The 124,865-nt window shown below is 43.5% G+C and overlaps 1 protein-coding gene across 8 annotated transcripts; it reads right to left on the bottom strand.

Annotated features, from left to right (window-relative positions):
* Positions 1–3,866: 3,866 nt before the first annotated feature.
* LOC147638690 (putative receptor-like serine/threonine-protein kinase At4g34500) lies at positions 3,867–117,079 on the bottom strand. Of its 8 annotated transcripts, none has more exons than XM_086798657.1 (12): positions 116,652–117,079; positions 115,109–115,212; positions 68,274–68,395; positions 66,432–66,541; positions 18,053–18,244; positions 17,496–17,921; positions 16,614–16,859; positions 16,295–16,452; positions 15,864–15,943; positions 9,183–9,330; positions 4,809–4,955; positions 3,867–4,672 (listed from the first exon to the last, which is right to left on the bottom strand). In XM_086798657.1, the coding sequence occupies exons 1-12, from the start codon at positions 116,749–116,751 to the stop codon at positions 4,613–4,615; spliced, it is 1,893 nt and encodes a 630-aa protein (XP_086654783.1). In that variant the 5' UTR covers positions 116,752–117,079; the 3' UTR covers positions 3,867–4,612. The 8 variants fall into 8 exon arrangements, 7 of the variants coding, with proteins under 7 accessions (XP_086654783.1, XP_086654785.1, XP_086654784.1 ...); XM_086798659.1 differs by having other exon boundaries at positions 68,274–68,377; XM_086798658.1 differs by having other exon boundaries at positions 3,867–4,660; positions 116,652–117,071.
* Between the last annotated feature and the right edge of the window lie 7,786 nt (positions 117,080–124,865).

Here is a 124,865-nt window from a genome sequence, read left to right as displayed (position 1 = left end):
TATTTTGTCCACATTAATTTCCTTGGTTTTTCATGGTCGTGGAAAACTCCATGCATGAAAATCCAAAAATTGATTTTGATCTTAATTTTGAATGTCCAAACCTTGTTTTTATCTGCTCATAAGGTGCAGTTTAAGTCTATTGGCTATAGCTGAGGCAATGAAACTTTCAACAAAACTCAAACAACAATATTTTTTTATGTTTTTATGATTTTTTTAAAAAAAAAACAAAAAACCCAAAACACTTGTTTTTTACGTGAAAAAGCACAATGTTGCGAAACTCAAAAAATCAAACAAAAACTAATTGGAATGCTTTCCTCGAGGTTATCTAAGTACTCACACACCAATCTTTCCACCAAAATCAACAAAAAATTAGACATCTACCACACTTTTCTTCACTTTGTAGCAACGTTATCCATTGACAACTTCACAACAAAACTGAAAATAAAGCATGCAAGAAAGGAGCTAAGCACTCAAAGGAGATGAAAGAAGCAAGATTAGCTCCTCGACAGTGGCGCCATAAATGTTATGGATTATTTCTACTCTCTCAAGAACTCTCACATTCTAGGATCTCTTTGACCTCCAAGCACCACAAGTGGTTGCTAGCTCCAATCTCTTGAATCTTCTCCCTGTTGTCACCTCCAAGAAGTTAGCTTCACTTCCCTGCAAGGACTCATCTTTTACTCTTGCTCATTCTCACACGATAAGCAAGATGCACATGCACCAAGAATCATACACTCTACTCTCTACTCTTTCTCTCACACACAAGACTAGAGCACAAGAGAACAAGTAGATAAGCTAGCCTCAATTGGGACAAAGGCGGATTGTGTATTCGCATTATGAGAAATTCACTTATATACAACTGGTCCTTATTTACACTTGGATGCCCAAACTTAATCCTAATCTACTAAGCTTGGTCATTTTTCCAGCTTTTCTCATAACATATACAACGTTTGTAGTGCTTTACTTGTGCTCTTCCCGTTGATAGTAGGGAGTGCCTTTGTTACGCCCAAACTGGAGTTAACACCAAGCAACCTTACATGCTACCGTAGTAGCACCCCTGCACTCAATCTCTATACACATCAAAGAAACTGTTGGTTGCTCTTTGCTGCTCCAGCTAACAATAGCACCACTAGTAGATAAATCCGCTAGTAGATCTCATGTCTGAGACACTACCAGTCCAATCTGTATGTGTATATCCATGTACCTATACCCGTACTCTAATCTCATAGAAAAGTCCATAGTGTACTATGGACTTTATGTACCTCAGTATCCTCCTAGCCGCATCCAACTGTGGCTTCTTTGGAACTTGCATAAATTGGTTTACCAATCCAACAGCATAGCTTATTTGGTGTGGTGATAGTCATGTATTTCAAACACCCTACAATGTGTCTGTACATAGCAGGGTAAGATTACACAAAATTATTTAATTGGGATACCAGAAGCCATCAATAGTGCACACATTAAAGCCATGTAAATCGATGTGTTAGAATTCAATCAATTAGGGCTAATTGATGGTTGGAGTTTGGTGACCCTAACCAAATGGGAAATGTAAGTCAATAGTATTTACTATGATAGGAAACTCGTATAGGAGAGCAATTCTCTGTGGTAATAGAGAGCATCTTAAAGATATAGAACTCTATATTGGGGAAGGCCTTACCCTAGAACAACAAACCAAATGAAGGAAGCGGTGTGAGAAAAACTCATAATAAAAGAAAAAGCCCCCTCACTTTTCCCCTACCCCTACCTCTCCTCCTCCACCATCTTCCTAAGAGGGCATGAGAGGGTGCATTGAATGCTCCCCTGAGAAGAGAACCTAAATGGGGAGAAGAGTGGGCAACACAACCGAAACCGACAAATGCCCAAAACGTAACTGGGCTCCGTCTCTCCCTCCACACATTCCCACAACCATGCTAATAAAAAATGAGGTAGAGATGCCCAAGTCATTACAAAGCCGCATCCCATGGCCAGCATTGTCCGATAAGCCATTCACCGCTCGTAGTTTACCAATCTACATGCCACACTAGGTGTCCTAAATTGTTCCATTCTCATCATGGACAACCCAAGATCATTCACACTGAACTTACTCAAGTACCTATCTTAAACCATGTGCTAAGAGTTAAAGAAATCAGGCAATAAGTGTCATAGAAAGCGGCACACAAGTGGTGTGTTGGATTTTTCATCGAAAGGAGCTTCTACAAGGGTCCATCTTTTGCCCAATGCCCATGCATGACACCTCCAATATATGCACAGGCTTTGCGTGTAGTAGACACATCAATAGATATTGATATCTGAAGAACCCACATTAAGCCTCATCGTCGATAGCCATCCAAGTACATTTCTCAATGTGAGGACCATGGCCGGTGTAAGACTAGCCTATGGTATGACCTATCGCTTGGACCTCCCTCAACTCTACAAGAATTTCCGTAGCCTCTTCTTTGGCCTCACCCCATGATCCACATTGCATCTATCCCCAGTTCTTGCTGATGCCAAATCCATCGAGCCATGGAGCCCGCCCATCTCCGTTAACATTGTCTTTGCTAGCTCATGTGGGAGAATTCAATTTTTCTCATGTGTCTTGTTGCTGGATAGTGTCTTCTTTGGCTTACTCAACTTACTCCCTACCTTTCTTGTGCTCCCTCTGGTAGCACATTTATAAACACCCCCCCTTGGTGCAATATTCTTAGGCTACTACAAGGTGGTCATATGCGAGGTTTACAAACACTTCACCCTCTCTTATTGTAGGTGGTAGGTAGATTCACATTTGGACTTGGACATGAAACATCTCTCCCATGGGTGCTTGATTAGCTACTCTAAAGTGGTCAAGAGTGTTTACATTCGAATCACTTCCCCTAGGTGCTCTCTAGCTACTCTTATAGCTGGTAAAGCGTGCTTACAAAAGACATTGAGTTGCACTCCTCACCATGTTAGCAGTGGATTTGCGTGCTAAGCGAGACACTATGCTTGAGGGAGTCCAACCTCCTGTCAATGTGGTTAGGGTGAGAAAGAAGTTGAATTTTTTTCATGCATATTATAATTTTTCATGCATTATTGAAATTGGTAGCCTAGCACATGTAAAATAAACCAATATCAATTAAAACACAAACAATATTGATTAAGATTAAGAACCTTAATTACCACTGATCAAGTCTGAGAAACCATAAAAAAACTCCAAAAACTAGGACAAACCACCTCTCGAGTTTAGGAGGTGTGAGCCCACAATTGCATGAAAAAATGACGTGAGTGGTAAGCCATGAGCCTGTAGACATGAGTCACAAGTATATAGACATGGGATGTGAGCCTATAGATAAGCCATGAGTATATGTAGACATGAAATGCGAGCTATGAGTTTAGAGACATAAGCCATGAGGTAGGTGAACCTTATATTATACCAACCAACTAAAATTACCCTGAAGACTTGTAAGGACACAACTACTCATGTTCTATAAATATTTTCCGCTCATATAATCTGTACCAATAATTCTAATAAAAATCCTTCTTTATAATTATTAAAGCATTAAATGTATAATTATTGGCCAATGCTTAGCACCCCATGCACAACTTAGAATCCATACCCAAGTATGCCTATTTCATAAAAATCAAAATCTCTCAGCTTATTTATATAAAAAAATACATGAGCCTAGTTAATAGGCGTGAGCCGTAGATGTGATTCCAACCATCAAACTTGGAAAATAAATACAAAATTATTTAATTGGATGGCCAGTACAACAGCATACCATCAAACTTGGAAAATAAATAACAGTTTTAAATAGATATACATGGCTCACTCTTATGTGCGATTTGGACTGCTGTCGTTCCATCTTATACATGTTCCAACATGTCAAGCACACAAAATGCCATTGATATTGTCACATGCTTCAGAGCAAAGGAGCTTCAGATAAATCGTAAATGTGTACGAATAAAATCAAGAGAGATCTTAAGAGGGATAACATATTAAACCCCAAAAGCCCCATCCAGTGGCTCTTCTGTATAACTTCATCTTTTTTGTTCTCTTAAAAAAAAAAAAAGTGGTGGAAGGGCCAATAAAATTTCCATGAGAGGGATGACATCGAACCCCAAATGACTCCAAGAAGGCCTTTTACATACATCCCCTAATTTGATAGAAAAATTTAGTTCTGAGCATACCACTCTTGAACCTGATAATTATAAAACTTTTTAAGACGTTGCCACCCACAATTTTGAAGCTGTTCAAAGCTCTTGTATGGCAGGAAGTTCCAACTGTGAAAAGCTGTAGACCTGTGGTCTAAGGTACAGTAGCTGCACATCAAACATGCCATCCTTTTGCAAAAGCCCACGAGTGAGGCCATGAACTGTAGTCACTATCTACTAGCAAAGACCATCTCAGCTCAAGTTGTCAGAATTCATAGACCATGTGCATTTCTGTGATGTTACCCAGCATGCGTTTATGTGTCTGTTCAAGTTACAAAGCCTGTGTCTTCCCTTCAGCTGCTTAAAGCCCCTTTCTTTCACAGATCGATGTACAATCTTCGGCCTTTAGGAAAGCTTGAGAATGACAACGGAATTGTAACAATCAAACAAGTCAACATTAACTCCATGGAAGCATGACAGGAATATTAAAACCGCCACCATGACTTTACTCTTTGTCACTGCATACCCCTTGAAAATTGAGTAGTCTCACTACCTGCACGTGTATCTAAATTAAAAGTCCATAATGCCCATATAAAATTCTAGATGCACATGTGTGACCGACAAACATTTCCAATTAAAAGATGAAAATTTTGATGGATTAAGAACTTGGAAGTGAGCTCTGTGCAAGTTGAGAACCTTACCATTGCCATGTCTGGTCGTTCCTCCGGCATGAACTTTATGCAATCAAAAGCAGCCTGCATCATGCACTTCAACTCGCACATGTTCACACTTGTCAGTCGTCGATCGACCAGTTTTCCTGTTGCTTTGCTTTTCTCAAGATATTTAGCCTACACAAACATTCCAAGCAACTTCATCAAGATAACTTTTTCTTCTTAATTGACCTTTTTTGCAAAATGATTGCATAGCCTCTCTCGGAGCAGGTTAGCGGACAATAGCTGTAGATTTCAGACCGGAACTGGAGGTGTAAATTAAACAAATGGAAAACAATACATAGATCCATATCCCAGCTAGGTCTGGTGTCTCTGGACCATGTCTCCCATTCAGTACTCAGATTTTGGTCTCGTGTGCTTGTTTGGTCTTCTACGGATGTTAATAAATTTCTCTCACACTCACGTTATGAGTCTGGACACATGAGGTGGTTCCGCAGCCTATCCTTTCGGCAGCTACTCTTATTTTTTTCATTTTCATGTTGACTTGACATTTAGTTTACTCATGGATCACATGTAACAGCTTTTTTGTCTAATACACCCTTTGGGTCTTTCATAGACGTTAATACAATCTCTCTTTCTTTCTTTCTTTCTTTCTCTCTCTCTCTGCACTATGATCCCTTCCAACCCCCCCCCCCCCCCCCCCCCCCCCAGCACTGCCCCACAGAACAGTTGGTATGATGATGAGTGTCGTGAGACACGAGCACAGCTCATTGGGACTCACATGCATAGACAGGCCAGGATGATCTTTCGGCGCCTTGTGCGGGGGAAGAAAGGAGCCTACCTGGCTAAGCTAGAGGAGGAGATCTACCAACTCTTCCTGGGGAAGGACAGCAAGAGGGCATGGAAGAGGGTACTCCGATTACTGCGCCTGAGGCATGGCATACTTATGCTAGAGAGCTATATGATGCACCAGGACAGCCCCCACCCCTCCTCCACTGGGAGCTAGACCGGCTAGCAGCACCTTTTTTACTATGCGGATGGTGCTAGATGCGATAGACAGGTTACAGAACGGAAAGGCACAGGATCATGATGGGCTAGTTGGAGAGCACTTCTCATATGCGCGCGACACTTTGGCTCCGCTCATCGTACATGTGTTTAATCGTGCCAGTTGTGAGGGTTTCCCGGCAAGCTGGACAGAGCATATCATTGTACCACTCTTTAAGAGTGGGGACCCCATAGTACCAGGCAACTACAGGACGATCATGATTGGTCATTACTTGGCCAAATTATATGGCTCTATATTGGAGTCGCAGCTGAGCCGATGGGTAGTGAGGCATGGTCATCGAGCACATGGACAGGCTGGCTTCAGGAGAGGATTTACTACCTTGGATTACATACTGACACTTCGGGCACTTATTGAAGAGGGCAGGGCACAGAAGAGAAGGATATACTACTGCTTTGTGGACTTCCGCAAAGCCTTCGATACCGTAGGCTGCATTATCCCATATGCACAAAATATCCTGTAATGAATATATATATATACATATATATATGCTAAGGCCTCCCCTATCCCCCAACCTTTATGATTGAGTGTCAGGATTGGGAAAGGGGGGGCTGCTGTGGCTGCCTACGCGTGTTCGCCTGCTCGTGCATCACACTCCCACCTTTGCTCCGAGGGGGAATTTGTTGGGAAATTGGAGCTTCATGTGTGTGTGTGTGTACACTCTTATAGAGAGTTAAGTGTATGTGTGTGTGTTTGCATGTGAATCGCCACTTAGGGTGGATAAGCATGCATTAAATAAGGTCAAATGGTTTGGTATTGGGAAAGGCCTATAGCTTGTACTTCATTTTAGATCAATCTCATCATCATTTGAGTCGTGGAAATTCTCTCTGTAGCATTATCTTCCCCCACCCCCCCCCCCCCCCATGCAATCCATAGCCATGGAGCTTTATGATCCTCCATAGCTGTGTCCCAATCACCAACTGTTTCTACCAAAAATTGGTATCGGAGTAAGGCTTTTAGAGTTTAGCAGTTTAGGGTTTTGTTGCTGCCTGCTTACCACGAGCTGGCCGCCTGTGAACGCCCATCATCACCAGTTCACCTCCTCCTTCGCCAGTCCGCTTGGAGCTTGCCCCTTCTGCTGGTTGCTCGTCACCATCACCTACTGCACAACCACATCCAGCACAGCCTGCCGCCTTGCAAAACCTATCTCCACCTCGGACCTCCCATCGGTGAATTCTGTTTGCCATTTTCGCTCGTCATTTTTATTCAAGGTTTTAATAAGCCTTAATCAAAGGCTTTAATAAGCCTTACTATAAGGCTTAATTAAAAGGCCTATTTAAAGCCCCGACATCCCGACCTGCACGCGCTCGTCGCTGCTGCTCACTAGCCAGAGCTTCTCTGCCGCTCTTGCTCGACGACCTGCAGCTGTTGCTTGGTGGGATACTCTTCAAATATCGCCAGGACATACACTGCCTACACGACATCAACAGCAACAAAACCATACCTGCAAATGCGAATTTGGGGCTTTCGAAAAAGTAAGGTGAAAATCATGGTCCTGCAATCTTAAATTTTGGGGGTTTTAATTTCAAAGCAAAAATCATCAAATTAAAGCTACAACATCAGAAGAAAATTGGGGGTTTTACAAAAATCGTTGCTCTGCTTCAAAAATTGAAGCCTGTAAAAGCTCGAAATTTAGGGGTTTTGCTCAAATTGGTCTCTTGAGCCAAAATTGAAGAGTTCGCACTTGTTACATTTTGGGGCTTTTTCAAAAATTGGCCATCGGCATAAAAATTGAGCAAAATTGAAGAGCCTCAATTTTTGGGGCTTTCCCAAAAATCAACATAAAATTGATGCCTTCTGCATTAACCGATGTCACCCCCATGGATACCAAAGGCAGCAGCACTGCCTTGAGGCATTCCGGTAGCACCAAAACTCAGCTTCAAAGGCGCTTGGCTTCACTGACTATCTTCTGGCCATCACTCCAAGTTACACTATCTTGGAAGAGACACCGGAAAAGGCGACATCACTGGCATCGAGGGGGAGGGGTTAATCTCCTAAAATTATTTTCATGTTTTATGTGTTTGAGTTGGAAAAGGGGAGGCTGCCCAGCCTGTTGTGGCAGCCTATGCGTGTTGCGCCTGCTCGTGCTAGAAATCTCGCAAGGGGGACAATCTTCTCCAACAGTGGTGTAATCCTCAAAGCCACTATTATAGCTAGGATCTTGTACAACGCAATCAACATTGTGATGGGCCTCGAATGAGAAAAAACTGGTCTCTTCAAAGTTCAGATCAGCCCAGAATTCCATAAAAAATTCCATGTCAAGCCATCCCATCCTGGAAACAAACCATTCATCCTCATGTGTACTGATTGAATAATCTTTCTTTTTTTGGGGGATCCCATAATCCCATTCCCTAAGCAAGGCAGTGCGCCCCACTTGTGTAGATTTTGAAGAACCCTGGATACATACCCACTAAGAGTATGTATAATATCTACTCAAATGATGCATATCGACTGAGTACATAGGTCTGAGTGCCATCCCACAGTCTCTATGCATCTAGTCCTACAAATCTGCCAAGCTGTGATACTTGCAATGAAATCCGAATAAGCGTCCATCGTGCCGTGGGGACGTACGAAGTGTAAATTTGGGATTTTTCTGGAGAGGGCATCTATAAAATACCCCTCTATGAACCTTGAGGAACAGGTCTGAGTCCACACCCTATGTGGAAATTGTAAGGACCATATTTGGCTAGCCAAGCAATAGAGTCCCAAGTAATACAAACCATGTCTAACCTGAAATTGGCAATGAGCAGCCACAACACACCAAATCATGTGAGTCTCTCCAATTCCAAATGCAATGCTGAATCAACAAAATGGCAGCTAGGCATCTATATGCACCAAGCATTGCTCTCCACCACCTGATCTTTCCCAGGAGGCAGTTGGGTAACAGTGTTTGGAGTTTACCTGCCCCTGTGTTTCTATTAGCATATATTCCAATGGAAATTCGACTAGTGAAGAATCTTACTGCATCATACTAAAAATTCTGAAGGTGTCTCGGAAAAAAAAAAAATTCTGAAGGTGTATCAGGAACTTAAAATGCAATTTAACAGATTTTTGTCTTCACATGCAATATCTTGACCATCCATGTGCCCAACAGTCCAATAATTTGTGAACTTGTTTCTAAACTACAAAGAAGATATTCTAACAGAAGATTCATTCATAAAACATCATGCCAGTAACAAAGGGCTATGAAGGAAAGACAAGCCTCAGATTATGCTAAAAATGATATGTTTTAGAACAATTCAAGAGTTTTAAAAGTTCAAACATAAAAGACGACAGATTAGAGAGACTTGTATGTTAGTCTGCTAGTAATCTCTTGATGTTTGGGCTGGATGGTACGTTACCCACTGAACAAGGCTTTTTTCCTGCTGTGGTCGACTGCCATCGATTGCAGCTCTTCCAGAAATTATTTCCAAAAGCACAACTCCAAAAGAAAACACATCCGTCTTTTCATTCACTGTGCCATAATGAAGGTATTCTGGAGCCAGGTACCTGTGTTTCATAAATGTCAACTGTCAGGGTATCTAGAATAGGATCCTTTGATTGGTAAAATATAGATACATCAGAGAAAATTGATAGCAACCCTTCATAGAGGTAAGATTTTGTGAAGTGAGAGGGGGGCTCCTTGGGAGGATGATTGCATGTGTGTGTGTGTGTGTTGGGGGGTTGGTTTTTCTTTTCTGGAGGGGTCTGGGGGACGGGAAAAAGGTAACTCTTGCTTCTTCCTGAACTACATTTTCTACAACACAGTCATGTTTTAACAAAAAATATGAACTTGTCTTCTAAAAGCAATACTCCTTTGGTAGGAAGATCCTTGGTAATTGGATGTACTATCCTCTGGAGAAACTTCATCTCCCAAGATCTTCCCGGATCTCGAGTGCATGAAAAGGTGTTTTATAAGGCTAAATTTTAATTTATAGAACCTCTAGTTACCCAGAGGTTGAGTAATTCATGGCATGAATAACTCTTGTTTTTCACGTTCAACCTTTTTACTTATCCCTTAATTTCGAGGTGACACTCTTGAACAACAATGTTCCTTCGGTTGGTTGGACCATTCACAAATGAGCTACCTCAAAAGATAATCATGACGTGAATATCTAAGAGATAGTTACGCGTGAATAACTTGAGATAGTCACGGCCGTGAAAAACTCTGGTTTTTCATGCCGAAATTTTGTCAAGATTCAAGTGCAAAATCATTACCAATCAAATCTAGCAGATTGTGAAAAACATGTAGGCACCTTGAAGGTCCAAATTGATGAAATAATTTTTGCGTGAAACTCTCGGCCTTAAAAAACTCTGATTTTTCATGTCCAACTTTTTTTATCTTTTAATGTCAAATTCACTTGGAATGAACTGAAACGATCAGTTTAGATTGTGTGGACATCTCAAAATCCTCAAATGATGTATTTTGATGTGATTTTCTCAATAAATTCATGACGTGAGTATCTAAAGAGAGTCACGCAGAAAAAGTTGAGATAGTCACGCTCGTGAAAAACTCTGATTTTTCACACTGAATTTTTTTCAAGGATAAGATTCTGGGCATTCGACAGTGGCGCCATAAATGTTATGGATTATTTCTACTCTCTCAAGAACTCTCACATTCTAGGATCTCTTTGACCTCCAAGCACCACAAGTGGTTGCTAGCTCCAATCTCTTGAATCTTCTGCTTGTTGTCACCTCCAAGAAGTTAGCTTCACTTCCCTGCAAGGACTCATCTTTTACTCTTGCTCATTCTCACACGATAAGCAAGATGCACATGCACCAAGAATCATACACTCTACTCTCTACTCTTTCTCTCACACACAAGACTAGAGCACAAGAGAACAAGTAGATAAGCTAGCCTCAATTGGGACAAAGGGGGATTGTGTATTCGCATTATGAGAAATTCACTTATATACAACTGGTCCTTATTTACACTTGGATGCCCAAACTTAATCCTAATCCACTAAGCTTGGTCATTTTTCCAGCTTTTCTCATAACATATATAACGTTTGTAGTGCTTTACTTGTGCTCTTCCCGTTGATAGTAGGGAGTGCCTTTGTTACGCCCAAACTGGAGTTAACACCAAGCAACCTTACATGCTGCCATAGTAGCACCCCTGCACTCAACCTCTATACACATCAAAGAAATTGTTGGTTGCTCTTTGCTGCTCCAGCTAACAATAGCACCACTAGTAGATAAATCCGCTAGTAGATCTCATGTCTGAGACACAACTAGTCCAATCTGCATGTGTATATCCATGTACCTATACCCGTACTCTAATCTCATAGAAAAGTCCATAGTGTACTGTGGACTTTATGTACCTCAGTATCCTCCTAGCCGCATCCAAGTGTGGCTTCTTTGGAACTTGCATAAATTGGTTCACCAATCCAACAGCATAGCTTATCTGGTGTGGTGATTGTATTTCAAACACCCTACAATGTGTCTGTACATAGCAGGGTAAGATTACATGTATCTGCAAAACCAGTTTTGTGTTCTCCTCTAATCGCACTAAGATTCGCTTACAACCTGTCATTCCATACTTGGATAGCATGTCCAAAGCATATTGCCTTTGCAGAAGTCAAATCCTATCATGTGATCTAATCACCTCTATACACACGAAGTATCATAACTCACTCAAATCTTTCATTTCAAACTTCCTCTTAAGAAGCATCTTCACCTCATGAATGTCAACATCACTATCCCCTCTGATAATCAAGTCATCAATATAGATGACTACTACAACAATACCTCTCTTAGTCTTTTTCACATAAATTTGTTGCAAATATAAGAAATCCAATATTGACAAGATACTCTCCTATCTTATCTGGCCATACTCTAGGTACCTGCTTCAAGCCATACAGGGCTTTATGTAAATTGACTTCCTGAAATGAATGATAATTGAATGCCTTATATATATGTTTGCGGCCTGCTATGGACATGTGTGAAAATACTGAACAAATGCTGCGCTTTTGTTTGCTAGTCCTGCCACATTTGCTGCCCACTCCATAGTACTTGGCTGCCTACTGCCAGCTACCAGGGTATTGATGTCAGCCTCCGCGACAGGCCCTTATGCACTCCCATGATGATGTTGCTAGTGTTGATGATGATGATGTTGCTACTGATAGTACTGCTAATGATGTCTTATCGATGCTTACTTAGGGATTAAGATTGTTCATGCACAGGATTAGCCATGGCACGGACGTGCACGTGACAAGACATTTCTTTGTACATGGCATCCTCCCAATGCTTATGTCCAAGTGCCTCCTCGAAACATGTGGGCTCTATCTCTTGTATTGCTTTGACCATGTACGCATAATGATAGGTTGTATACCCATCATATCTCAACCTTTCCATTGGTATCTGACCCTCATAGACCTGTGTACACTTGGGATCACTGCCAAGTGTTCTCAACACTACTTTGGCTCTTTGTGCACCGGATGTAACAGCCAGCCAGAATCCCAAACTCCTCATCAAGGCTCTGTTCAGAGCCACTGTCCCCGTCAACAAATGACATGCCAAAACATCGAGCACTATGCAAGGTTGATCCACCTTCTCTTTTCCATTTCGTGATACATGTGAATTTGCTGAATTTTCAGCACCTGTAGTACCACCAAATGATGTCAAAATTCATCTCCATTCGTTGTAGTCACATTGTTGTTTACATTAGCTACTCTATGCAATCCTTCACTCAAGTATACTGGCTACTCATCTTATCAAAAATAACATCTACACTCATTCACATCTCATGCGTAGTGAGATTATAGCATCTATAACCTTTTTGCTCAAGGGAATATCTAATAAAGATACATTTTTTTACCTTGGGATCCAATTTGCTTCTCACCTCATCTGGTACATGTATATATGCAATGCACCCAAACACTTTGAAGTGTGTCAAATCTAGTTTTCTGCAGGTAAATATTTGTTCAGGCATCATGTCATGAACTGTTACAGTGGGGGTTCTGTTCATAATATAAACTATTGTTGCTATTGCTTTAGACCAAAAAAAGTGAGGCATTTCTCTCATTCATCAACGCATAGGTAACTTCTATTATGTGTGTTCTTCCTTTCTGCAACCCCATTTTATTATGGGATGTACTTACATGTAAACTACCTCTTTATCCATGCTCTCTTTGATAATCACTCAATTCATTGGAGAAATATTCTCTTCCACCATCTGATCTTAGGCATTGTATGTGCATGCCTTTGTTTTTCTCGACCATAGCCTTGAAGCTCTGAAAGTGCATAAACACTTCGCTTTTCTCTTTCACGAAGTATACCCACACCTTTCTCGTATAATCATCAAGAAAGGATAAATAATAGTGGTATTCTTTGATTGATGCCATCTTTTTTTGTCCCCAAACATCAGAATGCATCACATCCAATGGTCTTTGACTTCACCACATCCAATGGTCTTTGACTTACATTCTTATCATGTGGAAATACAAGCTTAGATTGTTTTCCCAATTAGCATGCTTCACATACTTTATGCATTTCATCCACTTTTAACTTCGGCAAACGGGCCTACATATTTTTCATTCGATAGCTATTGACATGACTAATGCATTTATGCCAAATGTCAATATCTACAATCACATCTATATATAGTGTAAACTTTGCAATCTTCACTTCGAGCATATTTATATTCAATGTAAACATTCCGCCAATTCTATTCCCCTATGCAACCATGTAGCACTGGTTATTGAATCTTCTACATAATATCCATGAGGGTTAAACCTCACTTGTAGACTCTACTCAAACCATTTGTCCAACAGAAACCAGGCCGTTTGAAATGTTTGGAACCATGTGCTTCATTTTGCCATCCTACATAGACAATGGCACCTTTACCAACATGCGCAATAGGATACACAGTAGCATTACCAGTTTCCACGTACTCTCGTTTTTCCATTTTCTATATATCTCTAAACCACTCTCCATGAATGGCTATGTGGTTAGAAGCAACTCAATCAATATACCATAATTCTCCACGATTTTGTGTAATTGTAATCGTGGAACTAAGCATATGATGCATCACAAAAAGCTGCTCACTTCTATCTTTGGCTTGCTTGCTTAAAGTTGCATAGTTCCCTTGCTACAACTTTCCACTTTTCATATCATTCTGCTTTTTATAGTAATCCTTTGCTATATGACCTGGGCTTTTTGATACCTTGATATGTCCCGAAGACTGTATAGGCCCACCTTTTGGGGACCAGAAATGGAAGATGAGGGGTGGAAGAAGATAAAGGGGCTGCAGATCATGATGTTGTCCCACCTGATTCGGAGCAAACAATCAGTCATATGGGACAACTCCCCTCCCTTTCAGTACCACCACGCCTCCTTACTCTCTCATCAGGAGATTAACAGTTAACCCCCTCATCCGACTGAATCTGACAGCTCTCCACACTAGCAGGACAGAGATGCCTGTCCCCCCTACGGGGCTCCCCACGAAATTACAGTTTTAAAAAGAGACCATTTCTTGCATCTTTCAGATGGTTTCATTGAGGGGGGCACATACTTGCAGGGACATGTGTCTCATTCCATACGGATTGCTATTGATCAGTTAAGAGTTTCATCACACCACCTATGGATTGAGGCTGGCAGCGCAGAGGGCATTCCACAAGAGGCACAGACCTGCAGGATTTGAATGAGCCCAGCCTATTATGAGATCCAGGGGAGATTTCATTGCTTGTTTTGAGATGGTTTTGAAGTACAAGGACCAGAGATGTTTGGGCATGTAATTACTAGAGCTCTAGAGACATCGTGAGGGCATACTGAGACAGCATTCCCCAGGACCAAGGTAACAAGGATGCCTCCCAGGCTTCCATCGCCAATTTCTTCTTCCATCTTTCAAGTGAGGACTACGGACCAGGCCCAACACACTTTGGCCTGAGGCCTCTCAACCTCTAGAACTCAAGGGATAACCAGAGAGCAAGCTCAACATATACTAAGAGCCAGATGGCCCCGACCCCCGAAGAGGTAACCTTCTACCCGCCAGCTGCAGATCCGCGACCTCCTCAGAGAAGATAGAGAGGTTCACCCCAAGCAGTTGACATTGTTACGCCTCTACAGGAGATTCTAGAGGAGGGTGGTATCACTGTGTGACCACACGTCGGCATCATTAGCACCACATAGCTATCCTAAGCTAATTTTACACCCAGGTTTTCCTTTTCCATGGTTCATTATCATCATGGATACTTTGTACTACATTTGGTCTCATAGACCCTTGAGGTCTTTTGTAGACGTTAATATAACTTTCTTTCTTGCTTTCTCTCTCTTATGTTCTATAAGGGACAAGGAAGAAGATGTAAGAGGAAGGCCTGCCGCTTCGTAGGTGAGTTGGTAAGTACACGAACTCTTGAACGGGAGGTCTCGAGTTTGACTTCACTCACCTCAGCTGATGCACACACGGTCCTTCATTCTTTGCCTACGGGCAAACTTTGGCCTCTCCCTGCTCCCAGTGGGTTGAGCTTGGAGAAGCACAGCATTGTCGACTCACTAGCAGGATCTCTACTGGGGGAAAAAAAGATGAGAGGAGGAGAAAGGAGAAAGGAGAAAGGAGAAAGGAGAAAGAAGAAGGGGAAAAACCCTGCCCTAGCCAAGCCTAGCTCTGATACCATGTTGGAAATCATGGTAGCTAGAAAGGATCAAAGCAACTACCCTAGAGACCATCAATGTCATATGAACATATCTTATTCACACGCTCAGGAACTGATGTGAGCACTTTCTGGGCAACCCTTGTATTGTACACAAGCACAGGGCAGCTTTTGTGCACATCTGGAGTGCAGGCTCTCTTTCCCAGCTGAGCCTAGATGGTTTTATTGGCCTCTAGTGTGGCTCCTCCCCCCCCCAAACACACCCCCACCCCTCCCCACTCGCTGCTATAATGTGGTCTCCCTCCCATAGGGTCCAGCCATAGATGAAGCTGCTCCAGCTAAATCTTTTCCTTAGCAGAGGGTTTGGAATAGGTCCATCCGATCTAACTTCTCTTTAACTACTGGAAGAACCTTTTTCTCCCAAAAAAAAGTGATCCAAGAAAGATGACTTACCCAAACGTCCCCACAACTCCACTGCAAGGGATTTCTGCAGCACCATCAAGGCTCAACTTAGCAAGACCAAAATCTGATACCTGCAATGTTGAGCCAAACTTTGCCAGTTATAAATGGATATACCAACCTTCAAAAAAAATTCCAGCGTGACACGGGTTTGAGACAGGAGGGAAAGGAAAAGCTTTACGCAGACTTTCTGGGAGTAGTTTTTCATTATGTCAATGTACACAAACCAGTTGGTCGCATAGTTTCTAACTTTTGAAAGCATCATTCAGATTATTCCAAAAAAAAAAACCTTTTTAAGGGTCTAAACGTCAAAGAGGTATACTAGTTTTTTTGAAAAAAAGCCTATAAAATGATTACATCACACATCAAGGCCAAGAAGAAAGCTCGTATCGACCAAAAGGCTCATGAAGTTGGTAAAAGATTGCCTGGGCATCAAAGTCTTCGGTAAGAAGCATATTAGAGCTTTTCACATCACGGTGAATGATTTGTTGTGGCAAATTAAAATGTAAAAAATGTAATCCTCTGGCTGCACCAAGGGCTGCCTTTTGCCTTTGTTTCCAAGTCATGGTTAATTTGCGATTACCTAAACCAAAAGGTTTAATTTTTTAGTTTATCCTTGAGTTGCACAAAAAAATAAAGAAATCGTGGGTTTTTGCTTCAAATTAGTTCTCAATATTAAAAACTACTTTGGACTCATGCATTCAACTAGAAATCACACTACGGTAAAAGGAAAAGTTTGATCACCATATAGATTCTGTTGAAGACTTCCATTTGATAAGAAGCTGTATACCAAGAGGCGATTTAGACCTTCTGCACAAAATCCAATGTATTGCACTAGATTTTTGTGCCTTATTCCAGCTATTGCTCCAATCTCCATAAAAAACTCCTTCTCGCCTCCAGTAATGGATGTCAAAATTTTAATTGCAACCACTCCTTCTGGTAGGATACCCTTGTAGACATTGCTGCAGCCTCCACTACCCACTCGCATACCTGTTAGGGAACAGTAGAAGTTAACAGTGATAAAAGTTGAGTACCTACTTAGGGATCCATAGAAGTTTTCAACCTTAAAGTAAGTCAGATGGAAAAGATTTCAGCCAACTTTCATCTTTTATGCATTTGGCAACTCATACTCACAGCGACTATTAGTATGTGCAGATCACACTGTCAATGACGTCTTTCCTTTGAAAGAGCTACTACCATTCCAGTGACTATTGGTATGTGCAGATCATACAATTAAAGAGATCATTCCAGTACACAGGAACATGACAGCTCAACTCACAAGACAGTTCCAAGATATTTTAAAAAAGACCAGTTCCTCACAAGCATTAGATCATCCATATGCCAACTTTCAAGACACAAGCTCTCAGATCGAGGATGTAAAGGGAGCAGTTATCTATCGTGTCAAGTGTATTGCATGTAGAGACTAATAAGGAGAGGTGGAGAAATGAGGACCAAAAGAGATATAGAAACATGAATATTAATTTCAACCAAAATAGTGCACTAAAAACAAATAGCGAATTAACATCCACCAAAATTAGGCATGAAGAATTACTGCTTGAGAATAGCTTGTTTATGACACCTGAATGCAAGAAAATTAATAGAAAAGTCCATTCAGGAAAGAATTACCCGCTGAAAAATTCTGAGTTGCTTTTTGCAGGTCCATGTACGAAAACCTTTTCCCAAAAAAAACTGTTTGTGAGAACGTTTTTTCCAAGCTGGGCATGAAAGAGAAACTTTGCTGACATAAATTCTCCCACAACGCAATAGATCCATCTGGACAAGTGGCGTCCAATGTAAACTCTGCATGTGTGTCCTCTTCCTTTCGCAGTCTCTGTTCAGAGATGGGCATCCCCTGTAGCAATCTCTTTTCTTCATCTTCAGTTAAATTCATGAGGATTACTTGGCTTTCTCTCAAAGAGTTCGCAAGCTCCAAGATTCCCAACATAGACCCGATGTCTTGTCTTGCAATGCCCTTTTTGCTTCCTGTGTTCAAGGACTCGGGGCTTAAGGTTGACTGGAAGCCTCCTTTTGCCATGCTTATCCTGTCTTCTCCTAGTAACAATTTAGAACTCCCCTTGTTAAAAGACTTTTTAAAAAAATGTCGTCTTTTGAAAGAAACAGAACCCATTTTCCAAAGCACACTTTTTGGTGAACCCTACAGAACAGCAAGACATATCACTCACTTCTGGAGCTCTTGTCTGTGATAAACGTGGGTATGGATGAATCCTCTATGTGGCCATGGGATACGGTGTGATCTTTGGAATCAGATATGGGTAAAGAATCTTTAGATGACCTTCCAACACCCTTAACTTCAATAAATCCACCTTTCAGTAAGTTACATGATTCCAGAAACATTTCAAGGGTCGGGCTTTTACCTGGAAACAGTTGGATGGTGGTGTGTCAGTTTCACTTGAGAAGTGAAGAGCTAAATGAACTAAGAAAACATGCAAGACAATTCAACACTAGGATACATTTGAATCAAACATGTGCACAGCCTTAATCATACAAATACAAAGTATGGTAGTATCCTCTCTACCTGGCGCTCTCTCTCTACCTGCTGTGCACCAACACCCATCCCTGCTCTTTCTCTTCTGTGAGCCATGGCATAAGCTAGTCCCCGCTTGCACATAGGTAACCCTTCATTGGTCACGCCCCTGCCTGCTGCGCACCAACACTCACCCCCGCCCCTCTTCACACAATCCCACACGCCCCCACCTGGGCATAAAAGAGCCCACCCAGCTGCTCCACCTCAGCCCTTCGCCATTTCTCTCTGTCAATTCTCGGATTTTCCCAATTTGGGGCAGAAATCAATTTTGCCTTATTTTTCCTGCAGCCACATCACAGTCAGGTTATTCTCTCTCTTCACTGGTCTTTCTCAATCTTCGCTGCCAACCAACAGTCTCTAGTTCTTCGATATCCCCCCTTTCTTTTGATTTTGAATGTAGCTGCAGCAATTTATTTTGCATTTTTCTTTGATTTGCCCCCAATCCTGTGAGCTTCGGCCCCAGCCACCCCGTCCCCTCCCTCACCAGCCAACCATCACCAGTTTCTTTCGGACCCAAGAGGTGAAGGACACTGATACAGTCGATCTTGTGGACCCACCTCAAGCTGCTCCAGACCCACCTCGCCCGAGAGGAGTTACCTCAGACCGGGCCTCCGCATTCCAATGTGCCCGACACCCCCGGCCCCCCGGACGTCGACCATGATCCCCTCATCAGCTCCAGATCCAGGACATGCTCCACCGCCATTGAGCTACCTTTCCACGTGACATAGCTGAGGGAGACCTCTCGACCATACTCATTAGCCCCATGCTTGATATTTTGGAGAGTGGTATACCATCCACTGGGAGCTGGTGCTGCTCTTATGTTTCTATGTTCCTAGCATTCCATGATGAGTTTCCATCGATAATTTTGATCACCTCAGTGAGTAGCTATGTTTATGTTTTGTTTCTATTTTATTTTCCATTCCATGATGAGATATGCCATGGACATTATTGTGTATCACTCCGGCCCCATAGGCCCATTGGGTCTTTAGTAGATGCTTAATATCTCTCTCACATATGACACAGGGATGTGTTGAGGCAGCATGCTGAGAGACAGCCCCAACTCCAACAGGACACCTGCGACCTCACAGAGAGCCATCACAGATTTCTTTGTGGTACACACATCCACATCAGGAATCCACTGCCCACGACAGTTCCTCTATAACATCAGAGCCCACCAACCGTACCCACACTCTAGCTCCATGCCCCAAAGGAGTTCTTAGCAAGAGAGCTCGATCCATTCTGTGAGGCAAACATCCCTAACCCAGAGCATCAAGTCCCTCCACCACACAAAGACAGATTCGTGAGGTTCTCCGCCGACATGACACGCTCCCATCATAGAGGCCTGACATTCACTCCACCATCAAATCGGTTCTGGCTGAGGCGGGTATTGTCATTAGGTGATCACTCTACACAGGATCATCTGTTGATCACAGCATCTCTCACTCTACACAGAATCATATGTTGATCACATGTTTCATTTTACTTTTTCTTTCAGTTTTCCATGGCTCAATATATCCATGGTACCATTGTATTACTTTTGGTCTCATAGGCCCTTGGGGTCTTCCGTAGACGTTAATATAACTCTCTCTCTCTCTCTCTCTCATGCTAGGGACACGCTAGCTCCTTTACTAGTTCACATGTTTAACAGGGCTCTATGTGAGGGCTTCCCTGCCAGCTATTCATCGAATACTATTGTACCTATCTTGAAAGTAGGTGACCCCATGGACCCCAGCAACTACAGGACTATCATGATTGGTCACACCTTGGCCAAGATTTATGGTTCAATTTTGGAGCATGAGCTTAGTAGATGGTCCGAGGAGCAGAGACTCAGAGCACCGGGGCAGGCAGGCTTCCGGAGAGGACAATCCACACTAGATCATATCTTTACACTATAGGGGATCATTGAGGAGGGGAGAGCTCACGGGCATTGTATATATTGCTGCTTTGTGGACTTCTGGAAGGCTTTTGATACCGTCCCACGGGCCAAATTGATGAGGAGACTGTAGGATATGGGAGTGCCAACAGAGATGCTTTGGGGGATCATTACACTCTATGAGTCAATCACAGGCAGAGTACGGGCTCCAGGAGGTGACTTAGAGATCATACATAGCACTATCGGGGTGAAGTAGGGCTGCCCCTTGTCTCCTACTCTATTTGGTCTTTGACCAGATCTCGGATTACATAGACAAACAGGGAGGACCAAGAGCACATTCAGCAAGAGTCTTGATACCGATCCTCTTGTATGCAGATGATATTGTTCTTATTTCTGATTCACCAGAGGGGCTGCAGACATAGACAAACAGGGAGGACCAAGAGCGCATTTAGCAGGAGTCTTGATACCGATCCTCTTGTATGCAGATGATATTGTTCTTATTTCTGATTCACCAGAGGGGCTGCAGAGCCATTTGGATGCATTACGGACCTTTTGCGAGGACCGGGACCTCACTGTGAACCTTGGAAAGACCAAGGTCATGATCTTTAACACCTCCCCACAATGTATAAGTAGATCTGCAGTACAGTTTACATACAGTGGAGAGCCTCTGGAGTATGTTACCTCATATGCTTTGGGATCACTTTTGTTGGACCTCAGTTCTCGATGCGGAAGGCGGCCGAAGCTAGATTGATGAGGGGATATGCAACCCTTGGCTCGCTAGAGAGGCAATGCTCACAGATACAGTTTCAGGAGCCGAGGACGAAGCTTTGGCTATTTGATACTCTAATTACACCTGCACTACTGTATGGTGCCCCCATCTCGGGTCCTAGCTTATACCATAGGAGGAGACAGAGGAGAGAGCTAGCCAAGACATATACATAGGAGGTATATGATGGGTGGAAGCCGATGGAGAGGCCCCTGGTGGCGATGATCTCGCGCATGATTAGGAGTAAGCCATCAGTGCCACATGAGATTGTGTGGGCATAGAGATAGTGACAGAGGCTCTATTCCAGACAGTGACATACTGGCATATGCTATGGGAGCTTCCACTAGATAGATACCCCCGGCTAGCCCTGGAGTCCTCGAGACAGCTAACACTCGAGGGAGATACAGAGTGCTGTCACAGGTAGGCACATGCCATCTTCATATGTGTATGCTTTGCCCTGTAAGGCCAATGTTAATCATGCTGAGCTTGGAGTCAAAAAGGGGGGCAAGATCAGCCCTTGATGGAGTCCAAACCACTTGCTTCTAATGTTCGTGCTGAAGGTGGTCCAGTGAATGTCTCACCTGTTGATGTAAGTGCACAAAATGTTTGTATGCTTGATGATGTTCTTGGATGTACTCCCTTGAATCCTCTTGCGCCTACCAATGTAAACAACCACATATGTACTAGGGATGAAGACCTTGTTCTCCTGAAGGATGTATGCTCGGAAGAGCCTGTCCAAGAAGATCATGAGAAAGACCTTGAGGAAATATCAGAATCTCTAGCCATCTGCAAGGATATTTCCTTCCAACAAGACGATGAAGAGAACTCCAATGTGTGTCACTCTAAGGAGGAGAAGCAAATAATCTCCTCAATCAAGGAAGAGGAGGGGGAGTCCTCTGAAGTTACAATCCAAGTTGAGGTCCCACGCAACTCATGGGATGAGTTTATGGAGATAGTACATGACGCTGAGGAGGAGTTGTTGGGTTATCCTGATGGGATTTCCATAAAGACCTTCGAAGGCCAAGAGGGGGATGGGATTCTTTGAGGACTAATGGAAGGAGGGGAGTTTGATAACGATGTTTTTCCATTATTGGCAAGTGATGTGGATAAAGAACCCAATGGTTACCCCACAAACCCTAACCAATGGTTTCCCTACAAACCCTAATGCTCGCATAGACATTGAAGATGCCTTGGGTCATGAGGAAACTCACTAGGTTCTCGATGTAGTGGATCCCTTCCCCAAGACGCAACATTATGTTCTAGATACCCTTCAAGAAGATGAGCCTATGGACCTTAAGCATCAAGATGACAAGTTGAATTTGATGGGGTTGGAAGTGGAGCTCTTTTGCAGAGGGAGGGATAGATGATGACAAGTTTGCTTGGCAATGGTGGTATGTGCAGATACCTATAGGTACAAAGGTGCATGGGATCTTTGGTGGAGCTCCAAGTGCAAGTAAAGGTGCTACGGTGTGGGAACCGGATGTTCGTGAATTGGAAAAGTTGCATATTTGACCTTTTGATCAAGGAAAGGGAAGGAAGCTTCAAGCTTTACAAGGATCCAAAGTGTTTAATCTAGGAGGATGGATTCACTCAGATGCTTATTTAGAGCATGTTTGTGAAAAAGCATCTCAAGCACTCTTGTATGTCAAGGAGGAAGAAGAAGCAGCTTTGGAATACCAAGCATAGGATGGGTGTGTTGGCAATAAGTGGGATGAGTCATGCAGCTTGTGTATGAAGAGAATTTACCAGACAAGGTTGGGGATGTTCCTTTTGAAGACCAAAGTGTTGTATTGCCGTGTGTCTCAACTGAAGATCATGCGGTTTGCATCAAAGGCAATGAAGGACATGTTTTGCATGAGCAAAGGAATGAGCGTTCTGACTCAAGTTTATCTCAAGACACTTTGAAAAAGAAGATGCAAGTACAAAAGTGATTTCTTTTCACCATCCAAACATCCCTACTTCTTTGGGCATAAGATGGCAAGATGATGGATGATTCCAGGGATTCCTATGATGCACTCTTATTGTCTACAGGATGAAGTATACTTGACTTTCATCAATGAAGGCTGCTGGACATGAATGTCTCGGTAGGCTAGGGGTTGGGCAAAACATGTTAGGAGAAATTGGCAAACCTCAAAATCACGTGAAGGAGTGGTCCAGGCACGTGCATCTGGCCTTGGTACACTCAGGTGTACTTCCTTTATGTTTGTGTTGGACTCGTAGTAGGATCCTTTGCCTGCTAGACAACAGGGGTGCGCTAATGATCAAATACTATGCTTGCATTGTGGATTTGAATGATGCATCAACTCTTCTTTTTATATATAGCATGTTGCTTGTTGCACAATGTGTGTTTGTGACAAGGCTCAAAAAATGATGATGGCTAGCTCAAAGGCACTCACATGATGACTTGCACTCTTGCTCTAGGAAATCTTGGACAAGCGCACAGGATGGCTTTTGTCTCATCTCAGACATGAGATAGCAAGGAAGGGAGGTGGCCATATATAGGTGGAGTTATGGCAAACCTAGTGGCTGCAACAAGAATGCCAACATGGGGTTGTGTGGGTAAGTCGGCGGCTTCAAACTACAAGAACATGGTGATGTGGTGTGGCCAGCACGGCCAAGTGAGGAAAGGTGAGGCATCATGATGGTGCAGGGATGGCAAGGGCAAGCTGATGGGCATAAGTCGACTGACTGTTGTATGGTTGGGTGTGGGCATGGTAGCCACTTGGCACACCTTGTCTTAGCCACCCTCTCCTCATGTTCATGGCAAGCTTACACATGGGGTGGTGAGCTAGAAAAAAGAAGTGGAGGCCAAAATACTATTGGAATTGGGGGTGAGAAGAAGGGAGAGGAGTACATGTTGTCATCGTGTGAAGAAGGAAGACAAGGGTGCGGTGCAGATGCTGCTGAACTTAGGAGTGAAGCTAATCCTGAAGGTGTTGGTATCAAAGACCAGTGCCCATGAAGACCTCAAGACCATTGAAAAGCAAAAGCTATTACTTGTACAAGACCATGGTGCTACTGCATGGCTATCAGTTGTATTAAAAAAAAAACTAAAGTGGATGGTATACTCCGTGTATATGTCCAGTTCCTTATGCTGCCTCTCATATATCATTATAATTTGGTGTATCTTGGGTGTTGAACGATTGAGTGTAATAGTGTTTTTTGTGGCTAGGTTTTGGATTGATGTAATGATTCACGGTGTCTTGGTTGAGTTGCTATAAAGGCCTTGCACTCAATCGTTCAACACCCAAGATACACATAACCAAGAACTTGGTTGAGTTGCTATAAAGACCTTGCCTTTGTTTTTCAAAACAAAACCCAGCCACAAAAAACACTATTACACTCAATCGTTCAACACCCAAGATACACATAATTATAATGATATATAAGAGGTAGCATAGGGAACTGAACATATACTAGGAGTATAACATCCACTTCGGTTTTTTTTAAACAAATGATAGCCATGCAGTAGCACCATGGTCTCGGACAAACAGTAGCTTTTGGTTTTCAATTGTCTTGAGGTCTTCAAAGGCAATGGTCTTCACTACCAACACCTTCACGATCAACTTCACTCCTTAGTTCAGCAGCATCTCCACCACACCCTTCTCTTCCTTCTTCACATGATGACATCATGTACTTCTCTCCCTTCTTCTCACCCCCAATTCCAGTAGTGTTTTGGCCTCAACTTCTTTTTTCTAGTTCACCACTCCATTCATTTTATAGTGTAAGCTTGCCATGAACGTGAGGAGGGGGGTGGCTAAGGTAAGGTGTGCCAAGTGGCTACCACGCCCACACCCAGCCATACATCAGTCAGTCTTCTCATGCCCATCAGCCTGCCCTTGCCATCCCAACGCCATCATGATGCCTCACCTTTCCTCACTTGACCATGCTGGCCACACCACACAACCATGTTCTTGCAGTTTGAAGCCGCCGACTTGCCCACACATGTGACATGCGAGGGATTGATCGTAGTAAAACAACCTTAGCCTTAACTAAACTGCACTTAGAAACACTTAAGAGATATAGAATGGTTTCAATGCAATGCAATGCAACTATATCAAATGCAATGGTTACAACTGAGATCTCAAAAGATCTATGATGATGATGATGCTGAATGCTGAACTCCACACCTTCCTAGGGTCTTGGGCAGAAGACCACCAAAACGATGAAGAGATGCTGGATGAATTATGTGCAATGCCTTTTATATGTGAATTTATTGCTGGTTGGGCTGTGCCTACTGCTGTCGGCCTGCAGATTATCTCCACGACTACTTTACTGAGCAGTCGGCTGCTAGATAAATCCCACGACTGCATAATATGCCAGTCAGCTGGTTGTGGTGCGCTGAATACTCCTATCGGCTGCTGAATATTCCTGGTCCAATGCTTGAATGCCATGCTTGCTTAACGCTAAGAATGCTATGCTAAATGCTCATGAATGCCATGCCACATGTACACCAACCGGGTGTGCATGTGACAACATACAACCCCATGTTGGCATCCTTGTTGTAGCTGCCAAGTTTTCCATAGCTCCACCTATACGTGGCCACCTCCCTTCCTTGCTATCTCATGTCCCAGATGAGACAAAAGCCATCATGTGCCTGTCCTAGATTTCCAAGAGCAAGAGTCCGAGTCATCATATGAACCTTTGAGCTAGCCAACATCATTTCTTGAGCCTTATCACAAACACGCATTTTGCAACAAGCTACATGCTATATATACAAAGTGGAGTCGATGCATCATTCAAATCCACAATGCAAGCATACTAGTTGATCATTAGTGCACCCCTAGCAGGCAGAGAATCCTCCCACTACAACACAAACACAAAGTAAGAACACCTTAGTGTACCAAGGCCAAATGCACATGCCTCGACCACTCCTGTACATGAGTTTGGGGCTTGCGAATTTCTCCTAACATGTTTTGCCTACCTCCTAGCTTGCTAAGACATTCATGTTCAGCAGCCTTCATTGATAACAGTCAAGTATACTTCATCTTGTAGATAATAAGAGTGCATCATAGGAATCCCTAGAATCAAGAAGAGAAGTCGATGATGCTCGAGCAACAGCAATCTCGAAATCTGGTCCTCCATCAAAGGATACATACTTCAGTTTGTCATCATAGGTATGGAGCATACCCAATTCAAGCTCATCATCATCATCAAGCACCAACCCCACTCCATTATCTAGCCATCTTATGCCCAAAGAAGTACGAACGTTTGGATGGTGAACAGGAATCACTTCTGCACTTGCATCTTCTTCTTTCAAAGTGGTTTGAGGCAAACTTGAGTCAGAACCCTCATTCCTTTGCTTGTGCAAAACATATCCTTCATTGGCTTTAATCATAGTCACCAAAAAACCCGTTTTGGTTTGGCAAAACTTGCGAAAAGTTTTGTGACAAACCGTTTCTACAAAACCTTTGACAAAACATTTTGTTTACTTTTTAAAAGTCATTTTTTTCCGTTTTTTCTCTCTCAAAAAACGCGTGCGACTGTCGATTGCCCCCAATTCGCTTGTTGTTGCGCACTTCTGTCACTGCCTCACCTTCCTGCAAGTCTGCTATAAGTCTCCACGCTGCTCCACCCAGGTCCCACATCTGCCCACGCTGGAGACCCCAACGCCCCACATCTGCGCCATGTGCCCCTTGCTGCCGACTGTTGTCCCTTGTGCCCTCTAAACAATGACCACTTTCCACTGCTGCCCCCTCCCCCTCATTGCCCTCCTTACCTTAATCTTCTCTTTCCTCTCTCTTCTCTCTACTATGTATATATAAATTACAATTTCATATATATATTTTTCTAAAACTTGCGGTTTTGTAGGTGATGGACGAAACCTTTCGAAAAAAAACCTTCAAAACTCCAAACGTTTCAAAACTCAGAAACGTTTCTGGTGACTATGGCTTTAATGCAACTCGCATGTAAGATTCCTTCCCCAACCCCCTTTTGATGTCTAGTATCTTTCCCTGTAATCAATCCCTCTTCAGAAATATAAAGACCTTGTTTCTAACTGTTTTAATCTAGAGAGAGAAAATATTCTAGAGAGAGAATATTCAGACTTTGAATATTTTTGGATAGAAAAATATCTCATCTTATTAAAACGAATTTCCCTGAAACAAAAATTCAGAAAGAATTTTTCAATGTGCAATTGGAATTAATTGGAAATAGGTATAAAGAACCTTAGTCTAAGGATCTAGATTTTTAGAAATTTTTGGATTATGGTCCAATTAAGGTTCCTATGGACCAATAGCATCAATCCATGTGTAGGGAGGAGATAAATCCTATTTGTAAAAGAAGATACCCAAAAATGAGTAAATGCTCACATAAGATGAAGAGTTGAAAATGTACAAAGTTTACTAGTAAAAAACTATGAGTAATATCAAAAAAATGAGATAAATTGAGTATCCAAAAATGAGTAAATGCTCACATAAGATGAAGAGTTGAAAATGTACAAGGTTTATTAGTAAAAAACTATGAGTAATATAAAAAAAATGAGATAAATTGAGTATCTAAAAATGAGTAAATGCTCACATAAGATGAAGAGTTGAAAATGTTCAAGGTTTATTAGTAAAAAACTATGAGCAATATTAAAAATATGAGATATTTTGAGTATAATCATTTCATTTTGACACATATGTAAGAAAAGGGAGTTTTTTAAAGGAGGTGCATATTTCACATGCTTCAATGAGTTTTAAACTCAAAAATAATGTGATATTTTTATCTCTCATCTCTCTTGAACCAAACCAAATCAAAATAGAACCAAACCGAATAAAAAAGTAATCAAATTAGGTCCAAATCTAGTCCAAATTCAACCAAACTGACTTGAAAAATTCTAGAATCAGTTTGTTTGGTTAGGAGCTCAATTTTTCCTATAAATAGAAGTTTCCCCTCGTTGAAAAAAATATAGTGTCTCATGCATTGTTACTCTACTCCACCTAAGCCAAGAACTATGAATTCTTTAATAGTTTACTAGTTTTTGACACTTCTCTCTTTCTTAAATCTCCATTGGTGGCTCCATCAACATACTAAACCAATTGATTGGTTGGGGACCTCTACCGTGAACAAAGAATCAAGCAAATTATAAGGTAAGTATAGTGAATTTTGATCTTTTCTATAATTTCTCAATGATTCTCTCTTCTCAACCCCTCTCAAGCTTGAGAAGCTTAATTGGTATGGTTTTTTAAATGCTTTTGAAGTTAATTAATTAATGATAGTAAAGAATTACATAAATCTCCATTTATGTTTAATTCTAATGGTTTTTTTTCTCTCTCTCACTTAAGAAATGGTCATACTCATGACCATTCTCAATCCAAATGAAGCTTTTCATTAAGCTTTTTCTTAATCCAAGATTAATCTATGCTTGAGAATAAATTAATAGTTTTTTTTATCTATGCTTTTAGTTTATGATTATTTTTGACTTAATCTATTAAGGATTAATGATCCAATTAGAGATCATTCTAATCATTCTCTTAAAGATAACCTATCTTTTAAAATAATTGAGATTTATTAGTTATAGTAGTGAAGCTATGGCAAAATTTTATAAAAATATACACATAAAATAATTTCATTCAAAGCATGAAAAGAGGATTTCCTACCATATTCTAGGAACTATCATCCTAGATTAATTAAAAGAATCTTATTATGCATGGAGATGTGGATGTATGCATGTAGATGTAGATGTATAGATATGAATGTGAATGGAGATGTGGATGTATGCATGTAGATGTAGATGTACAGATGTGGATGTGAATGGAGGTGTGGATGTATGCATGTAGATGTAGATGTATGGATGTGAGTATGAATGTGGATGTGGATGTGAATGGAGATATGGATGTATTCATGTAGATGTAGATGTATAGATATGGATGTGAATGGAGATGTGGATGTATGCATGTAGATGTAGATGTATAGATGTGGATGTGAATGAAGGTGTGGATGTATGCATGTAGATGTAGATGTATAGATGTGGATGTGAATGAAAATGTGGATGTATGCATTTAGATGTATAGATGTGGATGTGAATGGAGATGTGGATGTATGCATGTAGATGTAGATATATAGATGTGGATGTGGATGTATGCATGGAGATGTAGATGTATGCATGTAGATGTAGATGTATGGATGTGAGCGTGAATGTGGATGTGGATGTATGCATGGAGATGTGGATGTATGCATGTAGATGTAGATGTATAGATGTGGATGTGAATGGAGATGTGGATGTATGCATATAGATGTAGATATATAGATGTGGATGTGAATGGAGATGTGGAAGTATGCATGTAGATGTAGATGTATAGATGTGGATGAGAATGTGGAGGTGGGTGTATGCATGTAGACGTAGATGTATGGATGTGAATATATGATATGTGATGTGAAGGAATCTAAAGTGAGGAGATGGAAAATCATGTGATTGGATGAGTACACATATAAATGGAATGTGGAATAAGTAATGTGGGTTGATGAGGGATAATGTGGAAAAATGAGAGTTAATATAGAAACTGTATTTGTAAACTGTTTGTAAATGCTGTTTGTAAATGCTGTTTGTAAATGACTATTTTATGTCAAGAATGCTGGGGAAGCATTTTGACCGTCTTGTGATTAAGGTCGTGGACCTAACTGATAAAGTTGCAACTGCTGACGGAGAGTCAATGGAGGACGTCTCACGTAGCAAGGTCGGCCGAGGTCTTGACCAGCCTCGGTGCGATTAAAATGGTGAGCTTCCGGTACGGTGGATGAGGGGCCAAGGAAGCGGCCTATGAGTGAAGCGCTAGGTCACCTGCGAAGGATCCTAGAGGGTGCTGACCATACGGTGCTCGGGCTCTGGGTCGCCTAGGATACCCACGCGTGCGTCGAGGAAGATATTGGAACAAGAAGTAAGAGTTGTTTTCTGAAATCGGGCATGGATCTGGTTGATTGACCTTGCTGGTCTTCAATGGATGAGTCCATGGCTCTTTATATGGATCTGTTGGTTGATCTTGCTGATCTTCAACGAGAGTCCATCTTGATAAGTAATTATATTGCCGAGTATTATGGGCTAGGAACTATCGAAACCGCCCCTGAGCGTTCTAGTTGCCAATGATGCCATGGATACTCTGATGAAGGAATGATGGGAAATTAAGAATCAATTGGATAAATTGGAAGATTGTGATCAGTGATACTATGGTTTTATGAAAGGATTGTTTTAAACTGGTTGAATCTGTGAAAAGGCAATTTCATATTGGGTGTGTGAGTGGTGCGACTAGTTTTATTTTTGCATGAACATCCGGCTAGGGGGCCTTGGAACTCTTTTCCTTGGTACCCAGGACAAAACCTAACTAAATTCTTAATTGGATCCCATCACTACAGTGGTTGGGCGGTTGGCGGTTGGCTAACCCATGGGACTGGATGGGGTTAGGCTGGACTGATGGATCCATAAATCGAGACTCAAACTTTTGTTTTTACGATAGATAAAATAAATCCCGGACAATAACTGTTCTATGGATAGGAATCAACGGCTGTGCCTCTTGAATGGGGAAAAAAGCGTTGATCCCAATGATCCAAGTGCAAGTTTCTTCCTTGATCTGACCAAGTATCTTATAGATGTAATTGGATCAGCTCAATCAGAAATGATCTTGACTACGTTAGAGTAAAATGTTATCCTGGTGGAATCGCCCGTGCTTTCCGGTAAAGGAAGTTTTTCCGGATTCGGTTTTGGAACAACCGACGGATTAGTCTCTTATCCGGATATCCGTGGGTGAGGCCCCGAATGTGGGACCCCTGTCCCGCGCGAGAAGTGCTACTTCCGCTGCTAGTATCCCGAATCTGTTGCTCGGTGGGAACAGGGATCTTACAGTTGGTATCAGAGCCGTACAGTCCCGTACAGTCCACGTGTTGCAGGCCCTACAGCACTGGTGGAGATTGCCCGTACATAACTGTTGACAGCAGGTACAGTCGGCTGCTGCAGGTTCAGGCGGCGCACGCAGGTACAGATAGCTGGTACAGTCGTACTGTTGGCGGCTGTACATAACAAGTTGCAGGCGCTCCTGTACGACAACAGGTATAGACAGCTGGTCATCATCTGGTTCAGGCGGCGCAGCGACTGGAGTCCAGACATCAGGCGGACAGATTCAGGCGACTGCTGTAGGTGCAGTCCGTACAGTCCTGTACGGACAGGTACAGTCAAGTACTGCTGACCTGTACGGACAGGTACAGGCAAAAACAGTACTGTTCAGTCCTGAACATTATCAGGTGTTGAATCTCCAGCTACAGGCAGTGCTTTATCAGAGCATATTTGGTGCATCAGTCAGGTGGTTGCAGGGAGGAAAGTACAGACAGTCTTTCTCAAGTGCAAACTGGTAAGATCAGTCCCACGGGTGTAGAACCACGCACTGAATTGGTAAGCTCTGAACTTGTCCATCTTTCTTTCTTTCCATTGGCTTATGTCTGCTGCTGCAGAGTTGTGTTATCTGGCCCCTTGTGAGAGGAGGGGTATGGCAGATTGAAAGGGTGGAAACAAAGATTGGACAGTGGATGTATATGTGAACTGAGTTGTGGAACCATGTACATGAGATATGCCAGATGTGTGCTCAAGGTTGCCCTGCTGAATGGTCTTGGTTGATCAGAGGGAAGCACAGTGTGTTGCTTTTGTGGGACACAGATCTGTGTGTGAATCCTCTGTGCTAAGAGGTCTTGTGGGCTACCAGATTGGACATATAGGTGTATTCTCCTGGCTGGTTTTGTTGTACTCCGTTTTACATCTCTTTGAATTTGAATAAAGAAATACCGAAAGGGGCGCCAAGCTTTGGGGCCAGCAGGTGTCGATTTCATTTCACTTTTGGGGCATTCTAGCTCCAATTAATTTTGTTATTTATTTGGACTACAAGTGGAAGGGTGACTGCCAGTCTACCGCACTTTGGTTTCTACTAGAGGCCGGTTTCAAGGTTCCGTTGCCGGGACCCATCATCAACTTTCTAAAGGGGGCGAGCTCGTGGTTGCCTCCAGGAAAATCATTGCTGAAAAATTCAGCAACATGTCTGATACAGAAGATGAATATTTTTATCATGAAGAGGAAGAGCAAGAGACCTCTCTTGAGAGAAATGAATCTGAGGATATTCTTGTTGCAGGAGAACAGGCTGCAGATGATGAGCAATATGAGGATGTAACATAGCCAGAAGATATGCCTAGTAAAGAGGAAGATGATGCTCAGTTTAAAAATCGTTTGGCCGGTGTAATGGATGTGTTTATGCAGCTCACACAAAGTGAGAAGTTTGCTGAATTTATGAGATCCCGTTCTGAGCCTGAAAAGAAGAAGAAGAAGGTGCGTTCTAAGAACCTTCCTCAGGGTCATAGTGGTGCCTTCCCACAGGATCCACCTTTTGGACAGTTTCCGAACATGCAACATGCTTTTGGTGCTAACTCACAGAGTTTTTTATTCGGACAGCCATCTATTCCTCAGCAGTCTACATCCAGGTTATTTTGGTGGTGGCTCTGTGTTCCAATCTATGACTGGGGGTTATCCTCAGGGAGGCATGGGTATGCCAAGGACTTTTGGAGCAAATTTTCAGCCTGGTATGCAAGGGAATATGTATGGTGGTATGCAGTCCGGTATGCAAGGAAACATGTTTGGGGACATGCAACCTGGAATGCAAGCAAATATGTATGGAGGCATGCAGCCCGGTATGCATAATGGTATGTTTGGAAACATGGCTGGAATGTATGGCATGCCAGGTGTGGGAATTGGTAATGTTGACCCTATGATGGGCATGAATGCTGGGGGTAGCAATCTTGTGAAGCCACTTCCTTACGATAATCTAACGCCTAGGGGTAAGGCAAAGGATTATAAGGAAGGGGGAGCTACTGTGAAATTTGATACATTCACTGGGGCCAAAGATAAGTTAAAGACACTTACCTTCTTACAGCAGTTTGATGCTGCTTTTTCTGGTTGTAATTACACGGAGTCCTCTAAGGTGAGAAAAGCTGCGACTTTTCTCAAAGGCAATGCATTGCAATGGTGGTCTACTCTTCTTTTGCAAGGCATAGCACCATCTACTTGGGTACAATTTAAACAGGTTTTCTCTTCCGTATGGCTCGCATCTACTTTTGAGGTGGATGTAATGACAGCATGGCACAAGTTGGATGCATCAAAGTGTGAAAATCTTGAGGATTATAATAAGAAGTTTTGAGAAGCTTTACTCCCAGTGACTTCTTACTGTGCAGTGCCTTTGTCTGAGCAGGTAGAGAAGTATTGTCGTGGGCTGCCCAAGGAAGTGCGTGACTATTGCATAAAGACTCGAGTAACAAATATATCACAGATGATAGAGAATGCTATGACAGCAAATGCGTTCCTCACTGGAGTCTCATCTGGATTTAAAGGCAGTAAGAACTCGAGCAAGAAATTTGAAAAGTCAGGGCATGCTTCGCGAGATGCAAAAGGGTCTACAGAGAAGCGGTATAAAAAGTTGCCAATGCCCAAGAGAACTCCTGAGGAGAGACAGGCTTTGATGGATGCTCAGAAATGTTTTTACTGTATAGAGGAGGGACATATGTCTTTTAATTGTCCTAAGCGAAAGTCCCAAAAGGACTCTGACACCAAAGGAGAGCCCAAGTCAAAGAAACCAAAACCTTCTGCAGGGTTAGTTCCTGATCTTGTTGGGGAACAGCCAAGTGGTGAAGAGACTGAGTTGTGCAGGGCATGGGGCAAAGTGAGAGATCAAAATACCTTGATATTCTTTGACACAGGTGCTAGAGCCAACTTTATTTCACCGGATTTGACTGGCCGATTGGGGATCCGCGCAGAGGAGATGGGGCCTTTATATGAGGCTAACATGGCTTGTCCTGGGTATGCAGAACCCGTCACTCCTATTATTGGGAAGCTCAGGCTTCATTTGCAGGGTTATGTGGACAGCGAAGAGTTTTTCATCATGCCACTTGATGGATGTGATGTTTTGTTGGGAATGCCATGGTGCCACAGAGTACATGCGGTGGTGGATACATACAATAGGAAGATCACTTTGACTCATAGAGGGAAAGAACATGTTTTGGATGTAAAGCTAAAAGGGGAATCTGTTCCTATTGTATCAGCTTCGGCAATTTCATCAGCAATGAAAAAGCATCTTTCCGCGTACTTGATTTATGTAAAGGATGCAAAAGATGATGAGTCTGAGTCTAATTTGTCTATGTTAGATAAGGACAGGACTGATTTCTTATATGGGTTTCAAGATTGTTTTTCCGAGTCTTTGCCAGGGGAACTTCCTCCGGAAAGGCCAGAAGATCATGCTATTGATCTAATTCCTGGTAGTACTCCACCAAATAGACCGCCGTACCGTGTTAGTGCAGCCCAACAAGAAGAAATTATGAGTCAGGTACAGGAGCCGTTGAATAAAGGGTTGATACAGCCTAGCTCATCACCCTTTTGCTCACCTATACTCTTAGTGCAAAAGAACTCCGGAACCATAGGCTGGTTATTAATGGCAAGAAGAGTGAGTTTTTCTTGCAAGAGATACACTTCTTGGGGCAAATTGTATCTAAGCATGGAGTCCGTATGGATCCATCGAAGGTGGAAGCAATTCTTAATTGGTCAGATTTGAGGACTGTGCATGATGTACGCAGCTTTTTGGGATTGTGTTCCTATTACAGGCGGTACATACGGTATTTTGCTGAAATTGCTTCGCCCCTTTATGCCTTAACAAAGAAGGCAACTCCGTTTAGATGGGCTGATCAGGAAATTACAGCCTTTAAAAAGCTTAAAGAAAAGCTTACTTCGGATCCAATATTGGTCTTACCGGACCTCCGAAAGGCTTTTGTTGTCCAGTGTGATGCATGTGGAAATAGCATTGGGGCAGTTCTCATGCAAGAAGGACATGTGATAGCCTATGAGAGTCGAATATTGCAAGATGCCGAGAAGCATTTACAGGTTTATGAGAAAGAGATATTGGCTGTAATTCATGCTCTTTCTACGTGGAAACACTATTTGCTTGGGGCTGATTTCACTGTGCAGACAGATCATCAGACCTTGCGTTATTTCCTCACGCAAACTAAGCTTTCAAAGAAGCATATGCGATGGGCAGACTTTTTGTCTATGTTCCACTTCCAGATTGTGCATGTGGAAGGCAAAAAGAATGTTGTGGCAGATGCTTTGTCACGCAAGCCACAGGTCTGAGCCATTTCACTTGCTTATCATCATGAGCTTGATGAAATGAAAGAGCAGTATGCCCATGATGAGGACTTTGAAAGGTTGTATGATCAGAAATCTGAGGGTCAGCGGCATGAGCACTATACTCTCAAAGATGGGTTTTTGTTGATGCATGGTAGACTGTCTTACCAGGCAATTGCGCCTCAAGGTTATGATTGAAAGTCATGCTCCACCGTATGCAGGTCATCGAGGAATAGACGCCACGGTAAAAGCAGTGGAGACTTTTTTTTATTGGCCAACCTTGAGAAGAGATGTTGATGCCTTTGTTAGGCAATGCATCGTATGTCAGAAGGTAAAGTTTGACCGTCAGAAGACACCAGGGTTATTACAGCCTTTACCTATTCCAGATAGACCCTGGGAGAGCGTTGCCATGGATTTTATATTTGATCTTCCACGTACACAAACGGGAAATGATGGCATTTGGACTATCATATGCAGGTTCAGTAAGCAGGCTCATTTCATTCCCGTACGTAAGACGATCAAAGTTGATCATATGGTGAAGTTGTTCATGGCGAACATCAAGTATCATGGCTTGCCTATGTCTATCATTAGTGACCGTGATCCACGGATGATGAGTTTATTCTGGAGAGGGTTGTTTGACAACATGGGTACAACTCTCAAGTTTTCATCTTCATTTCATCCACAAACAGATGGTCAATCGGAGGAGGCTAACTCTACAGTGTTAGATCTTCTTAAGTGTTATGTGTCAGAGCACAAGCAACAATGGGAAAAGTATCTTCCTTTGGTGGAGTTTGCATATAACAACACTGTCCATATCTCAACGGGCAAGGCGCCTTTTGAGATTGTTGAAGGAGGGAAGAACACAAAGGATAAGATCTTTGAGGCTGATCAGTATGTGGAGAGTATGGATGAAGCTTATCGGAGAGTTAAGTTGGCACTCCAGAAAACTCAACAAAAGCAAAAGAAAGCAACAGACCGTCACAGACGTGCTTTAGAGTTTGCATTGGGTGATTGGGTTCTTTTGTGATTTGAAAAGGCTAGGCTCAAGAAGATGAAGGGTAAAGAGCGCTTATTCGCTAAGTTGAGCATGCGCTATTATGGGCCTTTTCAGGTATTGGAAAAGATTGGTAAGGTGGCCTATCGCTTGAAGCTACCAGATCACTGGAGGATTCACAATGCATTTCACGTGAGTCTCCTTAGACCTTTCCGTGGGGATGTGCCTGAGGATGTATCAGATGAGGCTCATCCGGAAGTTGAGGAACTTGATGAGGTTCTTTTCCCAGAGCAGATACTGGCACATATGGAAAGAAAGGTACGAGGTAAAGTTTCCCGTCGCTGTCTTGTGAAGTTCAAGAACTATTCACCGATGGATGCGAAGTGGATGGAGGAAGGTGACTTAACAGATTCACCTCAGGTTTTGCAGCTTTATCTCGATGCCTTTGAGTTGGAGCTGACTCTTGTTATGGCTCATTCAGGTTCAGCAGAGCATGGGTCTGGAGCATTGCCTAATGCTCAAGAGGGGGGTAGCACCTCCACTCCCTTGATACAGACAGGCTCGGATGACATCTAGAGGTCGCTTGGTGCAGTTTTTATCTCACCCGAAGGTACTGATGGCTGACAGTACATCTGTTTATGGGACTTCTATGATATATGTGTACTAGTCACATTGGATGTTGTGGTTGTGTATGGGTCACAGTGGTATACAACTTGGACTATTACTACGCCATTGGTTTGCAGTGAATGTTGTTACATATGCATGGCTTAGAGAGATTGGGACGCTGATCTTGCCATATTGTATATTTCACTTTGGATATTTTGTTATATCACCAGATTGCAATCGAGGACGCTTGCCATTTTTGAAGAGGGGGGTGTGTCATGACCCTGTGAAAATGGAACAGCACAAGTGTGGGCATGGTGGTTGCTGAGCAAAATAAATATTAAATGATTCATATTTGGGGTGCCCGAACAAATGAGATGAGGTGTGGACGTCTTCAAATGTGAAGGGGGGACCAGAACATTAATATTTTTAATGTTTTATCCATGGGTGGCCCCTAGAAAACTTTAATAAACATTAAAGTTTGGGCCTTTAGGATATTTTTGGAGAGAGGGGCAACTCCACTTTTGGAGTTACACGCCTCTCTCATCTCTCTCTCTCTCTTGCTTATGAGGAGGCGTGCAAACTACGTGCAAGCAAGCTGTGTGAAGGAGAGGAAAGAAACCCTGTCGACTGGCTGCTGGCTTCAGTACAAAACAGGCCGTACGGCCCACGTGTTGCAGGCCGTACAGCACTGGTGGAGATTGCCCGTACAGAATTGTTGACAGCAGGTACAGTCGGCTGCTGCAGGTTCAGGCGACGCAAGCAGGTACAGATAGCTGGTACAGTCGTACTGTAGGCGGCTGTACATAACAGGTTGCAGGCGCTGCTGTACGACAGCAGGTACATACAGCTGGTCATCATCTGGTTCAGGCGGCGCAGGCGACTAGAGTCCAGACATCAGGCGGGCAGATTCAGGCGACTGGTGCACTCCGTACAGTCCTATACGGACAGGTACAGTCAAGTACTGCTGGCCTGTACGGACAGGTACATGCAGAAACAGTACTGTTCAGTCCTGAACATTATCAGGTGTTGAATCTCCAGCGCATGCGACTGGAGTCCAGACATCAGGCGGGCAAATGCAGGCGACTGCTGCAGGTGCAGTCCGTACAGTCCTGTACGGACAGGTATAGTCAAGTACTGCTGGCCTGTACGGACAGGTACAGGCAGAAACAGTACTGTTCAGTCCTGAACATTATTAGGTGTTGAATCTCCAGCTGCAGGCAGTGCTTTATCAGAGCATATTTGGTGCATCAATCAGGTGGTTGCTGGGAGGAAAGTACAGACAGTCTTTCTCAAGTGCAAACTGGTACGATCAGTCCCACGGGTGCAGAACCACGCATTGAATTGGTAAGCTCTGAACTTGTCTATCTTTCTTTCTTTCCATTGGCTTATGTCTGCTCTGCAGAGTTGTGTTATCTGGCCCCTTGTGAGAGGAGGGGTATGGCAGATTGAAAGGGTGGAAACAAAGATTGGACAGTGGATGTATATGTGAACTGAGTTGTGGAACCATGTACATGAGATATGCCAAATGTGTGCTCAAGGTTGCCCTTCTGAATGGTCTTGGTTGATCAGAGGGAAGCACAGTGTGTTGCTTTTGTGGGACACAGATCTGTGTGTGAATCCTTTGTGCTAAGAGGTCTTGTGGGCTGCCAGATTGGACATACAGGTGTATTCTCCTGGCCGGTTTTGTTGTACTCTATTTTACATCTCTTTGAACTTGAATAAAGAAATACCGAAAGGGGCGCGAAGCTTTGGGGCCAACAGGTGTCGATTTCATTTAACTTTTGGGGCATTCTAGCTCCAATTAATTTTGTTATTTATTTGGACTACAAGTGGAAGGGTGACTGCTAGTCTACCGCACTTCGGTTTCTACCAGAGGCCGGTTTCAGCTACAATGACAAGTGGAGAGCCACACAATAGTTGAAGTGACAAGTGTGAGGCCACTTGTCTCACTTTGATCCACTTTCTAACAAGTGTCAGGCCACTTGTCTCACTTTGGTCCACTTTCTTGCCACATGTCCCAATCTAAGAGATGGGTCCTTCCATAAACTTTATCTCTAAAAATATCCCAACTAGTAGACATTCTATCATAGGTACTTTGCCAACTCTTGGTATCTCCTCAATTCCAGATGTAATGACGCGAACAGAATTTCCATCGGAGTCGGGCCAAAAATAGCAACTCTCCTAAATTTTAGGAGTGTGGTTCTTTGTATTCTAGGGTAATCCCCCATTCCCAAAGCTTGTACTTTCCAAATATTTAAACATCCTGGAGTCCACGAGACCCCTTTCAGACTGGGAAATGTCCAGGCTGGTGACATCCTCCCCAACTTCTTAAAAGTTATCCGCAACTTTAAGCTTCAAGCCATATATTCAAGATATAATCATGTCCCATCGATTGGACGAGACGAGACAGTCTCAAAAATCCAATATAACTGAAGAATCCATGTCCCAAAGAAATGGGCGAGACTAAATAAGTCTCCATAATACCAATATCAAAATCATGTCCCAAGATAAATGGGTGAGACAAAAATAGTCCCATAAGTCCAGATATCATAATCATGTCCCAAGATAAATGGGCGAGACAAATCAGTCCCATAAGTCCAGATATCATAATCCATGTCCCAAGTAAATGGGCGAGACAAAACAGTCCCATAAGTCCAGATATCATAATCCATGTCCCAAGTAAATGGGCGAGACAAAATAAGTCTCCTGCCAACAAGACATCGGTCCACATGACCCTTGGCATAGACATAAGTCCCGTCATGTCCACTTTACCACTTGCACTCCGTGTTGGTACTCTGACCACACACCTCGGATCAGAGGTGGACTCAAGTAACAAGATAAAACAATCACTCGCAGGCATAGATAACCAGGTGTTCCTTAAGCATTTCTGCTACACATAGTTTTTAGGCATTTCGGCCACCAACTCACACTACCCTCTCAAGTGCCCATGTTCCCTTTCATGTGCTCTCTATTGTTCCATCCACACATGGTAGAAACAATCTTCAAGAGAGCACGTAGGACAAGAGAACACTACACAGGGTATGTTGTGCTTGTCACTACCCTTTGAAGTGCCCATGTTCCCTTCCATCCGCTCTCTATTGTTCCACCCTCACATGGTAGAAACAATCTTCAAGAGAGCACTTAGGACAAGAGAACACTACACAGGGTATGTTGTGCTTGTCACTACCCTTTGAAGTGTCCATGTTCCCTTCCATCTGCTCTCTATTGTTCCACCCTCACATGGTAGAAACAATCTTCAAGAGAGCACGTAGGACAAGAGAACACTACACAAGGTATGTGAATCATGAGTTTCATAAGTCCAATGCATCCCAAATAAAGAGAGCCAAAAAGAATAATCCATCCCAGTAAAAGGGAGCCATAAACATAATCCATAAACCTGAGGATGGATCCAAATCCCTAGAAAAGAAGTCCAGGAATCCATAGACCTGTATACCATAATCCTTGTATACCATAACTCTTACCACATACTCTGTGCTAACCACACACCTTGGAGTAGAGGTGGACTTTATCCATAAAAGCATCATATCCATGAGATATCCAAAGATTTCTTCTCTATAAACTCGGATAGATTCATCCATAGAAATTGCTTGTGAAGCCCAATATCTATATAAATCTCGTCCAAGAAAGAAATCTCCATAGATATAATCCATCCCAATAAAGGGAGCCATAAACAATGTTTTCCTGAAACCATCTCAAGGCAAACAACAACACCTTTCTCCTTGCATAGCTATACAAGGGTTAGTGAACATCAAGAACACTTCATAGCAAAAGCACTAACTTTGCAAACTCAAAGTATACTTAGCTTTTCTTTGCCAGGTTGGTCATGAAAGCCAAAAGAAATATCTCGTCACCATATCCTTAAGATATCCTGAGATATATCTCCATATAGCTTGCCTGTAAGCTTGATAATATAATCCACAATATCCATATGGAAAGAGTGCTAAACGTGTGCACATAAAGCCAACTCCATACTTTCAAGATAAATTTTGTGAATTCATAAATCCTTAGACCAAGCTGTCTATTGCTCATGCTCTTGCTTCATAAGCTACGAAGCGGCTGGCCATGCTTAACAACAATGATGGTAAGTGTGGTCCCCATTCAAGATCTTTTCTCTTCCTTATTGATAGAAGGAAGCCTCCGCTTCCAAGAAAGCCTATGCTCTGATACCAATGTAGCTCGCGGCGCCGCCGGGGAGACTAGGGCCTTTGACACACTTGTTGATACCATCAATGCATATTAAAACATTTCAACATGGCCACAGCCTTAACACATATCCATCATCACTTTACATAAAACATAAAAGATGGACAAAACATCCACAAATGCTGAAAATGGAGCTTGCACGTGTGACACCGCATAGAGGTCGGAATAGGCCGATCCCCCCCCCCCCCCCCCCCCCCCCCCCCCTTGGAGTATTTTATTACCCAAGGAGAATAATATCATGTACAAGCTTTGAGGGCCTTACTCTCCCCACGAGAGATGCCGGATTATCCATATACAAATGCCATAACATAGCCCAACACGAGGCAACCAAGCCGGAACATAGGCTGTAGAAATGCCGAGCCAACAACATAATCCATATACCTCCGTGTGGGTACTGATTCTTCCCCAAAAACAACGGGTCTTCATGCAATAGAGCTGGTACAGCAAGTACAACTCTCCATTCAGCCGGTACAGCCGATACAGTGGCTGGTACAGTAGGTACGGTGGCTGGTATAGCAAGTACAAAGCCGGTACAGCCGGTACAAGGACTGGTACAACCAGAACAATGGCTGGTACAGCCGGTACGGTGGCTGGTACAATAGGTGCAGCAATTATAAATGCTGGTACAACAAGTACAATGGCTAGAAATCAAAATAAATGATTGAATACCCTTGCCTTCAGTATTTCTTCGCGATGGAAGCCTCAAAAACAGTCCCCAACAGCCGGTATTCTTCATGGGCAGCCTTCAAGAGAGAGAGAAAGAGAGTAGCCATCATTAGGGCAGCCTATAACGGTGGTAGAGGCTAGTGTGCAGCAAGAGAGCCTCTATTAATGAAGAGAGAGGGCTTCAATTTATAGATTTGGGCCTCCCATGAGCTAAAATGGCAAGAGAAGGCTACAATGACAAGTGGAGAGCCACACAATAGCTGAAGTGACATGTGTGAGGCCATTTGTCTCACTTTGATCCACTTTCTAACAAGTATCAGGCCATTTGTCTCACTTTGGTCCACTTTCTTGCCACATGTCCCAATCTAAGAGATGGGTCCTTCCATAAACTTTATCTCTAAAAATATCCCAACTGGTAGACATTCTTTCATAGGCACTTTGCCAACTCTTGGTATCTCCTCAATTCCAGATGTAATGACGCGAACAGAATTGTTGGGTTTTATGCTGTGTATGCACCCAGAGGAGTGCTAGTGATCATCAGTAGGTTACTGGGGCACTTTTTACTTCAGTTAGTGGAGGTTTTTTCCCCCAGTTTAGTTCAGTTTCACTTATATGCAGTTTATAAGTGTTTTGGTCCACCCGGCACATTTATGGCCGGACATGTGAACACTTATCCTTTAGGGGTCACTATCATGTGGCTTGTACTTGATTTTTATCATTCATTGAAGAGTACAGCAGTCGTGTTCACTCCTTCACCTTGGTTTCCACGCCTGTTTGCTTTCTGTAAACCCTAACCCTAACCCTGTTTAGTCTTCAATTGGTATCAGAGCCATTGAAGCTCTGCTCAACACTACCCGTACATTTGTTGCTGCTGCCCGTACAATATACGCACATTCAGTCAAGCGCCGGCTTCAGCATCTGCTGCCCGTACACCAAGCCTGCGCCGCCTTCAGCTATACGTGTGCGCCACCTGCCCATGCCTAGTCGCCTCCAGTTCGCCTTCAGCCCGTACACCTGTGCGCCGTCAGATAGACTCTACGCCTGCTGCCCGTAATCGGTTGCCTTCAGTCGGGTACTATAGTACGCCGCCTACAGCTACTAACGTGTCCTTCAGTCGGGTACAACGCGCCGCCTTCAGCGCACGTGTACCAGCCACCGTACAGTCCTGCGCAGTCATACGCCGACTGTCACCTGCGCTTCAATACAGTACCAGCTGAGTACAGCGCCGCCTTCGACTAGCTTCTGTACAGTCAGCGTTTTTTGTCACCTGCACAGAGAAACGTGCACTGTGTACTTTCAGTGCAGCATTCAGTGCTGTGTATTTGAAGACTAAACCTGCAGAAATAACAAAACCTACACAGTCATTCGGTGGTAAGCATTAAAATTCAATTTTTGGGCATTTTTATTTTCTCTGTGAAAATATACAGGCACAACAGGCAGTTTTTCTAGCAAGAAAATATACAGGTTTTTTGCACAGTTTGGGTGCAGCAAATTTGGGCATTTTTGGGGCATTTTGGCATTGTGTACGCCATTTGCTGCTCTACTCAGTCATTGGTGCATTAAGCTGCACATTCAGAGGATTGAGAGTGCAGGCAGATTTGGGTGAACTGTATTCAGTGGAGTACAGTTGTTATCAGGGTTTTTGCTATTGGTAAACAGGAACAACATTGTGCGTAAAGCATAATGGCAAATCAACAGCAAAGTGATGTATTCACATATTTGTCTAAGGAAGACAAATTGGATGGCACGAACTACTCCTTGTGGAGTTTTATGCTGAAAAATGTGCTTGTGGCAAAAGGTCTTTGGGATTTTGTTAGTGGTGATGAACCACGTCCAGGTCCATTGGCTCCAGAGACTCCTCCTCAAGGGGGTGCTCGTGGACGAGGACAACAGGTACAGGCTCCTGGACAGCCATTGCCTGTTCAGAGAACAAATGCTCAAAAGACATGGGATGCCAGGGATGCACAAGCTTTGTCACTCATTGCATTGTCAGTTCAGAGGTCCATTATACCTCATATTCGTTCAGCTGGCTCTTCACAGAATGCATGGGTGACTTTGGAGCTGATGTATGCTGCTCGTAATGAGGCTAGGATCTCATTTTTGAAAAGAGAGCTGGAAAATCAGAAAATGAATGAAGGAGATGATATGTCTAGCCACTTAAACAAGCTGCAGGATTTGAGAGAGCAACTCATCAATGTGGATGAGATTATTCCTGAGACACAGCTTGTGTCCACCATCTTGCACTCTTTGCCAAGATCTTACTTGGCTTTCCATACCTCTTTGAACCTCAGCATGAGGAATGCTGTTGAACCCCTCAAGTATCAGGAACTTGTTGCTCTCTTACTACAAGAGGAGCAAATGAGGAAGAATATGAATATGAATACAAATGCTGAACAAGCATTTACTACAGGTCAAAAGGGGAAAGGGAAATCTCAGCCAAAGAGTGCAAATCAAAACTCAGGTGATGGTGGTTCTTCACAGGATACCAAGAAAGGTGATGGACATCCCAAGAAGAAGGGCAAATGTCATTACTGTAAGAAGCCAGGTCACTACATCACGGAATGTAGAAAGAGGATTGCCAAAGAGAAGGCAAAGGATGCTGGGATGTCTGTTAATGATGCTCCTAAAGCTCCTCCAGAGACTGCTTCTTTTGTTGAGGACAGGGATTACTGTTTTTTTACATGCAGCTATGATGCCTCTTGGTCTTCACAGGCACTCAGTTTGACAGAGCATGCATGTACTTGGTATTTTGATAGTGGTGCCTCAAAGCATATCACATCTCGCAGGGATTTCTTTAGTCATGTTGGCCTTGCCCCTGTTGGCAAAACTGTTCAGTGTGCCAACAATGCTTCATATCCAGTGTGTGGCATTGGGGAGATTCAGCTTACAGCCATTGATGGCTCCATTCTCCGCCTTACAGATGCCTTATATGTACCAGGGATAAAGAAGAATTTGTTGTCCATTTCTTCTTTAGCACATTGTGGAATGCAAGTCCATTTTGATGATGATAAATGCATGGTCAGAGACAAAGCAAATGCCTTGACCTTGATGCTTACTGGTACATTATGTCATGGACTTTATGAGTTGGATGCATTTCAGCCAGTGGATCAGTCTGCTTATCATGCATTCACTCTTACTCCAGCTATGGTTGATGCGGAGTTATGGCATGCTCGCATGGGGCATGTAAATTTTGGTAGTCTTATGCTTATGCAGCGACATAATATGTTTACAGATCTACCTCTCATGGAGAAGCCTCCAGATCACATTTGTGAAGGATGTATTTTGGGAAAAATGCACAGGTTTTCCTTCCCACGTGATCAGGCTCTAAGAGCAACTGCAAAGTTGCAACTTATACACAGTGATCTTTGTGGTCCCATGCAGACAAAGTCATTAGGTGGTTGCTTTTATTTTGCAACATTTATTGATGACTTCTCTCGTATATGCTGGGTCTATCCTTTGACACAGAAATCACAGGTATATGATGCATTTTTGGCCTTTGTAGCACTTGCTGAGACAGAGTCAGGATGCAAAGTGAAGACTCTCCGTTCTGACCGAGGGGGGGAATATATGTCACATGTGCTGAATTCCTTTCTTGGGAGTAGAGGTATAAAACATCAGTATACTACTCCTTACACTCCACAGCAGAATGGGGTTGCAGAAAGGAAAAATCGGTCACTCATGGAGATGGCCAGATGTATGCTAAAGGCAAAAAGACTACCACATATCTTTTGGGTGGAAGCAGTAATGTGTGCTTGTCATATTTTGAATCGATGTCCCACAAAGGCATTGGTTTCTATTACTCCTTTTGAGGCTTGGCATGGCCGCAAGCCTTCTGTATCACATTTTCGTATCTTTGGGTGTCTCGCATATGCACACATACCCAAAGAGTTGAGGAGGAAGCTGCATTTTTGTTGGGTATAGCCGTGAGAGCAAGGGCTACAGGTTATATCACCCACTATCCAGGAAGATATTCATCAGTCGGGATGTGATTTTTGATGAAAAATCAGAATTATCCATGGCTGGTTATGAGGCAAATCAGGCTGAAAATGATGTGTTTGAAGGTCTACTACCCATGGAGTTTCATTCCACAGTTGGTGATCCAACTTATGAGGGTACTGGACAGCCAGCAAATGATGTAGGTGGTGCAGAAATTCAGCAGCCAAATGAGCCAGAAGCTGAACCAAATATGGGACAGCAGGCACCACAGGTCAGACATATACCTAGATGGTATTTGAGGACATTACAGGACAGCCATTTAGAGGGTCCTCTTGCTGGTCGTACTCGTAGGGAGACAAGGACCAATGAGCATGCACACATCATGGATTTGAATCTGGTTATGGCAGCCAGTTTACAGGATGATGATGAGCCTGATTCATTTGTGGATGCACGAGATAATGTGCATTGGAACAAAGCCATGCAGGATGAAATTGATTCTATTAAAAAGAATCAAACATGGGGTTTGGTTGATCTGCCCAAAGGCAAGAAAGCCATTGGTACTAAATGGGTCTATAAGTTGAAAAGACATGCAGATGGATCCATTGACAGGTACAAAGCCCGTCTAGTTGCAAAGGGCTATGCACAGAAAAAGGGCATTGATTATGAGGAGACATTTGCTCCTACATCCCGTATGTCGACACTTAGGTGTGTCATTGCATTGGCTGCACATCGTGGTTGGGTTGTTCACCAGTTGGACATAAAGACTGCATTCCTACATGGGGACCTCGAGGAGGAAGTTTATGTATTTCAGCCCATGGGATTTGCAGAACATGGTCATGAGGGGAAAGTATGCAGGCTGAAAAAGGCCTTGTATGGTTTGAAACAAGCTCCACGAGCTTGGTATGCAAAAATAGATGCTTTTCTACTCACTCAGGGATTTGTGAACAGTCCATCAGAGACCACTTTGTAAGTGAAGAAAGAAGAGACAGATCTGCTGGTCATCAGTCTTTATGTGGGTGATCTCTTGCTCATGGGATCAAATGATGACAAAATTGCAGCATTTAAAGAGATACTGCAACAAACATTTGACATGTCTGACTTGGGCCTTGTACATTACTATTTGGGCATACAGTTTGTGCAGGATAACAGAGGCATTGGGTTGTTGCAATCACGTTATGTTGCTAAACTTCTGGAGAAGTTTAAATTTCAGGATTGCAAGCCTATTAGTACTCCTATGGAGCCTGGGATGAAACTGTCACTACAAGATGACAGTGTTTCCTTTGATGCCACTACATATGCTCAGGCTGTTGGGTGCCTCATTTACTTGTGTAATACAAGGCCAGATATTCAGTATGCAGTCTCTTAGTTGAGCAGATTCATGCACAGCCCACGGTTGTCACATTGACAAGCTGTGAAGCGTGTATTCCGTTATTTGCAGGGTACCTTGTCTCTTGGGTTGCTTTATCCTGAGGGGGGTGACATGCAGTTACATGCTTACAGTGATTCAGATTGGGCTGGTGATTTTGATACCAGACATTCCACTAGTGGGAATTGTTTCTTCCTTGGCGCTTCATGCATTTCTTGGCTAAGCAAGAAACAGACCACAGTGGCCACTTCATCTTGTGAGGCAGAGTACAGAGCAGCCTACACTACTACTGTTGAGTGTGTTTGGCTGCGTCGTCTTATGACTGATATGGATATTTCAGTGGAGGAGCCTACACCTATCTATACTGATAGTCAGAGTGCCATTGCTGTGGCCAGGAATCCTGTGTTTCATGCTCGCACGAAACACATTGAGATTCACTATCATTTTGTTCGGGAGAGACTCCAGGCAGGAGATATCAGTCTGATCTACTGTCCTACAGATCAGAATGTGGCAGACATCTTCACCAAGGCATTACCACGTTCGAAATTTGAAGCATTCCGCAATGCTTTGAATTTGTTTCCTTTTGGTGGATGATGTACAGTGATCACATATCACTCCAGGGGGGTTTGTTGGGTTTTATGCTGTGTATGCACCCAGAGGAGTGCTAGTGATCATCAGTAGGTTACTGGGGCACTTTTTACTTCAGTTAGTGGAGGTTTTTTCCCCCAGTTTAGTTCAGTTTCACTTATATGCAGTTTATAAGTGTTTTGCTCCACCCGGCACATTTATGGCCGGACATGTGAACACTTATCCTTTAGGGGTCACTATCATGCGGCTTGTACTTGATTTTTATCATTCATTGAAGAGTACAACAGTCGTGTTCACTCCTTCACCTTGGTTTCCACGCCTGTTTGCTTTCTGTAAACCCTAACCCTAACCCTGTTTAGTCTTCAAGAATTTCCATCGGAGTCGGGCCAAAAATAGCAACTCTCCTAAATTTTAGGAGTGTGGTTCTTTGTATTCTAGGATAATCTCCCATTCCCAAAGCTTGTACTTTCCAAATATTTAAACATCCTGGAGTCCACGAGACCCCTTTCAGACATAAATTCTCTTCATACACAAGCTGCATGAACTCATCCCACTTATTGCCAACACACCCATCCTGTGCCTGGTATTCCAAAGCTTCTTCTTCCTCCTCCTCCTTGACATACAAGAGTGCTTGAGATGTTTTTTCACAAACATGCTCGGTATAGGTATCTGAGTGAATCCATCCTCGATTAAACACTTTGGGTCCTTGTAAAGCTTGAAGTTTCCTTCTCTTTCCTGGATCAAAAGGCGAAATATGCAATTTTTCCATTTCACAAACATCCGGTTCCCACACTCTAGCACTTGTACTTGCACTTGGAGTTCCACCAAAGATCCCATGCACCTCTGTACCTGTAGGTACCTGCACATACCACCATTGCCAGGCAAACTTGTCGTCATCTATCCCTCTCTCTCCTCTGAAATGCATTCATGGGCTGAAATTGCCAGTGCCACAAAGAAACAAATTGAGGAAGTCAGCCCATGGATTGAAGTAGTAAAAAAGTAGTAGGATACACCAGTCAATAAAGTTGAGGTGATGAATGCTACATTGGAAGAGCAAGCCAAGAGATGAGCACGTGCCTTACATGCACGCATAGTTGGGTGGGAAGATAAGGGAGATCCCCAAGAGGATGCAAAAGCTCTTGCAACAAAAATTGGAGCCACTGATGTACCCATTACTGGAGCATGGCGAGTAGGCAAAGATGAAACCAAGGCGAAGATATTGATCATCAGGTTTAGTGACTTGGAGTAGAAGAAGGCCTTCCTCTCCAAAAGGATGACCCTTAAGGGAGAAAAGATTTATTTGGATGAGGACCTTACACCGGCACAGACCGAAGGAACACATGCCACGTGTGCTTGAGGCAAGGAAAGAGGGGAAATGGGCGGTATACAGAGATGACCGAGTCATCATTACAGAGAGGAGGCCCGCCTGACGGTGCACGGCCTATGAGACCTTGCAATTCACGATGTGGAATTGCAATGGAGCCCTTAGAACAGATGCAGGATACTTTGAGGATACTTTTAGATACAGTGATATTGCTATGTTTACGAAGACCCATCAATGCACAAACAAGAGGCTTCTTGATGTGCGGGGTTATAGATGGGAATCGGTGTTCCGCCCTCAGCCACGCACAATGGAAGGTACCAGAGGATCTGAAGGAGTGGCAATACTTTTCAAGGAGGAGCTTCGTGACAAAATACATGTGGTACATAGAGATGCAAATGCACGGTACATGTGGGTCTGAATATGCAAAGAGGGGCTCCGCGAGCTATATGTGGCGGTATGTTACTTTCCCCCAGCCCACTCCAGGTTTGCACCATTAGGAGAGTCGCCCTATATGCCACTATATGATGATATCATGAGGTTTGCCAGCATGGGAGACATATTACTATTGGGAGACTTTAATACGTACAAGCACAGAGCAGATAGAGCTGTATGATACTCAAGAGGCTATGTAGTACCGGGAGATCACAACACGGGATGTAGGGTTGCAGAGATCAGCACAGGATGAGGGGGAGATTACAAATTATGGCAAGCATTTTCTCACACTTGGGAGTGCACATAGGTTGGTCATATACAATGGTCTATCGAGATGGCAAGGATCAAATGCTCTCACACACTAGAACTCTAAAGGGGGAGCGAGCATAGTGGACTACTTGATGGGATCTCCTTCATTGATACCTGATGTGCGAGGTTTCACGATTTCCAATCGGCCCATTGGCATAGCAGCCGATCATGCATACCTAAGTTTCACACTAGTAGGTAGATCCCCGAGAGATGGGCCACTGAGAGATGGGCCAACCACTCATCTACCTAGGTACCCGAGATTCAGTTTACACGTGAGACAATTGGGGTTTACCGAGATGCAGTATCTGATGGCTTGTTTGCTTTAGACCTGCATAGCCCTCTGGACGAGATTACGAGAGGATTGGTAGGTGTACTGCCTCATATGCGTTTCCCTGCACTATGATCCCTTCCACCCTCCCCCCCCCGGTAACACTACCTCACAGAGCAATTGGTATGATGATGAGTGTCGTGAGACACAAGCACAGCTACACCGTGAGATTGCCATTGGGGCTCACACGCATAGACATGCCAGGATGATCTTTCGGCGCCTTGTGCGGAAGAAGAAACGAGCCTACCTGGCTAAGCTAGAGGAGGAGATCTACCAACTCTTCTTTGGGGAAGGACAGCAAGAGGGCATGGAAGATGTTTTAGGAGAGACAGCTTGGCACTCCGATTACTGCACCTCAGGCATGGCATGCTTATGCTAGAGAGCTATATGATGCACCAGGACAGCCCCCCACCCCCCCTCCACTGGGAGCTAGACCGGCTAGCAGCACCTTTTTTACTATGCGGATGGTGCTAGATGCGATAGACAAGTTACAGAATGGAAAGGCACATGATCATGATGGGCTACTTGGAGAGCACTTCTCATATACGCGCGACACTTTGGCTCCGCTCATCGTACATGTGTTTAATCGTGCCAGTTGTGAGGGTTTCCCGGCAAGCTGGACAGAGCATATCATTGCGACACTTTGGCTCCGCTCATCGTACATGTGTTTAATCGTGCCAGTTGTGAGGGTTTCCCGGCAAGCTGGACAGAGCATATCATTGTACCACTCTTTAAGAGTGGGGACCCCATGGTACTAGCAACTACAGGACGATCATGATTGGTCATTACTTTGCCAAACTATATCACTCTATATTGGAGTCGGAGCTGAGCCGCTGGGCAGAGAGGCATGGTCATCGAGCACATGGACAGGCTGGCTTCAGGAGAGGATTTACTACCTTGGATCACATACTGACACTTCGGCCACTTATTGAAGAGGGCAGGGCACAGAAGAGAAGGATATACTGCTGCTTTGTGGACTTCCGCAAAGCCTTCGATACCATACCACGTGCCAGGCTTATGCACAGATTGCATGACATTGAGGTACATCACGATATGCAGTGGGGGATATATGCTTTGTATGAGTCTGTGAAAGGCAGAGTCCGAGCTCTAGGCGGACTATCCGATATGGTGACCAGCACGATAAGGGTGAAGCAGGGATGCCCGCTATCGCCCACCCTCTTTGGACTGTACATTGATGTGGTCTTTGATTATGTAGACAGATTGGGAGGCCCAGGGGCATGCCTACCCATCTTGTTATATGCTGATGATATTGTTCTCATCTCCAACTCTCCGGAGGGATTACAAAGACATCTCGATGCACTACAGGAATTCTATGCAGATAGAGATCTGACAGTGAACCTTGGGAAAACCAAGGTTATGGTGTTTAACACCTCACAGAGATCTCAGAGAGGGACGGATGAGGGATGGAGGCAAATGGAGAGACCACTGATTATGATGATTGCCCGCATGATTCGGAGCAAATCATTGGTACCACATAAGATTGTTCAGGCTGAGCTAGGTGCCGCACCAGTAGTGACCGAGGCCCTATTCCAAGCAGTTACCTTTTTACAGCGGCTATGGGAGCTCCCTCAGCAGAGGTACTCCCGATTGGCATTGACCTCATCCATACAGTTGGCAGAGGATGGAGATACTCATTGCTGGTATGCTCAGATGAGATCATGGTTTGACCTACATGGTTTGCGGATAGAGGCACTACCACCCTTTCAATATAGTCTGGATTATCCATTTTTGGATCTCACCCACTCAGAGCAAAACCGCGTGATCAGGATGGGTATCATCAAAGTGGACACAGAGAGGACATGGACTAGTCCCCTTGAGCCCTTAGGCACGAAAATGGCTCATTACAAGAGCTATTTTCTACACCTCTCACCATATGATTTTATCACCCGCCCGGCATACATGGATGTACACCTATCACATGGGATACGTTGTGCCATTGGACAGATCCGGACCTCATCACACCAACTGTGGATTGAGACAGGGCGATATGTGCATCAGATCTCGAATGACCGCATTTGTTAGCTATGCTACCAAGAGGCAGAGACAAAGGAGCACTACATAAGCCAATGTAGAGTCTATTATGAGATCCAAGGGAGATATCACTGCCTCTTCTGAGAGGGTTTTAGGCCGTTACGCAAGGTCATGGAGTTTGAGGATCAAAGATGCCTGGGATTGTTTCTACTTGAGCTCAGGAGACAGAGAGACCCTCTTGGCACATAGGAGACTGAGCCATGGTGTACCTAGATAGAGGATCCTGACAGATTTCTTTGTCACCAGCACTAGCAACCCAGCCCACACACCTCCCGATACCTCCTCCATTGGGCCATCACGGCACCAACCACGCTCCCAGGGAGTCACCACTGATAGAGCAGTCATCTTATGTCGTGCTCGTTGGCCACGCCCACCAGGATACTGACCACAGCATCCTCGCCATCGCCATCGCCAGATCAGAGCCATTATTGCTCCGCATCGGAGGCGCCTACCTCGCTTCTACGACTTCTCCATTCTAGTAAGCCCCATGGCAGAGATACTTGATCTAAGGAGAGGGTAACACTTCAACTGATCAACATACATGGATCTACTTGATATACATTTTCCAGTATTTTCTACTCAGTATCATCTAGGAGTCTTACTTACAGTTCTTATAACTGTAAGACAATCAATTTATTGTACTGTTTAGTTTCATTTAGTTGTTCTCTTTGATGAGACACCAACTTCACATGTACTCTCAGTTTTGGTCTCATAGGCCATTACTCTTCGAGACATTAATATATCATTTCATTTCTCCAACAGAGGTCCACTCATGAACATCCTCCAACCCCATCAAATTCAATTTGTCATCTTGATTCCTAAGGTCCATAGGCTCATCTTCTTGAAGGGTATCTAGCACATGCTGTTGCATCTTGGGGAAGGGATCCACTAGATCGAGAAGCTCGCGAGTTTCCTTATGACGCAAGGCATATTCAATGTCTATGCGAGTATGAGGGTTTGTAGGGAAACTATTGGATCCTTCATCCACATCACCTGCCGATAATGGAAAAGCATCATTATCAAACTCCCCTCCTTCCATTAGTCCTCAAAGAATCCCATCTCCCTCTTGGCCTTCAAAGGTCTTTATGGAAATCCCATCAGGATAACCCAACAACTCCTCCTCAGCCTCATGTACTATCTCCATAAACTCATCCCATGAGTTGCCTGGGACCTCACCTTGGATTGCAACTTCACACGACTCCCCTCCTCTTCCTTGCTTGAGAAGATTATTTGCTTCTCCTCCTCAGAGCAACACACACTAGAGTTCTCTTCATTGTCCTGTTGGAAGAAGGAAATATCCTCGTAGATCGCTAGAGATTCTGATATTTCCTCAAGGTCTTTCTCATGATTCTTGGACAGGCTCTTTGGAGCATACATCCTTCAGTAGAACAGGGTCTTCATCCCTAGTACACATGTGGTTGTTTACATTGGCAAGCGCAACAGGATTCAAGGGAGTACATCCAAGAACATCATCAAGCACAAAAACATTTGGTGCAATTACATCAATGGGTGAGACATTCACTGGACCACCTTCAGCATGAGCATTAGAAGAAAGTGGTCTGGACTCCATCAAGCGCTGATCTTGCCCCCCCTTTTTGACTCCAAGCTCAGTATGATTAACATTGGCTTTACAGGGCAAAGAATACACATATGAAGATGGCATAGCATACACAGGCATATGAGATAATAGATTTTTCCTTCAAGGAAGGCACATCGATTAAGCCCATCTGGAACATCTTCCATTCCTTTTCTTGAGCAATCTTCACCGCATCTTCAAAAGTGCAAGGCTTTTTTAGCTCCACCTTTACTCGCAGTAGTTTTCTCAAAGCCGAAACGAATATTTTCTTCTTCAGCATTGAGGGGGGAGCCTCGTTGGCAAGAGAATCTCTCCACTGGTTCCAAAGCTTTGAGAAATCTGCTGCATAACCTTCAACTGCTTTGTCCTCTCCTTGCTGTAGAGACAAGATTTCATGCCATACCAATTCGGGTGCTCTCACTCTATGGAACTGAGTCATGAGTGCAATTTTAGCGCCATGATAATCCAGTTGAGCTGGAGAAACACCCAGCTTCTAGGACGCAACATAGTCCTCAAACCAGCTCTGTGCCTTTCCTTGCAAGCAAAAAGGAAGGATTTTCACGAGCATGCCAGGATCATCTTTACCTTTTGAGAATGCTGCAAACTCTATCTTTTCTAGGAACCTATTCACATCTTCATTAGGTAACCCATTAAACTCAGAGAAATCCTATATATATATACCAAGATGAATCCAGGAACATGCCCAAATTCACCTTTTAGGAACGTGCATGTTATATACTCATGGTAGTCAACCCACAAGACTATATAACTATCAACTTCATTATGCATAGTATGGACTAGATACTACAACATCCCCACTAACGTCATCAGTGCCCAATAGTGGGTGTAGAACTCTGTATCAAGATATGTTCTCACACACGCACTCCACACACACACACATAAGAGCATATATTCACACAAAAGCCTTCTGTCAAACCTCTGGAGATGCAGGGCAGACTCAGCCACAACTCCTCTGCAACCAAACTCTTGGAATTACCACCAAGGGATTACCACTAGTGCCACACACCTAGAATTACGACCTTGGGAAACTTATGACCAAGCCAAGTTTCACACCACATCATCCTTACAAACACATAGCAAAGATTTTGTTTTCTTCACTTCTCTTTTGCTTCACAACAAGCCAAAGGATTGTCTTTAATGGGTAACAACTTCACCACAACATGCATCCAGATCCGTCATAAACTGAAAGTCTTGAGGAAGTGCCTCAGTGGCTTGAAACAACTTCTTCTCCGCTATCTCAGCTCCTCAACGATACTTTAGAAGGCATTCATCCCCTGTGGTTTTTCTTTTCACTTCTTCACTTCTCACAAAAATTGAAGGATTTCCGTTCCTCGCGAACGGCTCCAAAACAATGTTAGGTTAGCAAAACAAAACCAAGGCCTTTATGGAACTCAACCAAGACAAGGTGAATCATTACTATTACACTCAATCCTTCAGCACCCAAGATACACCGAATTAGGAGCTGAACATATACACGGAGTAAACCATCCACTTTAGTTTTTTTCTTTTACAACTGATAGCCATGCAGTAGCACCATGGTCTTGGACAAGCAATAGCTTCTGGTTTTCAATGGTCTTGAGGTCTTCATAGGCAATGGTCGTCACTACCAACACCTTCATGAACAGCTTCACTCCTAAGTTCAGCAACATTTGCACCACATCCTTCTCTTCATTCTTCACACGATGACAGCATGTACTCCTTCTCTTCCTTCTTCTCACCCCCAATTCCAATAGTGTTTTGGCCTCCAGTTCTTCTCTCTAGCTCACCACCCCATTCATTTTATAGTGTAAGTGTTGGGTTTTATGCTGTGTATGCACCCAGAGGAGTGCTAGTGATCATCAGTAGATTACTGGGGCACTTTTTACTTCAGTTAGTGGAGGGTTTTTCCCCCAGTTTTAGCTTAGTTTCACTTATTATGGTTTATAAGTGATTTGGTCCACATGGCACACTTAATGGCCAGACCATGTGAACACAACTTTTAGGTCACATCTTTATGTGGCTATTGTACTTCATTTTATCACTATGTGATGGTGGTTCATCTCAGGATACCAAGAAAGGTGATGGACAGCCCAAGAAGAAGGGCAAATGCCATTACTGTAAGAAGCCAGGTCACTACATCACAGAGTGTAGGAAGAGGATTGCCAAAGAGAAGGCAAAGGAATCTAGAATGTCTGTAAATGATGTCTCTAAAGCTCCTCCGAAGACTGCTTCTTTTGTTGAGGACAGGGATTACTGTTTCTACACATGCAGCTATGATGCCTCTTGGTCTTCACAGGCACTCAGTGTGACAGAGCATGCATGTACTTGGTATTTTGATAGTGGTGCTTCAAAGCATATCACATCTCGCAGGGATTTGTTTTGTCATGTAGGCCCTGCCCCTGTTGGCAAAACTGTTCAGTGTGCCCATAATGCTTCATATCCAGTTCGTGGCATTGGGGAGATTCAGCTCACAGCCATTGATGGTCTATTCTTCGCCTTACAGATGCCTTATATGTACCAGGGATAAAGAAGAATTTGTTGTCCATTTCTTCTTTAGCACAGTGTGGTATGCAAGTCCACTTTGATGATGACAAATGCATGGTCAGAGACAAAACTAATGCTTTGACCTTGATGCTTACTGGTACATTATGTCATGGACTTTATCAGTTGGATGCATTTCAGCCAGTGGATTAGTCTGCTTATAATGCATTCACTCTTACTCCAGCTATGGTTGATGCGGAGTTATGGCATGCTCGCATGGGGCATGTAAATTTTGGTAGTCTTATGCTTATGCAGCGACATAACATATTGACAGACCTACCTCTTATGGAGAAGCCTCCAGATCACATATGTGAAGGATGTATTTTGGGAAAAATGCATCGGTTTTCCTTCCCACGTGATCAGGCTCTACGAGCAACTGCAAAGTTGCAGCTTATACACAGTGATCTTTGTGGTCCCATGCAGACGAAGTCATTAGGAGGTTGCTTCTATTTTGCTACATTTATTGATGACTTCTCTCGTATATGCTGGGTCTATCCGTTGACACAGAAATCACAGGTATATGATGCATTTTTGGCCTTTGTAGCACTTGCTGAAACAGAGTCAGGATGCAAGGTTAAGACTCTCCGTTCTGACCGAGGGGGGGAATATGTGTCACACATGTTGAATTCCTTTCTTGAGAGTAGAGGTATCAAACATCAGTATACTACTCCTTATACTCCACAGCAGAATGGGGTTGCAGAAAGGAAGAATCGGTCACTCATGGAGATGGCCAGATGTATGTTAAAGGCAAAGAAGCTACCACATATCTTTTGGGTGGAAGCTGTTATGTGTGCTTGTCATATTTTAAATCGATGTCCCACAAAGGCATTGGTTTCCATTACTCCTTTTGAGGCTTGGCATGGCCGCAAGCCTTCGGTGTCACATTTTCGTACTTTTGGGTGTCTTGCATATGCACACATACCCAAAGAGTTGAGGAGGAAGTTGGATGATAAAGCCACAAAATGTATTTTTGTTGGGTATAGCCGTGAGAGCAAGGGCTACCGGTTATATGACCCACTATCCAAGAAGATATTCACTAGTCGGGATGTGATTTTTGATGAAAAATCAGAAATATCCATGGCTGGTTAAGATGTAAATCAGGCTGAAAATGATGTGTTTGAAGGTCTACTACCTATGGAGTTTCATTCCACAGTTGGTGATCCAACCCATGAGGGTACAGGACAGCCAGCTAATCATGAAGATGGTGCAGAAATTCAGCAGGCCATTGAGCCAGTAGTTGAGCCAAATATGGGGCAGCAGGCTCCACAGGTCAAACACATACCTAGATGGTATTTGAGGACATTACAGGACAGCCATCTAGAGGGTCCTCTTGCTGGCCGTACTCGTAGGGAGACACGGACCAATGAGCATGCACACATCATGGATTTGAATATGGTTATGGCAGCCAGTTTACAGGATGATGATGAGCCTGATTCAGTTGTGGATGCACGAGACAATGTGCATTGGAACAAAGCCATGCAGGATGAACTTGATTCTATTAAAAAGAATCAAACATGGGATTTGGTTGATCTGCCCAAAGGCAAGAAAGATATTGGTACTAAGTGGGTCTATAAGTTGAAAAGACATGCAGATGGATCCACTGACAGGTACAAAGCCCATCTAGTTGCAAAGGGCTATGCACAGAAGAAGGGTATTGATTATGAGGAGACATTTGCTCCTACATCCCGTATGTCGACACTTAGGTGTGTCATTGCATTGGCTGCACATCGTGGTTGGGTTGTTCACCAGTTGGACATCAAGACTGCTTTCCTACATGGAAACCTCGAGGAGGAAGTTTATGTACATTAGCCCATAGGTTTTGCAGAACATGGTCATGAAGGGAAAGTATGCAAGCTGAAAAAGGCCTTGTATGCTTTGAAACAAGCTCCAAGAGCTTGGTATGCAAAGATAGATGCTTTCCTGCTCACTCAAGGCTTTGTGAACAGTCCATCGGAAGCCACTTTGTATGTAAAGAAAGAATAGAAAGATCTGCTGGTCATCAGTCTTTATGTAGATGATCTTTTGCTCATGGGATCAAATGATGACAAAATTGCAGCTTTTAAAGAGATACTGCAACAGACATTTGACATGTCTGATTTGGGGCTCGTACACTACTATTTGGGCATACAGTTTGTGCAAGATAACAGAGGCATTGGGTTGTTGCAATCTCGGTATGTTGCTAAACTTCTGGAGAAGTTTAAATTTCAGGATTGCAAGCCTATTAGCACTCCTATGGAGCCTGGGATGAAACTGTCACTACAAGATGACAGTATTTTATTTGATGCCACTACATATGCTCAGGCTGTTGGGTGCCTTATTTACTTGTGTACTACACGGCCAGATATTCAATATGCCGTATCTCAGTTGAGTAGATTCATGCACAGCCCACGATTGTCACATTGGCAAGCTATGAAGCATTTATTTCGGTATTTGCAGGGTACCTTGTCTCTTGGATTGCTTTATCCTGAGGGGGGTGACATGCAGTTATATGCTTACAACGATTCAGATTGGGCTGGTGATTTTGATACCAGACATTCCACTAGCAGAAATTGTTTCTTTCTTGGCTCTTCATGTATTTCTTGGCTAAGCAAGAAACAGACCACAGTGGCCACTTCGTCTTGTGAGGCAGAGTACAGAGCAGCCTACACTACTATCGTTGAGTGTGTCTGGCTGCGTCGTCTCATGACTGATATGGATATTTCAGTGGAGGAGCCTACACCTATCTATACTGATAGTCAGAGTGCCATTGCTGTGGCCAGGAATCCTGTGTTTCATGCTCGCACGAAACACATTGAGATTCACTATCATTTTGTTCGGGAGAGACTCCACGCAGGTGATATCAGTCTGATCTACTATCCTACAGATCAGAATGTGGCAGACATCTTCACCAAGGCATTACCACGTCCGAAATTCGAAGCATTCCGCACTGCTTTGAATTTGTTTCCTTTTGGTGGATGATGTACAGTGATCACATATCACTCCAGGGGGGTTTGTTGGGTTTTATGCTGTGTATGCACCCAGAGGAGTGCTAGTGATCATCAGTAGATTACTGGGGCACTTTTTACTTCCGTTAGTGGAGGTTTTTTCCCCCAGTTTTAGCTTAGTTTCACTTATTATGGTTTATAAGTGATTTGGTCCACATGGCACACTTAATGGCCTGACCATGTGAACACAACTTTTAGGTCACATCTTTATGTGGCTATTGTACTTCATTTTATCACTACTCAATACAAGAGAAGTCGTGTTCCTCTCTCTGTCACTCACGTTTCTTGCTGAAGTACCTTCCAAACCCTAACCCTAACAGCTGAGCTCCTTCAGTAAGCTTGCCATGACCGTGAGGAGGGGGGTGGCTAAGGCAAGGTGTTCCAAGTGGCTACCATGCCCACACCCGGCCATACAACAGTCAGTCGGCTTGTGCCCATCGGCCTGCCCTTGCCATCTTGATGCCTCACCTTTCCTCACTCGGCCATGCTGGCCACACCACACCACCATGTTCTTGCAATTTGAAGCTGCCGACTTGCCCACACACAACCCCATGTTGGCATTCTTGTTGCAACTGCCAGGTTTGCCATAACTCCATCTATACGTGACCACCTCCCTTCCTTGCTATCTCATGTCCCAGATGAGACAAAAGCCATCGTGTGCCTATCCAAGATTTCAAAGAGCAAGAGTGCAAGTCATCATGTGAGAGCCTTTGAGGTAGCCATCATCATTTCTTGAGGCTTGTCACAAACACACATTGTGCAACAAGCAACATGCTATATATACAAAGATGAGTTGATGCATCATTCAAATCCACAATGCAAGCATACTAGTTGATCATTAGTGCACCCCTGTCGTTGTACCAAGGCCAGATGCACATGCCTCGGCCACTCCTGCACATGAGTTTGGGGTTTGCCAATTTCTCCTAACAACGTTCCCAATGACCCCACAGCCCATGGGACAAGAACCACGATCCTCCTGTCAGCTATAGATCCAAGACATGCTCCACCGCCATCACACCACTTTCCCACGTATTGTGAGAGAAGGGGACCTATCGGCCATACTTCCCAGCAAGAAACCTTTCTACCACTGAAGTCCTCGGATACATCCTTTTGTCCTCTCAAACAGGACTTTGCCAATTCACGAGGATCTTTATATCCCATCTCTACGGCCATGGCCTCAAAGGCTGCATCATCTCGAGAAACTTTCCTTTTTGTTCTCAAGACTTTTTGCACATTAGGATCCTTTCTCAAAGATCTCCATTGCATTGTCTCATCCTGTCCACAACCCATAAGCTCTCTACGCAAGAAGTCGACAAGCTCTTTTGGCTGCCCTAACTTGCTCAACACCCGGAAACCCCAAAAAAGCAACTGATGGATGGTAAAAATAACCCCCATAGTCACTTTTAGCAATTCATGGGTTTTTAGTCAAGTGCACGGGTGCCCAAGTCTAATAATTGGTCCCGGTTCATTAAAAAAGTCCAGCCCGATGTGAACCCTCTCATAAATTATAAGTTTCTCCGCCCAAGCTTTAATGAATATGAACCTGCAACCATAGACTTTAGTAAACAAAGAAATAATAATTAAATAAGGTTGAGTGTGCACACTTACCACCTGCAAAACACAAAATTCACTGCCTTAGTCCCAAACACGTGTGCACACACGCGTCCACGGGGTGTCTAGGCATCCCCGATGCCCATGGACATTCACAGGCAAAATATCATGCAATGTCCAAGCAAACAAAACAAGTCACACATGCAAGTGCATTTCACAGGCAAATGCTTGTGTGCGATGATTTGGATTAAATCTCCCAACTTGCCATCTTGTACACCAAAACTATTGCGACCATGGGCACCACCCACGTTGGATCCAAATGATGTACTCACTAGAGCCATTGCCCTTGCATGAGCCCAGATAACTCACCAGAATCACCAACCCTTTCATGAGTTCACACACTCACTGAACAGAGTCACCAACTCTTTCATGAGTTTACGCATTCACTAGGGTCACCAACCCTTGCATGAATGCATAAATAAAATAGTCAAAGTTACCAACTTTTCTTACTGACTTAGAGTCACCAACTCTAATCACTCATTAAAATCAACAACTCTTACATGAGTGAATCCATCATGCTCCAAGAAATCCTTCCGCATGGCACAGATCTCTGGAGGATTGTGACATCCCCCTTGGCTTCTAATTAGTTGTCCTCAACTGAAAAGTGAGATCCGGGCATAGTAACATAAAAACCCATTTTGCCCTCTCAAAACGGCACGAAACATTTCTGGCACGAAACGTTTCGAAACAAAATGAAACCTGCCCATTGAAACGGTGTTTCGCCCAAATGTAAAGTGAGGTCAAAAAAACGAGCGGAAGGTTTTTTTTTTTGCAAATGTGATTTTTGCCATCGTTTCCGTCCTTGTTTGCTGCCCATTTCCCACTTTACGCATCCGACGCTTCTTCTCGGCCGTAACTTGTTGCTCCACCTCTTCTCCTCGTCCACTCCTCCTTTTCGCTCCTTCACTTCTTCTCCTCAACGCCTCCTCTTCCTCTTTCCTTTTCCTCTTTCTCTCTTCTCCTCCACAGTCCACCCCTCCTCTTCCCTCCTCCTCTTTCTCTCCTTTTCTTGTCTTCCAACTTTCTCTCCTTTTCTTCTCACCTCCTTCCCTTTTCTTCTCACCTCTCTCTTCCCTTCCAACTTGTTTCTTTCCTCCTCTCTCTCTCTCCTTTTCTCGCCCAAATTTTGAAAATACCAAAAAACCTACTCCCAAAATCATAAATTTCATACCCACTAGTCCCAAAAAATGCATCTTCATCTTTCTGTTGGCTATGTTATAAATTTGGTATGTGTGTATAAGAAGTGTCATTTCGAAACCTTTGCGTTTCGTCCAAAACAGACGAAACGAAACGAAACGGAACAACGAAACGACGAAATGGACGAAACATTTCATGTTACTATGGATCCAAATACTCCTTGAAGTATTCTTCATCAACCCACTTTGCATCAAGTGCTGGGTAGTTTTTGAATTTAACCAAATATCTATGAATAAGCTTGCTTTTGGTTCCTTGTGAAAGACAATCTGCTCAAGTTGCAAGATTTCTTCAATTTCATCAATCTCCAATTGGTCCCCCACTACCGGTAACAAAGGATCTGGAGCAACACATGGATTCAAGAGACTGACATGAAAGGCATTATGTATTCGCCAATGATCTGGTAACACCAATCGAAAAGCTACATCATTGATCTTCTCCAAGATCTGAAATGGTCCATAATACCTGCAAGATAGCTTGGGATACATTTTCTCTTTGCCTGTCTTCTTACGAAGGTGAGATTTTTGGAATTTCGATAAAACCCAATCTCCCTCCTTGAACTGCAACTGTTTGCGGTGTTTATCTGCAGCTTTCTTATGCTTTTCTTGGGATCTCTGTATGGCTATCTTGACCCGTGAGAAGGCAGTATCCAGATCCCTAACAAACTTATTTGCTGCAAATATTTCATCCTTGGTGCGTAGAACAGGAGGCAAAACCACTTTGCCATAAACAATTTCAAAGGGTGTGCCTTACCCATAGAAGTATGCAATGTATTGTTGTAGGCAAACTCAACAAGTGGTAGATACTTCTTCCAGTCTGATTTGCGGTAAGAAATATAAGATTTCAACAAATCAAGCACTACTAAATTTGCAATTTCACTCTGCCCATCCATCTGTGGATGATATGCTGAAGAAAAATTCAGCTTGGTTCCCATATTATCAAATAGTGTGCGCCAAAAGAGACTAGTGGTGCGAGGATCACTGTCCCCACAATTGTCTTTGGCATGCCACGATGCTTGAAGAATTGGGCCAAAAATATCTTCACCATATGCTCTGGCTTTATGGTCTTCACACTGGAATGAAATGTGCTTGCTTACTAAACCTGTCCACAATAGTCCAAATAGCATCATTCCCCTGCTGCGTTTTCGAAAGATCCATGATAAAATTCATGGCGATACTTTTCCAAGGCTGATTCGGAATGGACAATGATTGAAGCAACCCTCAAGTCTTATGCCTGTCATATTTGACCTTCTGGCAAACCAAACATTGGGGTATATAATCATCAATGTCTTTACGCATCTGAGGCCAAAAGAAATACTTCTCCAAGGCTTGCGTAGTGGCAAGAATGCCTCTATGTCCTGCATAAGGCGGTATATGACATTCCTCCAACACTTTGTGCTTGAAGTTTTTATGCACACAAAGGCGGTTGTGCATCATCAAATACCCATCACGTATGAAATAATTTGGGACTAAATTACCCTACTGTAAAATCAGCCCATATATGCTGAAAATCATCATCTGTGGGATAGACATCACGCATATCTGAGAGATCTTGATGATAGGCCACAATAATGGCATGAACTTAGGCCTTTGGGAAAGCACATCAACCACTACATTCTTCTTTCCGGGAGTGTGTAGAATCTAAAAATGAAACATAGAGAGGAAATTTGCCCATTTCATATGCTTTTTGGACAGCTTCGTTTAAGTAAGAAAGTACCGAAGACTTTGGTGATCCGTCTTAACAGTAAATTCAACTCCCAACAAATAATGCTTCCACATCGTGAGAGCATGAATGATTGTTAGAAGCTCTTTCTCATAAACTTGTAAGTGAAGTTCCGTGTGTTGCAACCAACGGCTTCCGTATGCGACAACATGTCCTTCTTAGTTTAATACTGCACCAATACAATCTCCAGAAGCATCACATTCAACAAAGAATGGTTTGTGCAAATCTAGCACACAAAACCGGTCCAGACATGATGGCTTGTTTTAAACCATGAAAAGCCTTCTTTTGTACGTCACCCCACTGAAATACTGCCTTTTTCTTGGTGAGATCATGTAATGGCGAAGAAAATTCAGCAAACTGCTTAATGAAGCGTCGGTAATACGAGCATAATCCCAGAAAACTTTGAATTTCATGTACCATTCGCAACTCTGGCCAATCCTTGATTGCTTGCAATTTGACCGGGTCCATGTGTACGCCTTCCTTTGATACAATGTGACCAAGATAGTGAATTTCTGATAAGAAGAATTCACTCTTATTACCATTAATGTAGAGCTTGTGACTACAAAGCTCTTCGAACACAATAGCCAACTGCTCGCGGTGTTGTTCCTCATCTTTGGAAAACACAATGGATCAAAGAAGGTCCCAGTAAATTGTTTGTGCTTTCTGGAAATCATGTCCATCATCCGAATGAACATGGCCAGTGCGTTGGTAAGTCTAAATGGCACTACTAGGAACTTATAGAGCTTAAACTACATTCGGAAAGCAATTTTATGTACATCCTACGGTGCCACTCGCAGCCGCTCTTGAGATCAATTCAGCTAAAGCAAGTTGCACCTTCCAACTTGTCAAGGATGTCATCAATGCGCAGAATAGGCAATCTGTTCTTTATCATAACCTTATTAAGGGCACAATAATCAACACACATTCTGTATGTTCCATCCTTCTTCTGCACCAATAACACAAGTGAATAATAAGGAGATGACCTGGGTTGTATCAACCCTTTCTCAAGCAAGTCATTTACCTGCGCCATGATCTCTTCTTGCTGGCAAGCACTTACCTTGTATGGAGGCCAGTTGGACGGTGTGCTACAAAGTATGACATCAATACGGTGGTCTTCGGGACGCTCAGGTGGTAATTCACCAGGCAGCGCATCTCGAAAACAATCACTATAGCGATACAAGAACTCTACTCGCTCTCGAGTTAGTTGATCAACATTCACTCTTTCATGCTCAGCACTCTCCCTTACAAAAACCAAGTAAGAACAAGCTGATTTCTTCACTACCATATTGACCTGTACATGGCTAACAATAGGTATGGTACTTCTTGGAGTACCAGCATCTATAACAATCTCTCTACCTCTATGCATGAATGAGATCTTCTTTTCTTTGTATGATTTCTTTGGCTCCATACGAGCATGCCAAGGCATTCCCAGCAAAACATCACAGCCAGTGAGAGGAGCAACCATAAAGCTCTCATGATCAAGATAGCCCTCACCAACTCTTTCATGAGTTTACGCAAACATTAGAGTCACCAACCCTTGCATGAATGCATGAATACAGTAATCAAAGTCACCAACTCTTCTTACTGACTTAGAGTCACCAACTCTAATCACTCATTAAAGTCACCAACTCTTACATGAGTGAATCCATCATGATCCAGGAAATCCTTCCACATGGCACAGATCTCTGGAGGATTGTGACAAAAGCTGTTATATGGCAACTCCCTCATTGAATATACATGACACCCTTGGACCACAACAAAGAAGATTTGTGGTTAACATGTGCCAATGTGAATTATTATAAACTGCCCCAACAATAGTGACTTTTCCACTGTAAAGGAATAAAAGTCCTTATCCAACTAAGTGTATACACCAACTAAAAGTTCTTATCCAACTAAGCGTATCCTACACACGCAATCCACTAGAGTAAGAATGGAATATCTCACGTAGGGTCTGCTCGATGCATTTAGCAGAGATAAATTGCATGAATAAGATGACGCACCATACATTGCATTTTTCTACTCCGGTGTAGATGCAGTGGCACTACCTACTATGGGACTTCCCTACAGCTCAGCAGGTGTGAAGGTACATAGCCCACCTTATTACAATTAAGTAACTAAGTGAACTTCATCACATGAAGTCTCTACTGCTTAGGTGATGGAGACCAGACCAGCCGTCCATTAAAAAAAGACAGCTGAAGACTAGCACTCAAGTTTGAGCACCATTAGCTATGCCCCACAAAGAACCTTTTTAAGTACCCAAGACGAACACTGGAAGATGATCAACAGCCTCACAGCAAAATCACAATTGGTGTGGTAGGTGACGATTAAGCATGAATTGCACTTATTCCATACGCACTTTTCAAGTTTGCCAGGACAAGATCTAAGGTGACTCAAGTGCCACAAGGCATTGATCACGACCTGAGTGGCAATTAATTATTTACCAAGGCCAAGATGGCATGCTTGTGCACTACCAACCACCATTATGTTCCCACCCCCCCCCCCCCTCCTCTCTCTCTCTCTCTCTCCACTTTTTGATATGGGCATTACACAACATTGCAGCACAATGCCTGCTGCAAGCCATATTTTCCTCTTTATTGAAAGATAGAATCATTTTCTTGGAAAAAATATGTTTACTAAAACTACCGTAGTACCAGTGCATATTTTCTCCATGTTCGCATCATACATTGAAAGATGTAATAATTTTTGTCCAGACAAATCCAGATCCACCAACCTCATACATATATGAATAGCAATAAGTTAATCATAGTTTGAGTATAACTGCAGAATAACATGTGAATACAATTACCTTGTCCAGTACCATTTCTTTTGAGGATTACTTCATGCTTATGAACGATAATCACTGAGCAATATGGAGGCAAGTTTCGGATACAATATCGTCCGAGCGAGTGTAGGTACCTGCTTGCACATTATCTTCTTTCTTGCACCATTAACAAGTGAATAGATTGTATATACCAATTGATTAAAATGATACATCCTCTATGCAATACTATGTATTCTACATTCTCCAAAATTATATGATAAATGTAATCAATTGAAAGTTACTACCATCGTATGAAGGCCGTGAAGAAGAAAGTAAACATTTGTTTATTGCACCATTAGAAATTTATACAGCTATATCATCCCTATGCCGAAGTATGTTTGAAGCTTCTCAAACCCCCACTATATAGGCTAAAGCCTTGTTTACATGATTAGCATTAACCTACTGACTGACAAAACAGAGGAATTAATCATGACAAAGTTTATACAGCTATGCCATCCCTATGCCAAGTATGTGTCAAGCATCTTAAAGTCCTGTTAAACTGCTTGCACGTTATCTTCTTCCTTACACTATTAAGAAGTGGAAACTTTATAATTTTTTGAACGTTGTATACTAACCGATTGATTGAAATGATACATCCTCTTTGCAATAGTATGTACCTGCTTCCTCTTATTATATGATAAATGTAATCAATTGAAAGTTACTACCATCATATAAAGGCCGTGAAGAAGAAAGTAAACATTTGTGTGTCGAATCATTAGAATTGACCCACTGACTTACAAAACAAAGGAATTAATCATGTCAAAATTTATACAACTATGCCATCCCTGTGCCGAAGTATGTGTCAAGCTTCTTAGACCCCCACTATATAGGCACATCCTTCTCTAAGCAAATTTCTCCAAAGCTCATGGCTACTCAGCAAACATCAATTTCGTTGTTGGTGTTTTAAGCACGTTCCAACAAGCCCCAGGAGAATCATGGAAAGAAGGTATGCGGGTGTTGGGAACATCCAAGCCACTGAGGGCGGCAGGCCTTGCTCACAACAACATAGGGGCCCGCTGGCAACATAGGTGATGTTGTCCTCCTGGACGTATGTATTATTGCTTGGGGATTAAGTTCACACAAGCAAGACGGAATTTTCATCTCTCATTAGAAATATGTAGGTGGATCTTGGACTTATGCATCATTGTTTGGGGATTGAGGTCTCACAAAAGCCAGATAACATTTTCATCTTCATTAGAAATATGTAGGTGAGATACGTTCTCTAACTCTGTTATTGTGCAATTTGAGTTTTAAAGTTTTGTGCTATGAATGATCCTATTTCTTGTGAGGGTTCTCTTGTATACACCGCACGTTGTTGTATCCTCTTGCAAGTACACAAGTTGCGAAAATTATGGGTGCCCAAAGTGATTGAGCATGCTTTTTGTGAATGCAAGCATCTACTCGGACAACTTTAAGGTAGGCGCCCTATTGTGAATGCTCCCTACTAATGAGCACTTAAAATACAATCAAAATTCTGTAATCCAAATCTAGGCATGAATTGACGTCACCCTTCTAAACATGCATATGTTTTAATAACCTTAGTGAATGTTATGCATGTCACCTGTCCCATGCATGTGTTGTATTATGCATGTGGGTGTTGTACTATGCATGTGTGCATGTCCACCTGAACATGTGTTGAGAGTCATGCATGTCACCTGTCCCATGCATGTGTTGTATTATGCATGTGGGTGTTGTACTATGCATGTGTGCATGTCCACCTGAACATGTGTTGAGAGTCACACTTAGTGTCCAATGCATAACAAGATAAATAGTGTGACCTTGAACTTAAAAGTGAATCGGCAATAAACATTCTAAGTTAAGACTAACCATGAAACAGGAAAAAAGTTGGACTTGCCCAGCACGATAGATGATACTTTTAACTCGCAAGCTACCTTTGCAATTGCATCACAAACATGGCATTCCTTGAGAACCTTCATCGACAAATTTAACTGCAGCAAAAAAGTCGCAACTCCCAAAATTACACAAGAAAATTTCAAAGCCTAGAAAGCTATGCTATCACTGATGTGCACAAACCCATGGCGAAGTCCCAATTTCCAAATATGCATTCTCAAAGAGCATGATAATCAAAGCTTAGGATGATAAACATGACAAGGAACACTAATGAGAACTAGGCTTCAAGACAAAGAAATAAGCAAAAATAAAGCAACCAAATCATTCCAATAATCTAGCTCTTCATGCTGCTCTAGAGCTGTACCCCTTTCTATGGGGCTGATCAACCTGTTTTCAGCACCTATGCCTACCTTCGAACCCGTCCCGGTGATTTGATTGCATGTTCCCTTGCCCAAAGGTGCCTACTGCCCAAAATTATGTCCATTTGCTGATTTTCGGGAATAGTCACAAGCAACATTTCGCCTATTTCGTCGTTTCGACACGTTTCGTTTCGTTTCGTCTCATTTAGTTGTTCTCTTTTGACACTTAGTACAATCAGTTTATTGTACTTTTTAGTCTCATTTAGTTGTTCTCTTTGATGAGACACCAACTTTAGATGTACTCTCAGTTTTGGTCTCATAGGCCACTATGGCCTGTTAGAGACGTTAATATATCATTTCATCTCTGGGCAAAGAGGTGCCTTGTGACTATGTGTAACAGTCCCCAAATTTGACTTCTTGGTTAATTTCACCTAATTTCACACCCAATTGTTGAAATTTCTTACAAGTATTCCATTAGTTTTTCAATTTCTCACTTTCTCCCAATTTATGAACCCCAATTTCATACTTTCAATCTCAATATTTGATACACCGTTACACCCAAATTCAACTTCTTTGTCAATTTCATCTAATTTCACACCCAATTGTTGAATTGTTCCACTAGCTCTTCAATTTCTCACTTTCTTCCAATTCATGAATATCAATTTCATACTTCAGCCTCAACTGCATCTAATTTCTCACTTTCTTCCAATTCATAAATATCAATTATATACTTGAGCCTCAACTGCACTTAATTTCACACCCAATTGTTGGAAATTTCCTACTTTTCCCTAATTTATAAATCCCAATTTCATACTTTCAATCTCAATTGCATCCGATTTCACACCCAATTGTTGAAAATTTCTATGTTGTCCTTGATTTCTCACTTTTCCCCAATTTGTTTGAAACCTCTCCGAGATGATACTAAGTAGCAAATACTCGAAAATACTGAAAAATGTATATTAGGTAGATCCATGTATGCTGATCAGTTGAAGTGTTGCCCTCTCCTTAGATCAAGTATCTCCGCCATGGGGCTGTCTAGAATGGAGAGGTCGTAGAAGTGAGGTAGGCGCCTCCAATGCCGAGCAATAATGGCTCTGATCTCGCGATGGTGAGGATGTCGTGGTCGGGATCCTAGTGGGCGTGGCTGACGAGCATGACATAAGATAACTGCTCTATCAGTGCTGTGCTGACTCCCTAGGAGCGTGGTCGGTGCCCTGATGGCCCAATGGAGGAGGTATCAGGAGGTGTGTGGGCTGGTTGCTGGTGCTGGTGCCAGTGCCGAAGAAATCTGTCAGGGTCCTCTGTCTAGGTAAATCATGGCTCGGCCTCCTGTCTGCCAAGAGGGTCTCTCTGTGTCTCCTGAGCTCAAGTAGAAACAATCCCAGGCATATCTGATCCTCAAACTCCATGACCCTACGTAACGGCCCAAAACCCTCTCCGAAGAGGCAATGTTATCTCCCTCGGATCTCATAATAGACTGTACATCGGCAAACGTAGTGTTCCTCTGTCTCTACCTCCTGGTAGCATAGCTGACTAATGCGGTCATCCAAGATCTGATGCACATATCGCCCTGTCTCAATCCGCAGCTAGTGTGATGAGGTCCGGATCTGTCCAATGGCACAACGTATCCCATGTGATAGGTGTACATCCATGTATGTCGGACGGGTGATAAAATCATCCGGTGAGAGGTGTAGAAAATGGCTCTTGTAATGAGCCATTCTTGTGCCCAAGGGCTCAAGGGGGCTAGTCCATGTCCTCTCTATGTCCACTCTGATGATATCCATCCTGATCACGCGGTTTTGCTCTGAGCGGGTGAGATCCAAAAATGGACAATCCAGACTATACTGAAAGGGTGGTAGTGCCTCTATCCGCAAACCATGTAGGTCAAACCATGATCTCATCTGAGCGTACCAACAATGAGTATCTCCATCCTCTGCCAATTGTATGGATGAGGTCAATGCCAATTGGGAGTACCTCTGCTGAGGGAGCTCCCATAGCCGCTGTAAAAAGGTAACTGCCTGGAATAGGGCCTCGGTTACTACTGGTGGGGCACCCAGCTCAACCCGAACAATCTCATGTGGTACTGATGATTTGCTCTGAATCATGCAGGCAATCATCATAATCAGTGGTCTCTCCATTTGCCTCCATCCCTCATCTGCCCCTCTCTGAGATCTGTGATGTATACTGGGCCCCCAAATTGGAGCTCCGTACAGGAGGGTCGGTGTGACAAGCGTATCAAATAGCCACAATTTGGTGCGTGGCTCTTGAAACTATATGTGTGCACACTGCCTCTCAAGTGCCCCCAAGGCTGCATGCCCTCGAGCTAATCTAGCTACTGCTGCCTCCTTCAGGGAGAAATGCGGTCTTGTGAAAGTAACTCCCAAGTAGACATATGACCTGACGTACTCTACCGGCTCCCCTCGGAAAGTGAACTGAGGCTCTGATCTCGTCACCCATGCCTGTGTGGTGTTAAACACCATAACCTTGGTTTTCCCAAGGTTCACTGTCAGATCTCTATCCGCACAGAAAGCCTGTAATGCATCGAGGTGTCTTTGTAATCCCTCTGGAGAGTCTGAGATTAGAACAATATCATCAGCATATAACAAGATGGGTATCAACACCCTGCCAAGCATGCCCCTGGGCCTCCCAATCTGTCTACATAATCAGAGACCGCATCAATGTACAGTCCAAAGAGGGTGGGCGATACCGGGCATCCCTGCTTCACCCCTATCATGCTGGTCACCCTATCAAATAGTCTGCCTGGAGCTCGGCCTCTCCCTGTCTCATAGACTCATACAAAGCATATATCCCCCACTGCATATCCTCGGGTACCTCAATGTCATGCAATCTATGCATAAGCCTGGCACGTGGTACGGTATCGAAGGCTTTGCGGAAGTCCACAAGGCAGTAGTATATCCTTCTCTTCTGTGCCCTGCCCTCTTCAATAAGTGCCTAAAGTGTCAGTATGTAATCCAAGGTAGTAAATCCTCTCCTAAAGCCAGCCTGTCCATGTGCTCGATGACCATGCCTCTCTGCCCATCGGCTCAACACCGACTCCAATATAGAGCCATATAATTTGGCCAAATGATGACCAATCATGATCGTCCTATAGTTGCCTGGTACCATGGGGTCCCCACTCTTAAAGAGTGGTACAATGATATGCTCTGTCCAGCTTGTCGGGAACCCTCACAAATGGCACGATTAAACACATGTACGATGAGTGGAGCCAAAGTGTCTCGTGCATATGAGAAGTGCTCTCCAACTAGCCCATCATGATCCTGTCCCTTTCCATTTTGTAACCTGTCTATCGCATCTAGCACCATCCGCATAGTAAAAAAGGTGCTGCTAGCCGGTCTAGTTCCCAGTGGAGGGGGGGTGGGGGGCTGTCTTGGTGCATCATATAGCTCTCTAGCATAAGTATGCCATGCCTCAGGTGCAATAATCGGAGTACCAGGCTGTCTCTCCTAAAACATCTTCCATGCCCTCTTGCTGTCCTTCCCCAGGAAGAGTTGGTAGATCTCCTCCTCTAGCTTAGCCAGATAGGCTCGTTTCTTCCTCCGCACAAGGCGCCGAAAGATCATCCTGGCCTGTCTATGTGTGTGAGACCCAATGGCAATCTCACGCTGTAGCTGTGCTCGTGTCTCACGACACTCATCATCATACCAACTGTTCTGTGGGGCAGTGTTGCGGGGGTGGGTGGAAGGGATCATAGTGCAGGGAAACGCATATGAGGCGGATGCATGTAGTACACCTGCCAATCCTCTCGTGATCTTGTCCAGAGGGCTATGCGGGTCTAAAGCGAACAAGCCATCAGATACTGCATCTCCATAAACCCCAACTGTCTCACGTGTAAACTCATATCTCGGGTACCTAGGTAGATGAGTGGCTGGCCCATCTCTCGGGGATCTACCTACTAGAATGAAACTCAGGTATGCATGATCAGCTACTATGCCAATGGACCTACTGGAAATCGTGAAACCCTGCACATCAGGTATCAATGAAGGAGATCCCACCAAGTAGTCCACTGTGCTCGCTCCCCCTTTAGAGTTCCAGTGTGTGAGAGCATCTGATCCTTGCCATCTCGATAAGCCATTGTATATGACCAACCCATGTGCACTCCTGAGTGTGAGAAAATGCCTGCCATAATCTGTAATCTCCCCCTCATCCTGTGCTGATCTCTGCAACCCTACATCCTCTGTCGTGATCTCCCGGTACATAGCCTCTTGAGTATCATACAACTCTGTCTGCTCTGTGCCTGTACGTGCATTAAAGTCTCCCAATAGTAATGTCTCCCATGCCGGCAAACCTCATGATATCATCATATAGTGGTATATAGGGCGACTCTCCTGATGATGCAAACCTGGAGTGGGTTGGGGGAAAGTAGCATACCGCCACATATAGCTCGCGGAGCCCCTCTCTGCATATTCCGACCCACATGTACCTCGCATCTGCATCTCTATGTACCACATGTATTTTGTCACGAAGCTCCTCCGTGTAAAGTATTGCCACTCCTCCAGATCCTCTAGTACCTCCCATTGTGCGTGGCTGAGGGCGGAAAACTGATTCTCATCTATAACCCCGGACGTCAGGAAGCCTCTTGTTTGTGCACTGATGGGTCTCCGTATACATAGCAATATCACTGTGTTTGAAAGTATCCTCAAAGTATCCTGCATCTGTTCTAAGGGCTCCGTTGCAATTCCACACCGTGAATCGCAAGGTCTCATAGGCGGCGCACTGTCAAGCGGGCCTCCTCTCCGTAATGATGACTCGGCCATCTTTGTACACCGCCCATTTCCCCTCTTTCCTTGCCTCAAGCACACGCAGCATGTATTCCTTCCAGTGTGCTATCTGTGCCAGTGTAAGGTCCTCATCCAAATAAATCTTTTCCCCCTTAAGGGCCATCCTTTTGGAGAGGAAGGCCTTCTTCTTCTCCAAGTCACCAAACCTGATGATCAATATCTTCGCCTTGGTTTCATCTCTGCCTACTCGCCATGCTCCGGTAATGGGTACATCAGTGGCTCCGATTTTTGTTGCAAGAGCTTTTGCATCCTCTTGGGGATTTCCCTTATCTTCCCACCCAACTACACGTACATGTAAGGCACGTGCCCATCTCTTGGCTTCCTCTTCCAATGTAGCATTCATCACCTCTACTTTATTGACTGGTGTATCCTTCTGTTTTTTTACTACTTCAATCCATGGGTTGACTTCCTCAATTTGTTTCTTTGTGGCACTGGCAATTTCAGCCCATGAATGCATTTCCTTCTCACCTGCAGCCACTTTTGCCTTACATGATTCCAAAGTGTTTTGCATTTCTGTGATGTCTTTTTCGCGGTCAGCCATACATGTCTTCAAAGTGCCTTCGTACGATGCAACTGTTGTGCCAATCTCTAGGAGCATGTCATCCTTCAATTTCTGCATCTCTTTTTTCATTTCCATGTGCATCAAGGCTTGGGCTAATTCCATCTCAACCCGTACTTGGGCTTGCATTTCTCCCTTCAATTGGACATATATCTCTTCCTTCAGTGTTTCGTATATCACTTTCCTTTGGGCATGCATCTGCTCGGTCCATTCCTTTTCAAGCTCCTGTCGCATGGTGTTCATCTCTGTCCTTATGTGAAGCTGTAGCTCCTCATAAAGGGCCTCATCTCATCGGGCCATCTTCGTAATCCTTCGTGAGCCAGGGGACATGATTCCTTCCCTCAATCTTCTGCGGTAGGCATTTGGTGCCTTCGTGGGAGAAGGTGGCCATTGAGCCACCTCAACAGAGGCCACACCTCTCCCATAAGTGGAGAGGGTGTCCATTTAGCTGCCCACACTCTTTTAAAGAGTGCCTGATTTATGAGAGCCTAGCCAACCACCACCAATAAGTGCCTAAACTCACTGATAACCTGTCCACCCATGCTTTAATGAAGTAAGGATGCCCAAACTCACGTATGAGTTGTCCAGCCTTACTTTAATGAAGTGTAGAGCTGCAAAACAACAAAGTGAGCTATAACTCTAGCAAGCTTAGACAAAGGGTTTAGAGTCACACCTACCACCTCCCTATAATCCACAAGCGAGATCAAAATATAGATTCTCGCACACGGCCCCGACCCATAAACTTGTCACCTTCATCCCACACTTGGACAACACATAGACATATCTAAACAAGAAGGTGTAGGACCTAGAGTGGAATCTGGTCCCGTGTGACCCCAGTCCAAGACGAGTCAGCCAAGGTTCCACTCTACACGTCCAAGGTCAAGTGTGCATCGTCCTGCACATGAAGCAGTGCTAGTCCGTATTGTGAGTCTCCCTCTGGAATGATGTCTGTATCTGGTTTGCAACTGGATACCAGACGTCTGTAGATGCATGTAGGTTTGCATGTAGAGAAGGGGCCAGCTCATAGGGCTACCCCAGAACAGAGCCTAAGGCTCCTATTGTGGGCATGGGGCAGCTTATAGCCACCCCAAGGGGCAAGGAGGGCCCCATGCTGTGCCCACCAGCTCTAACATGGGCTAGGCAGGCTGTCGGCCAGCCCTAGGGGCCCTCGCCAGACAGCCAACAGGGCCCAGGGCCCTGCCCAGCCAGTCGGCTGTGTGGGGCAGCCCCACACTAATTGTGCGATTGGCTGCCCAGCAGCCTGGACACCCGGCTAGGCCATGCGCAAGGCTGGCCAGTCTTTATGGTGTGAAACAATGACTTATAAACAGCATTCAATGCTATCAAATCAAGTTGTGGAGATTTTCAGCAGGCCGACTCCTGTTGGGGCAGCCGACCAGCCATCTGAGAGGGTATAAAAAGCCCAGCAATAATTCAGTTCTAGCATCTCAGTATTCACGGAGGGTTGCCACATTCCAAGGGCCAGGACAGCCAAGGGAGTGCTCCAACCAAGGTGAACATTCCAGGTCATGATTCAGTCTTTATTTTCTGATTTACATCATTCTAATAAAGCAAATACACCATTTGTGGTGGGGGGCCTACAGAGGATATTTGGGACCCAATACTATGTCCTCTTGTCCCTCTCTCTCTCAATACTCTATTCCTCTCACTATGAGAGAGAGAGAGAGAGCATCCACACCCTCTCGTTTGTACACCACCATTGAGTCCCCTATGGTCGTGTTGTCATACTTGTACATTTTATTCTCACTCCACATTTTCCTCTTGATGACTGGAGGAACATCATTGTACTACTTGTTTGTCTCATAGGCCCATTTTGGCCTTTGCAGACGTTAATATATCTTTCTTTCTTTCTCTCTCTACCACCATTCCAGTATGACAGGGATGCACCACATATCCGTCTCTCTCATAGTGAGAGGAACAGAGTATTGAGACAGGACCTATGGCAGCTCTATACACGAGAGACATGGATATCGCCTACATAGCCTCTTCCACCGAAGATGCTGTACTACAGAGATCACTTCATGAGTATCATTGATGATGGATTTATAGAGAGGCCTAGATACATGGAGGGCTTTTTACCACACGCCTCCCGAGTAGCTATTGGTCAGCTTAGAGTCTCATCAAATCGATTGGAGATCGAGTTTGGCAGAGCAGCACGGATCCCCCGAGAGGAGAGGGTATGCAGATTGTGCAAAGAGGAGGTGGAGCCCCTAGGGCTGGTCGACAGGCTGCCCAGCCCATGCTAGGGCTGGTGGGCACAGCATGGGGCCCTCCTGGCCCCTTGGGGTGGCTATAAGCTGCCCCATGCTCATAGCAAGAGCCTTAGGATCTGCCCTGGGAAGCCCTATGGGCTGGCCCCTTCTCTACATGCAAACCTACATGTATCTACAGACGTCTGGCATCCAGTTGCAAACCAGATACAGAGATCATTTGACATTACTCTTGAGGGAGACTCACAGTACGGACTGGCACTGCTTTATGTGAAAGACAATGCACACCTAATCTCGGATGTGTAGACTGGAACCCTGGTGACTCGTCCCGGACTGGACTCACATGGGACCAGTTTTCGCACCTTCTTGTTCAGATATGTCTAAGTGGCATCCAAGTGCGGGTTGGGATGCACGTGACATCCCCTTCTGCTTAACTTGACGGAAGTTGCATAGCCTCCAAATAGTCCGTCAATAAAGTCGGATAGTCTTCAAAGAACTCTTTGTCAAGCCATACCGCTTCGTGGGTCCCTCGGTCCTGAAACTTCATGAGGAATTGTCTGTCTGCGGCCTGAGCCATGCTTGAAGAGGTGCAAAAGGATTTGTTCTGGTAGCCTTATTAACTATATCTGGTTTCGCTTCGTCTTTTACTTTTGAAGGGATTGGACCTACATATGGTTTTAGCCAATTGACATGGAACACATCGTGCATAGTCCAACTCGGCCAGTCTTTATGGTGTGAAACGATGGCTTATAAACAGCATTTAATGCTATTAAATCAAGTCGTGGAGATTTTCAGCAGGCCGACCCCTGTTGGGGCAGCCAACCAGCCATCTGAGGGGGTATAAAAATCTCAGCCATAGTTCAGGTCTAGCATCTCAGTGTTCACGAAGGGTTGCCGGGTTCCAAGGGCCAAGACAGCCAAGGGGAGTGCCCCAACCAAGGTGAACATTGCAGGTCAAGATTCAGTCTTTATTTTCTGATTTACATCATTCTAATAAAGCAAATACACCATTTGTGGTGGGGGCCCTACATACGGTATTTGGAACCCATTACAGCGTCCTCTTCTCCCTCTGTCTCTCTCCCTCTCTCTCTTTTCTGCACATCTTCTTCAACATTGTGCGTTATTTTTGTCGTGAATGATTGCTGAATTCTGAGCATTGAAGTTACCGATTCGACCATGAAGCTTCCGCATGTTACAAAACTAGACATACAAATCTTGCAGGTAGTAAAACATTTCCCGCGAAAGCAGTTCCAGGGATGCAAGTATGCCATGCATAAGAATGTGTTGGACAATCTCCCTTTCATTTGTAGTAGGCAGTCAGTAGACATTATGTTCCTAGGCCAACCGGAATACCGTAATCTAGATATGGGCACAAACCAAAATCCCCAGCCTCTCATATCCAGCCTACTGGCCCTTGGTGGTGTGGACATCATTCCCCTACCATAAGGTGCTAGTCCACATGAACCTTGGCGTAGATGGAAGTCCCCTGCCATGAGGTGTCATGTCCACTACTATGGAACCCGTTCATAGGTCCGGAAGCATAGACAATTCCCAACTAGTGACATCCCCATCCCCCCCCCCCCCCCCCCCCCCCCCCGGCTTCTTGACAGTTGACCGCAAACGAAAAGCTTCCAAGTATGCTTCTAGGAGTTGCGGAGGGAATACTCTTGGAAGTATACTTCATCCATCCACTTAGCATCCATGGGCAAATGATTCTTGAACTTCACAAGGTAGCGTCTTTGAATTTTGCCACCTGCAAACTTACGCTCCTTGTGAAACACAATCTACTCTAGCTGTAACACCTCTTCCAAACTGTGAGGCGAGGGCTGCGGTAATCAATGAGGGAGGTAGTGGAGGAACCAATCCCTAGACAGCCAGTTACTTGTCCTGTTGGATTCTCCACGAGTCACCCACCACTAGAAGACTTTGTATTGGGGCATAGTTGGACTCGAGTGGATTAGGTCATACAAGGAGACTTCTACTTTGGATTGGTGGAGGAGGGTAACCATGGAAAGGGTGAGTGCCTATCATTGGAGGGTTCTACTGGCAAGCATGGGTGGAGTAATCTGGAAATCATGCATAGCTTGTAGGAACGCACGATCTATGACATTATCGGTAGTGGGGAAGAGTCCTTCGTATCCCAGCTGTTCGTGAAGGCACAATCTGGTGGCCCTAGAACCTTGCTTTGAGCCCGAGTGATTGCTACAGTAGTGGAGTGAACCTCCTCTGGATTCCATGGGGGCAACCAGGAGATATAGCATGGGAGAATGTCGGCTGGGGGTTGGAGTGAGCCATGGAAGTTGAAGGGGTAGCCTCAGGCTCACCTACTAAAATCAAGTGAGAGACTAGAAATGTGAGAGCTAATAGGGGTGGTGCAGCAGAGGTGCTAGCTTTTTGTCTTGGACAGTCTCCGTATAGTTATCTTTCACCTTTGGGCAGAACTTACATGGAGGTGAGCCTTCTGGCAAGGGACACCGGCTTTGGAAGTCATTTACCGGCTCTGAGCCTTAAGATAATAGCAATCCTTATCCTCATGCCCATTTTTCTCACAGAAGGAGTAGTATTTCTGCTCGGAACATTCTGAGCTGGCATGCCCAAGAGACTGACACAGTGCACAGCAGAGACCTTTCCTAGACTCTTGCTAAGACTTGAGATTCTCAATCTCCTTCTTGAGTTGTGCCGCAGTGCTTTCTTCCTTCTGAGACTCATATAACGTTCAAACATGGTACGTGCATTTTCCAATTGGGAGGCCAGCACCTGGAATTCCAGCAAGGTGGTGATTGGTCGACTTTCTCGAATCTTCTGTTGGGTTGTGTCCTGGGCAAAGCCAACATCACCCACTAATGTACCATGAAGTCTCCTGGGTATGTTGCAGCCACCAACACGGTGGTTCATGTCGTGAGCTCTGCTACACTTTCCCCAGGCAAGAGCTTCAGCTTCCCCAGTTCTTGTAGAATGAGGTCTTCATAGTTGCCCGGCCGGAACGTCCTAAGAAAGGCATCCCTCAGGGTGGGCCAATCTGCAAAGTGATCCACAGGGAACTAGCTAAACCATTTATCAGCAGAGCCTTCCAATGTAGAAGTGAAGAGACCTCATAAGCATCCTCCCGGACTAATCCCCTACTCCTACACATGGCCAGGAAGTGTCGAGTATCGTCATCCACATCTTCCATGCCAGAACCTCTGAAAGTAGGAAGATGACATTGACCTGGCCCAGCACCGTGATCAATGGTACCAGAGAGTGAATTTCCACCCTGATTGTTGGTAGGATTTCCTAGATTTGCATGTGCCATGGGAAGGGGTGGAGGAGGATTCAGGGGTGGTACAAAGTTGATTAGCCTCCTACGACTGTAATAACGGGGAGAGAGAAGACTTTGGATTCAACTAACCTGATTGACACAATGATGTGTCCGGGAGACCTGCCTCTATAGCCCATCCGAAACACACCACCGTGAGGAGGGGATAACCACCAAGCACCACAACCCAACACAAACACCAACAGAAGGTACCAGTACACCCAACAAATGTCCCCTGATCCTCAACTGACACAGGCGGACACTTGACACCCCAAATACTCCAAACTGTACAGCTGATTACTCTAGACGTCCTCCCGGGTAAGCTCTGACCTCCCTCAGCTTGGATCTTCACTTACAAACTTTCATCTGCCCACAGCTGACGCCCAGCTGACCACAAACACTCTCAGCTGACGCAGACAGATCACATGTTAACTGTCTACCTGCTTCCGAATGCTGACGCTCACTTCCTTCCAAAATGTGTGCTCCAGAATCCTCTATTATCCTCTAGCATCAGCTAACCTGAAATCCTCAACCCCAGAACCTTCCTGAACACCTTGCCGACCCTCCGCCGACCTTCTGCTGACACGAGTCTGACTATTCTCACTGAACCAGACCCGTCTGACAGAAACAGACTAAAACTGACTCACAAATCCTCCTCAGTCAAATTAAGGCCCTTCAGCGTCCGTTGATACCTCCTAACTCCTGAACTCTTCAAATCTCTCCAAGATTCAACTCCTTACTCTTAAGGCTGACAGTAGCTAACGGTCCTATGACCCTGGAATACCTTTCCTCTCAACTCTACCTGACTGCTGACATCCGGCTGTCAGACCTAACTCAGAAGTTTCCCTTTCAGCATAAAGAGAACAATACTAGTCCTGAACACCCACGATTGACCCCTATTGGACCTCAGCTGACCCAAGCTGACTCCCTTCTGACCTAGACCACTAACAGTACCCAACCTGTCAGACTGACTTCTGACTAGCTCCCAACTGTCAACCTTGGCTTCAAAAGTGTCCAACAAACAAATAGCTATACCCCAGCAATGTCAGCTGACTTATCCCGACTCACAGCTGTCCCTAGCTGCCTGCTGACTCAATCACAAGCTAACCAACACCGTTCAGACTCAACCAAAGTCAGCTCTTCACTCACTGTTTTTTTTCCTCAACAAAGACTCTATCCAAACAATATTAATAAAACCAAAACATAAGAATTCATCAACCCAACATAATCAGGCCTTCTGTGACTGAACAAACTGAGCCAAACTCAATACCCTTGAGATTTGGGGATTGAACAAACAAAACAGAACACTATAAAACCAAGAGATTTCCACACAAATATCCCCAACAAGAATCCTGTATTCTCAACCTCACAAAGATCAACAGCAACAATAAAAGCTGCAGATACATCTGTAGACTACCACCAACAGATACTGCAAAGGATTGTTGAGAAAAGATTGAGCCCGTCCAAGTTCCAACAGTGTTGCTATTTAGAGGTCCTAGGGAACCCACTACCTACAAGACCCTCTACCTGCAACCACTGCTCTGGGCAAACCCAACCTCTTCAAAACAAAACCCATGTCACTGCCTTCTCAAAAAACAAACAGATTTCAAAATAGCAAGCTATCACCACACAAGCACGCCTCTCTCCACGATTCTCCTTCCACAACTCTCTCCTCTCTGCAACACACACATAACCCGGTTCTCTTCAAACATGCAAAATCTCGACTCTTTCACAGCTTCCAGCCGCCATGCACTGTTCGCCTACCTCCTTCTGCACATGCAAGTACTCTCCCCTCAGTTTACTGGAGCCACAACGGCCAGTTTTCATTTTTTAGAAAATGACTACGCGGTAGTCCCTAGTTTCTAAGGTTTCCAACCATATTCCATGTTTTATATCTTATACCTTGGGTCTTGGGTAGGCATCTTCTTTGTGCATATTTTCTGAGCACAAAAAATCCCATCATAGTTTGCCCAACCCCCCATGGTTAGAGCATTTATGCTCAACCACATGTTGTTGGCTCACCAAAACAACCCTCAAAGAAATGTACATTAAAATCCCAATAAGAATCTGTTGCATCAACTGAACATCTGCCTCAGCAGGCAAGCTTGCATCCAACATCTCTCAATCTTTCTGAATTGTCATAATTCTACTCCAATATGGTGTTAACCTGTAACCATTGACTCTTCTGGAATGCAGTTGATCATCCAAGTCAGGTAGCTGATAGGTACCATTCTCATAAATGTGTACAACCTTGAAAGGACCCTCCCACTTAATCTGGAACTTAGTCAGAAAGAGGTTGTCCAATCCGTTGTTGTACCTGAGCACCAAATCCCCTTCTTTGATACCAAATCCCCTTCTTTGATACCTTTGGCTTTGACAGTCTCATTGAACTGCTGAGCTCTCTTATTGCTTAACTGGATATAATGGTCCAAAGCTTCCTCTCTAGCTAACTGCAACTCCTAAAGATCTAGCAACCTCTCTGCATATTCATCTAAACCCCTTGCTTGATGCTTCAGAAGAAACTATAAACTTGGAATCTCAACTTCAATGGGCAACATGGCCTCCTTCCCAAAAACAAGATGGTAAGGTGAAAATTCAGTAGCTGATTTGACAGCTATCCTGTAAGCCCATAGTGCTGAGAAAACATGCAAATCCCATTGCTTGAGATGCTCTTACAGGCACTTAGTTAACGTTGTGCACAACTCTCCATCGAATCTCTCTTCTAACCCATTACATAGTGGATAGTAAGGAGTAGAATACATGTGTGATGCGTAACTTCTGCATGAGCTCTTGTACAATCTGTCCCCTGAATCTAGGCCCCTGGTCTATCAACAGCTCCAATGGCATACCAAATCTAGCACATATATCTTCAAAAACAAATTTGGCAACCTCTTTAGCAGTTATTTGCTTCACATCTAGCTTCAGCCCATCTGGTCAGATAGTCCACTCCAGTCAAAATATAGGTCTTACCTCTAGCAGTAGTGGGCAGAGGACCAATTGCATCCAATCCCCACTTCTCAAAAGCCCCATATGATACAATAGTCTTCCTCAACTCATAATCCAACACCTTTCTGCCTTGTTTCTGACAGGGCTCACAGCTCCTGCACCAATGATAAACATCTCTTCTCCAACTGGCCCAGACATATCCAGTAGTTAAGATCTTCCTTAATGTTGGCTTCAAGGCAAAATGTCCTCCACAAACCCCTTCATGGCAAGAGGCCATAATAGTAAAGATCTCTTCCCTGTTTGGAACTCTCCTCAAAATCAGGTCCGTGCCTTTCATATTCAATTGATCATTCAGAATAGTGTATTGTAAAGCTCTTCTTATAAAACCATATTTCTGCCTTTTAGACAAATCTGCAGGTACAAGACCTGTGTGCAAGAAATCTTCAATGTCCTATAAATTCTCTCTTCTGATATATCTAGGATGGGCTACAGTGATGGCATGTACTTCCAGATCCTTGCCCAACCCCTCCTTTGCTAATGCATCTACACCTTGATTTTGCTCCCTCTTCACATGTTGTATCTGGACTTCCTGGAATCTATGTAGCATCCTCTTAGTCTGAAAATTCCATTCTTTCAATCTAGGGTTCTTGGCTTTCCAAACATCCTCAAGCTGTCTAATGACCAACAAGCTATCTCCTTTAATGATAAGTCTTTTGATCCCTTCTTGATACGTTGTTGAAGACCATACTCCAAAGTGGCATATTCAGCTTCATTATTGATCTGCTTTTGCAATTTAATTCCTTCTTGAAACACTTCCTTACCCTCTGGATCTAATAAAACTATTCCTCCACCGGATACTCCTGAGCTTCTCTTGAAAGCCCCATCAAAAAACAGGGTGAAAGCATCTCACAACCCTATCTCAGGGTTCTTCCATCTGGGCACCTTCTTCTTTTCCACTGCGTCCTAATTCAGCACCACTGGATTCTATCTATATGTTAGAATATCAGCTAGTGTAGCTCTTGTGATGTCCTCCACCATGCATGTAAATTGAAACTCTTGCAGCTCAATCAACCACTTAGACAATCTCTTAGCAGGAATGTCAAACTGAATCAGATGAGGAAGCAAAGAATAATGGGTAAGAATTGTAAAAGGCTTTGGGAGTGAATAGGATCTAAATTTCCTCAGAGCAAACACCACAGCCACCATCACCTGTTCTGCTTCAGAATAAGTCCTCTCCCCTTATGTCTTTGTCTTGCTAACAAAATATACACGCCTCATATAAGAGTGTTCCTTCCCTTGCTGCAACAGCACTGCTACCATAGCATGCTCGCCCACACTGGGTTCACAAAAAATTCCTTGGTCCAATCAGGAGACATGACGACTTGCAAAGTACTCAGAATCTCCTTCCCTTGCATAAAGGCCTCTTCCTCCTTGTCTTGCCAACTAAAGGGATCCCTTTGGGATGCCTACTGTAATGGGTATAAAGCCTGAGACAAAAGAAAGATGAACCTGGCAAGATATCTTACCTTGTGGGTAAAAGTCAACAATTGCTTCACATTTTGAGGAGCTTCCAATAAAAGCACAGCCTTCACCTTTTCAAGATCAGCTTCAATTCCATTCTCTGAAACCACATGACCAAGCAGAGTTACTTTGGCCTAAGCCAAATGACATTTGTCAGGGTTCAACTGACCACCCAGACCATCCAGTCTCTTCAGAGCCAACCTCAGCTTCTCACAATGAATCCATCTGCCATTGTATATACAAAAATCATCAATAAACACTCTAATAAAAGACCCCAAATAGGGCTCAAATACAAAATTCATAAACCTCTAAAAGATTGCAGGGGCATTTGTTAGCCCAAAGGGCATAACCCTGTAACCCAGGGGGTAATAAAGGTGGTCTTCCTCTGATCCTCTAGAGTGATTGAGATCTGAAAGTAGCCTAAATATCCATCACATACACTATATCTTTCATGCCCAGCCACACTATCTAGAATCTCATTTTGGAAAGGCAATGGGTAATGATCTCTTTTGGAATTTGCATTCAAAGGTTTAAAATCAACACAAACTCTCCATTTACCATTCTTCTTTGGGGTAATCACTACCGGAGAAGCCCATTCTGAATTATCAACTGGATATATAAATCCTGCCTTTAATAGTTTATCCACTTCCTCTCTCAACACCTGTTGTTGTACAACTCCCAATCTTCTCAACCTCTGTACAACTGGTTTAGACTCTGGCTTCAACTGGATCTAATGCTGCACTGCAGACACTCCCCTAACCTGTGTATAAGAAGAAATGAACGTGTCTAGAAATTTCTTCAACATTCTTATATACTCCTTCCTCTCAGCTTCAGTTAGATCCTTAGCCAGCATCTTTTGTAACACTTCCTCTCTACCTAGAATCAAGCTCCAACAGCTGAACCTCCTCCCCATCATCATCTGAATTGACCTTAATCCTCTGTAGAGCTAATTTCCTCCTATTCTTCTTCAGATGTACTACTTTCTGGAATCAATTCCCTTCCTCTAGCCATGTCATATCTGACTTGCCTTCTCACAAGCTGGTCCAATCCCAAGATTAGATGTCCTCTCCACCAGTCCTACCTTGCTCTCATGGCAATCAACCATGGCCTCATGGATATGCTTCATTCTTTGCAGGCATTACATGCACATCTAATTCTTCTTCCAATCCTAGAACATTTACCTACAGCTTCTTTACAATCCCCAAACATCTGACTTTAGCACTATTCGGGCTCCAACCATCAGATGTAGAGCCTCCATTGTCTGCTGGGTCATTACATAGACTTGGGCACCACCATCAATATAGACCTTGGGGACTCTGTGCTTGTTCACCCAGGCATCCATAACTAGCAAATAATCCTTGTCTCCCCTCACCTGTGCTATATTTATCTGACCACCCTTCTTCTCTTTCCTATGCTAACCAATTTACTCCATGTTCTCCTGAGTCTAGGGCACAATTGCAAGAGCTGGGGCCATGTCAGACTAGGACCTTTCTGTTGAAGGTCTCTCATCAGATCATACTTTCTCATGGACACCCAAAGGAAAATCCTGCATGCCTATGTGTCTCCTAGACCTAGTTTTCTTCCTATCTTCTTTGGGCTGATCCTCCACTTGCTTTCCTTTTTTCCTCATGGATGGCCCTGGTTCGTCTTGTGCTAACCAATTTACTCCATGTTCTCCTGAGTCTGGGGCACAATTGTAAGAGCTAGGGCCATATCAAACTAGGCCCTTTCTGCTGAAGGTCTCTCATCAGATCGTACTTCCTCATGGACACCCAAAGGAAAATCCTGCATGCCTATGTGTCTCCTGGACATGGTTTTCTTCCTATCTTCTTTGGGCTGATCCTCCACTTGCTTTCCTTTTTTCCTCATGGATGGCCCTGGCTCATCCTCTACTTCTGCCCCTCTAGTCCTTTTATTGACCAAAATTTATGCTTCTTCATCCACTCCAATCACATTAACTTCCCCTTGTCTTGGTCAATTTGCTGGCTGCTGCACAACCTATGGCACTGGCTGATTAGAAATCTCCTCTGCTCTCCTGACATCTTGTCTTTCCTCCCTCTTGGGTGCCAGGGGATAAACATCCCCTCCCATCCTCCTGGGATAAGGACATTGAGGAGATATGTGACCCCTCTCCATACAATTAAAACACTAAATATTCATGTTTGGACCTCCTCTTCCCCCGTCTCTCATACCATCTCTATCTCCTACCCTAGGGGCATTTCTACCTCCTTGCACAACAGATTCAGATTCAAATTTTCCATTTGCTGAGTCAGATGATTAATACCTTGCATCAGTTGATCAAGAGTCATCGGGACTACTGGAGCAGTTGCTTCTGCCCTCCTTTCCCAAGCACCGTTAGCCTTCTTTCGGTCGAAAATTCCCTTTGTTTTTGAGCCATTCATTGGAGTTTCCATTCCTTCTCTCTAGCAATTCTCAAGGCCTTTTCAAAGCTTCCAGGTCTCTTCAACTCCACTTTCTCTTTCAAATCTGCATGAAGGGACTGGATAAACATATCTTTCTTCAGTAAAATAGGCGGACGCTCAGTTCCCAAGGACGTGTCTCATCTTTCCCAAGGGTCTTCAAAGTGGTCCACAAATCTGTCAAATACATCAAACAGGTTATGCTTCAACCTCTGAATTTCTTGCCAAAGAGCATAAGGGGATTCTCCCTGCTTATAATACTGCACCAAAGCCATTTTAATGTCTTCACATGCCTGACCCTGATTCTGCTGAGCTCTCCAAGTCTGCAACCACCTTTTGGCATCTCCCTTCAACAACATGGATAACAATGTCAACTTATCCTCATCTCTATCCTTCCCAAAGGTGAATCCTGCCAACTCCATCCCTACCAAAAACTCCTCCAACATGTCCACGGAACACCGGGTATGTCAGCATGGTGTTAAAAGACATGGTGTGACCTTAGTTATTGAATGAATCAAGCAATGCACAAGATTATCACATAATCAATCTCACACCACTAAAGCAACACATGCCACTACTTAGATAATAATGAGATGTAACCAATGAGAAATAGAGTATACTCAAGGTCACCACAAATGCAACATAGACATATACCAATGGAAAATGCAAAGAGGAGAGTATTTCCACAAAGGACCACTTAGTATATTGATCACTAAGCAAGTTCACAAAGCATGGGCACTATACTCTCCACTTAGCTCTCTTGTAGCTCTTAAGTGTGAGTAGTAGACATTGATTATATTGGCTCAAGAGAGGGAGGTACCTAGTGTTGGTATTGGGAGTGGATTAACAAAACTAAGGAGGATCAAACATGGTTATAGTCATGGTTAGGTCATGATTAGAACCATGATTAAGAGTGGATTAGGAGATACTAATGAGACATAGCTTGGGCATTATCATGGAAATACACGAGTTACTTCTTCATTAGCAAAAGCCTCTTATATAGGCAAGTAGTACATGACCACATGACATCACCTATGATGTCTTACAAGCATAAGAGGCCATCTCCCCCATGTGGGTATGCCATAAATGAGCAATATTCCCTCTAGGCTATATTTGAAGTAGGCGCCCTTTTGAGGATGTGGCTTGAGTAAAGAAATCAAGGTTATATAGCCCCTTTCAACCTTTGAATGGATTTGGGTGATATATCCAACAAACCCTCCTTCAACCAAATCCATGACAATGCTACCTTTATGATGGCAATTCTAGGTTCTAGTTACAACATACAAAAACTAGTTATGATGACCATGCTGGTGCCCGTAGGTCTTATTCCAGTTAGGTTTACAATGCTAGCAATGATGGATGATGCTAGAATACCATAGTAAAGCTTACAATGAGATAGTTATGTTTAGGATGGAGAGGTTTTTAAACATGGTATGGGCTATCCCTTGATTTTACTCAAAAGGCCCATTCTTCTTCGATAAAATTGGCCTCTTCGGAGGCCTCTTCTTGCAGCTCTTCTTTGTCTTGACTTGCGAGAAATGCCTTTTGTGCCTTTTGTTTGAAGAAACAATTTTCTTCAATATGATTGTCCTTGCCGCAGAATCCACAAGTCTTCTTCTTTCCTTTTGTGTCGATGAAGTTCTTCTTCTTGAAGTGTGACTTGTTGTTGGAGAAGTATGCCCCTTCCATTATCCCTATATTCTCTTGCTTCTTCTTGTACTCCTCAAGGAGTGCAGCTTCAATGGCTTCTAAAGTAGGATCCGGAAGATTCATGAGAGTTGACACTAAGTGCCCATATTCATCATAAGGCATGCTTTTCAATAAAACTGCAATGGCATCTTCCTCATCTATTGGTGCTCCTATTGTTGCAAGTTGTGACATTAGGCTTTTCATATAATTAAGATGAGAAGGTAAAGACTCAGAAGCTTTCTTTTCAAGTTTAAAGAATTGGATTTTCAGCCCTATCTTGGAATGCTTCCCTTTTGCCCCAAATAATTTCTCTAAGATTTCCCATGCTTCAGCTGAGTTGTTTGCATTAGAGATATGATGTATGTAGTTGTCACTTAGACCTAATGCAATTATGGCAAAAGCTTTCTCATCCCTAGGTAACCATCCTTGTTCACCATCTCTAGTGGTAGGTTTTTTCTCCTTTCCACTAGCAACTCCCCACAGACCTTTCTTCATGAGAATAAATCTTACTCTAACTTGCCAGGTATGAAAGCCTACCCCATTAAACTTATCAACATGAAATGAGGATGTAGACATGATGATAAAGCAAGGTCTTACCACTTGAGTATCCCTCAAGGGCAGTGTCTAATGCTTTTACAAGATTAGATACCTTCACCAAATAGATGAAGGTTATTTATGAAAAATTCAGACCAATCATGCCCTCCTAAAACATTGTTTGCTCTTGAGTTGTAGACATTGTTTCTTACCCGTCTCCTCGGCTTTTTGCTTTTCTTCTTAGGCCTCAAATGTTGAATATTTGATGATTCAGCATCAGATGGTTCAGTCATTGATTAAACAATGATGTAAATTACAACATCATCAACATATAGAAATATCACCACATACATGAAGCTCAACAATTTCTGAAAAATTGTATCACTAGATGTCCTTGAATGAGATAGAAGCCCAAGTCTAAACACCAAATGCCTTTAGCACCTTCAATAGCAATGACTTGAGGCCAGATTAAGCACTAATTACTAGTGATTAAGTGAGTTAATCATTCATGCTTTAACTGTTATCAAATGAGCTTTCTGAGATTATGTCAGACCTGAAGCCACCAAACCACTAAATCATTCAAGAAACTGACTGCACAGGCGTGTTTGCAGCTATTGAAAACCCCCAAAGCCAAGGCGAATTAGTGAATCTTGCACTGGTTCAATCGGTGGACTGATTTCCCCCAAAAAAATTTGCGCCGGTTTCGTCTGCAATGCTGGCGTCTTTGCGCAAAATCCGCCTAATTCCACCAAGCTGCAGCTTCTTTATGATGTTGAGAATGCATAGCTTGAATCCCGTACGAATTCGTGGAGACGAGTGTGAGCTGTGGATGCTCCAAGGCAACCCTATATTTCAGGCTATGAAATAGGAAGGGATAAGCTTATGATTAAGCTAATTAAACACTAATGATGAGGCAAATGAGAGGGATGAGGTTGTATTAACGTGGCTCTGATACCAAATGTTGGTATTGGGAGTGGATTAACAAAACTAAGGAGGATCAAACATGGTTATAGTCATGGTTAGGTCATGATTAGAACCATGATTAAGAGTGGATTAGGAGATACTAATGAGACATAGCTTGGGCATTATCATGGAAATACACGAGTTACTTCTTCATTAGCAAAAGCCTCTTATATAGGCAAGTAGTACATGACCACATGACATCACCTATGATGTCTTACAAGCATAAGAGGCCATCTCCCCCATGTGGGTATGCCATCTCCCCCATGTGGGTATGCCATAAATGAGCAATATTCCCTCTAGGCTATATTTGAAGTAGGCGCCCTTTTGAGGATGTGGCTTGAGTAAAGAAATCAAGGTTATATAGCCCCTTTCAACCTTTGAATGGATTTGGGTGATATATCCAACACCTAGGACCCTTGAATCTCTCCACCTCCCTTAGATTTCTCACCAGACTCACCTAAAAGGTGATGCCCCAATCAAAGGAAGATATCTACTAGACCTACACCCAGTTACTCTTGTAATTGAGCCTTCTAACCTTAGAACAATACACTATAAGATATCACCAAGGAAATCTCACTAAGAATGGATGCTAAATCACATATTTTCTAACACCCTCCCTTGATCAAGCATCCATACCATGTAGGGTGTGCTTGGATCAGCTCTATCACTAAGATAACAAATTTCCCCACAGGCTATAAAATGTCATAAAAACTACTAAAATAATGAGTTGGAGAAGTTTGCCTCCTCTAGTTGCTTTGCCTTGCCCTTCTCTTTCTCCTCTTTATCCTTGTTCCTCTTGAAGCAATCCTTGATGATGTGGCCCTTCTTTTTGCAATAGTAGCAAGTTCGAGGAGCCTTGGTCTTCTTGCCCCCATGATGACTGTAGCGGAATAGGTATGCTCCATTGGAACTAGTGTTAAAAGAGCTGAAGCTTTGCAACCCTCCATGCGAGTTTCCTCCAAAATGAGGGCAGAAGTCACTAAGGTTAGAGTATGATTGTTTTGATTGGCTATCACTGAGACACACTGCTCATAACAAGGAGGCATGTTGGAAAGCAACACATAGATGGCCTCCTCCTCATCAATAGTCACACCTGCACCATTGAGTTGATCAATCATACAATAGATGTCATTTACATGAGAAGCAATACTGGTTTTGTCATGACTCATCTTTTTCCATCCTATAAAGTTTCTTCCTTAAGAAGAATCTAGCAGCTACATTGGTTTGAGCCTAAGCCATGCTTCATTCGAAGTCTTTGTTGAGCTTGCTTGATGAATTTGGCTATCACCTAGCCCACAAATGATGAGAGATAATGTCTTGGAGTCTAAATTGGTCCACTTAGAGATAAGATCTGGATCTCGACTTGGTCTTTTCTCAGTTCCAATAACCACTTCCCACATGTCTTTTTCAATGAGACACATCTGCATTTTGATGCACCATGTATGGTACTTGGAGCCATCAAATTTATCGGTTTTGTCAAACATTTTTCCCACCATAGTTGCCATGGTACTCAACCCAAAACACACACACACACACACACACACACACACACACACAGTGTTACACAAATAAGGAAGTCCTTAATAGCTCTAGGACTTTACAAAGGAGGTTGGCTTTTCACCTAGAAATGCTTTTACTCAAGGATCCCTTCACCAAACAGATGGTGGTGTGTGCACATGAATTTTGACCACTCCAGATAGTGTGAATTGGCCTGGATTTTGAACTTGGGCTTGGATTCTTTGGCTAGTGCAATTTGTGCTTAGGTTTTAGTTTTTAAAAACCTTGGCATTTGACTAGCACCTCTCACACTTGAACCCTTCAACCTTCTTGCAATATGAAATGCAATGTGCTCTTTATAGTGCTAGAGCATGTTACAAAATGTTGATCACAAAGGAGTGTAATGTCCACTTAGATGTGTGTAGCTAGGCCAATTAGATAGCGCTCACAAAGAGACTATGTAAACATGCCTTTTACACCTTGGAAATTAGCAAATAATAATCACAAAGGTAATTTTTTTTAACTTTTGAACTTTCCCTCCTATAAACAAGGGGGAAGGTGAGCAGATTGAGGAGGACCAGTTCTCCTACAGTCCTGGTAGATTTGCGCTGAATTTCTGCTGGAGGGAATCGCCCGTCTGTGCCAAAGGAGCCCCACAAATTTCTCACCGATTGCACCTAATTCAGTGCTAATTAAGCATCAAATTACCACTTAGTTGCTTTGGAAGGTTCTGCAAAACTTGTTTGAAGAAGACGATGGAGTACACACTCTGTATGTGCTGGTTTTACTGCTGCTTGGGCTCAGTCGGTTCACCACGAAGTGGGCTACAAGTACCCGTGAGAGAGCCGCCCGATATGCTAGTGATGCAAGCAATTGAAGGCCTCCAAAAACTCTGTTTGTTCTCTGCACAGCACCCACTTAGAACCCTTTGCTTATGAATGACCTGAAAGGCGCAGGTTTCAGGAGGTTTCTTGCAGGCTTGAGCTCCACCTCAGGTGCCGTAAGTTGGGCTACAAAAACCGGAAGAAAATCCTTGAAGGAGATGCACACACAAGTGCAATAGAGGACTCCAAAAAGACTGATTTTTTCTCTATTTTCACTTAGGAGGAAAAACAGTACATTATACCTTGCAATATGATGCTTTCAACCATCAATGGGGGGTTACCACTTGATGATGGCTTTGATGAGGATCTCTAGATGCAGCCTCAATGTTGATGTAATCAACTCCCTTCACAATGCACTCACCACAATACTTTGCTCTTCACACAAAGTTTCTGTCACATTGAGGTTCCCTTCTTCTAATGCTCATTCACACCCACAATGGTGTGTCCCACTAAGTGATGATCCCTTCCTTTTTCTCCCAATGTGCCACTCACTAAGAGAATGAGAGAGATAGATAAGATAATGATCTCAAGGTAACACTCACAAAGAATGTTGTGCTCACATAAAGACTTGCACACACGTGTGGACTGATTTTACACCTTCTTCCAATGTACCACCCAATGGAGTGATGAATCAATCCCAAATGCAACAAATGCAACAATGAGATTCTCACAAGGAATACCTCTCAATGATAATAGAGAATGTTCCTATCAACTCAATGAGAATCACTCATACACCCACAATCACTAAGATGTTTCTATCAGACACCAAATAGGAAGCCAGCAAGTAGGGGATTAAGGCATGTGAGGAGGGATGGATGCATGCATCCCTCAAAATTAAACACTATGTCATAACCTTGCATAGAAGATAACCATGTCCCAAACACCCTAATCATAACCACCATTAGCTAATGGTACCACATACGTGTGGTTACTTTATGTTTGGGGTAGGTTTAAGCTCTTAACCAAGGAGAAGTTCGAGAAGTTATGTGTCGTGAGCTCATCTATCATGGCAATGACCCTATTTTTGTTGTGAATGGTACCATATAAACAAACTAAATCATGTGGCCCAAAAGATGGCACAAACACAGATTAAGTGACACATCAAATGACTAATTATGACCTCATTAAACCTATATTTTTCAAGCAAAAACATTTGCACTATGCGAATTTGTTTCTCCTTGTCTTTCTTTTTATCAATTAAATTCTCTCGTGCTTGAGCTTTGTACAATCCACCTTGTTGTGCCAAGGTTCCATACAATAAAAACATGGTTTAAGCATAAATTAAATTAAACTAATCAACACTAATTAGGTTATAAATAGTAATTAAAAACAAATAAGTAATGGCAGATAATGGAATATTTAGATGATTTTAAATATGTGAAATCATAATCAATATGGTCTACTGACTTGACTCTAAAACAATCCTACGGTATATGAGTTTCAAGTAGACACATGAGGAGCCAAAAGGTCTGTGACTTGCTCATAATTGTCGAAGTGAAGGTAATTATTCATTTGATAATCTCTAGAGGGGTTATTTACATCATGCATATGCTTATCCACATGCAAATCATGATGTGGATTAAATGTAACTATGGGATTTTCCTCCTATAGAGTCTCACAAAGGCCCTCTCTAGCCTCGTTCCTAGTGTTTGAGGGGTCTATCCTCATATGTCATACGTGGAATAATTCTAATTAAAATGTTAAACATAATGGAACTTACCCTGAATAGCTCCTAGTTTAAACTAATCAATGCAGGTTAAACTTACCCTTAATAGCTCCTAGGTTATACCTACCCTTAATAGCTCCTAGGTGTGGTGGGATACCATAAATTTCTGAGGAAGCATTACACTTTGCTCCTACCTATGATGATATGGTGGTAGCCGCTTAGAACAATACTGCGAGTCCTTTTGAATAGCAAAGTGGATGTAAGAAAAAGAATACAAAAGTAAAAAGAAACTATTGGAGAACAGCTACGTAATCTAGAGACCTAGTGACCAAGTCTCTATTCCTGAATGAGGAATTTAAATTAAGGCCTCTCGAAAAGAAACCTAGATTGGATCCTTCTTCTATGACCCATGAGGCTAAAAAAGGGACCTATTTCAAGTGCCATAAACTTGGCCACTTTGCTTATAATTTTCCATTCAATAAGAAACCTCTAAGTGGTTGTGGTGGTGGCAAAGTAATGCAACTAACCTTAGTTAATGTATTCAACTAACCTTTCAATGTAACTAACCTTAGTTAAACTAATCAATGTAGCTAAACTAAGGTTAGCTAGTCCTAAGATTTTTTGGCCGTCACAATTAGCATAGCTGCAGCCAAGAAAATCAGTGAGAGAAGGTTGGGCACACTCGGTGAGAAGCCAGGAGTGCCAGCGCACGGTTGGTCGTGAGGGCGTCAGAGAAACATTTTGTTCTCTATTTCTCTCCCTCTCTCTCTCACACACACACACACACTATTCTCTCCACACCCCTGTCTCTCTCAAACACCTATACCCCCCAACCCCCCCGCCCCCCCCCTCCTCTCTCTCACACACACACACACAAACCTCTCTCCCTCTCTCTCTCTCTCACACACACACACACACAAACCCTCTCTCCCTCTTATCTCTAATTACAATAACTAGTTTAAAATCCTAATTTTATGCACTAAGCGAAGCGATGGACCCGTACATACATACATAAAAAACAAACTACAAGAAAGTGCACCTTTGATTGTAGCTTCACTATTGTTGATTACGCATGCACACTAATCTTTACATGCCCAAAATGATGAAAATATTGGGTGAGAATTGTTTGGGATATCAGATAGGCAATGCTTGAATTTCAGAGGGAAGTTTTAAAACTAGGGTTATGGAATCCAAGGGGGGAAATTCATAATTCAATGGATAGAAACTGGTGCCACTCATATTCAAAACAAGGAGGGAGAGTAAGGATAATGGGGGTTAAAATTTAAAGTAATCAAAATTACATTCAAAATTGATAATCGAAAATGGGGGAGAATGACACTATTGCCATTCTCCATAATGCCATGGGGGAGAATGGCACTATTGCCATTCTCCCCATGAAGGTGATGGGAGGCCTTGAGAATCACACCACTCCTATTCTTCCTTGAATGTAAGGGAGAATGACAATGGTTCCATTCTCCCCTTCAAGGTGATGGGAGGCCTTGATAATGGCACCACTGCCATTCTTCCTTGAGAATGGTAGTATTGCCATTCTCCCCTTCAAGGTGATGGGAGTTCTTAAGAGTGGCACCACTACCATTCTTCATGTAAGGGAGAATGGTAGTAGTGCCATTCTCCACTTCAAGGTGGCTATACACACCCCTCTCTCTCTCTCCCTCTCTCTCTCTCTCTCTCTCTCTCTCTCACACACACACACACAAATAATTCTCTCTCTTTCAGTCTCTAATTACTTTAATTAGTTTAAAATCTAATTAGTGTTTAGATTCTAGTTTGTATTTAATTAGTATTTACAATCTAATTAGTATTTGATTAGTTTAGTTTAATTAGTGCATAATTCATATTTAATTAGTATTTATAATCTAATTAGTATTTCATTAGTTTATTTTAATTGGTGTTTAGAATAGAGTTATCTAGTTCAAAATTAGTATATGGATATGAAATAATCCTAATCTTATGGAACTTTATTTATGTTTGTATGTGTATGTACATACGTACATACATACATACATACATAATTTTAAAAAATAATCCACAAGAAAGTGCACCTGTGAGTGGGGATTGCATAGAGTTCTTAACAAAATTGCAGTCCAGAAAAGAAACCCAAGCCTCCACCGTGTCGGGAGAGACATCGCATCAGGAAGAAAGCCAGCAAGAAGGGATGGAGGCACAAAGCTTCCAAACAGAAAAAACGCTTCCACCAAGCACAGAAGAGCTCGTGAGAATAATGATGGAGCAAATAAATTCTCTAAAGATGCAGCCTGTCGCCAAAAAAGACAAGCCCAAAGAAAGTATCTCAGATCTGGCACAAGTCCTTCTACATATGGAGGAACAAAGAAGAAAAGACAAAGACCGACGTGAAGAACAAAGAAGAAAAGATGAAGCAGCAAAAAGAAACGCAGATGAAGAAAAAGAACTGAGACGTGCGGAGGAACAGAGGGATAGGGCAGCCACATCCAAATATGAGGAAGACCAATGCCGCAAAGAGAAAGCCAACCAAGAGTTCCAGCAAAGACTCGACTGGGAGGCTGTGCAAATCCAGAATCAGCAACAAACAATGGCACAGATTCTGGCGGCTCTCCCTCTGCAGACTCCAAGTTCCTCATCCTCCACCGCCCCTACCACCACCATCATACGAACCTCTACAATTTTTAGTAAGTATGATGGTAAGTGTGATCATGCTGCAGTTACTCGATTTATTCATTAATTTGAAGCACATTTTCCTAGCTAAAATTACAAATCCACAAGACAAAAGTCCATGTGGCAGCACCCCAACTCACTGGGGAACCTGTTACTTGGTAGCAGCATTGATCACAATTTCACACAGACCCCATCACAGGCCGATTCCGTTTTCATTGGAACACCTTCGTGGCTGACCTCAAAGCCCGTTTTCTTCCACCACAGTACATGACCAATCTAGAGGATTGTTAGAATTTATGCATCTCAATGTATTTGGGTTGTACCATTTATTGGGCATTTTATGTATTTCTCTCCTATTTTATGAGTCGTGGACAGTTGGCCTATCCCTAGAGGCAGTTGGCCAGTTCACACATGCACTATATAAGGAGGCCTCCCATTTCTCACTTCCTCATCCAATCCCTTGCACAAGTTCAACATTCTCTTGCTCGCTATTTGCCATCGTAAAGCTTCAAGCTAATATAAAAGGTGATCTTGTCCACAAGCTCTCTCTACTCTCTCTCTAGTTTTGTTTATGCTTCCTGTGCATTCTCCAACATGGTATCACTCGCTTAGGTTCAGGCTGCTCCATCTACTGCAAATCTGCCCGCCTTCTCTTCTGTGCTTGTGTTTACTGCCATAGCTCCTCCTGGCTGAACAGTCCCATTCACTGGCTGCGTTTTCTTCCCTTGCTGCGTTCTCTAGTCCAGCCGGCCCTCTTGCTGCTGTCGGCCAGCCCTACTGGCTGCGTTTTGCACTTCAGAAGCAGGATGTGGAGTCTTTGGCTGCATTTTCTGTTTTCTGCACCAGTTGAGGTGAGCATCTTGCATGTGGAGTTACCAGACAAGTGGTTGTACATCTCCTTCCTCCACAAGTCCCTACCCTTCCGGTAGGAGGTTCCCGGTGGTTTCTTGGACTGTTTTGCTGCTGTCCAGCCTCCTTCTCTCTGAGGTTTGAGAGGGGTCTGATTGGTTCTAGAGCCTTGCTTCATTGGAAAGCACATGAGAGAAGTCTTTGAGAGCTGAGATCTTGTGTTTGTGGATATGGCTCCCCCCTGTGGATGACAAGTTGAAAGGACCGAACTATGCCTACAAGCTCTCTCTACACTCTCTCTCTAGTTTTGTTTATGCTTCCACCTATGCATTCTCCAACAAGGATGAGTTTTACAAACTCACTCAGGGTGGTTCCCCTGTTTTGACCTATTCCAACAAGGTCATTACAATGGCACAGCAGTTGGGCATATCAAAAGAAGATAAGCTCAAACAGTTTATCTGAGGTTTACACACTACCATTAGGTACCCAGTGAGCCTCAGACTTATGCATGGGCACTGACCCTAGCTCAGAATCAAGAGCTGATGCTGAACGGAGGTAAGCCCAAGCAGGTACAATCTACCCCAAAGCCCCAACAGCAATCATCCACCCAGCAGTCATCTACCCAGGGTAAGGGGGCACAAAACAACAAAGACCAAAAGGACCAAAATAAAAATTCTTCAGGTCAATCAGGCAATAAGAAAGATTCTACACCCAAGAAGACTTCTGAGAAAAAAGCTAAGGAGGGCATCACTGGAGGTTATCTCTAGTCAAATGAACAGACACGGTCCAGGACAGAGAACCGTTGTTTTTTCTGTCACACTGTGGGACAGAGGAAGAAAGATTGCACTAAGTTCCAGGCTAAAAAGTCTGCTAAGGCATCCACTTCCACAGTAGCAACCATGGCATCATCATCCACACCTCCGCCATCAGCCTCAAATGACGTTCAGCTTTTACCCTCTTTGAATTCAATGCGACCAATGGTATTTGATGATAAGCAAGAGGGTGAGGCTGAGGGAAAGACAAAGGCTCTCATCCATGCCTATGCCACTGCAAAGGGACAGCAGTTCATTTTCCTCTCTGACATGGGAAGTTATGAGGATGCCATCTCTCCGTAGTTGGCTACCAAGATGAGTTGTGCCTTGGCTCCTTATCACTTAGATGTGGACGGGTTTACCCCTGGTCTACGTACACACATCACTCATAAAGATCAGCACTTTGAGTTTCAAGTTCAGCGGGCCACATTCCAATGGGATTTCATTGTCTCCCCTCTTTTAGGATGTGACATGATCCTCGGGATCCAATGGTTTCGACAGTATGCACCCATTCTTGATTGGAGGTAGGACACTTTCAACATCATTGAAGGCTTTCCTGAGCCTCTCATGGATCAGAGCATTCCTAGCATTCCACTTATTTCCCACATTCAGGCTATCATCAGGTTTGAATCTTCAAGGCCGACATTCCAAAAACGGCCTTTAGGACCGAGCATGGCCACTACGAATTTGTGGTGATGCCCTTTGGTCTCACCAATGCACCACCGACGTTCAACAAAATGATGTCTCGGGTTTTTCGGGATCTCATTGGCAAATGCGTCTTCATCTTCTTAGATGACATTCTTATCTTCTCAGGGACTGCAGAGCAGCATAAGCGAGATGTGGCACAGGTTTTGCAACTCTTGCAAGATAATGAATTGTTTATCAATGCCAAGAAGAGTGAGTTTGGAATACAGGAAATCCATTACCTAAGATATATCATCAGTTCTTCAAGTATTAGCCTTGACCCTGAAAAGGTACAAGCCATTCTCAGTGGGATGTTGCCACTACAACCCAGGAAATCTGCTCATTTTTTGGTCCTTGTCAGGCCTACAGTACCCACATGGACAAGTTTTCTGACCTTGCGGCACCTCTTACTAACTTGCTCAAGGACGTGAAGACCATTGGAGTTGTTTTACAACAAGATGGTAGGTCAATGGCTTATTATAGCCGCAAATTGAATAACACCGAGAAGAATTATTCGGTGTATGACAAAGAGCTCTTGGGGTGATGAGTGCTCTTAAGCATTGGAAGCACTTCCTTTACGGGAGGGACTTCACAGTTAAGACAGATCACCAGGCACTTAAATGGTTGCAAACCATGCCTAGTGCCCAATGGAGTGACATGCAATCTAAGTGGAGTCAATTGTTCCAACAATTTAGGGGAATGATTGAATATGTCCCGAGCAAAAACAATCCCGTTGCCGATGCTCTTAGTCGAAAGGGCACTATTCAGACATTGCAGAAGTCCACTGTGCTAGAAATTCAAGGCAAAGACTTAAACAGTATGAAGGCACAGACTTAAACAGTATGAAGGCACGGTATCTGGCTTCGGAAGAGTTCGGGACTCAATATCAATTGGTCCTCAGTTCAGAACCAAGCCACTACAATATAGGGGATGGTTGGTTGTTTTTCAAGAACCGTCTTTATGTACTCAAAGAAAAGCGCCAAGTCCTTCTTCACAATGCCCATGATTCTCTTGTTGGGGATCATAGGGTATCAACAGTACCTTGGAGAAGTTAGAGAGGTCATTCTATTGGCCTAAGATGCGACCGAATGTCTACCAACATGTCCAATCATGCCAGATATGTCAAAAAGTGAAAGTTCCTTATACCAAACATGCAGGGTTGCTTTAGCCTTTGCCTATTCCTGAGGGACCCTTTCACGACATCAGTATGGACTTCGTAGACCCTCTTCCAACCTCAGCTGGATCTAGAAACACAGTGTATAACAATTGTTGACAGATTCAGTAAGTTTTGCATGCTCATTCCATGTAAGCTGACAACCACAACCGAGGACATAGCTCGCTTGTTCATTCGGTTTTGGTACCCCATTGGTGATTTGCCACGGACTATCACATCAGATAGAGATCCCAAATTTACGTCCCATTTTTGGAGAGCATTGTTTGAATGTCCAGCGCATTCCATCCTCAAACAGAGGGCCAAACAGAAATATACAATCAATTGGCCTTTGACGTTCTCAAATCATCCTGCCATGACCAGCAGTCGAAATGGGAACAATATCTTCCTTTGGTTCAAGCAATCCTAAATGATACTCACTCATCCGGACATCGTATAAGGTAAAATTTGGTCGCAAGTTCTCATCTCTTTTGACGAGACAAGTGTCACCATCTCTTGAGGCCAATAAAACCACTGAGACATTCTCGGAGATCATGGAGTCAGTAAAGGAGCGCCTTGCCAAGGCTCAAGAAGCATATACCCGGCAAGCCAACAAATCCAAGCGAGATGTCAACTTTAAGAAAGGGGATTCCGTATATCTCCGCATCATGAAACAACCGCTAAAGCAAGTGGGCAAGTGTTGTCCCAAACTATCATTCCGGAGTTTCAGTCCATTTCCAGTCATTCAAAAGTTAAGTGATGTCTCTTTAAAGTTAAAGTTGCCGGAAAGTTGGACTATGCACAATGTCTTTCATGTTTCTTGGTTGAAGCCATATGTAGGTCCACCATTGTAGGATATATCCCAAGAGCAACAACCAGATATGATAGACGAAGCTGAAGTCATAGAGCCAGAGCAGATTCTCCTCCACAAATGGAAGCATGGTTCCGGTCGAAGAATCCGACAGTTCTATACAAAGTTTAAAGACCACGGAACCCATGAAGCAGTTTGGCTGGATGAAGAGTTCTTTCAGGAGTACCCCCAGTTGTTGGCGGACTACTTGGAAGCCTTGAACCTACCGCCGAGTTAAGCAGGAGGGAATGTCACATGAACCCTACACTGGGGTACACAGTGACACATTGGCATGATCATCAGTGCAACATTTGTCCAGAAGTAGCACCTTTTTAGGAATATTGGTTGTACACCATGACCCCATTGTGAGCCCTCAGTCCAGGGACAGTCAGACACGAGCTACGTAGGTCAATCTATGAGCTTTAGCAGTCAAGTGTCAGTCCTCTTAACCCACTTGGAGAATTCATTAGTTTGTGCATGTAGAAGTCAGCCCTAGTATTGGGTCAAGCATTATCAGGCATGTAGAGATCAGTAGGCTTGTCCAAGGGGCACAACTTAGCCCTCAACCATCTGGTAGACCAACCGACCAGCTTGGGAGAGAGATGTACCCAGTCGGCCAGCATTTGCAAAAGGCCGACAGCATGTTGGGCACACATATCCCAGTCGGTCAGGTCTGTTGCAGTCGGGTAGCAGATTTTGTGTATTTTTCCATGCGCAAAATCATTTAATAGCATTTAATGCTATTTTCTTGTCCACATGCTACTAGCCGACAACTAATGCTGGCCGACCAGCAGCATATGGACATATAAAAAGAGGCAGTGCTATCCCACATAAAACATTCAGGTATTCAGCAAAGTGCAAAAAGCTACAGCATCAAGTCGATTCCAGACTATTCCAGGAAGCTCCTCTTCACATTCAGCCAGCATATGTGAAGTCCTACAGCTATCTGGACTTGCATCAGTGGCCAGAAGAATCTTCAGCAGAGCCTCGGACTAGGTGGATACTCAGCCGATGTACGGTAATAATCTTGCTTGCAGGGAGGGGGGCCTTTAGTGGGTATTGGGACCCAATACTGTGTCGTCTTCTACATTCTCGTTCTCCTCTCTCTCTACTCTCTAAAGTTGATGCTAAGGATTCTCACCACATAAAGGTATAAAGAAGGCCCTGTTGTACGTTATCACGATCAAGCTCAGCGCATGTAACAATAGCTCTCATAACTCGCAAGCCCTCTCTACAACCGTATGTCAACACCACCTTCAATCGCACCTAGCTGGAGAAGGCAGGGTTGCTATAGTTCGCTTCCCTTGAAACCGGCCTCTAGTAGAAACCAAAGTGCGGTAGACTGGCAGTCACCCTTCCACTTGTAGTCTAGATATGAAAACAAAATAGATTGGAGCTAGAGTGCCCAAATCTGAAAACAAAGCGACACCTGTTGGCCCCAAAGCTTGGCTCCCCTTGCGGTATTTCTTTATTCAATTTCAAAAGTATACAAGGCTGAGTACAACAAAATCAGCCAAGAGAGTACACCTGTATGTCCAATCTGACAGCCCACAATACCTCTTAGCACAGAGGATTCATGCACACAGATCTGTGTCTCAAAGCAACACACTGTGCCTCCCTCTGATCAGCCAAGACCATTAAGCAGGGCAGCCATGAGCATACATCTGGCATATCTCAAGCACATGATTCAACATCTCAGCTCATACATACATTCACTGTTCAATCTTTGTCTCCACCCTTTTCAATCTGCCATACCCCTCCTCTCACAAGGGGCCAGATAGCTCAAATCTGCAACAGACATAAGGCAATAGAAAGAGAGATAAATGAACAGATGCAGAGCTTACCAAAATCAGCTCGTGGATCTGCACCGGAGGAAGTAGCGGTACCAATCTGTACTTGTTGCAGACACTTGTTTCAACAACCTTGCTTCACATGTGTGAGTGTACTTGTCTGTACCTTCCTCTCTGCATCCACTTCAGTGCTGCACCCGAATGTACAGACCTGAAAATCTGTACTGTAGCAGTCCGTACAATTTGTACCGTCAACCCACGTGACACTGTACCTGCCTACGCTGCCTGAATACAGTCTCTGTACCCAACTGTACGTGCACAGTCCAGCGCCGCCTGCTCCAGTCCTGTCCGTACACTGTACTGCAGTCGTACAGTACTGTACGTACTGTTGTACTTGTCTGCACAGCTTGTACTAGCAACTGCAGCCGCCTGCAACAGCCGCCGCCCACTCTCACAGTGCAGAATTCTGTCAGCGCAGCCTGTACCTGCAGTCGTACAGTTGTACCTACAGTCGTACAGATGTGTACGGGTGTTGTACGGCCTGTTCTAGCACACAGAAATCAGCAGCCAGAAATCTGCAGCAGCCGATTAGTCCCTCTTGCTTTCCACGCTTCCCAACAGCACGTATGCTCCACGTTTTTTCCAAAAAGAAGAGAGAGAGAGAGAAGAGAGAGAAGCATGCACTCCCAAAAGTGGAGTTGCCCTCTCCCCATATTAATCCTAGGGCCCCAACTTTAATTGTTATTAAAGTTCCCTAGGGGCCACTAAGGCCTAGGGGCAACCATTCATAAAACATTAAAATACTAATGTTCTAGTTCCCCCCTTCACACCTAGGGATGTCCACACATCATTATCTCTGTCCGGGCACCCCACATGTGAATCATTCAATATTTTGACTCAGCAACCACCATGCCCACACTTGTGCTGTTCCATTTTCACAGGGCCATGACATACCCCCCCTCTTGAAAAATGGCAAGCGTCCTCGATTGCATTCTGGTGATACAGCAAAATTTCCAAAGTGAAATATACAATATGGCAAGATCAACGTCCCAATCTCTCTAAGCCATGCACATGTATCAACATTCACTGCAAACCAATGGCATAGTAATAGTCCAAGTTGTATACCACTGTGAACCATACACAACCACAAAATCCCATGTGACTAGTACACATATATCATAGAAGTCCCATAAACAGATGTACTGTCAGCCTCAGTACCTTCGGGTGAGATAAAAACTGCACCAAGCGACCTCTAGATGTCATCTGAGCTTGTTTGTATCAAGGGAGTTCCGAGTGGAGGTGCTACCCCCCTCTTGAGCATCAGGTAATGCTCCAGACCCATGCTCTGTTGAACCTGAATGAGCCACAACAAGAGTCGGCTCTAACTCAAAGGCATCGAGATAAAGCTGCAAAACCTGAGGTGAGTCTGTTAAGTCACCTTCCTCCATCCACTTCGCATCCATCGGTGAATAGTTCTTGAACTTCACAAGATAACGACGGGAAACTTTACCTCATACCTTTCTTTCCTTATGTGCCAGTATCTGCTCTGGAATCAGAACCTCATCAAGTTCCTCAACTTCCGGCTGAGCCTCATCTGATACATCCTCAGGCACATCCCCACGGAAAGGTCTAAGGAGACTCACGTGAAAAGCATTGTGAATCCTCGAGTGATCTGGTAGCTTCAAGCGTAGGCTGCCTCACCAATCTTTTCCAATACCTGAAAAGGCCCATAATAATGCATGCTCAACTTAGGGAATAAGCGCTCTTTACCCTTCATCTTCTTGAGTCTAGCCTTTTCAAAGCGCAAAAGAACCCAATCACCCAATGCAAACTCTAAATCACATCTGTGACGGTCTACGGCTTTCTTTTGCTTCTGCTGAGTTTTCTGGAGTGCCAACTTAACCCTCCGATAAGCTTCATCCATACTCTCCACATACTGATCAGCCTCAAAGATCTTATCCTTTGTGTGCAAAATGGGTGGTACCTTCTTCCCTCCTTCCACAATCTCAAAAGGCGCCTTGCCTGTCGAGGTATGAACAGTGTTGTTATATGCAAACTCCACCAAAGGAAGATATTTTTCCCATTGTTGCTTGTGCTCTGACACATAACACTTAAGAAGATCCAACACTGTAGAGTTAGCCTCTTCTGAACTGACCATCTGTTTGTGGATGAAATGACGATGAAAACTTGAGAGTTGTACCCATGTTGTCAAACAATCCTCTCCAAAACAAACTCGTCATCCGTGGATCACGGTCACTAATGATAGACGTAGGCAAGCCATGATACTTGAAGATGTTCGCCATGAACAACTTCACCATATGATCCACTTTGATCGTCTTACGCACGGGAATGAAATGAGCCTGCTTACTGAACCTGCATATGATAGTCCAAATGCCATCATTGCCCGTTTGTGTCCGTGGAAGATCAAATATAAAACCCATGGCAATGCTCTCCCAAGGTCTATCTGGAATAGGTAAAGACTGTAATAACCCTGGTGTCTTCTGACGGTCAAACTTTACCTTCTGACATACGATGCATTGCCTCACAAAGGCATCAACATCTCTTCTCAAGGTTGGCCAATAAAAGAAAGTCTCCACTGCTTTTACCGTGGCGTCAATACCTCTATGACCTGCATACGGTGGAGCATGACTTTCAATCATAACCTTGAGACGCAATGGCCTGGTAACACACAGTCTGCCATGCATCAATAAAAATCCATCTCTGAGAGTATAGTGCTCATGCCGCTGACCCTCAGACATCTGATCATACAACTTTTCAAAGTCCTCATCATGGGCATACTGCTCTTTCATTTCATCAAGCTCATGATGATCAGCAAGTGAAACTGCAGAGACCTGTGGCTTGCGTGACAAAGCATCTGCCACTACATTCTTTTTGCCTTCCACATGCACAATCTGGAAGTGAAACATAGACAAAAAGTTTGCCCAACACATATGCTTCTCTGAGAGCTTAGTCTCCGTGAGGAAATAACGCAAGGTCTGATGATCTGTCTGCACAGTGAAATCAGCCCCAAGCAAGTAGTGTTTCCATGTAGAAAGAGCGTGAATTACAGCCAACATCTCTTTCTCATAAACCTGTAAATGCTTCTCGGCATCTTGCAATATTCTACTCTCATAGGCTATCACATGTCCCTCTTGCATGAGAACTGTACCAATGCTACTTCCACATGCATCACACTGGACAATAAAAGCCTTTCGGAGGTCCGGTAGCACCAATACTGGATCTGAAGTAAGCTTTTCTTTGAGCTTTTTGAATGCTGTAATTTCCCGATCAGCCCATCTAAACGGAGTTGCCTTCTTTGTCAAGGCATGAAGAGGCGAAGCAATTTCAGCAAAGTACCGTATGTACCGCCTGTAATAGGAACACAAACTCATACAACCCAAGCGTGGTTCGAAATGCTGTCTTATGCACATCCTCGGGTCTAATACGTATCTGATGATACCCGCTTTTCAAGTCAATGCTGTCTTATGCACATCCTCGGGTCTAATACGTATCTGATGATACCCGCTTTTCAAGTCAATGCGACTAAAGACTGTGGAGCCTTGTAAGCGATCCAAAATGTCATCGATCCTCGGTATGGGGAATCGATTCTTGATGGTATTCTTGTTCAGCGCCCTGTAATCAATACACATGCGCCAAGAATCATCCTTCTTTTGCACTAAGAGTACAGGTGAGCAAAAGGGTGATGAGCTAGGCTGTATCAACCCCTTATTCAAAAGCTCCTGCACCTGACTCATAATCTCTTCCTGTTGGGCTGCACTAACACGGTACGGCGGTCTATTCGGTGGAGTACTACCAGGAATTAGATCAATGGCATGATCTTCTGGCCTCTCAGGAGGAAGTTCTCCTGGCAATGACTCGGAAAAACAATCTTGAAACCCACATAAGAAATCAGTCCTGTCCTTATCTAACATAGACAAATTAGACTTAGAGTCATCATCTTGTGCATCCTTTATATAAATCAAGTACGCGGAAAAAGATGCTTTTTCATTACTGATGAAATCACCGAAGCGGATACAATAGGAATACATTCCCCTTTAAGTTTCACATCCAATACATGTTCTTTCCCTCTATGAGTCAGAGTGATTTTCCTATTGTAAGTATCCACCACCACATGTACTCTGTGGCACCATGGCATCCCCAACAAAACATCACAGCCATCCAGGGGCATGATGAAAAACTCTTCGCTGTCCACATAACCCTGCAAATGAAGCCGGAGCTTCCCAATGATAGGAGTAACGGGTTCTGCATACCCTGGACAAGCCATGTTAGCCTCATGTAACGGCCCCATCTCCTCTGCACGAATCCCCAATCGGCCAGCCAAATCCGGTGAAATGAAGTTGGCTCTAGCACCTATGTCAAAGAATATCAAAGCATTCTGATCTCTCACTTTGCCCCATGCCCTGCACAACTCTGTCTCCTCACCACCTGGCTGTTCCCCCACAAGATTAGGAACTAACCCTGCAGAAGGTTTTGGCTTCTTTGACTTGGGCTCTCCTTTATTGTCAGAGTCCTTTTGGGACTTTCTCTTGGGACAATTAAATGACATATGTTCCTCTTCTGTACAGTAAAAACATTTCTCAAAGCCTGTCTTTCCTCAGAAGTTCTCTTGGGCATTGGCAACTTCTTGTATCTCGTCTCTGAAGACCCTTTAGCATCACGAGAAGCATGCCCAGATTTTTCAACTTTCTTGCTCGAGTTCTTACTTCCTTTAAACCCAGATGATCCTCCAGTGAGTAACGCATTAGCTGTCATAGCATTTTCAATCATCTGTGACATGTTCGTTACTGGAGTCTTGATACAATAATCTCGCACCTCTTTGGGCAGCCCACAACAATACTTCTCTACCTGCTCAGTCAAAGGCACTGCACGGTAAGAAGTCACTGGGAGTAAAGCTTCCCAAAACTTCTTGTTATAATCTTCCAAATTTTCACATTTTGAAGCATCCAATTTGTGCCATGCGGTCATAACATCCACCTCAAATGTAGATGTGAGCCATACGGAAGAGAAATCCTGTTTAAATTGTACCCAAGTAGTGGGTGCTATGCCCTGCAAAAGAAGAGTAGACCACCACTGCAAAGCATTGCCCTTGAGAAAAGTGGCAGCTTTCCTCACCTTAGAGGACTCTGTGTAATTCCCACCAGAAAAAGCAGCATCAAACTGCTGTAAAAAGGTGAGTGCTTTAAGTTTATCTTTGGCCCCACTGAATGTATCAAACTTCACTGCAGCTCCCCCTTCCTTGTAATCCTTCGCCTTTCCCATAGGCGTTAGATTATAATATGGAAGTGGCTTTGCAAGATTGCTGCCCCCAACATTCATGCCCATCATTGGGTCAACATTACCCATTCCCACACCTGGCATGCCATACATTCCAGCCATGTTTCCAAACATACCATTATGCATACCTGGCTGCATACCACCAAACATATTGCCTTGCATTCCAAGTTGCATGCCCCCAAACATATTTCCTTGCATACCGGACTGCATACCACCATACATATTCCCCTGCATACCAGGCTGAAAATTTGCTCCAAAAGGCCCTGGCATATCTATGCCTCCCTGAGGGTAACCCCCAGTCATGGATTGGAACACTGAGCCACCACCAAAATAACCTGGATGCATATTCTGCTGAGGAATTGATGGATGTCCAAAGAAGGAACTCTGTGAGTTTGCTCCATAAGCATGCTGCATGTTCGGAAACTGGCCAAAAGATGGATCCTGTGGCATGGCACCACTATGACCCTGAGGAAGGTTCTTAGAACGAACCTTCTTCTTCTTCTTTTCGGGCTCTGTACGAGATCTCATAAATTCAGCAAACCTCTCACTTTGTGTGAGCTGCATAAATACATCCATAACACCAGCCAAACGATCTTTAAACCGAGCATCATCATCCTCTTTACCAAGTACATCTTCTGGCTGTGTTACATCCTCATATTGCTCAACATCTGCAGCCTGTTCTCCTGCAAGATTATCCTCAGATACATCTCTCTCAGGAGAGGTCTCTTGCTCTTCCTCTTCATGATAAAAGTACTCATCTTCTGTATCAGACATGCTTGCTGAATTTTTCAGCGATGACTTTCCTCGAGGCAACCACGAGCTCAACCCTTAAGAAAGTTGATGATTGGTCCCGGCAACGAAACCTTGAAACCAGCCTCTAGTAGAAACCAAAGTGCGGTAGACTGGCAGTCACCCTTCCACTTGTAGTCTAGATATGAAAACAAAATAGATTGGAGCTAGAGTGCCCAAATCTGAAAACAAAGCGACACCTGTTGGCCCCAAAGCTTGGCGCCCCTTGCGGTATTTCTTTATTCAATTTCAAAAGTATGAAAGGCTAAGTACAACAAAATCAGCCAAGAGAGTACCTGTATGTCCAATCTGACAGCCCACAATACCTCTTAGCACAGAGGATTCACGCACACAGATCTGTGTCTCAAAGCAACACACTGTGCCTCCCTCTGATCAGCCAAGACCATTAAGCAGGGCAGCCATGAGCATACATCTGGCATATCTCAAGCACATGATTCAACATCTCAGCTCATACATACATTCACTGTTCAATCTCTGTCTCCACCCTTTTCAATCTGCATAGAGATAGCCAAAGAAAAAACCCAGAGAAAGAGCTGGAGGTGGAAGTGCAGGCACAGGCAAAGGCAGAGGCGCTCAGGGAATCCGGAGAGTTGGAAGGGCCAGAACAACAGGTGCAGACGACTGCGGAGATTCCAGATGTGACCGGAAGTTCCATTCCTTTGATTTTTCCAGATGAAGTAGAAGTGATGGATACAGCTTTACTGTAGGCTGCCTGCAAGTATATCTCCAGCTGTGCAACAAAGCAACTGGTGCATTTGCAACATTGACAGTGGCTCTGCATACTGCTCTAAATTTGTCCAGAGTTGAGCTGTCAAAGTCCAGAGCTGAAATGGTAGAAATGTCTGCAATTCGGAACAAGGTGGCAGCCTTGGAAGCAGAACATGTGACCTTGCGGCAGACTTTAGAGGCACTCAGAGAAGACGCAGCACAATCCAATGCGGATAAGGCAAGAATGCAAGAGGAGATCCTGGACTTCCAGCAGAAACACACAAGTTCAGAATTTAAGTGTCAAAAGCTTGTGACAACATTTATTTGCACTGAATCAAGATGAAGCTGCCTCTAAAGCTGATCAAGCAAGACTCCAGATCTTGCAGAGCTGAATCGATGAAATGGATGCCGCTGAAGATCTGGAGGTCTATGAGCTCACGGCCAGCGATTTAGATACATACAAAGCTCAGATCAAGCAGCTTATGGACGATCTGTATGCTGGTTATATAGAACAACTTAAATTTTTGATTGATCTTGACGCCCTAAATAAGCAGAAATCCAAACGATACATCGGGAGGAGGTGGATCCGGAAGGCCAGGCCCTATTCCGACATCGACTGCAGGAGGTTCTGCAAGGGTACCCACAGACTCCAGGGACCCATTCTTCTACTGAAGCTGGAAATCAGCAGGACAAAGGCAAAAAAGTACTTCTTGAGTATGATGAACAGCTTAGCTGTGTTCAATGAGAATACATCATTTGTAAAGAACAAGCTAAAGATTACCATCACAATGCAGAGCAGCTAAAAAATGAAGTGACAGCTTTAAAATCGGCTGATCAAGAGCTGGAGAAAAGAAACGCAGAGCTTGAAGACCAGCAAGCTCACAATGTTCAGAGAATTAATCAACTTAAGAAGAAAGCTGCTGGATCCAGAGAATTAAGAGCAGCCGTAAATAAGTTGGACGAACATGAAGAGTAAATCAGGAACTTAAAGACAAATCATGAAGAATATGCTAATTTAATGGAAAGCAGGGACAAGCTCTTGGAGAAAAATTTTGAGATGAAAAATTTGGGTAAGCTCCAATATTTGATTGGCAGTGTTTAGATTCATTTTGAAACGTTTCGTCGCTGTAACACGTGGAAGCTCTGGGAGTCTTCTTTCAGCCCTAAACACTCTTGGAAACCATCTGATGCAAAACGCAGATATAGAGAGAGAGTAGAGAGAGAGAGATGCTGGAAATTTAGTATATTCATATGGTACAAAAAGGTACATGAATCCTTGCAGCCATGGGCTGCCTTCTCGAAAAGGTAGAAAACCCCAACTCTAGTCCTATGTTTAGACCCAACTCAAAAAGGAGTTGAATGGCTAACACAATGAGCATTTTAGGCTATTTATAGTCTCTTGAATAATTGGAGGAGCTGGCCGACTGCTATCGGAGCAGCCGACTGGCATTATTATTCATTAAAATGCTGAGCGCTTGCAGCCGCCTTTACCAGGTACAGCCGACTCCACTTTAAAGGTTCAGCCGACAGCCCCCTTGTCTTGCAGCCGACAGCCTCTTCCAAGTTTTTCCATGCCTTGCTCCAATCTACACTGCCAAAAGTGCTCTATGCTCCATCATCCTGACTCTACCTGGTTCATACTCTTTATCTGGCTGCCTCTTCTGGATTTAGCCTTGAAAATGTCCATGGCATTTATCATGCACATGACATCCCCCTCTGCTAAACTTGATGACGGGAATCCAACCTGCTCTTGAATGACTCTCATCATCCCAATCCTTTCCCGAAGGCCCTCTGTCATCATCCATCCCTGGCAACCCTTTTTCTCTGAAACCCCGGCCTGTTCTCCAAACCACTCTGTCTCTGACGAAGATCTATGCATCTGTTTCCTCTAGTCCACAATCCATTCCTACCCCGACTCTGAACACTGTCTTGGTCTTCATTCCTAAGAAATGAGTCTGGCACTCTCACATCACCCTTGGAGGATAAACCTCCCTTGGGACCGTTGCCCGTGAACCTATCAAGCTCAGAGGACTGCCATCCCCTTTGGCTTTGTGGAACACCACCAACAAACCTCCTAGGATCTCTTCTCGATTCTGTGTTCCTTGCCTTGGGCTTTGAATCCGTGTACTTTCCTGTACCTTGGACCTGTACACCATCATATGGGACTGAATCAGTGTTTAGCTTTGCTAAGCCTGATGCTCTGATACCAATGTAACACACGGAAGTTCTTGGAGTCTTCTTTCAGCCCTAAACACTCTTGGAAACCATCTGATGCAAAACGTAGATATAGAGAGAGAGAGATGCTGGAAATTCAGTATATTCATATCGTACAAAAAGGTACATGAATCCTTGCAGCCATGGGCTGCCTTCTCGAAAAGGTAGAAAACCCTAACTCTAGTCCTATGTCTAGACCCAACTCAAAAAGGAGTTGAATGGCTAACACAATGAGCATCTTAGGCTATTTATAGTCTCAGCCGATTGGCATTATTATTCATTAAAATGCTGAGCGCTTGAAGCCGCCTTTACCACGTACAGCCGACTCCACTTTGTTCAACCGACACCCCCCTTGTCTTGCAGCCGACAGCCTCTTCCAAGTTTTTCCATGCCTTGCTCCAATCTACACTGCCAAAAGTGCTCTGTGCTCCATCATCCTGACTCTACCTGGTTCATACTCTTTATCTGGCTGCCTCTTTTGGATTTAGCCCTGAAAATGTCCATGGCATTTATCATGCACATGACAGTCTCTTTCATCCATATCATGTTTCATTTCATAGGGACAAAACGGGTTATCATGTGACTATGTTCCAATAAAGCTTGTGTCACGTGCACGCAGCATGACATGGCTAACCTCACATTTAATCCCTCATTAGGCAACAAGTGTAGGACGACAGCATCTTATAATACTTAGTCGTGGGCCGACAGCATCTTCAATAGACCAGCCAACAGTACATGTGCCCTATAAATAGAAGGGTCATAAGTCATTCCTATCATCTCTCTCCCTTTTGGAGATTGGTCTTAGATAGTCTTCTTTTGGAAGGCCATCGGCCAAGCATATATGTAACCTTTTCATATACATAATACATATATATTGAAAACCAGTCTTTCTCTCTATCTTTCTTTCATGCATTTTGCATTAAGGTTCCTACAAAGTGCTTAAGGGCTGTGATTAAGGCATGAAGGCTTCCGCTATGTCACAGCTTGAATTCTCTCTTTTTGAATCTCCCACAGCAAGAGATCCAACCATCTCATTCGGCTGAACTTGCTAGAGCTCCACACGAGATGGACATGGGTGTCCGCACCAACGCTCACCATGAAACCTCTGTTTACAAAGAGCATTTTTTGAAACTTTCAAAGGATGGGTTCATTGAGGACCTAAGGTACTTACAGATGCACATTTACAAATGCACATGTCAAATGCCATATGATCCGCGGATAGCGATTGGCCAGCTCAGGGTATCTTCTCATCATCTTAGGGTTGAATCTGGCGGAGCCAAAGGCATTCCACAAGATGCACGCATATATGCAATGTATGCACCATTGGTGAGGTGGGTGGCGAGAATCACTATTTGTTTAGATACCCACCCTACTATGTGAGTCTAGCGGAGCCAAAGGCATTCCACAAGATGCACGCATATATGCAGTGTATGCACCATTGGTGAGGTGGGTAGCGAGAATCACTATTTGTTTAGATACCCACCCTACTATGTGATCGGAGCGAGATTTCATTCTCTTCTGGGATTGATTCATCCCCCTCTCATGGGTCATTCAATATGAGGACCAGAGATGTTTAGGCATGTATTTACTAAAGCTCCATCGTCATAGAGGTATTGCTGAGGTAGCACTCTTAAGAGACAATGCCAGCGAGACGCCACCCAGACCTTCATCACATATTTCTTTGGGTCACAGCCACCGACTATAGTGACCCAACAGGAGCAGTAGCATGACCGCCTGGTCCACGACAACCTACACGGACATGTGATCCTCTGGCTCCACATACACGAGGTGTCACTAGTGAGTGCGAGTGATCCCTTCAGATAGCTAGCCATGGCATCTCTCCTCTACGACGGGAGCTCGCCATATCGTCCAAGGATAACCCGGATCTGCAACTTTCGGGCGGAGGGATGAGATCTGTGAAGTTTGGGGCATCTAGCTCTCACAAGCGATCGTGCACGCGACACCCCGTGTACATGGAATCAGAGTCACCTGTTCGTGTAGGCCGTCATGGACCAAGCTAGTCATGCTACTGACCATGCAAAACCACTATAGTTGGTGGCTATGACCCAAAAAAATCTGTCACGAAGAGGACTGAGGTGTCTACTTTGCATTCTATTCTCCCAACATAATGGCCGCCGCCCACACTCACATCACCTCACGAGGATCAGAGCCATCATTTCCCACCACTGCAGGACTTTCTCCTGCCGGCTCGGCCTTACTTCATTGGGTACCATGTTGCAACGCCCTACGCAAGATAATCTTGGCTGATGCGAGAGCTTGAGGCTCTTTATTTTTTTACGGATATTTTCTTTTAGTTTTACTTTCAATACCATGATGTATTCCATGGACATGATGTAAATTTTGGTCTCATAGGTCATTTTGGCCTTTTGAAGACGTTAATATAACTTTCTTTCTCTCTCTGTCTCTCGTGGATACATTGTACTATCTTTTTGGTCTCACAGACCCTTGGGTCTTTGAAGACATTAATATATCTTTCTTTCTCTCGCTCTCTAAACACTAAAAGAATATTTCTCTCCCTAGAAAGCTAAAGCCTAGGCTCTCATACCATGTCAAAGATCATAGTAGAACAAAGCTCAGGATGACATAAATGTTTAGGACCACTAATGAGAACTAGCTTAAACACAAAGAAAGAAACAAAAATCAAGCAACTTAACTGTTTCAATAATCATGCTCAAATATATAGAGCAAGTGCATCTTTTTATAGCTCCCAATCACCACTAGAATGAGTGGCTCCTAGTGTTCCACCTGTGTGGCGACACAAACACCCACATCATCTCAATCTCAACCACAACTTTTTTATTCTTCTACACACTTCTTTTACCCTTTCGCCCTCTTACAATCACCAATGTGACGAATAATTTTTGGCTAAAGCAACCTTTGAGTTGCAACCAAACACAAAAAGAAAATATGCTACCCCTCCATCCACAAAAAAGACTATGAAAGACTATGAAATCAATCTCTTATCACGTGCACAACCGTGGACATGGTTAGTGTCCTAGCTAATCCCTGATTAGGTAGCAGTTTAGAGTACATAACAGGTTCTGACAGGTGAAGGAGCCACCCCAACAGTCAGCCAGGACATAAGCACCATTCAGATAAAAGATATTTAATTATTTTTTGTGATGTCCTCTACTGGCCGACAACAGTCAGGTGGCTGCAGGGAAAATTCTAAGAACCTGTAAATAGCAAGCAAGTGTCCATTCATAGCTCGTATGTTCCAGATCAATAGGTAGTCTAGCAAGTCCTCATTCAGTCCTCTTTTGGAAGGCCAAAGGCCACAGCAGTTGTACAGACATATACATCTTTTGTACTGTATTAATATATTGAAAATACAGTTCATCTCTCTCTTCTCTCTACTTTCTATTCATTGTGTTTGCATCAATGTTTCTAATCGGTAGGCTTAGGGCTGGATCAAGTACAGCAAGCCTTCCACGCATGCAACAATCTCTCACTATACATACCCTACCATATAGGTTAAGGGTCTATGCTGTATATTTATGTAAAACAATGTAGGTAACCAAAGTTTAATCACCACCTTCCCTTTCTTAAACAATAAATATTTTACTCACAACTTCACATTCATAACAAATTGTAGGGCTTAGCCTTTCACCTTTGACAGGCTGTACCCACTGGAAAGACTTGATATGATATTGTTTACGGTCTCAATAATGTCTCCTATGGAGGTCTCTTTTGCCAGATCGGCCAACTCTGAATCTGCACAAACAAGGATGTCATTGGTGTTTCATGATCCATTAGATGCGCCATCCAAACACTTAGTTCACCATTAGTGCTCAAAAACTTGTTGAAGACGCAGGCCTGTGTCTTCAACAGGTTAGGATTCAACCAAATAAAAGCTAATTTCTCTAAGCATCACAACTCCAAAGTATAGCCCATGCGCGCGTGTGTGTGTGTGGGTGTGGGTGTATATATAATATACATATGTACATATACAGACATAAGTATATACATGCCTATATCAATGTGTGTGAGCGTGTGTGTGTGTGTGGGGGGGGGGGGGGGGTGTATATATAATATACACATGTACATATACAGACATAAGTATATACATGCCTGTATCAATGTGTGAGCATGTGTGCGGCTGTGTGTGTGTGTGTGTGTGTGTGGCTGTGGCTGTGGCTGTGGCTGTGGCTGTGGGTGTATATATAATATACATATACAGACATAAGTATATACATGCCTATATCAATGTGTGAGCTTGTGTGTGTGTGGGGGGGGGGGTGGGGGGCTGGGTAGGTGTGGGTGTGGGTGTGGGTGTGGGTGTGGGTGTGGGTGTATATATAATATACATATGTACATATACAGACATAAGTATATACATGCCTATATCAATGTGTGTGAGCATGTGTGTGGGACATATATAAATATATATGTATATATAGGTACATATGTATATGTGTGTGCGTGTGTGCACACAACACATCGTATGGGTGTATATATACATATGTATGCAATTATGCATACATGCAGTTACATATGCATTCTGACAGCTTATGCTTTACCCTAAATTTTTCAAACTGGCAACACTTACATAATTTGTGATCCAACTATCACCAACCTGGCTTAGGCATGCCATTTTTTACAATCTGCATCACAATGACAGAGTCCCCAGCCTGAGCCAACCTTGTGAAAACCCACTCTAGCAATTGGCTCCTGTCATCGCTCATTCGCATGCATACAATAATATTCTTATTTGAAAATTTTTTGGGCTGCAAGAGTAGCTTTTTTCTTTTCCGTATTCTCTCAGCACCTATGGAATATGTCCTCCTAATCTCATTGGAAAGAGTGGCAGGAACTTCTCCAAGCATTTGGACAGAACCTAAAGAGAGTGCTCGTGGATACTCCATGGAAGCTCAAAGTCAAATTTCAGTAACCCAAATGCAAAAGCCCATCTCAGGAGTCAGCATCCACCCAAATGGAAATGTGGATTAAGTTCAATCATCAACACAATAATACAGTTGGGCTCTTCATGATACTAGCAATGTTTTCCATGTAATTTACAAACCAATACAATAGCTTGTATGTCTCTGAGATTGGAATAGAGAACGGCTTAGGGCTAATAAGCATTTAAGATTGCCCTGGCTATTTGTGTGCCAGGTTACTGGTCATTGAATGGCATGTAAGTATGAACGTACCGGTATGTACTTGCCGGCCTCCATTATGCCACAAAAGTTGGAGATGCCATGCAAAAAATGCTTGAAATTGTCGTGTTTCACAGAAGGAACCCCCCTCCATGACACACAGTTGTATGAATGGAGCAAGGAGACAACATGTAGCATCCCAATGAACAAGGACCTTTTGGCTTGTTCAGGTGGAGGAGCTATCGTCTTTGCACATAACTCCTTAACTTTGTCCACAAATTCCAACGCATTCTTTCCTTGCTTTGTCTATCCTCTGGCAAGCTAAAATCTTTGTAGAAAGGCTATCATGATTTGTTAGCAGGCCTTCCACAACAAATTTATATTCTGAGGTAGTAAGTGTTTTATTCCAAACCTAAAATTGGAGAGTCGAAGTAGCCTTGGTGTTGTTCCTTGAGGTAGTAAGTGTTTAATTCCAAACCTAAAATTAGAGAGTCAAAGCAACTTATTGACCCTTAAGGCAACTCTAGTAAGTCTTAAGGGAGAGAGTGGAGAAAGGGATGGTGCATGCAAAAGGTTTGGTGAGTAACAATCTTGATAAAGGCTTTATGATGATGGAGCTAGAGGTAGCTAACAAGAGGATCTTGTCTAGCAACCATACAAATACCCCAAAGCTCTACCAACGAGTGAGTAAAGTAAGACTAGTATCTATGGATGGCTAGGATAAAATGGGGAAGCCTCTTGTTCAGCCACAATGACAAATACCCCAAAGCTCTACCAACAAGTGAGTAAAGTAAGACCAGTATCCATGGATGGCTAGGATAAAATGGGGAAGCCTTTGGGCCAAGTAATAAATAATGTATAAATAGAGCCAAGACTAGAGAGCCACATAGCTTTGGGCTAAGCAAGAATTTGAAGTTGTGCAAAAACAAGCTAAAGGTGCCAAAATAAAATTGAAGGCTTTGGAGAATTGCTTGTATTATTAATGCAACAAAATTTCCATTATGGGCAATTCAGGATGACTAATTTCCTTATGGGAAAAGGGTATTAGGAGGTATCATAGGTGATAAAGAAAATTCCACCCCACAAAAGGTGCAAGCATGTGAAGCTTGGCATGAAAGAGTGAGAAAGGTATTGTATTGGTTGTCCATCAGTGTGATATACTCTATGATTATGTGTATAAATGCACAAACACCTAAGGAGGCTTGGGACACCTTGGTACCTTGGTGAAGATGTACACTACAAACACACAAGCTCGAAAGATGCGGCTAAAGCAGGAGCTACATAATGTGACTAAAGGGAGGAAGCTAAGTATAAATGATTACTCACTAACAGTTAAAGGGCTTGCATATGTCCTTACTTCTATTGGATCCCCAGTAGATGATGATGATATGGTATATTAGTGACCTTGAATAGTCTTGGCAAGAAATATAGCCAATTTCAGAACTCCATTAGAGTTTGAAATAATTTTCTTGATTCGCTCTCCTCATACGTGAGGAGATAAATATTGGGGGAGGTTCATCCTCTGGCGATTTACACGAGTATGTCTTCTACTTAGATTAGGTAAAGGTAGAGGCAGATCGTCATTTAGATGATGAAGTGGTGGTCGATTTAGAAATCAAAACCATAAGCAACAACAACAAGAAAATCAATCTCATACAAGTGGAAGAGGCCACTCTAGAGGTAGGGGGAGCCAAAGAAGTCGAGCATAAAAATTGGAGTAGTGAGTTGGCCCGCTGAACTGTTTTTTCATACGCTTGAGGTCAGGAAAACTTATAGGAGACGAGGCTACCCTTGACGATAGTGCATATAATTACCCAGGATCTTCCTACCAGAAAAGCATTGGTTCAGGTCACTCGGTGAGCACTCAATTGAGTGTTGTAGCTTGGAGAAATCTGACCACTATCCATGGAAGAAGGACTAAGGTTCTATGGACTTGGAGAGGAAGGGAAACCTGTTTCTCCTACGAAATCTAGTGGAATATTTGATATAGCGAGGGGACTCTTTGGTCTCCAACCTGGCACAAAAGATGAAGCTCAATCTGCGGACAAGGGTCCATTGACGAGTGCGGGACACGGTCCAAAACCGGACTTAACAACACCTATAGCCTTAACGTCTGGCCCCAGGAATACTAACACCTTGAGAATTGGTGGAATGACTCCTAGGGTTAGGCGAGACAAGGAGAATGCTAACAAAATAGGTCAAATCTTCTTCCCCACATCTGAGGAAGTGGAGGTTGACATCATTAAGATGGCTGAAGCAGAGTGTCAATTGTGACTTCTGAGCTTAAAAAGGCAAGAGCTCGATAGACGTAGAATGGTGACAAAACAGAGGGAAATTGATAATTTACTTCTATTGCATGGCAAGGAAGTAGAAACATTTAGGGATGCCACAGATAACATGGGGATTGGAATGATAGAAGTAGGGATACCACCTCTAGAACCCATAAATGAGGAGCCGAAGGCTGAGGAAGACCTCAAAATGCAAGAAGAAGTAGACGATCAACCTAGGGCATATGTAGGAGAAGAGGATCGACTCTATACAAGGGAGGAGATAAATGAAATTATTAATAATCCCACATTCTTGCAGAGCATAGAACTCTTAATTCAACAAAGGCAGGCTGAGGCCTCTAATGATGAGCCAGGTGATAAGGAATTGCTCGGACCCAACTGTAGACCCGAATTGGATAAAAGGACCTATGTAGGTAGAGAACAAGGTCTAGGTAGGGGGGAGATAGCTCCTTAGAGGCCAATAGTGGATCCCCACGCAGATCTAAATATAGTCACAAGGGCAAATTTGTTGAATATGGCCACGAAAATGGGCAAAGGCATGGTTAGGGAATTGGGCACTTCCCTTGAATCCAAACCGTCTCCGATGAAGCCACACATCATTTCGAAACTTATGCAAAAGTTGTTAGGAGAAGGGGACCCAATCCAACACCACACCTGAAGATCTTTGAGTCAACGTGTGAAACCTGTGGGGGCCAGTGAACGATGTGACCATGATACATGCCTTTTCTCTAACTCTAGAAGGGAAGGCCCACTAGTGGTATCGAACCCTAAAGCCTGAGGACAAAGTCAACTTCACTCGGCTTAAGAATGTGTTCGTACCAAGCTTTGCTCGAAGTGGTGATAGATGGAGTCTTGTGGCTCAGGTCCATAACATCAAGCAGAAAGAAAATGAATCCATGAGGGATTATGTTTCTCGACTCAAGCACCTAAACTCAAGATGCAAATTGAGGGAAAGGCTAACTGATGATGATCAATTATTGCCATGTTTCCGAACAAGAGGACGAGATTATAAGATGCATGATGATTTGGTGTTAGCTAGACCGACTACTCCGGATACTTGCTGTAAGTTAGCTATCGACGAGTATGAAGATAACATGCTTGAGTTGCCGCACTAGAAGATGCCAAGGCAACTTCGGTGGTAACGTCAGGAGTCTCTAGTCATCAAGACGCAGGACCTAAACACAAGCAAGTTGGCAACATGACATTGAAGAACTCAGTGTTGCTATCTTGTAGAAGCTAAAAATAAGGGATGGGAGGGAAGCATCAAGGAATGCCCATCTCTACCCCCGAAAAGAGTTAATTTGGTGCTTAATCTATAGACAAAAATCATACAAGCACTGAATGTCCTCACCTAAGATTAAGACAGTTGCTCTATTGTGCTCATTGTCAAAGACTAGGGAACCATGATACTGCCATGTGCAGATACCTGAGGATCCAACCTTTAGCACAATTGCCAGCACCTAGAGTTCCCAATGCAACCCAATGTGGCTGTAGGACAACCGAATACGTCTTATTTACCAAGAGGAATGTTCAGGATGAATGAAATGACACCATTACCGCCACATGTTCTACCACCACAGCCACCACAAGCCCAGATTAACTAGGTGTTGATTAAAGAACCCTTGGAAGATGGGGAAGCTTCGCGCGAAGTAAAAGTGAATAACGACTACTACGAGGAACCAACTGAGATCACACTAGAGTATTATGTCCTCCAAAGTAGCACTCTAGTACTAGTGTTCCAGACCACGATACAATGGAAGGGAAAAGACATAAACTCGACTATGAGAAGAGGACCCATGTGCTGAAATGTCAAGCTCATATACAGCTGGAGGATAGCACATGGGTGCTGACAGAGTGACAGAATGGTAGATAGATATCGTGTGGTGTGTTTATGACCGCGTCCAGCTGGTCATGTGTGGTGTGGACATTACAGTAGGTTTACTTTGTAGTGTGGACATAACACTATGTTGTGTTCTCCTTTGTGTGTGTGAGAGAGATGGTGACTATGGCTTCTCTCCTTCTTTATGATTGATGGATATGGATTAGGGTTTGCTTCTCTTGTGTGTGCTCCCTCCTGCTTCTGTTTTTTATCATGGTATCAGAGCCTAGAGCTCATTAGCTGTGTTGTGAGAGTGAGTGAGAGAAGAGGGAAGAAGAAGAAAAAGCTGTGAAGGAAGCCATTGGAGCTTGGAGCAAAGGAGAAGCTGTGGAGCACACATCGGCATCAGATCTGAGAGCTAAGGACCATTGGTAAGTGTAGCAAAACCCCCTCTGCGGATTGCAGGTATCAAGAGCAAGTGTAAGAGAAGATTAAAGGTGCAAAAGAAAGCAGAAAATTTTTGTTTTGAAGCTTTCATGGAAAGCTTGTGAATGAATGTACTTTGGCACATGTATTTTGGGAAATGCAAGCAAAGAAGTGAAGGTCTCATGTATTTGGAAGGGCACATGTACTGGCAACTCAGGAGCAAATCATTCATGCAAAAAATTGATGCATTACAAGTGATGTGTGAAGGAAAAATTTTGGTTTTGTGAACTCCTGCAAAACAGAAAACATAACCCCCGTGGAGGATCGATTGCGAAAGCTAGAGGAAGAATTAAGTCAAACCCTTCAAGCACATGTTAGTTTAGGTCATTGCTAAGGTGCTGATGATGTCAATGAGCATTTGCCCTTCTTCTACAGCCCCCAGGAGCAGGCGGCGCATTCTGGAGCAGCTCCTTGGACAGTTTGCAATGATTATGGTCTAATTCCCTCATTTGGACACCAAATTGGATGCTTTAAAGCTTGGAGTACTTAGCAAAAGTGTGATTGAGAGCAAGATAACATTTGGGGCAGCTCATTTGATGTATTTGGAGCTCATTGAACTCAATTAGCAGAGGTTTGCAGGTTTACAGAAAGTCTGTCCAGAAACAGAGCATTATTAATCAAGGCATTAATCCTTGTCTATATCAAATTGGCCTAATTCCTTTGGTACAAGTAGAGTCCTACGAGTTACTAAACTTTTGATTCAAAAAGTTTTGAATTTGGATAAGATTTGAAGGAGATAGAGCATTTTTAGTGAGAGGTGGTACCTGACAGATACAGAAAAAGGCAAACCAGGGAGCTACAAAAATTGGTGGTTCTCATTCACCTTGAAGAATTTGATCAAACCCTTCTAGGATATGTTGGAGCAATGTGTTGGGAAGACAATGCAAGTTGAATCATTGCATTTGGACAAGATTTGAAGGATTTAGAGCATAATCTTTGACTGGTTACTAGCGAGGCGAGAAAAAACCAGAAAATTCAACTTTACCCCTTTTCAATTTTGATGATACAAATGAAGTTCTTATGCAACATGAAGTCATTTGGGGTGTGAATGCATATGAATAGCACATATTAAGCTTGGTTCATAATCATTTGGAGCTTTGGAAAGCATCGGGAAGAGTTTTACATCAGGGTACATCACAGGTATTCAAAATGGGAGATGGCCCAGTACAAATTGTTGGAGAGAAGCTTGACAGAACTAACTTCCAAGTGTGGAAGTTTCGAATGAAGAGTTTTTTGAAAGGCAAAGGATTGTGGAGCCTTGTATCGGATTGTGGAGCCTTGTATCGGATGAAGACCCAGAGCCATTCCTACCTCCTCAACCAAATAATGCTCAGATGTTGGCTCACAAGCAATGGGTAGAGCGGTCTTCGAAAGTGTTGCATTACTTTTCAATATGTGTAACAGATGCCTTGCTTATTCACATCCAAGATGCAGATACACCAAAAGAAGCATGGGGTATATTGTGCCGAATGTATGAGACAGACACTGGTGCAAGGAAGATTCAACTAAAGCAACAGATTCACAGTGTAACACGAAGGAATAGGAGTATACATGAGTATGTTCAGGAAATCAAGGGTTATGCAGATTCCTTGTCATCAATCCATGCCCCAATGGATGATGATGATTTGGTTGCTCTCACATTGCGTGGTTTAGGCAAAGAATACAAATCTTTTGACACTTCCATCTCAGTAAGGTTGGGAGGAATGCCAGACTTTAATGAGCTTGTGTCATTGCTCATTGTGGAAGAATTGAAACTTGGACTTGGTGGTATGAGTCTTACAAGTGGTGCATCCTCGTCAAGCAATGATGAGCATGCAAGGAATCAGGATTTTTACTCATCTAGAGGCTTTCGAGGCAGGGGGAGATTTACCCCTCGAGGCCGTGGAGGACGTGGTTGGAATGACAGGTCTACTCAACCACAATCAAATTAGAATTTTCAGAATTCACAGTCATCATTTGGATCACGTGGTGGTCGTGGATTTCAATCCCATAGGGGGAGATTTGGAACAGGTGCTCGTGGTAGAGGACGATGGCAAGGTCCTCAACAAAATTTGAATGGGATTGAATGTCACTATTGTGGCAAACTTGGACATATGGCAAAAGATTGTTACAAAAAGCAAAATGATGTCAGGAATGGAAGACCACAACATGGAAATTATGCATCTACCAGTAATAATGATGGGAGTTCAAATCATCTTTTTGCGATGAAGCACATTATGGGGACAATGGATTCTCAGAATGCTGGAGATGAGTCATGGTATATGGATTCAGGTGCCTCAAACCACATGACATGTCATGGTGAGTGGTTTGAGAAGATGCAACCATTGGATACAAATGGTTATGTGGTCACAGGAGATGATACTTAGCATCTTATAACACATGTTGGCAGTGTGCCTTTGAGGATGCATGATGGAAATGTGAAGAATATGTCAGAAGTGTTATATGTACCATCCATCACAAAGAATTTGGCATCAGTAGGCCAAATGGTTGAGCAGGGATTACAAGTAAGATTCAATGAGAATGGCTTTTCTGTGGAAGACTTTAAGCATGGCTGTAGATTGATTGCCAAGGGCAAGAAGGAAGGAAGGTTGTTCAAATTGGATGCAGGCATACCAGAATTGAGCTCAGCCATGTTTTCAAAAAGCAATGGGATTGTGCAGGACATTGACATGTGGCACAAGAGGATTGGACATGTCAATATACAGAGATTAAAGAACATGCAAACAAGAGGCATTGTCAGTGGATTGCCTCGATTCAAATATGATGGACATATGCATGTTTGTGAAGCCTGTCAGTTTGGAAAGCAGGCAAGGTTGAGGTTTCCTAGAGAAGGAAATATGAGTAACAGGCCACTTGAGATAGTACATAGTGATGTATGGGGCCCTGCACAAAATCCATCTATCAAAGGAAGTCTATACTATGTGACATTTATAGATGACTTCAGCAGGATGACATGGATATACTTTCTGAGAGAGAAGAGTGAAGTGCTGGAAAAGTTCATGGATTTCAAAGCTCTTGTAGAAAAGCAATATGGCTGTTGGATTAAATGTTTGAGAACAGATGGAGGTGGTGAATACACCTCAAAAGCTTTTGAGCATTTCTTGAGGAAGCATGGGATAAGAAGACAGTTGACATGCAGGTATACACCTCAGCAGAATGGTGTGGCTGAGAGAAAGAATAGGGCCATATGTGAAGTGGCAAGGGCCATGCTCAATGAAAAGAGCATGCCAGATTACTATTAGGCAGAAGCATGTGCTACTGCAGTGTATATCCTGAACAAAACACCTACAGCAGCCATTCATGGAAGCACGCCAGAGATGCGGCTTACAGGTTACAAGCCAGACATTGGACATCTCAAAGTCTTTGGATGCGTAGCTTATGTTCATGTGCCTGATGAAAGAAGACGGAAGTTGGATCCTAAGGCAAAGAAATGTGTATTTGTTGGATATGCACAGGATCGAAAGGCCTACAAATGTTATAACCCTCAAACTAGACAAGTAGTCATCTCACGAGATGTGGTGTTTGATGAGCTTGCTAGTTGGTACAAAGCAAAAGATGAGGGAGTCATTGACTCACTTGAGGCTAATGTGCCTGTGAACTTGCCATCACAAGAAAGTTCTAGTTCTACTACTATGTCTGGGCCAGCAACAGAAGCTGAGAGTAGCAGTGTACGTC

Source organism: Cibotium barometz, chromosome 5 (assembly GCF_041138505.1).
Source record: "Cibotium barometz isolate CiBa-2024 chromosome 5, ASM4113850v1, whole genome shotgun sequence".
NCBI lineage: Eukaryota > Viridiplantae > Streptophyta > Polypodiopsida > Cyatheales > Cibotiaceae > Cibotium > Cibotium barometz.
This window is presented reverse-complemented; position numbering and strand designations above follow the sequence as displayed.

What these genes read in the sequence shown, in the direction of transcription:
- LOC147638690 (XM_086798654.1), bottom strand. Translation starts at nt 116,363, where the DNA reads ATGGAGTATCCACGAGCACTCTCTTTAGGTTCTGTCCAAATGCTTGGA. An exon ending in AAGAAATGGTACTGGACAAG is followed by an intron (nt 18,245 to 66,431) that starts GTAATTGTATTC and finishes AACTGTTTCCAG; the next exon opens with GTAAAAGCCCGACCCTTGAA. An exon ending in AACTCAGAATTTTTCAGCGG is followed by an intron (nt 16,860 to 17,495) that starts GTAATTCTTTCC and finishes GTTCCCTAACAG; the next exon opens with GTATGCGAGTGGGTAGTGGA.